At 41.1% G+C, this 144,179-nt stretch overlaps 1 protein-coding gene across 1 annotated transcript; it reads left to right on the top strand.

Annotated features, from left to right (window-relative positions):
* Nucleotides 1-27,083: 27,083 nt before the first annotated feature.
* Nucleotides 27,084-122,714, top strand: ANKRD55 (ankyrin repeat domain 55). The gene is made up of 11 exons (XM_012775663.3): nucleotides 27,084-27,141; nucleotides 52,351-52,473; nucleotides 56,000-56,130; nucleotides 59,823-59,932; nucleotides 69,512-69,572; nucleotides 81,116-81,244; nucleotides 98,327-98,511; nucleotides 105,520-105,687; nucleotides 109,726-110,387; nucleotides 119,828-119,920; nucleotides 122,115-122,714. Exons 1-11 carry the CDS (start codon nucleotides 27,084-27,086, stop codon nucleotides 122,234-122,236), a joined length of 1,842 nt encoding a protein of 613 aa, XP_012631117.2. The 3' UTR covers nucleotides 122,237-122,714.
* The last annotated feature ends 21,465 nt before the right edge of the window (nucleotides 122,715-144,179 follow it).

Below are 144,179 nucleotides of genomic sequence, written 5' to 3'. Positions count from 1 at the left end.
CTTATAATACTAAAGTTAAGATGTCTCATGTCTTTATATTATACATAAACCTTGTGTGTTTTCAGATTCCCTCAATTGCTTCCTTCTCTTAGTTCATGCCTTATTCTACTGTTGCAGATTAAATGCTATGTATGCAGTGGGCATGGTACCTGACACCCTCAGTAGCTGAGAAGGGGCTAGATGTTGCCACCCAAAAGTGTGAAGAGACTGAGCTCTCCATTGAGTAAATCATGACTAGTGGGAAACAGGAAATTAGAGACAATCAGGCAGACACAGTTCCCTCCTTTCATCCCTCCATGGTGTGTTTTCTCCTTGAAAATCCTCCAGAAAAGTCCCATGTGCCAAATGAAGTCACTTGCTCTGTATTTCTTTTCAGCTCATTGGAAAGTTAAAGCCAGTGAATGCATTGCACAACAAGCTTCACATCTTTCCTTAATTCACTTCTATTTGTTTTCATCATTCTCACTACCCTGGGCTTGCACCTCTTAAACCAAGTGTCAAATCTTTCCCTTAGGTTTTGCTTTCTAGAGCATCAAGGCTAAGATAGTCCCTGTTAAGATCTTTAAGAATATCCCAACAAAAAGCATCCATCTTTCTGTCTAGATTCTAAACAAGTTGAGAAAAAGAAAAAGAAACTATCTATACAGTCCGAATAGCAACTTTTTTTTTTACCAATAGAAGCAAAGTTCTAAGAGATAGTCTAGGTTGAGAATCAAATGACCTGGTGAATGAACCCAAGGCTTGCACACCCTATCCCAGTGTTAGACTGAGGGAAGCCTGGCCATGTGTAAGGGATCTACCCAAATGAAACATGATCTACCCAAATGAAACTGACAACAAGTAATTTACCCTTTATGTTCCAGGGATCTATTGTTTAAATGCCACTGAGGCGAAACACTCAAACCAAGAACATATCCCAAACCATCCTTCCACTGGCTAAGTTAACAGATTTGAGGAATGCTGAAACAATGGCCTGTCCCCAAAGTGTTGCCATTGCTGGCTTCCCATGAGGCTGGAAGCTCTCACGATTAGCATGTTTTCAGTGTGCAACATGAGGACAGAGTTGAGCTAAACATTATACCATTATTCTTCCCAAATTTCTTCATCAGATAAGTCATTCCACATCCCCAGAGACAAAGTGAGTAAAGGAATAGAGAGAGGCCCAGTGTTATGAAGCATAGTCTTCCTCTAGAAGAAGAAAAAATATTAACAGGAAAGAAAAATTCCCACTGAATAGTTCTCATTCTATATGCACTGGCAATGCACCAACTACCAGTACATTTCTCCCAGGCAGTGCTTGCTGTGATTGCTGGCTTTAGCTGCATTTTTAACTCCTCATATCTCATCTTCTATGACTGGTCTCTTCTGCTCATCCTGTGCCAGCCCAAATATGAAACAGTCATTTTCCTTGTAATCCTCCAAAGAAACCATGAAAATTGGCCATTGAGTTTAGAAGAGTTACTGAAGATTTGAAGGTAACAGTCAGCTCAACAAAGAAAATACTTTCAAACTGGATAGTAAGAAGACTTAGGATTCCAGCCATGATGAAATAACTTGCATTGAACTAACTTTTTCTTCAAAAACATCCATAAATGTTGCACAAAATACATAAAGCAATTGTCTGCAGGCATTAGAGACAACAAGTACAAGCAAAACTTAAAGGGAAACCTATGACATGAGTTCCACATTCATTCCAGATGTTTTCCTGAGGACAATTACAAACTGCAGAATAGGAATATATAAATACAACCGTCTTACTGGGCTTAGATGGTAGAAGTTAGAATGTGGAGCTGCTGAAGCAGCCAGGACTTGGGGAGAAAAGTCCTGGAGAAGGGGGAAACAACAAACAAGGAGCCTAAAACTCTGCAAACATACTTCCCTAAAGTTGCAAATTCCTAAGCTGGCACATACAAGGTGAAACTTAAAAAAAAAAAGAAAAAGGAAAGGAATAAAGGAAGAAGAAATAGGAAGGAAGGAAGAAAAGAAGGAAGAAAGAAAGGAAAAGGGAAGAGAAGGGAAGTGGATGGGAGAGGAAGGAAGGGGAGGGGAAAACAGCAGCTGAGTGGCTAGAGAGCTGAGCAGAGATTTCAGTAGGGAAGTAGAGGTCATAATTACAGCCTTTCCAAGGTGCAGGAACCTTGCTTGGTAAATATTTCAGGCTTTGAACTGAAACCTCAAAAGAACCATGCCCTGTAGTAAGAGTCATGCCCTAGGAATAAGAATCAATCCATAGGAATGGAAAACTGAAATAGATTAGCTCCACAAAGCATAAATCCAAGTTTTCACAAGATCTTGACCATCTGGCTGCCAGAAGAAAACTTAACTGTTGGAAGAAAATAACATTATCTAATGCTTCTGTAATTTTTCAGTGATGATATCTGGCATTTAATAAAAAACGACAATGCATGCAAAAAATAATTTTAAAAGAAGACCAGATTACTGAAACCCAAGTGAAAAGTTCTGTTTAATAGAAACAGATTTTTAGGTGATTCAGAAATTGAGATTAAATGACAGGTATTTAAAATAACTATGATTAATATGTTCAAGAGAATGGAGAAAATGGTAGTCAGAATAGAAGAAAAATTAGAGAATTTTAACAGGGAAATAAATCTGTTTTTTAAAAAGCAAATAATTAGTTAAATTTTAAAAGCACCAAAGACATTAATTATGTAGAATAAACCTAATGGAGGATGTACAAGCTCTATGCACTGAAAACTACAGATAATTGCTAAGTAAAAAAAGAGAGACACCTAAGTAAATGATGGGCTATACTATGCACAAGGAATTCAAAGGTACAACATTCTTAAGACATAAATTCTTTCAAAATTTAACTATAAATGTAATGCAAATCAAAAACCCATCAGCTTTTTGCGTGTGTGGAATTGATGAGCTATCTGTAAAATTTATATGGAATTTCAAAGGATTTAGAATAACTAAGGCAGTCTTGAAGAAGAAAGACAAAACCTGATATCAAAGCTATAGTGATTGAAACTGTGGTATTGGTATGAGAATAGACAACAGACCATAGACCAGAATTTAGAAATAGACCCACATCTGATTAATCACTTAATTTATGACAAAGACTCCACAGCAATTCAGTGGGGAAAGAATGATCTTTTCAGTAAATGGTGGTGGCTCAAATGGATATTCAAATGGAAAAAAAAAAAAGAATCTTGGCCCTTACTTCACACCACACTCAAAAACTAATTCAAAACCTAAGGTATGAAACTATTAGAACTCTAGAGGAAAAAGTTGGAAACACTCTCCTAGACATCGGCCTGGGCAAAGAGTTTATGAAGAAGTCCCCAAAGGCAATCACAGCAGCAACAAAAATAAATAAATGGGACATGATCAAACTACAAAGCTTCTGCACAGCCAAAGAAATAGTCATGAAAGTAAACAGACAACCTACAGAATGGGAGAAAATTTTTGCATCCTATGCATCCGATAAGGGACTGATAACTAGAATATACTTAGAACTCACGAAAATCAGGAAGAAAAAATCAAATAACCCCATTAAAAAGTGAGCAAAGGACTTGAACAGAAACTTTTCTAAAGAAGACAGAAGAATGGCCAACAAACATATGAAAAAATGCTCAACATCTCTAATCATCAGGGAAATGCAAATCAAAACCACAATGAGATATCACTTAACCCCAGTGAGAATGGCCTTTATCAAAAAATCTCCAAACAATAAATGCTGGCATGGTTGCGGAGAGAGAGGAACACTCCTACACTGCTGGTGGGACTGCAAACTAGTTCAACCTCTGTGGAAAGCAATATGGAGATACCTTAAAGTGATACAAGTGAATCTACCATTTGATCCAGCAATCCCATTGCTGGGCATCTACCCAAATGATCCAATGACACTCTACAAAAAAGACACCTGCACTCGAATGTTTATAGCAGCACAATTCATAATTGCAAGGCTGTGGAAACAGCCCAAGTGCCCATCAATCCAAGAATGGATTAATAAAATGTGGTATATGTATACCATGGAGTACTATTCAGCTCTAAGAAACAATGGTGATATAGCACATCTTATATTTTCCAGGTTAGAGCTGGAACCCATACTACTAAGTGAAGTATCCCAAGAATGGAAAAACAAGCACCACATATACTCACCAGCAAACTGGTATTAACTGAGTAGCACCTAAGTGGACACATAGGTACTACAGTAATAGGGTATTGGGCAGGTGGGAGGGGGGAGGGGGGCGGGTATATACATACATAATGAGTGAGATGTGCACCATCTGGGAGATGGTCATGATGGAGACTCAGACTTTTGGGGGGAAGGGGGGAAATGTGCATTTATTCAAACCGTAAAATCTGTACCTCCATAATATGCCGAAATAAAAAAAAAAAACTAATTCAAGATGGATCATATATCTAAAGGTGAAAAGGAAAACAATCAAACGTCTAGAAGAGAACACAGAAAATATCTTCAGGGCCTCGGGGTAGGCCACAGTTTCTTAAACAAGACATAAGAAAATATTAATGAACTATATTTAATTAAAATTAAGAGATTCTGTTTCAATGAATGACAATATTAAGAGAATAAAAAAAGTAAACCTCAGACTGGTATAAAATATTTATTATGCAGACATCTGTGCACACATACATACACATCTGGCAAAGGATTTATATCTAGAATATATATCTTTTTAAAAACACTTATAAATCAATAAAAAAATAGACAACACAATTTTAAAATTGGGTAAGAATCCCGAACAAGCACTTCACAAAAGAAAGTATAAAAATGATCAATATGCAAATGAAAAATGTGTTTAGCATCATTGCTCATGAAAGAAATGCAAATTAAAACCACATCTTGATACCATGTGCTGCTGTGTAGTTTAGAAATGCCAATGTCACTCCTGGAGAAAGTAATTACAAAACCACAGCTCTGAATACCAGAAAGTGAATTAGAATAGGTGTCAATAATTATAAACAGCCTTGTTTAATTCAGACAGTGAGGTTCCTATTAAGGTTTTTCATCTTGCAGTGAAATGAATTTTACTTCCCCATTGCAATTATGTAAGTCACTCTTGCCAGCCTAGCACAAAAAGTGAAAAGTTGTAACAGAAACCTCACTCTTGGAATTTAAACAGGGCTGCTCACAATTATTGAAATCTATCTGAATTTTCTTCTTTATACGCAAGTTGTGGTTTTGTAATTGCTTTTTTATAAAGAAACATGGGGTGGGGGGAAGCTATGGGGATTGAGAATTATGGTCATTTTTTTGCAATCTAGCATAGTGTCTAAAAGCACAGTTTCTGGAGCCAGACTACCTGGGTTTTAATCCCGGTTCTGTCACACTAGCTGTGCCTTAGTTTCCTCACCAGATAAAGAAGACAATAGTGACAATTACCTTATAAAGTTGTAGTAGGCTTACATTCTGCCTAACTTTGGGTTTGTTCTCATTTTCTCATTATCTTTTGGCACATTTTGTTTTAAATTGATATTTATAAATATTGTATATTTGGATTTTGCTTTTTGAAAATCACTCTGAGAGTTTTATACTTAATCGGGGATCATCACTAGTTGTTGATGACATTACTCCACCTGCACTCTCAAAGTGTCTCCTGTCTGCCCAGTGACTGTTGTCAGCATCAGCCTTGACAAACCCGCAAATTTCTCTGCTATCCATTGGGTTGAACTAAACTCTCTCCATTGAGGTCTGCACCTCTTCTAAGTATGTCCTTCTCTGGGTACTCCTTCAGGTCTAGGGTACCTCAGACATTTTCTTTATATCTTTTACTATTTTATCATAGTTAAAAATATTTATGTTAAACTTCCCTGCTTAACCTACTGTTGGTTTTATATCCTCGTTGGACCCAGATCGATATGCATATGCTAGTTTGATAGGCAAAATAGCATTATTGTTTTAACTTTAAATTTTTATTACTACTGATATTGAACCATTTTTCTTTACTAATAAATTCCTTCATTTATTCAATAAATATTGAGTAGCTACTATGTGTGAGACTAAAGAGAAGATGCATCTTTTAATTTCCTTGTTGGTAATTTATTTTTCTTTCTTTATAAACCTTTTATTTATTTTTACTTGTTTTTCTGATAGGATATTACTTTTCCTATTGAAATATATCTCTATAAATACCAAAGATGTTAACCTTTCAGCGTATTTGTAATAAATATTTTTTGAGAGTATAGTTTACTTTTCGATTTTATCTTATTGTTAATATAGAGATCTTTAAAAGTTACTTAGTCACATCTATTGAAAATTAGATTTTGAAAAATGAGAAGTATACTATACTCAGCTATTTCCGTCAGAGAAAAAGGGGGAATTCTAGATATTTGGTCATATGTGCCAACCAAAAATGTTTTGGCATATGTTTGGAAAATTGAAGGTGCACCAGATCTGAGCTAGGTGACTCAATTATGAAGCATGTTGGGATTATAAATAATGGCACTCAGCAATTGACCAGGTATTCAATGAGTGTCCAATACATAGTTCTTGATCGATATTCAATGAATGATCTTTAATACACTATTCTAACTCAGCTATTGGGTTTTTTACCCTAAGAAAAATAAGAATTCTGATTTAGATTCCTTTTTGTGCATGGTAACCATAGAATTTAATACACAGGAATCTGTTCCATGCAAACAAAATTATGTGAACATTTGTTCAAGTACTTAAACAGGCCGATTTCTTTGTGTAGAGTTTATCATTATGAAAAAGGAATTCAGATCACCATAACAACCTTTATTCCCATCAAATATTATTAGTAGCCTAATATTGAAAATCACTTCTCTTATATCTTATTAATAGTTTATCAAGCAAATAGCCAAAACCTTTCCCAGTCTGTTCTTTATATATTGAATTACAACAAAGAGAATATTATGATAAAATAACAATTATTTTTGTATGCTTATAGAATTTCAGTTTGTTTTTTTTAACTGGATGAAGGAAAGCATAAGCCTGTTATTTGAGTAAAGCTTTGTAGATTAATTCAGATTTAACTCTTGAAAATTATTTTTTGTCTCCCTTAAGTCTAGTCATGCCAAAAATTTCATGCCGCAAATTGAGATCTCATTTTTTTTCATTTCTCAATTTGGATTTCAATAGGATTTCCTTCCCTGAGGGAAAGAGGGGGAAATGTCAGAATATAAGCTCCTAGAAGCCGAAATCCTACAGATAGCTGAAATATTCCATCAGCTAAACTTGCCTAAAGGCTGCTATGTTGCTGCATGCATAACTCATACATCAACTCTCTCACAGACAAATAAGTTATATTAGGCCAAAGAAAAATTAAATCACAACTTCACCAAGAAACATATAGGCTGGGTCTATCTGATACCAAAAGGACAGTCACTTTAGAGACCCCAAATCAATCAAACAAATTGTTTGGCCTCATGTAGACCATATTTGACTAAAATTTTAATTTTCTGCTCTGTAAGCTTAATATAAATCTTCTCATTTCCAGGGCAAAGAAAACAGATTTTTTTTTTTTAAGTGTGTCTTACAAAAACATTTTGAATTCAAATAGCAAAGGGATTGCTGCATATTGCTCAGCATTTCAAAAGTGTTACCTGACACAACCACATGTGAAAACATCCTTTTGGAAAGTGAGTAAAATAAACCATCAATCCCTTGAAGCCATTAAATTGTTGACACTACATTCATTCATAGGAGTGTCATCTTAAGCAGCCAAACTTCCTTATTTTTCTTCCTACAAATAAAAGAAAATTATTTTCTCTGATGGTTATTGGCTTAATTAGCAATTATCTGGGTCTGTTCGTAAAATGATGAGGATAGTTAAGATAACTCTTTTTCCTAATATAGTTTATAATTCTCTGAACATTGGAAATTTTTTTCAAGACATACAACAAAAGAAATTCAGAGATTAAAATTCTCCTGAAAGAAAAAAGAGCCTGGAGGCAGAGCTAGAGAGAAAAGAGATAGATGATACCAGAGAAATACCAGGAATTTCTGCAGAAATACCAGCAGAAATTCCTGCTACTCTTAAGCAGGAAAGGATTTTGTCTGAGTCCCATTACTCTATCTAAGGGGTCAGATCTGGATCCAGCAGCCCACTTCATCAATCCTGCATCTCCCTGCCTCACTCTTCCTTCAGAGAAAAAATCCTTTCCAAGCCCCTGGGCTTATTAACTCCTGCCTGTGGGTACCCAGACAGGCCCAGACACCCTCCTTTTAGGCTCTGTCAGTGTTGAAACCAACCTAGATAGTTGGTTCATTCGCATAAAAATAAGGAGGTAAGAATCCTGAGTGATTTGCTGAGCAAACAACTCATTTCAGGTAAACAAGTATTGATTGAATATCTACCATGTGCAAAGCAGAATGAGAACTTGAGCCCAGGTCTCCCAGTGCCAAGTTCACTATTCTTTCCACCATACCACACTGCCTAGGCCAAACTACCAACACCTCACCTCTACCTTCAAAATAACACTGGATGCTTATGGGGTAGAAGCCCTGAGATTTGTAGAAAATATTATATGAGTTCATATGTTTTATAGCAGGTGCTACCAATCAACTCCAGCCATTAAAAACATTAAGTGTGGCCCTAGGTGAACTGGATCCTAACAGTTCCGTCAGTACAGTTGTCCATCAGAGCATCTGCACAGTAATACTGCTGTCAGCAGCTATGGAGCTAAAGCCAGACTGCCAAGGATGAAGTGGAAATTAGGTGGTCTGGAAGGGAAAGAACAAATGTAGACTTTTTTCCCAAAAGCATGTCGGGGAAGGAAGAATAGATCTGTTTGAAGATCTCAGTTTTGTTTTGTTTTTAAGATCTGAAGGATATGAGTATACATGTAGTCTAAGGGAAAGTTTCTTGAGAACGGAAAAGGATGAAGTTGCAAAAGAGATGGAATAATTGATAGAAATCATAATAGTAAATGTATATAAGTATTACTATGTAAGGCATTATTCTAAGAACTTAACATATTTAAATCAGTTTAATTCATTCACAAATCTTATGAGGGAGACACTAATACTATTCTGATCTTATAGATGAGGAAAATAAGATATAGCTCAGACAGCATCAGGTTATAAAACTGGGATTGGAACCTAGGCAGTCAAACTCCAGAGTCTATGCTCTTCATGGAGATGCAAATTTGCCTCTCTGGGGACAGTTTTTGAGTTGAATGAGGTACACTGATTCTGGCCTAGCATTCTCAAGAAGAAACAATACTTCTTTTTTCCAGCAGAAGGAACTGAGGACAGGACAGGGGGAGGAACAGAGAAATTTAGAGCAATAGGGAAGAACAGTTGAAAGCGTTCAAATTGGATGGCTAGACTGGCTGTTAAGGTCCAGTATGTTCAGGATGGTAAGCCCATGTTGTCAGTACAAATACGCAGACAAAAATTACCTCCATACTTGCTATGGCAGGTGCCATCTTCCAATTAATCTACCAACTACAATTATTTAAACAAAAGTGTGAAAGCTGTGACTAGGCCAAAGATCTATTTTATAGCACGTATGTTCATACATTCGGTTCCTCCCCATGCTGATTCTGGCATACTTATCATGGTACAAACTTTACAGCAACATTAATATCCTGGGATCCATCCTGAGGTTGTACAGTGTGGACTCTGATGATTCCTGTGGAGAATATCAAAACTGATAGAGCAATGAACTCCAAAAATTCTGAGATTGTGCCCAGTGGTTTCCTGGGTGAGGTGAGCCAAGCACTGACCAATCATGGGACAATGGCAGAATATGGCCATACCTCTGGCAGCATCCAGTTTCAGAGACCCAAATTTACCATTTCTTTTATTTCCTTTTTTTCTTTCAGACAGGGTCTTGCTCTGTCACTCGGGGCTGGAGTGCAAGGGCATCATCATAACTCACTGCAACTTCCAACTCCTGGGCTCAAGGGATCCTCTTGCCTCAGCCTCCTGAGTAGGCTCACCACACCTGGCTAATTTTTCTATTTTTTGTGGAAACAGGGTCTCACTCTTGCTCAAGCTGGTTTTGAACTCCTGGCCTCAAGCAATCCTCCTACCTCAGCCTCACAAAGCGCTAGGATTACAGGTATGAGTCGCCATGCCCAGCCCCAAATTTACCATTTCTTGAGAAGAACCCAATTCCAGAATTTTTTGAGAATAAAGTTGTTATAGAATGCCCAGTGCTAAATCACATGTTTCAAATTACAAGTACTAGAAGAATTACAAGTACTGAAAAGGTAGTTAAGGCAGTAGCAATTAACATCTGTTCAGCTCTTTAGGTACCAGATACTTTACACATGTGCTGATAAATCAGCTCTGACTTGTAGCAATTTCCATGCTGTAAACACACTCACCATAGCCAATTTCAAACTACCAAACCAATTCAAGAGTTCCTGAATATTTAAGTCAGCTCTAGCCAGCAGGTAGCAGCCAGCTCTAGCACACCACTACTTTGTTATCCCATCTCTTCCCCACAACGACCTTTTAGGATAGGAACCATTGTTATCTCCAGTGTACATATTAGGAGAAATATTTAGAGAGGTGTAATAATTTGCCCAAGTGCACAGAGCTAGAAAGGGGGCAGAACTTTGAGGAAGCTGTAATATATATGACCCTAATAACATCTAGACATAAACTGACTCTATTTTTACCCTAAAGACACAGATTCACACAGATTCCAGGTGGTAACAGTTGCCACTCATTAACCAGTCTCCATATCTGAGTAGCTTCTGTTACAGATTAATTTTCTGAGGCCCTTTGGGAGCTTATTTTATATTTTTGAGTTTTCACTGTTCAGTAATGAACGTCTATGTAAAATCCCATAATTGTATTTATTTTACTTAGTATTTGGAAAATATTCTAGCCCCTTGCTGTGCAAAGAATGGTCCAACTAGCAACGTAATCTGAGAACTTGCTAGAAATCCGGAATCTGTCCCCCTGCCTAGATCTACTAAACCATATTGTACATCTTAGGTTGATCCCCAGACAACATGTATGCACATGAAAATTTAAGGAGCATTGCTTTAGCGTGTAATGATCAAATTGGGGCTCTCATATACCAAGACTGTCTCACATTGTAAGTTGTTCTTGCTATTGGGAGGGGTTGGCACTGATGCAACAACGCACTCGATCTTGTCCTGTCCCTTTTGTGGCTGATAGGGGTACAGTTCATGGCCATAAAGCAGAATGACTCTACAGAGTGAGATTTCGCTTTATTAGCAAATATTTGAAGCAAACAGCCATAGCCTTTTCTTCCATTAACCTTCTTGCTAACCTAACATTTTATTTTCCTAACTCTATAAGAAACTTTGAAGAGCTAAGTTCAATTAGAGTCCTCTCAAGGACTTCCTGTCAGAAAAATAATTAATGCAAAGAAAAATATTCTTCTAAACACTCCAGAGTCTTCCAGGAAGAGACAGAGAGGAGGAGGGAGATTGCTGGAGCCAGACCTCTATGATGTGCTAACTTAATTCAAACCACAAGACTGTATTTAAACTTGGCCAGTCATTCATGAATTAAAAATAGAAGACATGTGGTAAAAGTTAGAACATTTTAAAAACACTTTTGAGATGTTCAGCAAATTCACCATCCACACAAACATTTAAAAGCATTGTGGGTTGGGTTTTCATTATGTTTTGTTTTTGTATTTTCCCAAATCCATTGGATTGCTGAGGAAGTGGTCACAATCCAGATGCAATTGAATGCCAGTCCCCAAGGTTTCAAGTTGAGATAGATATCTAGTAATGAAACAAGTGCAATTCAGAGAAAGAAAACATTTCAAAAATATCTGTTTGAGGTTTTTAAAAGAAATTCCAAAATTATTCAGATCTGTGGATATCCATGGTATTAATAATAGGAATGCCCACCAACAAGTACAAGCTTGAATATATCCAAGTGGGATGAGAAACGCCTTTACATCTTTCACCTGAGCAAGGTAGTTTAGCAAACACCCCTATTACATAGCAGCAAGAACAGCATTTGTCCGTGAGGTTATGGGGAGGGTCACTGTGTTCTCACAAAGGTGGTCATTCAGAGATGTTCCCTCAGCATCCACCTCACCTTCAGGCTGAGGTGCCTGAAGACCATAGCAGATGCCCCCCCAAGTCACCTCTAATCTGAAAGTTTCTTGTGAATAGGGTCCACATGCCTGTTCCACATCCCCAGAACCTAGACTATTCCTAGCATAGATAGTACTCATTAAATATTTACCATATGATTGAATGAATGAAGTCATGGCTCCAGATTAACCTGAGCATGCTAGAAATGCCTCATAAATACTCACCCAACTTCTCATCATTATATGCATGAAGATAAAAGTTCATAGGAGCTTAGAAACTAAAAACTAAAGAAAACATATGGTCAAGTCAGAACAGGGAGGGTCTGCACTAACTATTGAGTGGGATCACATACACTAGGAAGGGGAAGGGACGAGCAACACTTCCTGTGCAGCCAGCAGGCTTCTGTCATCTACTTCACCATCTTTGCCAAAAGTCTGATTTGTCCATTTGGGCATTTAACATTTAGCATTTAACAAACCAGTATCTATTACTGGCTACTGACTATGTGTATAGCGCTCTTTTGGCACTATGAGAGACAGAAAGCCTATCGTTCAGCTCCTGCCCTCTGGGAACTTAGAAGTTAGCTGTGGATGTAAGACTAACAAGATTATAAAACAATGCAAAATATCAGGAGGAGAAGCATGCAAATGTAATTTGTGATTAAGCACCAAATAGGATAGGATAATGAATGCTGAAATAATCAAAGAAGTCATTATAAAGGAAATATATTTTGACCTATAAGAGTCCCTAACACATACTAAGTGCTAAATATGTGTTTGTTTGTATGAGTGAATAAGTGAATGAATGTTAAAAGGTAGGAGTTGTAAGACCAAAGCAATATGAAAATTGTCTTATGGATAACATATATGTGTATATGGTAAGTATATGGCATATTTTATAGGGAAAGTGTTCATATTGTTGCTTCATGAAATGAAGTGTTGATGTAGTATAAATAAATATTTGGAAATTCAAAGTGACAGATGGCATCGATATTTAGTAGTGTTGTTCCAGGATTTTATACAAGAATATAGCTCTTAGTAAAACAGTGGAACTCCTAAATATATGGGCTATCCTTAGAAAATGTCCAATGTTCATGAATTATACTCATGGATTTTAAAGGAATGGCCTTAGAAGTAGTTTGTAAACCCCTTGATTCCAAGGATGACGGCAAGGACTCCTTTGTCATACTGTCTGCAGTTCTGTTCCACAGTTGATAATATTCTTGAGTAGCCACGGCTTTTTCATCTCCAGTTGTGATGATCTCATGGAAACATCCAATCAGGGATCAGGTAGGATCAAGGTAAGAAGTGGTGTTGGATGGGTGGGGACAAGGGATGGGCAGGAGGGGTGGGACATGGTGAGAAGAAACACACATGACCAAGAAGCAATCCCAATTCCACAGGGACACAGGCTAAAGCAACCTGTATTGGTACAAAAGGAAGGTGATGCTTGAAGGATGGGTGATAGACTCTTAGGTTATACAACAATGATGGCAGTCATGAAAATCGTGATAATAATAATGATGACTTTCTCACTTCTCTGGGCCCTTCAATGTTTCTTTCTCCATAAACCAATGCTGAGTCACTTCATGGCTCATCCTTGACTGATTGTTTCTTCTTTCTCATAGGTACCTGGGGATGGGTGAATATGGAACAAGCCAGGATCCTCTTTAAACTTTGTTCCTTTGTTCTGCACGCTATAACCATCATCCAAGGCTGTATGTAAGTACGGCACATTTGATTTACTAAAGGCTAAAGGGAACTAGATAGGAAGATAGATAGATAGATAGATAGATAGATAGACAGACAGACAGACAGACAGACAGACAGACAGACAGACAGATAGATAGATAGATAGATAGATAGATAGATAGATAGAATGAGATTTATTATAAGGAATTGACTCATGCAATTATGGAGGCTGAGAATTCCCATGATCTGCTGTCTGCAAGCTGGAGACCCAGGAAAGCCAGTGGTGTAAATTTTGGTCCAAGCTCAAAGGCCAGAGAACAAACAGAGCTGGTGGTGTAGGTCCAAATCCAAGGATGGAAGAAGACTGATGTTCCAGCTCAAGCAGTCACACAGAGAAACTTCAACTTTCTTATGCCTTTTTGTATATTCAAGCCCTCAGGGTATTGGATGATGTCAGCTCACATTGGGGAGGGACAATTTGCTTTCCTCAGTCTATCAATCCAAATGCTAATCTTATCTAAAACACCCCCACAGACATATCCAGAATAATGTTTAGCCAAATGTCTGGGCATCTCATGCCCAGTCAAGCTAACAGATAAAATGAATCATCACAAGTTCACCCCTCATCAATTTGGCACCTATACACATCTCCATAAACCATACCTAATCTCCAAATAAAGGTAATCACCACATCATAATTCCACCTAACATGATACAACTATCCTGCACTCAACTGAAAACATGCTAATCCCTTCGCCAGAGAATGTAAAGTCCTTAAGTGATGTTTGCTCTTCTTGATATCATGTAACTTAAGTACTATGTGTAAAATTAACAATGTATAAATGCTATGATATAAAGTCAATATATTGGCCAGGCGGTGGCTGGTGACTCACGCCTGTAATCCTGGGAGCACACTGGGAGGCCGAGGCAGGGAGATCATTTGAGCTCAGGAGTTGGAGACCAGCCTGAGCAAGAGTGAGACCCTGTCTTTACTAATAATAGAAAGCAATTAATTGGCCAACTAAAAATATATAGAAAAATTTAGCTGGGCATGGTGGCACATCCCTATAGTCCTAGCTACTTGGGAGGCTGAGGCAGGAGGATCGCTTGAGCCCAGGAGTTCGAGGTTACTGTGAGCTAGGATGATGCCACAGCACTCTAGCCCGGGCAACAAGAGTGAGACTCTGTCTCAAAACTAAATAAATAAATAAAGTCAATATATCTTATGTTAAATAATAAAGAAATAAGAAAGGAAACACAGCAAATATCTTTGTTTTATTTTCTTTTTATTTATATATTTTTCTCTTATTTATAATGTATATTACTATATATTATATCTCTAGTATATATTATATATATAGTATATATATATAAACAGTATATATTATAGATATTATATATATATACACACACAAACATATTTGTAACAAAATAAGGAGGAAATTCTCATGGCAATTACAGTCTTTGTTTCTGTAACTGGTCCCATGGTTGTAGCTGGTATTTATAACTACTTCTTCCACTATCCATTCTATATTCCATTTGCCTTCAGAAAGCACCTCAGCTAGTCATGGTTCCTTACCTAGTGGGGTGACCCATACCTTTATTCTTAAAGGGGCTAGGCCATTAATAGTCCCATCTATATTGAATTGTAGTTTTTCATCACCCTTACAGGTCATGGTGATACTAAGGCAGCTCAAGGAATCACCTTTATTCCAGACATACTCTCTCTTACCTCCATTATGAAGTAGCAGTCCAATTTCCCCTTGGTAGTCAGGATCAATCACCTCACCCAGCATAGTAACTCCCTTTTTTTGACTGTTGATTCAGAGGCATGAGGAGGCCCACGTGGCTGGGTGGCAGTCTTAACTTCCACTTCAATGGAACCATTGTTATGTCTCCTGGTGGAAGCCTTTGTCCCTCTGGAACTGAGACCTCTAGGCCAGCAGAGCACAAGTGGAAACAAGAAGCAAAAATTTTGCAAGTGGGTCACTAAGGGTAATAGTGAGTGGTGCCACTCCCATTTCCACTCCTTAATTACTGGACCCATGAATCCTGGCTATGGGAGAAACAGCACCATACATTAACATCAGCCATACATTGATGCTAATTCAGAGCATGTATAGCTTTCTGGAGACTCTTGCCCTAGTGCTGCAAGGTATTGCCACTTAGCTGGTGCTATAACCGGGTCTTCGAAAAGCTATATTCCATGTTCTATCAAGCCAACTGCTTCAAGATGGTGGGGGACATGGTAAGACCAGTGAATTCCATGAGCACGAGTCCATTGTGGCACGCCTTTAGTGAAGTGAGTTCGTTGGTCAGAAGTAATACTATATGGAATATCATGACGGTAGATATGGCATCCTTTAAGTCCACAGCTGTTAGGTTTGGCAGAAGCACTGGTAGAGGGAAGACACATCTGTATGTAGAGTAAGTATACCAGTAAGAACCAGTACTGGTATACCAGTAAGTATACCAGTATACCAGGATACTAGTAAGTATACCAGTAAGAACCAGTACTGGTATACCAGTAAGTATACCAGTAAGAACCAGTAAGAACAAAACTCTGCCCTTTCCATGATGGAATCAACCTGCCACCAGGTAGCTGGCTGATCACCCCAGATCAGGGACCCAGTGTTGGTCTCTGCTGCTGGCAGATTGGGCAGTCAGTGGTGGCCATAGCCAAGTCAGCCTTAGTGAGTGGAAGTCCACATTTCTGAGCACATGCATAACTGTAATCCCTGCCACCACAGCCACTTCCTTTTTGAGCCCACTTGGAGATGACAGGGGTGACTGGGTACAGAGGCTGGGTGATAGACACAGAACAGGTCATCCTATCTGCTTGATTATTAAAATTATTTTCTGTTGAGGTCACCTTTTGGTGAGCATTGCAATGGGACACAAATATCTTCACATTTTTTGCCCATTCAGTAAGATCTATCCATGTACCTCTTTCCCAAATTTCCTCATGATCAGTTTTCTGATCATGTTTTTTCTAAGTCCCTGACCATCCAGGGCCACATCCCATGAGTCATCATGTAAGCACACATCTGTCCATTTCTCCTTCCAAGAAAAGTGCACAACTAGGTGCACTATCCAAAGTTCTGTCCACAGGGAGGATTTCCTTTCACCACTGTCCTTCAGGGATGTCCCAGAAGGGGGTGCAGCTGTCCACTGTTGGGCCCTTTCAGGTGGTGCCTGCATATCGTGCAAAACCATCCTGTAAACCAGGTCTTCTCTTCCTCTGACAACTGACCATAGAGAACTCCCATGAGGCTGTAGGTGCAGGCTGCAAGAGAGAAGGCAGTGTAGCCAGAGTGGGGACCATGGGCACTTGGGTGACCTCTTCATGTAACTTACTTATGCCTTCAGGATCTGCTTGGACCCAATAATGTATATACCACTTCCATTTGATAGTGGAATATTACTGTACACACGCAGCTTCATGGCTTGGTGGGTCAGATAACACCCAGTTCATGAGCTCAGGTTGCATGGTAACTTGGTGGCCTATGGTAAAGCGTTCAGTCTCTACTAAGGCCCAGTAGCAGGCCCAAAGCTGTTTACCAAAAGGAAAGTAGTTATCTACAGAGGATGGCAAGGCTTTGCTCCAAAATCCTAAGGACTGGAACTATGATTCACTATAGGGGCCTGCCAAAGGCTCCAAACAGCATCTGTATCTGACACTGACACTTCAAGCACACTTTGGTCTGCTGGGTCAAGCAGCACAGCAGCTTGCACAGAGGCCTGGACCTTTTGCAGAGCCTTGTATTATTAGGGGCTTCACTCAAAACCAGCAGCTTTTTGGGTCAATTGGTAAAAGGGCCAGAATAACACACCCAAATGGGGGATATGTTGCCTTCAAAATCCAAAGAAGCCTGCTAAGCATTGTGTCTTTGGTTTTAGGAGGAGTCAGATACAGCAACTTATCGTCCACCTTAGAAGGGATACCCCAACATGCCCCACATCATGGGACTCCTAGAAATTTCACTGGGGTAGAAGGCCCCTTAATTTTAGTCAGATTTATTTCCTACCCTCTATCTCTCAGTGTATCACCAGTATGTCTAGAGTAGCTGCTACTTCTTGCTCACCACGTCCCAATCAGCATAGTGCCATCAATGTAATGAATCAGTGTGATATCTTGTGCAATCAAGAGCCTTGCAAACTGAATTATGACATAGGGCTGGACAGTTGATATGCTCCTGAGGTAGGCCAGTAAAGGTGTATTACTGGCCTTGCCCGATGAAAGCAAACTGCTTCTCATGGTCTTTACTAACAGGTATTGAGAGGAAAAGCATTTGCAAGATCAATAGCTGCATACTGTAATAGGTACCAGAGTGTAGGTTACTTTGTTAATTTGCTCAAGCGATGAAACCACATCTGGCATAACAGCTGCAATTGGAGTTGCCACTGGTTAAGCTTACAATAATAAGCTCTGAGATCCATCTGTTTCTGCACAGGCCAAAGAGTTGAACAGAGATGTGCTGGGAATCACCACCCCTGCATCCTTCAAGTCATTGATGATGGCACTAACCTCTGCCATGGCTCCAGGAATGTGGTAGTACTTTTGATTTATTATCTTCCCAGGTGGAGGCAGTTCTAGTAGCTTCCACTTGACCTCTCCCACCATGAGAGCCTTCATTTAACAGTTCAAAGAACCACTGTAGAGATTCTGCCAGCTGCCAAGTATGTCTATTCCAATTATGCATTCTGAAACTGGGGAAATAACCGCAGGATGGGTTCAGAGACCCACTAGACCCACTGTGAGATGGACCTGAGCTAAATCTCCATTGACCACTTGACCTCCATAAGTCCCTCTGACTGGTAGACCATAGTGATGTTTAAGTCTCCCAGAATTAGTGGCTGTTCAGAGTCAGTGTCCAATAGTCCCTGATTATTTCTCTTTTCCCACTCCCTGATTATTTATCTTTTCCATGGAAGAAGGCCATACATCCCTTTGGGAAAGACTGGGAGAAAGATTAACAGTATACATTTTTAATAGTGTACTGAGATCCTTCTTCAAGAGACTTAGCTTCTCCTTCATTAAGGGGTTCTGGGTCTGTAAACAGGCTCAAGCCTGAGAACTGACTGAGGGGCTATGACTCAGGGGCTATGACTTGTCTTTATGATTCAGTTCCATTAGACTCTTATTCACTTGACCTAGAGATTTTCTGCTTATACAGCTCAAGTAAGAATCTAGTAGGCTTCCTATCTATTTTGCTTCTAGAAACACCATGATCAACTAGGCAATGCCATAGGTCTATGTGAGTCAGACTATTATGATTGCTGCTTGGACTCTGGTGTCCATGACAGTAGCTACTCCTGCCTTGCCATTGGCAGTAAGTGCCACCACTTGGTCCTTCTATCCTGGGATCCAATGACTCTCACTGCACTTAGTTCCCCAAATCAGTAACTACAGTTCTCACTATAAGTTCTGGCCTACAGATAAAAGTAATCACAGAACTCTTCACAGATGCCATGGCACCCCTCACAAATGTATTTCTCACAGTATTGGTAGAAGTATGTCTTCTGGACCTTCCCAGTGTGGGTAAGTAGGTCTTAAATGACAAATCCACTTTACCACATCAATCTTCCTAAAGCCTTTGAATCCTTTATTGTACATCAAACCGAGGCAGGACCAGCATTTCCAATTTGCTCACTGTGGGCCACATTTTGGTCTATGTTTCAGTCAACCAACCAGACTGTTGGGCCCTTTCAAACTCCCCAAGATGCAATAGTAAATGTGGAAATTTTGCTTAATGAGCCCATATCAATACATTTGACCTGATCTAACTTTATTCTTCTTTCACCACTCTCCCACACCCTCTATATCTATTCCCAAACATGTCCCCCAGATTTCTGCTTGTATAAATTGGAAAATTCAAGTAGTTCTTTTGGAGTATAGAGCACTTCTTCATGGGTCATACTTTATACCTCACCTTTAGAGGCCTGCTGGGACTTGACTGTCATTATGGATCTAGAAGCAAAGAAGGGTGATGAGAGTGGCTCCTGAGGAGAATTGGAATTGTCTTTCATGGCAATTAATCAGCACTGTCTTGCATGGCAACTGCCTCAAAGGAAGCCATTATGGTTTCCTCAGGCATTACAGGGTTAATCTCCTAAGACTGATGTGGAGAGGCCACTGCCACCAGGGTGGGAGGGAGCTTCTCCTGGGGATGGGGAGGTCACTTCCACTGGCAAAGAAGACTCATCAGAATTTAGGGGCTCAATGTCTCCAGCTTCATCAGGATCTTCTCACCCATCCCCATGCAATCTACAGGACCCTGTTCTTTCCCAATCAATGCCCTTCCTTTAACAGTAGGCACTTTGTGAGACTGGAAGTTTAACCTGCATTGTAATTCAGCCAGCTGCAGGTGAGATTCTGCATTTTATTTTCAGAAACCTCAGCCCTTCACTGAAGGACTTTCCTTGCCCATGCTGATGACTTGCTCATTGGCAGTGTAACATTACAACCCAATTAACCATCATTCACTGGGGTAATTCCATAGTAAGAACTTTCTGCTAAGAACTTCTGTTGTCCTTAAAATTTTCCAATCTAAATAAGAAACCATACATTTGAGAATTGATTCTTAGATTTCTGGAATTGGCTATCAAATCTGATTAGATTTAAAGATGCTAATGGCTCTATTTCAAGTAGTAAAGAGAGTACTGATAGTCCACGGTGTGAAGTAGGAATAGAGATATGCAAAACATCTGTATCGGATATTCCTAATCAATCACTAATCTCTTATAATAGGCAAGGAGGTAAGTGTGTATATATGATTCACTATATAGGAGGCTATAGGAGTTAAGGCTCTCCTTCAGGGCACACCTGGACACCTCCAGGTCATTTATAAGGCACTTGAACTGGGAATTAGTATCCCTGAGCAGATCCTTTCATTTCCCCACTTTGTCCAATGACATTGGGAGCAACCAGAAAACCACATTATATTAATTAGGTTTCCAAAAATGTTTGAGATAATCATATATACTCCAGAAATCTCAGAATCAATTCTCAAATGTATGCTTTCTTATTTAGATTGGAAAATTTCAAGGACAACAGAAGTTCTTAGCAGAAAGTTCTTACTATGGAATTACCCCAGTGAATGATGGTTGATTGGGTTGTAATGTTACATTGCCAATGAGCAAGTCATCAGCATGGGCAAGGAAAGTCCTTCAGTGATGTTCATTCATTCACTGTCTATTGAGCACCTCCTTTTTGCTCTTCTCTGTGCTAGACTGTAGAGACATGGAGTGAACAAAGTAGACAAGGGCCCCACCCTTACAAATTTTACCTTCCCTTGGATAAATGTCTTAATTTGGGTTTTCCTAGAAGCAGACCCTGAGGCAATGATTCCAATGTGAGTAAGAGTAATTTATTGAGACGGGCAGGAAATACCAGTAGGAAAGTAGGGAAGTAATACAGGATAGCATGGCAGTCCATAAAAGTATGTTGTTAAACCTGTTATTATAGGTGGCAATGGAGTTTAACCTGGAAAGGGAAATGGGAAATAGAGTAAAACAGCATGCCTCAGAATCCTTCCATCCAAGGGCAAGGGAAGGAAGGTGTTTATAGACCAGCTCCCAAGAGTCACTGGCTCACACTTGCTCTGGGCTAGGGAGATGGCTGCTTAATTCTCTGGCACTCCTGGCCCACCCTCAGAATTGGCAAAGTGACTTCTGCATTTTGAAAAAGTACCTTCAGAACAAAATATAGATACTGGCATTTGAAAGTCAGCTGAAACCAGCATCTACTACAAGAAGACAGACATGAAGACATAATGAATTACAAGTTAATTACAGATATGATAATTAAAAGAAGAGAAAAATGAGGACATTTTATTAACTGTAACTGGAATTGGGCTGAGAGACAGCTTCTCCTTTAGATGGAATAGGGAGGTCAAGGAAGGCCTCTCTGAGCAGAGACCTGGATCGTAAGAATCCCACCATGAGAAGAGAGATTTAGATCAACACTACTCAAAATGTGTGCTATGGCTGGTGCCATCCAAGGAACTGTTTGTCACCAGTTTGTGACAAGGTAAGTACAAAACTTGAGAGTACCTTTAAATGCAACCACTTAGATATGGTTACAACAATTTGCCGTTGCCACACCTCCAAGCCTGTGATAGCCAACTTGTCACACTGAACCTGGTGTAGACCAGTTTGGGTGTTGTCACACTTGCATGGAAAGTCATGCACAGTAGGATAATGCTCAATATGTGATATTTTGAGGTTAGGTTGTCTTCTATACTCTAAAAGTATAAAAATACCTGAGAAAAGTAGCATCTATTTATTCTTAAAAACTGCTAGTTTCAATCATTTTAATTTTTAACAAACGTATTTTAAAATTTAAGTTAACATTATTAACATATAGAATTAAGATTTGTATTGTTGCTTCTTTCAGGTTTATTGAGGTATGATTTATATTTAGTAACATGCACCCTTTTAAGGTATATAGTTCTATGAGTTTGACAAATGAATATAGGGCATGTAACCATCACCATGATCAAGATACAGAATATTTCTATCACTCCTGCCCCTTTATAGTGTATTACCTCCCCCTGGAAAGCACTCACCTGTCTCTATAGTTTTTGCCAGAATACCTGATAGATGGAATCATGCCATCTGTAACCTTTTGTGTCTAGCTTCTTTAACTCAGCATAATATAGTAAAGATTCATCCATTAATTGCATATATCAGTAGTTCATTCCTTTTTATTGCTGACTGGTATAGCATCATATATGTATCACAGTTTGTTTATCCATTCACCAGCTGATGAACATTTGGTTTGTTTTCAGTTTTTTGTGGTAGTAAAGCTGTCATAAATGTTCACATACATATGTCTTCAATTCTCTTAAGTAAATACCTGTGAGTTGGCTTGCTGGGCCATATTTATCTTTAACTTTGTAAGAAACTGCAAAACCATTTCCAAATGGCTGCCCCATTTCCCCTTCTTCCATCAGCAATGTATGAGGGTTCTAGCATTTTCACCAGCACATGGTAAGTGCTCTTAGTTTAATTTAAATTTTCCTAATGACTAATGATGTGGAGCACCATGTTTTTCATGTTTAACTTCTGTGCTTCTCCTTTGATGATATGTTGGTTCAAATCTTTGCTCTTTTTAAAATTGGGTTGTTTTATCATGAAATTTTGACAACCTTTATATATTCTTTATATATTATGGATGTAAATCCTTATCAGCCTTGTGTTTTATAAATATTTACTCCCTGTCTGTGACTTGTGTTTTCATTTCTTACAAGCATCTCTCAAAGAGCAAAAATTTTTAATTATGACAAGGTAAAATCACAGTGGCTACTGTGATTGAGGAACTGAATTTTTAGTTTTATTTAACTTTAATTAATTTAAATGTAAATGGACACATGTGGCTAGTGGCTATTGTATTGGACAGCACAGATCACTAATACCTAAACAGATTTTCAATGAACAATGTGTACAGCTTTTGTAGTTCTTTTTATCCTATGTTTGTTCTGATTATATCTATTGACATGTAATATTATGCCTGTTGAATCCAATAATAAAAATCAAAGCTTACATTTTCCGTCCTATTTTTTTTTATGCTTCCACTATTAATTTGTATCATGCTTTAAGAATGCATGGACCCATGATGATTTGGAAATTTAAAAACCTAGTCCTTCACTGCAGATAGTCTGAGAACACTGATCTAGACAGTTGTCACAACATAGGCAAAGGCCCTGTCTCCCTGGCAGGGCTATTTCTCATTGTAAATTCACAGAGTAGCACTCTGGAGAAGGAAGTGACTAATGGGGTATGAGAGTGGATAATCTGGTCAGAGAGAGCCTCTCTAATATGGTGGCATTGGAGCTGAGACAAGAACATTCCAAGTAGAGAGACAGAATAGCAAAGTCTTTGGAGGGGGATAGGAAAGGGTATGGCACATTCAAGGAACAGAAGAGATCAGCATGGCCAAACGTTGAAAAGGGAGGGAGATGGGGAGGAATAGACTGGAGGGGAGAGAAAGAGCCAGATTTTGCATGGTCATGCAGACCATGTCCTCTCTTCCCCTCCTACATTCTAGGTAAAAAGCACCTGGCCAGTGTGAATAAGTGCTTAATTAAAATGCACTTGAAGGGCCGGGCTTGGTGGCTCAATGCCTGTAATCCTAGCACTCTGGGAGGCCGAGGCAGGCAGATCGTCTGAGCTCAGGAGTTCAAGACCAGCCTGAGCAAGAGCGAGACCCCATCTCTACTAAAAAAAAAAAAGAAAAAAATTAGCTGGACAACTATATATATTTGTGTGTGTGTGTGTGTGTGTGTGTGTGTATAATTAGCCAGGCACAGTGGCGCCTGCCTGTAGTCCCAGCTACTCGGGAAACTGAGGCAGAAGGATTGCTTAAGCCCAGGAATTTGAGGTTGCTGTGAGCTAGGCTGATGCTACAGCACTCTAGGCCCAGGCAACAGCTTTGGTTGCATAGAAAGAACTATCTCTATGCTTGCAGCCCAAGAAGTGAACTGAATGATAACAATAGTCAACTCTCACAAGAAGATAGAGGGTGGAGCTCCATGCCACATATTATTAAGATGCTGAGGCTCAAAAATTTATATAATTGGTCCTAATCACACACCTAACAGAAACAAACTGCAGCTCATGCCCTTTTTACTCTATTTGACTGCTTTCCTTCAAAAGGAGCCCAAAGCAGCCCTTTTACAAACATGAAAATGTCTTTATATTTTAATTTGGTTAATGATATAAATGCTCACAGAAATGTAACAGTGTTGGAAGCAGGGCATTTATTTTGAGAGTTTCCTGGAGCTGCTGTAACAAATTACCACAAATTTTGGTGGCTTTAAACAATAGAAATTTGTTGGTTCTCATGGTTCTGGAGACTAGATTTGAAATCAAGGTGTTGACAGGTCCTCACTCCCTCAAAGACTCGAGGGGACTATTTATTGTCTCTTCCAGCTTCTGGTGGCTGCAAGTGCTCCTTGACTTGTGGCTGCATCGTTCCCATCTCTGCCTCTGTGCCCACACGGCCCCTCCCCTTCTCTCTGTGTGTCCCGTCTGTATGTCTCTTATAAAGACACTTGTCATTGGATTTAGGGCACATCCAGATAACCTGGGATGAGTTCAACTTGAGATCCTTAATTATGTCTGCGAAGACCCCTTTTCCAAATAAGGTCATATGCATGGGTTATAAAGATTACAACATCCATGTCTTTTGTGGACCCTTCCACAAACCATTCGGCCCACTATCCCCTCTGTGCCCTGTGGCCTGGAAACGCTCCCCAGGCAGTGAGCTGGGCACTCCTTACTCTGACCCCATTTGTTTCTCTTCTCCCAGCGACCACTGTCCTGTGCTGCCTGCTGCCTAGAAAGCATTGTTTCAGCTATTTTGCCCAGTTTTCTAGTTGTTTAAGGCAGGAGGGTGAATCCAGTCCCTATTTCTCCAGCATGGCCAGAAGCAGAAGTTTCACCCAAGAGTGCAAGCTCACTGAGCCTGGGCACCTGTCCTGTCTTGCTCACAGCTGCATCTCCAGTGCCTGTAGAAATGATGGGAGCACAGTGCTCCTTCCATAGCAATGGATGATTCATGAACAAGTGAATGAAAGAGAAGTCCGCCTTTGTTTTTCTCCTGTTTGGGATTTAGTGGCAAAAAATACTCCTTTGACCTCTGTCATTTGGACAAGCACTGAGGATCATTTAGTGTCTCAGCTTCCTCCTCAAACCACTCTCAGTGCCCCCACTTGGTGCTCATGGTTAACACAAGAAATGGGGTTGGGAAATTTAAGAAATTTACCTATGGAGCACATTTTGAGTAATGATTTGTAAGATATATGTTCTGCTTCTGTTTTTAAATAAAAAGAACACAGGGTATTTTGAGGAGAAGGGCTGATGTGGGAAGGGACGGTAGGTAGTGGCATTTTGAGTGAGCAGCAGTATTGTCACAGAGGAGGGAGGCCCACCAATTTGTTGATGGAAAATAAATGATGGGCACTGAGGAAATATGAGGCAAGAGATAAGGAAGGAGTCTATCAAAACCACAAATTATACATTAGATCAGTGCATATCAAAACAAATGTGGTCATATACAGAGAAAAATGGTTTTTGCTTTTATTTCCACATCGCACGCTATTAAGTTAAAAAAGAAAACAGTTATTATTATCAACAGCATTTATGAGAACATCTACTACATGGCTGCCTGGTTTATCCAAACATTTGATCATATCTAGAATGTAGAGCTTTGTTTGAATTTATTATATCATATTTTTATCACAAATATAAAATAATAGACAACTATTATAAGCCAAAACATAGAAATTGATAAAGAACAGTTAGAAATTTCTCACTTTAATTGCAATTCCCTGAGGTAACCAATATTAACAGTTTAGTATGTATCTTTCTACATCTTTTTCAAGGTTCCTTTGAACATGTATAAACATATTATATTTACATATATAGTGGGTAGATGCTGGTTTTATAAAAATGTGAACCAATAAAATATATAACTTGTTTGTTTCATTTAACAATAGATTAGTGGCATTCCACCAGAATAATACTCATAGATTTATATATCTCTGATTTTTTAACCTAGAGGATGAATTTACTACTATTCAACTGCTCCTCAAATGTTGTATATTTTGGTGATTTTTTAGGTTTCACCACATATAACACTCCAATAAACACCCTGTGACTGTTTTAATTTTATCATCGCAAATACTTGAGCCTTGAAATGTAACCTTTCAAATGAGAGATGTTTTCCCCCAACCTCCCTGTCAGTCGGAGAAGGGAGCTGAAGGGGTCTGAAGAAGAGGAGACTGCGGAAGTGGATAATTACTCCGCACAGCACGTGGCCAGCAGCCTCCTGCTACAATATTTACGTCCTGTTCCATTGAGATGGCACTGTCTGCTCACATGACCCAAATGCGGCTCTCACTCCACCAAGAGCACAGCTGAATGCAAACTGCATTGGCAGCTCTGCACATGCTCTGTCTGGCCCGTGAATCCTCACTCACCCATTGAGGTTTCTGTTGGTTTAAAGCGACATTCCAGCTGCAGAAGCTCGGTGACCTGCTGTGTGTTCCCAGCCCAGATCCAAGGCAGGTGGCCCCCATGAATACTGTTTTTTAGGGCTTGAGGCATTTTGTTTATTTGTTTGGGGGTGGAGGGCATATAATACTTACACACAAGCATAGCTGATGAATGAAGCCATAGAGTAACCCTTTTCCTGGCATGTATTTACAGGAATAGCATTTACCTACTTTCATCATTTTTGCCTTGACAACAACCTGCAGCTCTACTGCACGTTTAATTCTCAAACAGAGGTCTTGGCAAACGATGCTGTATCTGACTGTTGTGTTGACTGTAACGTGTGAGATGGTGTTTTCTCCTCTCCAGAGACCTGGATGCTTTTTGCCAGTCTGATGATAAATGATGAGACAGACAACAATGGATTTCAGCACCCCATCTGTGTTTGATCAGCAAAGAGGTAAAATGCTGCTTTAACACATTCTTCGGTTCTTAGCCTCCTTAATCCAACGGCAAGGATTTACAGTTGTAAGGAGAGAGAGGGAGAGAGAGGAGTGTGTGTGTGTGTGTGTGTGTGTGTGTGTGTGTGTGTGTTTGCTATGTAGGACGTGGAAAGAGAATTTCACCTAGAAAACAAACCTGTTCTAACTGTTCACTTCTAATTTGATAAGCATGTGGAAGAGAGAAATAAGCTTATGGTCTGTCTGCTTCTTGAAACATTCCTACTTAACATTTTAAAAATTGGGCCTCAGGCACACCAACTATTTCAGATAGTGTCATCTTTAGTCTCAGTTTTTCTTCAACTCGTTAAAAAATATTAGAGTAAGTAATAGAAGAACACATCACGTGTGTCTTTGCAGTCTATTAACCCAGTATCTCATTACGATAGCTTCCTAAGCATCTCGTGATTCCCTGCAGGAATAGATGTTGCCCATATTTATGTTGTGTTGATACACTCTGTCATCCCAGGCTGTGTAATGACTTATCACTCTGTTACAATTCTCAGTGAAGGGTGTATCTTCTTTACTCATAATTTCCAGAGTAGAGGTAATTTTCCATATGAAAAGGTTGCTGTGAAATTGACTCATCCTTGTAATATATATATTTGGCCATATAGTCTACTGTGTACGTTTTGCCTATGCGGTTTGTGTATATATATGTGTATATAATCTTTTATATAATTATATTTTCTACGTATATACAGGAAATTTCCATTTTGTGAATGTAATAAGTATTTTTTAGAATCTTTAAAAAAAATATCTGATATCTATACCACTTTCTACAGTCTTTGAATATTCTTTAAGATCCTAAGTTCCTTTGGTGATTTCACTTGTTTTGGCAACAACATGAAATGGTAGTTTGTGAAAGGCTCATTAAGAAAATTTATTGCTTTTTTTTCTTTTTCCCTTTTCCTGCTCTAGGCCATAGTGTGTTTAATACCCCCCAAGCTATATCTTGCTTCATAGGTGAATTATTTTAGCCCAGTGGATTTCTCAAATAATAAATTTAGATTTCTGAGTTAACTAACATATATATAGGAATATAATGTGTTCTCCAGACCCTAACTCATTTTGAATAGTGTGTGTCTATGTGTGTGTGTGTGTCTATGTGTGTGTGTGTGTCTATGTGTGTGTGTGTGCCTTCAGAGAGTGCTGGTTCTTACTGTTTAGATCTGAACACACAGAGAAAGAGACTGTTGCAGCTGTGCCTACCACCATCCTTTCCTGTTTGTGCATTTTGTGTCACTGACAGCAGTCAGCAAAAGTGAAAATCTGCTTAGAACCAAAGAGCTCGTGCTGGCTAAAAGATGATGTTGTTGAGCCATGCAATTCACAGAGGAATACAATGGGTTTATTTTTGAAGACTAATTTGAGGGAGCTGGGACTCACTGCAGAAGAATTAGCCCTTCATAATGAATTTATCTGTTTCAGTGTTGTATCTTCTAACAGGATTTAGTCCACAACACAGTTAAAATATAGATTTATAAGATTTATTTTCTTATAACACTTTTAATGTGAACAATTCATAGCAATTCCTCCACCCTGGGCCTGATTCTCCCCCAGGAAAGTTAACCCTCTCCCTGCCATCTCTATCTCTATTTCTTCTCTATCCTTTCCTTCTAGAGGTGCTGTGATATGGAGGAAATATCATAGTCTTCTAAATCTTACAGACATAGGTCAGAATAGCAGATCAGCTACTTCTTAGTTGTGCAACCTTGGCAAGTTACCTAACCTCTCTGGTCCTTAGTTTCCTCAGCAATAAAATGAAGGAAATGATGCTTACCTAGCAGGGATGTTGTGATGATCTAAAATAATTTATAAAAAGCACTTGTCACATTGCCTGCCATGCAACAAGTATTTTCCAATCATGGCTGCTGCTTTTGTTGTTATTATTGCTATTGTTATTATCATCTTGGACTGGGAGTTCCTCCAGTGCAAAAGGCTATTCACTTCTCTATCTCCAGCTGGAATGTAACGGTCCTCAGACCAAATGAGGGCTTAGTGCTGGGTGACTAGATTACATTATTTTTTTGAGAACCCCAAGATATCATTTAGAGCAGGGATGGGTAACCTTTTCATGTTAGAAGGCCACATTAATTTAGCAGTAATCAAATAAGGCCACATTCAAGAAACTTCAATTAGATATACTTAAAATGTGCATTATTTTGTAAAAATCGAACTACTATGTATTTAATAATTTCAAAAAATGAAAACTATTTGTTAATTTTAAAATTAATTAATCTTTTAAACACGTTGTTGTATCTGCTTTTTGTTGGAAGCACTTGAATATTTGGTTGTAGCATGCAAGTCCCCAGTTTCAGTTGATCTTCTAGATGGTATCAGTCATTTGTGACCTTAAGGGCGTCTTGATTTGGGTTAGGTAGGAAAACGTAGATTCGCAACGATAGGTGGTTGAAAATCAAGAAAGCATTTTTTGGGCTTATTGACGAAGGTGTGGGTATTCTACTGCCTTTTTCGATATTTCAATTGGATCTTTCTTAGCATTAAACGATGACTTCAAAATGTCATCTACTGGAGCTCAATCAATCCCATCTGCAGTTCTTTAGATGCCTTGGTGATGTCAACTAGGTGAGGCTGAGATGCTGGTGTGAGGTCATGATTCTCAAAGTCAGTGAACCTTTCATTGTATTCTCCACTTAATAGGTCTCTAACAGCTTCGCATGCTTCAAATAATTCATGTATATAATTCTGCTCATCAATGACCTTTGCTAACTGGGGAAAATGTTCATCCGAAATTTCCCTTTAAAGAAGTGTCTTGAAAAAAGATAGCTTTTTAAAAAAATGCTTGGATTTTTTTGCCACCTATATCATATATAGACTTAGTTTTACCTTGCAAAGAAATATTCAAGTCATTTTGATTTGATATGATACCACACAGAAATCCTGCATTCCTATAGAAATCTTCTTTCAATTATTCACATTGTTGATTCTGTTCTTCATAAAATTTAACTATCTGTTCTTGCAGAGAAATAATTTTGGCTAACATTTGTCCCTGTGATAGCCAATACACTTTAGAATGATATGGCAAATCCAAACTGAATACCTCATCCTTCAACTTTAGCATGTTACAAAACTGATGATGCCTGTGTTGCATTTGCACAAATACAACTAACAATACATATTACTTGTTGCAAAGTATCACCTAAACTAGTAGCTTTAGCATAGAGATTTTGCTAATGCAAGATACAATGAAAATAAATGAGAGCATCTGGATCTGTTAACACTTTTTAAAATCTGTGCAATAAACCCTTCATATTTTCCTGTCATGGAAGGTATATCATCTGTACATACACTAAATTTACCAAATTCAGTCCAACTTCACAACATTTATCTTTAAAGTTGTTGAAGATGTCTATTCCCCGTGTTCTGCTTGCAAGAGTGCCCAAAGTGAGTAATTCTTCATAGCAAAGAAAATCTTCTGTACCAAGTCAACCTGCACCAAGTCAGTAGTATCAATTGATTGATCCAAAGTGATTGAATAATATATATTTTCCTTTTGAAGTATTGCATGAAGTTCTTCTGTTAAATTGAAGGCTAATTTATGCTGCCAATCCATATTGTTCTCCTTGAAAGAGGCAGCTGTTTGTACTTGAAACATCATCAGAGTCAAAGCATCCTACAACTTCAACAGTGCATTCTTTCACAATTTCTCCATCACTGAATGGCTTCCCGTTTCCCCCACATATATAAGCTACTTTATAAGTTGCTTCAGTGGCATTATTTCCAGGTCTTATTGCTGCTTAAAAGAATAGTCTTTGCTTTTGCTTTTCATAATTTCTGCAATACAAACTTTTGCACCTCTCCTCTAATTTAAATTATTTGTGGTCTTTGTGAGGTTATAATGCTGATGAGCATTGAATTTCTTTAATGTTGATAATGCAGTACCACAAAGCAAGCAAATCATCTTATCTTTAGCAGAAATAAAATAATATTGCAATTCCCAATCCTCATTTAAAAAAATCTGTTTTCTTCCTTCAGCGTTCTCTTGGTCTTCTTTGACATGATGGGCCATGAAGCAGATAGAATTAAAAAATACTGTTGAGCTATGCAACTACTCACACATTCCACTTCAGACAGAAACACAGTGCACCATTGTCAAAAGCTGATAAAAGACTGGCGTATTTGACCCCCATAAACTGTCACCAACCAGCCTGATGAGGTAGCGGTGCCAGTCAGGTGAGGAAAGTTAGAACTAAATCATGAGCATAGCAACTGTCAATTTAGCCCTTACAGCTTACTAATGTTCTAATTGTGCCAGTCAATCTGGGAGGATTATTTTGTTGAAACTTATTTTATTCTTTGGTATTTTAAATGTTAATCTTAAAAATAAAATAAAAATATAAAAGACAAACAAAATATATTAATAAAAATACAAGTATTTGTTCTGTAAAATTTGGATTCAATCAAAAGACCACACTTAAGGATCTAGAAGGTCACATGTGGCCTTAAGGCCTCAGGTTCCCCACCCCTGATTTAGAAGAAGACCTAGAATAATAATTAAATGATACTCAAACACTTTTTTATTTCATTAGTCCTTCCTCTTTCTTTAAAGCATGAAAGACCATGACAAGTTTCAACCATTATATAGATTTTAAATATTACATTGTTAGGTAAACCAAAGTGAAGTGACTTTCTAGAAAAGTTGAATGTGGGGCTTTTATAAAAGGTTAATATCTGGAGAAGCAAAACTCCAGCAGCACTGGCTTCACATGCAGTTGTTGACCTAGGACAGGGCATCTGGAAGAACCTTAGAAGTCATGTAACTCATGGTTCTCAAACTTGACTGCACATAAGAATAATCTGGGAGATTTTGCAAATGCTGATGTTTGAATCCCACCCTGGGAGATTTCAATTTAATTACTGTAGGGTAAGGCCTGACAAATGCTCCCCAGGAAGATCTAATGTACAGCAAAGATTGAGAACCAGTCAGCCAATCCACCTGCCTAACATTTCAGATGGGAGAACTGAGATACAGAGAGGTTCAAGGTTGGGCTCTTTTTCATAATAATAACAACACACCACTGATTATTAACAGAGGGGACTGAGACCCAGGTCTTCTCTATCCAGACAACAGAGCAATAGGAAGCTTCCTCTTCCTGGGCAATCTCTGACTCCAGCAACTACTCTGGGGTGGGCATAAGCCAGAACTGTGGTTCATGGTTGCCCAGTATGATGCAGAATGAACTTTAGGACTTCAACAAGGTGGATTTGGCAAGCCTGAATCCCTCCAACTGTATTTTTCTGTATATCTCTTTAGCTAGAGGCAGCAAGACATCCCTGTCCCAGGGTCTTGGTGGCAGATAGACATTTGCTCAAGTCCTGTCTCAGCTGTCTTCCCAATTGCGAGAACTTGGACAAACCGGTTGATCTCCTCTGCATTCTGTCTCCTTGACTGTAAAATGTGGATACTATTGCATTATCTATTCACAGGGCTCCTGGGAGGCCTACGGATCAGGCTGCCTGACTGGCCAAGGTGAACAGGGCCCTGTCTCTGGCTTGCTTTGTAGAACCGTGAGGGAGGAAGCCTGGGTCTTAAAACTCTCTGCTCCCTTTGTGCCTTTTACTTTCACCATAGCAACGTCTCTTTCTGGCTGTCTTCCCTCTCAAAGCCCACATGCAGGAAAGGACCTGTAGTAAAGTCATTTACTACAGAACACAGAGGTTCCTGCTGAAGTCTAGATATTATGTAACTGAAGGTATTTGCGTTTTACGCTTTGTCACAACTTGTGAAAAGAAAGCTTTGCTGTGCCTGAATGAATCACAAGCCTAGCAAGAAAACAGGAGGAAAAAGAGGTGGCCCCAGGGCCTCACCCACCCCTCTGTGCCGTAGAGGGTGAGGAGGGCCCAGCCCTGCCAGGTTCTGTGTGCAGGTACCTGGTGGGCTGTGGACACCCTCACACACAGGTTGTTTCTCTTGCCGAGTAGCTGGGAGAATGAGAGGAAGGGCTTGGTCTTGCAGCCTGGATTAATACAGGATAGGAGTGTCCTGCGGCTGCTGCAACAGATGACCACAAGCTGGGTGGCTTGAAACAACAGAAATGTATTCTCTCACAGCTCTGGAGGCCAGAAGTCAGAAATCAGGTTGTCAGCAGGGGGCCTACTCCTTCTAGAGCCTTTAAGGAAGAATCTTTCTTACCTCTTACAGCTCTGGCTGCTGTGGCCTCCTCGCTCTAGTCTCTGCCTCTCTCCTCACATGGCTTCTCTGCTCTCTGTGTGCGTGTCACTCCCCTGTGTGTCTGTCTCGAAGTCCCTCTGCCCCTCTCTGATAAGGATGTGTGTAATCGCATTTATAGACCACCCAGATAATTCAGGATAAACCACTTCTCTCAAGATCCCTGACTTAATCACATCTTTTAACCTATAAGGTCATATTTACTCTCTTGTCATATAGGTAATAGTCACAGGATCCCATGATTAGGATGTGAACATATCTTTAGGACCACAATCTTTAGGGCCAACCCACTACATGGAATGAAAAGGGGTCACATCCCAGAAAGCATGCAACCTCGTGACTTGGTTTGGTAAAACTTCATGCTCATTTAAGCTAGAAGAAAAATTGGCATATAAGAGGTGGGGGTGCAGGCACTTGATATCCATTCCTTAACACATTGACTGCCACACTAGAAAAAAAAAAATGTTTTCCCTGGGGCCACGGTGTTTTATTATGAAAATAGAATAAAAACTTTGAAAACAAAACAATCCTTTCTAGTTTAATAAAAAATTTGTTATTTTTTATTGTTTTCTGTGCGTGAATTATATGCAACTTGAAAAATAGTTCACATGGCTCTTAAGGTGAAGAGACACGTGAGTTACATATTCTTCACGAGGCCCTGGGCTCTAAACTAGCATGAGTTAAATACAACTCACACGGCAGTTAATGTGTTAATGATAAGAGGTAATGTTTACTGAGCACTTAGCAGAGCCAAGCTCTGTGCTTAGGACTGTGCACAGACTAGCTCATACAATGCTCTCATCAGCCCCATTGTTACAACCCCACTTACAGATGAGGAAAGTCAAAAGTTTGTAACCTACCCAATATTACCACAAAGTACAGCAGCAAAGCTGAGATTCCAGCCTAAACCTGTTTGACTTCAAAACCCATGTTCTTACTACTGCAGGATGTCTCTTTTTGGCCAACTACGAAGGTTAATGAAAAATAAGACATCAATGAAAAATCAAAATAATAAAGTATCTATTTCATAATCAAGCCATTATTGCATTCTGTTGTGGATTTTTAAAGCACCCACACACAGATGTACTGGTTTTAAATCCCAACTTCTCATCTAACATGGGGATGCTGAACAAAAAGATCTGCACTTTGCTGTAAAAGCAAAAGTTAAAATTCTGGTGTGACAAGTGGATGCTTCTAGAAGGAAGAATAAGAAAATTTTGAAAATGAGTTTTGGGCAAAGAGCCGGGGGCAGGCAGGCCTAGGAGACAGGAGAGGGAAGGGAATGATTTGAGCTCCATTGCTGAGTTCAGGCTCAGAGCCTGCAAACTGGAGCCTGCAGTAAAACCCACGGGCATTGGGAGAAATCCGTGATTTCAGATTGACAGTCCAGATAAAGGAAGGCCAGCTGGCAAATCACCAACGCTCTGGTTTAGAAGCAGATTATTGCCTCTGAGAAAGTGCTCGGCCTTCTCCCTCTCTTGGTCAAGAAAAAGGAGCAAAGTGAAAAAGAGAGATGGAAGAAGACTCTTTTTTCCAGTGTTCTTGACCACTCCAGACTAAGCCTAGGCAAGCATGTCTGCTGGAAGCCTGCCTAACACCTTTCTCTGCCCCCTTTTTATGCTTCCCCCTTCTCCCTCCCATCAACCAACTCCTGGGAAAGATTGTGACAAATCAGTGCATCCTGGAGCTGCTGTGGCCTCCATCTGATACCACCTCAGGCAGGCTCTGCCTCCAAAAACCTGAGTATTACTCTCCTTCCACTCTTCGTGGCTTCTCTTACAGACTCTGTGGAAGGAAGCCCCTGAACTCATCATATCCAAACAATTACCATTCACAGCATAGACAGCCATCAGTCTTCTCCACCACAGGACAGTCTTACTGTCCCAGGGAAGGTGCCTCTTGCCAGAGTGTGCATCCCAAGAGGGAGGACCTTAGAATGGCATCCAAGGGGAATAAAGGCTTACGTGGGCAGCCACATCTCCTGAGTCAACCTTGATGTTGTGTCCCATGACTTAGCCAGATCAACTCCAGAAAGCTAACCCCCATCAGCCCCTCATAGAAAAGTTAGCTGGGCTACCACATTGAGGTTTTCCTACCACCTCTTCTCATTAATTCCACATGTCTCAGAACTAAGCAACATTATTGGGTAGCTGATATCCATAGATTTTCCCTTTGTTACCATGATTCTGATGCAAGGATACTGCTATAGGTTGGATTTTTGTCCCCTAAACCTCATGTCAAAATTTGATCCCCAATTGGAGGTGGGGCCTAATGGGAGGTGTTTGGGTCATGGGGGCAGATCCCTCATGAATGGCTTGGCACCATTTTGCAGTAATGAGTGAGTTCTTGCTCTGTTTTCCCACGAGAGCTGGTTGTTACAAAGAGCCTGGTACACATGCTCCTCTTGCTTTCTGTTTTGCCATGTGATCTCTGTACACAATGGCTCCCCTTTGCCTTCCATGCCTTCCTCCATGAGCAGAAGCTAGCAGAATCATGAGCCAAATAAGCTTTTTTTTTTTTTTTTTACAAATTACCCAGCCTCAGGTATCCCTTCATAGCAACACAAATGGACTAAGACAGTTATTTCAATGGCGCCTAAAAGAAAAACCACCAAATTTGTCTTGGCATCTTGCATTCTAGTGGTTGTTCCATCAACCTTATCCTTGAGACCACTTCTTTGATCTTTGACTCACCATAGTAAATCAGAACACAGTCTATTTTTAAAAATCTCATTTTTAAAAACCCTGAGAGGGGCACCTGAAATTCACCTGAGTTGACACTTTTATCCTTCTGATTACTTAATATTATTTAAAAATGGTGTCCTAGGCTTCTGTCCACAGCTAGGCTGACTCAGCATGAATCACTAAGTATAGAGAGGAATTGAAATGAGCTTGGAGATACCTGGTTTCAGATGGCCACAAACCAATTTAAGGATGAATTCTGGAAGTGTTCTGTCTTAGAATAGTAGGAATTATAGAATAGAAAGGAACTTCAGTGAAAATATAACCCAGCTCCCTCACTCTTTATATATGGAGACCTAAACAGAGAGGGGTTAGTGGTGCTACAGTGGAGTGGACTCTGTGGGCACTGGAGCCCAGTGCTGCTACCTTCTGTGTGACTTGGTTGTCTACATCTCTGTTCCTTGCTTTCCTCACCTTGTAAGTGACGATGATACTATTATAAAAAGGATCACAATAAATGAATTACTTAATACCTACAAAGCACCTGGAACCACACCTGACCCATTGTAATCACTAGTACGTGCTAATGATTATTATAAATGATTTGCCCAGAGTCATATGGACAACCAGTCTCCCCAGGACAAGAGAACATCCCACCCACCCTCCAAGCTGTCTCTCCCTCTGTATTGAATTCATGGTAGAGCACCCCTTTTCATTTGGAAGTGCATTCCCAAACAGAACTGTCTGGCTTTGGAGTAATTCTACTTTCCCTTTCCTCTGTTCCTGGTGTTCTGTCCTCTGAATCTAAGATGGCTTTCTAGATAAAACTCTTCTCTTGCTCAAATGCCAGACTACCTGTTCACTTCTACCTTCCATACTGGTGCCAGGCAAGTTTCTGGGCTCTGTGCTGCTCTATTAATCTATCTAGTTTTGAAGTAGAATTTCATTACTTTAACTATTATTGTTTTATAATGTTGTACTACTTGACAGAGGCAAATCTCCCTCAATACTATTTTTTCTTTCAATTTTATTGGATATTCTTACCCTTTTTTTGGTTCTCTATTTGTTTGTTTTTGCTTTTGTAATGGTAATACATTCACACACTTGCAAGGTATAAAAAATGTACAATAAATAATCCACCCCAGGCCGGGTGCAGTGCCTCACGCCTGTAATCCTAGCACTCTGGGAGGCTGAGGCAGGCGGATTGCTTGAGGTCAGGAGTTCGAAACCAGCCTGAGCAAGAGCGAGACCCCATCTCTACTATAAATAGAAAGAAATTAATTGGCCAACTAACATATATATAGAAAAAATCAGCCGGGCATGGTGGCGCATGCCTGTAGTCCCAGCTACTCAGGAGGCTGAGGCAGGAGGATTGCATAAGCCCAGGAGTTTGAGGTTGCTGTGAGGTAGGCTGACATCACAGTACTCACTCTAGCCTGGAAAACAAAGCAAGACTCTGTCTCAAATAAATAAATACATAAATAATCCACCCCTCTCTGACCTCCAACCATCCAGTTCCCTTCCCTGGAAGCAAAACAGTATAACGAGTTTCTTATGCATCCTTCCAGAGAGATTCTATGTGTTGATAAGAAAATACTTAAATATATCATTTTTTTCTTTAAAAAATAAAGTTATCTATTTCCTTTTAAAAATGAATGTTAAGGCCAGGCACGGTGGTTCACGCCTGTAATCCTAGCATTCTGGGAGGCAGAGGCGGAAGGATTACTTGAGCTCAGGAGTTCGAGACCAGCCTAAGCAAGAGCAAGACCCTATTTCTACTATAAATAGAAAGAAATTAGCTAAACAACTAAAAATAGAACAAATTAGCCAGGCTCAGTGGTGCGTGCCTGTAGTTCCAGCTACCTGGGAGACTGAGGCAGGAGGATTGTGTGAGCTCAGGAGTTTGAGGTTGCCATGAGCTACGCTGACGCCACAGCACTGTAGCATAGGCAACAGAGTGAGACTCTTGTCTCAAAAAAAAAAAAAAAAAGAAAGAAGGTTTATATTTTCCTAACCCCTCCTCCTCAAAATTGTTGGAATGTTGATTAAAATGAGAATAAATATAAATTAATCTGGTAATAATTAAAATTGCTTATACTCTTTAGTCTTCCTAACTAGGAACATTGTATTTCTATAAATTCAACTTCTATTATATCCCACAATACATTTCTATAGTTTTCCTCATTTAGATTATGAATATTTTGGTGAAGTTTATTCCTAGGTATTTTATATTTTCATTGTAATGGGTTATTTTGCTCCTTATGTTATTTAATATAGAACTCTCTCATTTTATAATTATTTTAAAATCTAACTCAATCAAATCTTATTAATTCTACTTGTTCTGTGGGTCCCTTATGCTGCCTCATGAATAATTAAATCACTCATACCCTGAGGGACATTGCCACATGGTAGTTGAGAATCCCAGCTCCAAGGCAGACAGATTGGTTCCAAATCCTGCCACTTAATAGCTGCGCAACTGTGGGAAAGTTATTGAAACTTTCTGTGTTTCAATTTCCTCATCTTTAAATGTGGATTGGGGGAAACGAAGATATTACCTACTTCATAAGGTTGTTGAAACAAATAAATAGCCTAATTCAAATGAAACTGTTCGGACAGTGCCTGGAACATGTCATCTGTAAAAGTTAGCAATTATTCAATTTTGATTATTTTGATCTTCCTTTATGATTATCACATCTCATTTATTTTTTGTTCCTATCTTACTGCATTAGAGTTTGTCTTAATTCTTCCCTTCTCTATTGTTTCACTATTAGGTACAATGTTTGCATTGGTTTGAAATAAATATACTTAGTCATATTAAGAATATATAATCTTCTATTTCTAGATGTTAAGCATTTTTTAGGAACAGATATCAAATTTTAACAAAATCCCTTCTGGTCTTTGCTCATGTAATCATTCATTTCCCCTTTGTTCTATTAGTGTGATATATTTTATTAGTGAATATCCTCAAATCAAAGTATCTTTATATTATGGAATAAACTCTATTTGGCCATGATGTATTATTCTTTTATTACCCAATGGAATTTGATCCAGTAGAGTTTAATTTAAGATTTAGAATTTTGTGTTCATGAATTGGTCTATAGGTGTGTGTGTGGGGGTGGTGTGGGTGTGTGTTTGTGTGCGCATTTGTATCTCATTACCAGTTTATGCTAACCTTGAAAAATAAATTAGAAAAATGTTACTATTTTTCTGTGCTTCAGTATGAAAGTTATTTGTCCCTTGACCATTTGACATTTATCTTAACATTTTAAAAGAATTCACTCAACCTTGCTTTAGAATCTTTATGCCATTGCCACTAGCTTTAATTCCCTCGCTGGTACACAGCCAGCTCATCACAGATGTGCTTCCAATTTTTGGTTAATCTGTAAAATTTATTTTTGCTACAGTCAGTATAAACTCTAGCACAATGATGTGTCAGGCAAAACACTGAGCCACACAGCTTGTGCAACAGGGAGGAGCGTGGTGTACAAGCTGCTGTGAGTAAGAAAGAATGGAATGTGGAAGTGTGGAATGTCCACCCAGCACCAAAGAAAGGTCGTAAGTTCACTGGAACATACAAGGACTTTGCCTCTGAGTGACAGGGGACCTCCAGACCACAGTGTGCATGGACCCAAGGGTTAGAATGTAGGCCTGACTGCCTGCAGCCTTACCTGCGTTTCACCACTTACTACCTGTGTAACTTTGGGTAAGTCACTTTCCTCATCCATAAAATGGGAATAATTGTAGTACCTACTTCATATGGTGAGAATTAAATGAGTTGATTTCCACAAAGTGCTTGGCACAGTACCTGGCATATAGTGTTAAGTGCTGGCCATCTTTATGACTGTTTCTCAGACATGGACGTGGTCCTGCAAAGACCCTGTGAGCAAATACAATAACAGTGGGTCCTTTTATAGACACTGGGAGATGTTGTTCTATAGGAGTGATTATGTGGCAGTGTTCACTAACTTTAGGGTTGTTCTTAGTCTTTTAATTCCTTCAAATGTGCTATCAAAAATTCTAAAATTCAAAACCATATAAGAAACATTAAAAAACTAAGAACCTTGACTGTGGACTGACCACAAGACTCTGTGGAATGTGCCTGAGGTGGACTTTGGCTGTATCTCCAAGTTCATGTATGCACCCCTGCAAAGAGGGTAGTTCTGGGGTCCCTGCTCCCCAAGCCACAGTTCCAGTAAACAGGCTGTAAGGAGGAGCCTCCTCTAAAGTGTAAATAATGATTGAGTATATATAGGGTTGCCATTACAAATTAGTAAGGAAAGGGAGAATTATCCAATAATTGACTATTTGTTAAAAAAATCAATTGTAGTATATAAAATAAAGTTTAAACGTTTCATATTTTATATGTTTTCACAAAGATGACCTCTCTAATCATAAAAGCATTGAAATAAAATTTAAAATGCAGTATCTATATATTTTGACTCTATAAATACTGAACATATATTTTTTAAAAATTAACAAAACTGAGAACTTAAGTGGCAACCAGGGAAAGGTAACTGAAGCTTTATAACAGATGAAACGTTAGTGTCTCTACTATATGTAAAGCTCTTTCAAATCAATTAGATAAAGACAACTCCTCAAAATAATAAGATATAAAGGATACCAATACATAATTCCTAAAATGGGCACAAACGTATTAAAAAACTTCTCTCTCAGGAACAATAAAAGAAATCACCACTGAAAATAATACACTATTCTCCTTCTTTCATATCAGCATTAATTTTTTTTAAAAAAAGATAAAGCTCAATACCATGTTTCCCCGAAAATAAAACCTACCCATAAAATAAGCCCTAGTGGGATTTCTAAGCATTTGCGCAATATAAGCTCTACCCCGAAAATAAAACAATAAAACTTAGTGATGGGAGTGGCTACGCAGCGCATCTGCACAACCCCTGCATTTCGTGGCAGAGCAGTAAAGAAGATGAGCAGCCCTTCTCATCTGCCCCATGAGAGCTCTATTGCTCACCATGAGCGATTGGGGCCAATGGTTCTAAAGGAAATAGAGTGGCAAGAAATTCAGGATGAAATTTAGGGTTTGGAGAGAGATGATGATGTTCTAGAAGAAGATGACTTAACTATATTTGAATAAATGTAGATTGTTGTACCGTGCTTTAAAAAAATAACACATCCCCTGAAAATAAGCTCTAGGGTGTCTTCTTGAGGAAAAATAAATATAAGACCCTGTCTTATTTTCAGAAAAACACGATATCACTGAGAATGGGGTGAAATGTGTGATGTCAAGCGCTGCTTGGAGAGGATGTATTCATCCAACCTTTCTGGAAGATAATTTGATGAAAAGATAAATTTGTTGACTCCCAAGTTTACCTCTAGAAATGAGTCCAAAGGAGTTAATCAAAGATGCACAAAACATATATATGTAAAAGTGTTATATAGCATGATTTGGAATAGCAGTAGAACTTACAATCATAATAAAGAAACTGGCTGGGCGCGGTGGCTCAAGCCTGTAATCCTAGAACTCTGGGAGGCCGAGGCGGGCGGATTGCTCGAGGTCAGGAGTTCGAAACCAGCCTGAGCAAGAGCAAGACCCCATCTCTACTATAAATAGAAAGAAATTAATTGGCCAACTAATATATATATATATAAAAATTAGCCGGGCGTGGTGGCACATGCCTGTAGTCCCAGCTACTCGGGAGGCTGAGGCAGTAGGATTGCTTGAGCCCAGGAGTTTGAGGTTGCTGTGAGCTAGGCTGACGCCACGGCACTCACTCTAGCCTGTGCAACAAAGCGAGACTCTGTCTCAAAAAAAAAAAAAAAAAAAAAAATCCCACAAAAAAAAAAGAAAAAAAAAAAAAGAAACTAATTATTGAGAAAGTCTCAGCTAAACTCTAAACAAAATTTTAGGCCAGGCGCGGTGGCTCACGCCTGTAATCCTAGCTCTCTGGCCGGCTGAGGAGGCCGGATTGCTTGAGGTCAGGAGTTCGAAACCAGCCTGAGCAAGAGCGAGACCCCATCTCTACTTAAAACAGAAAGAAATTAATTGGCCAACTAATATATACAGAAAAAATTAGCCGGGCATGGTGGCGCATGCCTGTAGTCCCAGCTACTTGGGAGGATGAGGCAGCAGGATTGCTTGAGCCCAGGAGTTTGAGGTTGCTGTGAGTTAGGCTGATGCCATGGCACTCACTCTAGCCTGGGCAATAAAGCGAGACTCTGTCTCAAAAAAAAATGTTAAATGCCCAATAATACAAGAATGATTAAATTAGTTGTGTTAAGTCTAGTCTTAACATTAAGTATAGCACATATAATTATGCAAAGTACATAACGCTTGATAATAAACAACTATGTTGTTGGCTTATATATTTACTATACTATACTTTTTATTGCTATTTTAGCATGTACTTCTTCTACTTAGGAGGAAAAAAAAAGCTAACTGTAAAAGGGTCCCAGGCAGCTCCATCAGGAGGTGTTCCAGAAGGAGGCATTGTTATCATAAGAAATGACAGCTCCATGGCTGCTTTTGCCCCTGAAGACCTTCTAGTGGGACAAGATGCAGAGGTGGGAGACAGTGATATTGATGATCCTAACCCTGTATAGTATGCCTAGGCTAACGTAAAAAATTTTTTTTAAATTTAAAAATAGAAAAAAGCTTATAGAATAAGGATATAAAGAAAGAAAATATTTTGTATAACTGTACAATGTATTTGTGTTTTAAGCTAAATGTTATTACAACAGAGTCAAAAAGTTTAAAAAAATTTAAAGTTAATAAAGTAAAAATGTTATAGTGAGCTAAGGTTAACTTATTATTGAATAAGGAAGACGTTTTTTATGAATTTAGTGCAGCCTAAGTATACAGTGTTGATGTAGTCTACAGTAGCGTGCAGTAATGCCCTAGGCTTTCACATTCCCTCGCCACTCACTCACCAACCTACCCAGAGCAACTTCTGCAAACTCTATTCATGGTAAATGCATAAATACCTGGTAAATACAGGTGTACCATTTTCTTTTTAACCTTTCTACCATATTTTTACCATGTTTTTTCTATGTTTAGAGATACAAATACTTACCATTGTGTTATAATTGCCTATAGTATTCATTACAGTCGCATGCTGTACAGGTTTGTGGCCTAGGAGCAAAAGGTTGTACCATTTAGCCTGGGTGTGTAGCAGACTATACCACCTAGCTTTGCGTAAGCACACTCTATCATGCTTCCACAGAGACAAAGTTGCCTAACGACCTATTTCTCAGAAGGTATTCTCATTGTTAAGTGATACATGACTGTATATGGCATGACTGTGTTTTGTAAAGAAAAAATATATGTGTGGGACTCCAGCACTATGATCAGAACTGTTAGTTATTGGTTGTTACAATGTTAAAATATTTCTGTACCTTCAGATCAGTAGGGATTGCCCCACCCTGGCTGCACTGACTGTTCCCCAGGAACACACACACCACCCATAATGCACAAGTCAAGGGTTATCTCCATTCTGATTGGAGCCCCTGCCAAGCCATATATCACCTGCTCTTAACATCACCCTTGACCTTGTCCCTTTTTGGGGAAGATGAATTCCTGAGAGTGGGGAGGAGAGGAAGGGAAGAGAGAGGAGAGAGATTCACTTAATAAAATGGCCTTAGTATTAGCCAAACTCACACAGATCTCAGAGAAGTTCAGTCATTTCTTCAGATTCTGTCACTGTATTCCAATCCACAGAAAGGTCTGCAGCATGGGAGACTTGAGGTTTGCATCACTGCCTGGTCAACTAGCCCTTTCAGCCACAAGCCTGAGGCCACTGTTCTAATCCCTGAGGGCTCTACCTGTCTCAGGCAGTAGCACCTTCCAAAACTTTCTCCTTCGAGTTCCTGCCTCCTGGCCTTGTAGCTATTAGGATCTTTTAACCCATTTGCTTGCTCCTCAGGAACCTGCCTTGTCTTTTTTGTGGCCTTTGGGTTGGACTACTGCTCATTTTCAGCCATATCTGTTTTGGGTGCAGGATGGGGGCAGGAGACGGTCTGACTCTGAGAGGAAATGGAAAGAGCAGAGGCAGCAGCTACGCACTCTGAAACAGCCAGATCCTCAGCTCCTGCTCACCTCCCCACTCCCGTGTTGCATTCTACAGGGGGTGGAGGACAGAGGCTCCATGAAAGGAGGTGGGTGGGATGACGTGAAGGTTTCCTGCCACGCACAAATATACACAACACACCAACATTTTAACAGTGATCATCTTCAAGTTTATATTTTCTTCTTCTTATCTGTGTCTTCATAATTTGTGTAATCCAGTCATCCAGGAACAATTGTCAGTCTGTGACTGTGGACAGACGTTACCTTCCAGCACTTTAAAGGGTCAGTGAAATTTTAACCATTTGGGTATGAGCATCGACTATAGTCGATAGCCACAGATGAACGCACACAGTGACTTTAGCCAACAGCCGTGATGTGACTTTTCTAATTTTTCATTTATCAAAATAAAATTGTGAACATTTAAAAATAACATAATGAAAACATATATGTATATGTTACTTATTCTGAGTGACATTACAAGTAAAGCTGCCTGTAAAGTAAAACAAGCTTTCAGTGCTTTAAAGCTTTCCTCATCACACAAGAGCAAAACGCACTCGTGGGTCAATGCACAGCACACACTATCATGCGGATACGAGTGCCAGCCGTGGGCAAGATTTCACGGCCGGTGAGCGCCGTACCGAAGTTGTTAAAGATGATTTAGAAGAGGAAGAGATCCCATCTGATGTGGGAATGTATCATAGATAAAAAGGGAGAAAACAGAGTCCATAAAAGGAGGACTGGAAGGCCGGTTGACAGAATGTAGCCACAGCAGGACTTTGGAGACAACAGGACCAGACTTGTTCGATGTCTGGGACTTGAGCCAGCCACCCAAATTACCTTTGTCTTTTAAATCTATTTTCAGGAGATTGAGGCACTGGAGGCAGTTTTACAAGTGGGCATAGTAGAGGGCCACCAGGAGGATGATTTAAAAAGATTTAAGGAAGACTCCCCTCCTCCCCCACCTGCCAAGCCCAATAGTGGTTGTTCATGAATAACGGGCAGTTCAGCATTTGGTTCTCTACAGATGCTAAGTAGACACACAGACTATCAGCCATGAACGTAAATGCAGAGGTCAGTGTTCCACTGAATGCAGTATCTCCTCAAGAACATCCCCAAGACACTTCCGAACCTGCTTAAACATGGGCAGTTTTGAGGAGCACACTGGCTTGCAACATTATTGCTTGTGTTTCTGAACAGCTCTAGTCACTCAAAAGTGTTACTAATTGCAATGTCTACCCATCAGAACTAGTTCTGCCCTCTGGGTCTACAGAAAACAAGCCTAAACACTCTTCCACCTTTTCCAACATTGAAAGCAGCTATCATGTTCAACTGAGGCTGCTCTGCTCCAGACTAAACAAATTCTGCCCCTCACTCTTTCCTCGCCTTCCAGAGTCCGCTGGTTAAAAGGGCAAAAACCTGACTCCAACACCTGCCACTCCCAGAAAGTGAGAAGTGGGTGGGCTCACGTATTTGACTCAGAAGAAAGTGAGGGAGCCTGGAGGAAGCACGGTTGCAATAACAACACGATTTACTTTCCAGTTTCCACAAACCAGCTAGGCAAGCACAGTCCTTCAGAAAATTAATTTAAGATTTATATCTGTCTAATTAACAAAGAACTTCTTAACATAATAATTTAATATCAAATAAGATTTCCACAAAACTCCAGTGGGCGAGAAAACCCATTTGAGTAGAACATGCTTACTAAATTGGCCAATAAATACATATATTGCCCCCATTGTAAAGGCCATATGCATTAAAGACTGAGATCTTTCTAAGAATTAACATATTATTATAAAATGAGGCATCTTTACTGAAGTGCAACACAGACAGGAACAGAAAATCCCATTTCCCAGGCCCCTAGGTCCAGGAGATGTAAATGTGATGTGGCATTCACAGCTGGAAGCAGCACCCCCACGGACAGAGACGCCGAGATTCAAAGAAACACAACATGTGTTGCCTCACAAATCTGGTTATGAAGAAAGATCTGGGTGTGGCCAAATATTTATCCTTGAGATAATATTGTTGCAAGACTTCCTCCCCACAGAACAAATTCCCTCCTTTTCTACTGCCATGGCAGGAAGATTGCTTTGAGCAGGGGTCCTCAAACTTTTTAAACAAGGGGCCAGTTCACTGTCCCTCAGACTGTTGGAGAGTGCGCACTGTGGGCCCGGGACGAGTTGGCTGCTAAGCAGGACAGGCAGCGGTGGCAAAAACACCCAGAGGGCCAGATAAATGTGCTAGGCGGCCTGCATGTGGCCCTCGGGCCATAGTTTGAGGACGCCTGGCTTTGAGGATTTGTTCTCTTAGCTAGTACATGCAGAAAACCAGGAGCTATTTTTCTCTTTAAAATGTTGGAAAGAAACTCTTTCTCTTCTTCCATATGACTGACACTTTCTAAAGCATTCTTAAAGTCTCAGACAATACAGCCTGAGGGAATGAAGGGGAAAACATGAGAAACAGTAAAATGTTTCAACTCACAAAATCACTACAGCCTGCTGCACAAGGCAAAGGGTCTCATTAAGGGAAAAGAAGACTGAGGTGCCGTATATGTCAAAGCAGTGATTTGGATAATAATAATTGACACACTTGGAGTACTTACTCTGTGCCGGGCACCGCTCTAGGCACTTCATATGGATTAACTCACTTAGCTCTCAGAATAGCCCTGCAAGGTGGGCATTATTCTTATCTCATTTGACAAGTGAAGAATGGGCACAGAAATGTTAAGCAACTCATCTAAGGTCATGTAGCTACCGGGTAAGTGGCAGGGCCAGAGTCAAACTCTGGAGATTAGGTCTCAGAGCCTGTGCTCTCACCATTTTCCTACATTGCCTCCAGGTGCGTATTCTGTGTGTCATGTAACATATGATAAGTGTCACATGATACTCATTTTGTTTCAATACCATCCAGCTGTATCATTGACTTTAAACTTGTTCCTTCGTGGCCAGAGAGGTCCAGCCTGGCTCTTAATTCTCCCCAGCAGATCTGGCAGCATCCTGGCCAGGGCCCAAGTCAAGGCCCACAGAGACTCTTTGTCACCAGTGGGTGGCAATGTTGTCACATGGAGCCATTGGGGTGTAGTGAAGGCCTAGCACCTTCCCTAAAGGTGGAAATGCCTCACTACTTTATGGATAGGTCGTTCTGGGTAGCCCCAAGAATGCAATTTCTCTGCTGTTCCCAAAGCATCCAAAATAATCCTGCAGAGGAGAAAGAGATCTGAATTAGGAGAATGCCCCGGAAACTAGTCACTGAAGTGATTCTTCCCCTGTGATATCTCTGGTATGTCTCAATCATAAATAGACATTTGTCTTCTCATTGGGACATGTCTTTCTTAAGGACAGAGACTCTACCACTTTTTTAACTACAATTTTACTAGCCTATGGTAGATGTTGGGTAAATGGATGAATGAATAAATTTCAGCTCTTCAGAGGCAATCAATTCCACTCCCAGGAATAATCTAAGAAAGATCTGCAGAGTCCTTTGTACTTGCCCAAAATGAATACAGACTTCACTGTTGACTCTAGGGTGGGTTCAGTCATCTAGGGATCCTCAGAATAGAATAAAACAAAGAAAGCCTCCCCAAACCAGCCTGGTCTGGACTCTTGAAACTGCAATACCCAGTCTGTCCACTGACTGGACCCTTCCACAAAGCGGTCACAGCTTAAGCAGAACAAGTGTCAAACTGACCTCTGGGTAATTTCAATAAAATGGGCCCAGTAATTGATGCAGTCAAGGGCTTTTCCATAGAACTCCGAAATAACCCAAAGGCAGAGCCACCATGCAAAGAAAGCTCTAGAAATGAAGCCCTTGTTTGTGTGAAATCTGAGAAGCTCTGAGGAAAGTCCTCTAATACAAAACATTTCTAATGGCCTGTCATACATTCGAAATCACAGTATTAATGCTAGGCCTTTAGGATTAGATAATCTGTGATACATCCAGAAACCAGTTAGGCTTTTTGACCATGAAAAATGATTGAAAGAGATGATTCAAGAATGTCAATCCTTCTAATTTTTAGGTAAAAATTAATAAAAATTTAACACATATACCTGTGTTGTTTTTTTTTTAAATCTACTAGAGGATTTATAAAGGTCAGAATTAGCACAACACATACTTTTTTTTTCTTTTTTGGAACTTTATCAAATATCAAGGAGTTGTTTTCTTGGTTATGGACACATTAGGTTCTATATCTATCCTTTCAGTAGTAGCATATTAAAGCTAGTAAGCCCCACTCCTCACTTACTATTTAAGAAGAAAGGAAACTCTTGATTTACTTTGATGAGTATAAAAGAATATAAATTCATTATACAGAATTCCAAATATGTAGAAAATTCTGAAGAATAGTCAAGAGGTTATCTCTGTTGACTTTGATGCATGTTTTTACAGTCTTTTACATATTTCACATACATATATGCATATATAATTTTTTATAAAATATAATCTACATCTCTTCACATGTTTCTTTCTTCCTATTTCTTCATGTCTTTTCCATTTTCTCTACTTTCAGAGCCTCCCATTCTGTGTGCATCCCAGAATCTCTCTTTATGCACCTATGCATAAGTCTATCTGTTTGAGCTTTCACATAGTTAGAGAGGTCAGAGCCATTCAAACCATGCTTCTCCCCTAAGCAGTAGGGAAAGAAAGATAGATGATAAATAGGATAGATAGATAGATAGATAGATAGATAGATAGATAGATAGATAAGGAAGGTGAGAGGGGAGGATCTATGTGTTGTTTGTTTATGTAGATCTTTTGGATATCTTAAGTGGCTTTGTGGTCTTTAGTAGAAAAAAGTTTCCTATCTCCTCCTTAGAGTCCATAGGAACCATCACTCATCCTTCTCTTTGTACCTGTTATTTCTACATCACACTTCCTTATTTCTTCAGAAAGTCTTTGAACAGTCTCCAAGTTTAGGCACAATTATTTGCATTGACCACAATTTAGATTGGCTGTTTCTACACACCCTCTAGGGGAGCTCCTTCATTTCCTATTTCCTAATCGCTCTGTGGTTAAGTATCCTATCGCAGGGCTAGAAGGAACTCTGAAGTACATTCTGTTCTGCTTCACAACTCTTCCCTTCCCTCTAACTTGTGCTTCATTCTGTGTCTGAATTCCTTGCCAACAGGCTTCGTTGGTGGCCATCCAGCCAAAATTGGCCATCTCCAATGACAGGAAGATCACTGCCTCTTGACGTGACCCAGACCATTTTCATAAATGGGGAGGTGGTCCCTAGAAAATAGTCAAGTTAAGGTTATCAGCAGGATAAAGGAATACTGGGCAATTCAACCACCCTTCAATTAGCTCAACTGGGTATTTTATGTTATCCTATGGCTATCCCTATTAGATATGATCTTATTAGAATCCTTTTAGCAAGATATTTTAGGGATCCTAATTCTATCAGGCAGTGCATTCATTATTTCTCTTATCTGCATGTATTCCACAGTGTGATAAATGTGCCTTACAAATTGCACTCAGTGAACACATTGTAAATATATTTATATATATTATATAACCACATGATATAACATATAAACAGACTATGAACACAGAGCTCCTCAACCCACCCCCAGGCTCTTCCTTCAGAAGTGATACCACCGGCATCTCTGGATGTGGTCATACAACCAGATACCAGGCCCATCTTTGTTAAGTCTGGGCCCTATTTCTTTCTTTCTTTCTTTTTTTTTTGAGACAGAGTCTCACTTTGTTGCCCAGACTAGAGTGAGTGCCGTGGCGTCAGCCTAGCTCACAGCAACCTCAAACTCCTGGGCTCAAGCAATCCTACTGCCTCAGCCTCCCAAGTAGCTGGGACTACAGGCATGTGCCACCATGCCCGGCTAATTTTTTCTATATATATTAGTTGGCCAATTAATTTCTTTCTATTTATAGTAGAGATGGGGTCTTGCTCTTGCTCAGGCTAGTTCCAAACTCCTGACCTCGAGCAATCCGCCCTCCTCAGCCTCCCAGAGTGCTAGGATTACAGGCGTGAGCCACTGCACCCAGCCTGGGCCCTATTTCTTGTGCCCAAAGATATTAGTGAGCCATCTTAACAAAGTGTCTAGACTGCTGGGTAGGTTTCTAATGGAGAGTTAATGTTCTCCTCAAAGTATGGACTCTTTATCTAGTCATCATCTAAGACAGACTTTTTTTCTCTACATGTCCCAGATTTCTAATGCTTTCTAAACACAATAAAATATTTTCAAAAGTAGCAGCAGTAGTAACAAAGTATATATACTGCTTATTATATGCCAGGCCCTGTTCTGAAAGCACATAGGATTAAATATTAACTCATGTTTCCCTCACAACAAACTTATAAGCTAGGTAGGAATTGTCATAATCATCATCATGGCCATTTTAAAGAAGGGGAAACTAAGGCTCAGAGAGGGAAACTGGCCCAAATTCACACAGCCGGTCAGTACAAACCTGCATTTATACCCACGTTGCCTGGCTCCATAGTCCTTGCACTTATCACAGAAGTGGCCTTTGATCCTGACACCCCTCATCGCCCACTTCCAGCCCCCAGGGAAACATGCAGGTGCATCTGCTTTAAAAAGAAATTACTATGGACAAATTAGGGAGCAACCACTCACTTTACAAAACAGTTTGTCATCACAAATGAATCATTTGTCAATAACAAGTTCCTCCCGGGATAGGTCAACCAGTTAAAGTTCATTAATGACATCCCAGAAATACTGGGATACAGAAACCAAGCCAAGGCCAGGCGCAGTGGCTCACGCCTGTAATCCCAGCACTCTGGGAGGCCGAGGCGGGCGGATTGCTCGAGTCAGGAGTTCAAAACCAGCCTGAGCAAGAGCGAGACCCCGTCTCTACTATAAATAGAAAGAAATTAATTGGGCAACTAATATATATAGAAAAAACTAGCCAGGCATGGTGGTGCATGCCTGTAGTTCCAGCTACTCGGGTGGCTGAGGCAGGAGGATTGCTTGAGCTCAGGAGTGTGAGGTTGCTGTGAGCTAGGCTGATGCCATGGTACTCACTCTAGCCTGGGCAAAAAAGCGAGATTCTGTCTCAAAAAAGAAAAGAAAAAAAGAAACCAAGCCAAAGTGTTAGGGCTATTTCCAACTAAAGATCAATGAGAACTGAAAGGATCTCTGGCATAATGTTCACATTAGTAGAAAAATACAACTGAAAAAACTTGTCTTACAAACATGTCTTTTCCCTGAACAATGGCTATGCTTAGGAGAAAAAAGAAACATGCGTGTGAGAAGTTGTGTAAGCAGAGGTGCTTAGCACAGCCTCTCACCAGGGTCTCCCTGTGAGCTCAGCCTCTCAGGCCTTCCTGTGCTCCCTTGGACTCACGGACCCACAGTGCTGTTGTTGCCTTTGACGGTGCTATTAGTCAGTTCAATCATGCACAAAGGTGTAATACAGGTGGCTATTCAATTCAAAGGAGCTGCATACAGCTCTGTTTCTTCCGGACATTCCATCTCATGACGCTCCAGGTGGTTGAAATGAAGGTGCTTTCATGCAGTGACAACATGCAGAGATGAAGCCAGGTTGAAAGAACACAGTAGGGACATTGAAGAACTCCAGACTAACACCGATGAGAAGCCATTACCACCTGTGCAGCTGAAGGAATGTGGGAGGGGACAGTGTTATCAGGAGCCCAACAAGAGCAGAGGAAGAGCATCCCGGTGGGAAGGAGGCAGCTACTGCTAAATGCTGCACTAGGAGAGGGCAGGAAGAAGTGCCCCGTCTCTCTCCTCCCCCCCAGCCTCCTGCCTCTCACAGGCAAGAGAGAGGGTGAGGGAGCCCAGGGGATGCAGCCAGGAGGCTTCAGCCCTCAGGGCACAGAGCAGGGCAGGAAAGGGTGGTGAGTACATCTAGAGGACTGAGGATGATTGCTCTTCATGCAGAATCAACATCAAAGGTGGGTAAACTGAGTCACTGAGAGGAAAAGTAATGTTTCAGATCAAAAAGGGCAACCCAGAACCAAGACGAGGGCCCACTTCCCTCTCCAGTCTCACTGATTTCTAGAAGCCTGAATGCCTAGAGAGAATCATAAAATCTCAAAGGGCATCTAATGCCTCAGGCTCCTTTGCAGTACAGTTGCTGTACCAAAGGCCCACAGTGGTCCACCTTTCTTCAGAAGTGGTGAGACTGTGCGTGATCAGGATGATTCAGTCTCCTGCCTGGATTCACTAGAGAAGTTTTAGTGAATCACTTGTGTGGGTGATGACTTGGGTGTTGTTATTTTTTCAGTGAACTCGCTCCACACGGTAACATTGTGTCTGTTTGGTGCACAAAGGTGACTCATCTGAGGAAGTCGACCTGACTATGGTTTATCAGGCAGCATCTAATGGAGATGTCAATGCTCTGACTGCAGTGATTCGGGAAGACCCTGCCATCCTAGAATGCTGTGACAGTGAAGGTGAGATATTTATGCATTTCGAATCCAGAATGTTCTGTTCTATCGTTTTAGAGATGGTGTTCAGAGATGAGCAATGTTCAGAGATGAGCAGTAATATATGACCAGCCACTTTGATACTGTAGCTAGGTACAGATACCTCAGTATTTCTTTAAATAAGAGTGTTGAACACAACACTTCAAAATCTTTCCCATCATCTCTTCTAATGAAGTCAGTTAGCTTGAGTTTATTTCCAGTATCTCTGAATGACCAAAGTAGGTAGGCCAACTAGTTAGAAAAGAGTATGGAAAGAACAGGCTGCTCTTGGTAGCAATGGATGTTGAGAAAATGCAACTGTTAAAGGCTTCCCAGAAGCAGAACATGGACTTCTGCTTCTGGGAAGATGAAGTGGATTTACTTTTCCCCTAGTCTTTCTGCTAAATATAACTAAAAACCCTGGACATTATATAAAAATGTAAAAGGACTCTGGAAGATGGAGAGAAAATGACAGGCTGGGACCTTGGGACCCAAGAAATGACACGGTGGTGATTTTTCTGAGTTTTCTTTTTGCCTCTTGTATCCCAAAGTAGGAGCTGAAGAAGCTGGCAACCCAGATATGCCAACAGGTACAGATCAGAGAAGCCTAACAAAAGCTGGCTCTCTGCAGCCAAAGGACCAGGAAAGGAACATCCTAGTAAGACAGAAAACTTTTTAGCCAATATCTCCACTCCAGCCAAATACCACACACACACACATATAAAAACATGGCCCCAGCCCCACCCATTCCTGCAAAGACCCAGGGGGGAGCCTTGACCTCCACTCCGACCTGGCAGGAATGCGGTACCCCTCCCCAACCTGCTGGATGGGGTCACAGAAGGCCTTGTTGAGAGTTAGGACTTTCCCGACCACCCAGCTGTAATGAAGAGTCCCTTCCTCAGATGTCAGTGGAAGCCACATAGGAAACCTGGACTTCTCATCCCACCTTGCAATAATGAGGTGGCACTTCCTTCCCTTCCCCTTTGGAGTAGTGTCAAAGGAAGCCAGCTAAAATAGACAGTTTAAGTAAGACCAGGAGCCTCATAACATGATAACCAGGAAGTCCAAGTTTCAATAGAAAATTACCTATACCAAGAAGCAGGAAGCTCTAAAACTGAATGGAAAAAGACAATCAATGGATGCCAACACTGAGATGATGGAAATGTTAGCATTATCTGACAAAGATTTTCAAGTAGCCATGACAAAAGTGCTTTAGTGAGCAATTGAAAACATGCTTGAAACAAATGAAAAAAATTAGAAAGTATCAACAAAGAAATAAAAGATATAAGGAAGAACCAAATGGGAATTTTTAGTAGTGAAAATACAGTAATCATGATTTTAAAACTCAATGAATAAGCTCAGAAGCAGAATGAGGCTGCTGAGGAAAGAATCAATGAACTTGAAAATAGGACAAAAAGAAATATCCAATGGGAAATAGATAATCTGAATAGCCCTATAACTAAGAAATTGAATTCATAATTTTAAAATTCCCCAAAATGGACATCTTCAGGCCTAGATGGTTTCACTGGAGGTTTCTACAGACTTTTAAGGAATAATTAGTATTGATTTTACATAATATCTTCTAAAAAAAGAAGAGGAGAAAATACTTTTCAGTTATGTTTATGAGCTAGTATTACTATGATATGAAAACCAGACAAAGATGATATAAAAAAATAAAACTACATACCAATAGTCCTCATGAGTATATATACAAAAATTCTTAATAAAATATTAGTAAATAGAATTCACTAATATATAAAAAGAATTCTATACCATGACCAAGTAGGGTTTGTTCTAGGGATATAAGTCTGGTTCAATATTTGAAGGTCAATGTAATTAACCAAATTAATCAGCTAAAGAAGAAAAATCACATGTTCATATTAATTGATACAAAAAAAAGCATTTGACAAAATTTAACACACATTAATAATAAAACATCTCAGAAAAATAGAAATAGATTGGGCATAGTGGCTCATGCCTGTAGTCCCAGCACTTTGGGAGGCTGAGGCAGGAGGATTGCTTGAGGTCAGGAGTTTCGGGATGCAGTGAGCTATGATGGTGCCACTGTATTCCATTCTGGGTGACAGAATAAGACCCTGTCTCTGAAAAAAAATAAAATAAAATAACCAGAAGAATTTGGACACAAAAACAGACACACAACACAGGAAGATGGCCATATGAAGACTGAGGCAGAGATTAGAGTTATTGGCATTATTGGAGCTGCCACAAGCCAAGGAATACCTTGGAGGTATGCAATACAATGGAGAGTCAGGGAGGTGTTCTCTGAAGAAATTTACCTGTAAGCTAGGATCTCAAGATAGATATAAATTAGCCAGAAAGAACATGTAATTTTATAAAAGTAATATATCTAGAAATTCTTTAGCTTTACTTAATGAACATTTCCGATTCACAGAGCTTCAGTAATTTTCTATTGCAGCATGTTTTTTTCTCCCAATAGTTATGAAGGAAGGAAGGAAAAAAGAACGGAGAAAGGGAGGAAGGAAGGAAGGGAGAGGGGGGAAGGGAGGTAGGAAGAGAAGATGGGAGAAAAAAAAGGAAGGAAGGGAGGAGGGAGGAAGGAAATTTTGCCACTATTTTAAGACATAGCACTTCATGGCTGCTTTTACCCAGTACAGATGCCTGAAAGAGTATTAGAAAGAGAGAGATTTGGAAGGAAATTGGGGTGCTGGTGGCAATCTTTCAGTGAGAACAGCAGTCCTGGGGTTTACCATTCTCAGGGATGTCTGAGGGTCCTAGCTTACAGTTCATCTGCAGAAGAACCGCAATCTCCACATGCATCTCAAATCAAAGGAGATCTAAACAAGTGTCAGCTGGACAAAGGGTTGTGTCTGAGGTTTGGTTTCTTTGCCAGAAAGAAAGTGAAGCACCTGGATTCTGGGTCAAAAGGCTGGCTTGTCCCAGCAGTTCTGCAAAGTTAATCAGTATGTGCAATTTCATCTCTATTTTTATTCAGGAAGAAAACACGTAAAAAACCAATGACTTGGCCTATACTGATTCAGAAAACAGGGAAGCATTTCAGTACAGGTGGCCCCTTTTAGCAAGAATTCATGCAACCCAAGGTTGGGCCACCATCGCTGCCCTTGAGCACCCACCACCTCCAATAAAAGTGTCCTCAACCCATCTGCCTGGCTGGGGCTGCTATCTGAAGGCACTCCAGATTCTGCCTTGTTCAAGCCAAGTCGGGATAAACCTGCCCCTTATGTCCCAAAGTATGCTGATCCCTGAGGCAGTCATAAGCAATTTGTTATCATCTGCCCAAAATGTTTTAATCAGCCAATTATTGCAAAATTATAAAAGATTGGGGGGAAAAGCTAGAAAAACATACAGTTTATATAAATGTAGCAACAATGGTCTTCATCTCCCTTCGGTCCCATACAGTTCAACAGCTGGATTTCTTTTGCAAAGAGCAAAATAAACAAACAGGCAAATAACGTCTGCTCGTCAATTTCATGAGTCAAACGTTTTTACAGGCTTTGGAAATGTCTCGTTCCAGGATGTACGCCCTTGATGCATGCGGTTTCTGGACGGCAAGTGGACACAGTGAAGCTGCTGCTGAAGATGGGAGCCAATATCAACATGCAGGATGCTTACGGCCGCACGAGTTTATGCCTGGCCACCTACTTGGTACGGACTCCTGTCTGTCACAGGGGCTGAGGAGCAGGGGGTGCTAACAGTGTCATTATGGGGTCCCACTTGCAGAAGAGTGTTCTTGGATTTATGCAGCTGGCCAATGAAAATAGAACTTGAAGCTTTACTCCAATCACCTTCAACATTTATACCACCACTTAGTGTTGGTTTCATGGATTTGAGTCATTTTGAGTCTTCCTAAGAATTCTCTAAGGTGGAGGTGATATCATCATGAGAGAGACATTCTTTTCTATCTTAAAAGCATCAGGATTTCCCTTGGGACATGTCTGGACACACTTGGAACTTCTAAGAATACCCTCCATAAGTGACCCTGAGAGGGTGGGAACACTTTAAAGATCCAGTTAACATTTGTGGAGTTAGATTGGTTGAACAGAGGCTAGGGACTAAGGAATGTGGGGACAGATGGGAGCTGGGAAAAGTGGGTTGGGGTTAGGGAGTGGGAGAAACATACCAGGATCCTAAGGGGCCACACCAAGCACAGGATTCAGCCCCCAATTGCTGCTCAGTTTTAAAACTTGTAGTAATGCCAGTCCTCACCACTGGAGATTTCAGTTTGGCATTTCCCAGCATTAGAGCAAGCTTGGTTAAACCTTACTGAAAATCCTCAAGCTTCTCTCTTCTCAAATCCTCCCTAAGATCCTTCTGGGAGGCCCTAGGGCTGCCTTGGGTCAGTGTCAAACAAGTTGTAACCACCACATGGAGGTCATCACTCTCCTTCCTCTCCAGTGAGGCACACAGAAATTTTCAGCATGAGATGCTGCCAACGCAGCTTCTCCCATTTGCTGCTGCTGCCTGTGGCCGAGGTAGATTCACCATGACCCAGACCCCCTGAGGGTGACCTGCTGGAGTAAAACACTTCCCTTCCCCAAATACCACCCCTTCCTGCCATGATCTAGCATACATTGCAGTGAACCATTGTCCAGTTCCCACAGAGATTTTCTTTAGAACCTACTTTTTCATTTCTGTTTGCAGTCCCTCTTTCTCTGGGACTCACACATCTGGGAAGAGTTTTTCAAAGTGTGATCCCCAGATCTCTCTTGTGTCCATATCCCCTGGGGTGCTTGCTTCAAATGCAGGTTCATGAGGTACCTCCTGAGTCAGATACTCTGGGGAGAGGACTGGGTAGTAAGTGTTGGCAGTTTTTATGCCCACTGAGTTTGAAAACCACTGGTCTGTGCGTACCAGCTGAAGTCCCATGTCTCAGACAGATATATATATGGGTGTCCTCCCAGCTGCTCCCCTGCCCTAATGACTGCTCTTGCTGCAGACATGTTTTGTATCTGGGCTGAGGAAAAGAGAAAATTAGGATCAAGGGGTGGAGGAAGGGGATAGAAGAGGTTTCTAAAGTTGTCTGCCACAATCATACAGATAGTGAAAACAAACTGTGCCTCTTTCAGAATGCTAAAATTCAAAATTTCAAATTTCTTTAGCTAGACAGCTACGCAAGGGACTAGGAAGTACTCCTCTAGAATGCAGTGAATAATAACAGGCACCCTTGCAGCCCAGAGAGGTGACACCTTTACAGACACCTCTTTCCAGGAATGCATTCTAAGGACTGCAGGAGGGGAGTGTGTCTGTAGGATGCCATGTGGCGCCACCTTCTCAACTATGCCCCTACCTATATGGATCCCCATGGTGGGACCCCCTCCCTGGCTCTGCTGAGGCTGATGGGAAGGGGGCGTGTCCTGGGATTGCACTGTGAAGGCCCCCATTCTCTCCTGGCAATGTTTGAATTTAAGTATTAATAAGAAACTTGGCAAAAGGGCACTTAGAAATGAAATTTTGCCACAGCTCCAAACTCAGTATACAAATAAATTTATCACAGATGCATGACCTCAGGCAAATCGCTTCACCTCTTTGTGCCTCTTTCCTCATTTGTAATATGTAGTAAAAATAATATCCTAAATTCATCACAGCTATAGGAGAAACACATGTGAAATTAGCCAACATACACATAGTACGTACAAAATTCATTTGTTGGTTCTAAATAGTGACTAAGGGTTTCAGATAGTATAGTCAATGGCTTTCTGATTTTTTTTCCGAAGAAAAAAAACCACATACACAACAGAATTCCAGAAAAGGTTGCAAAACGATTTCTAAAAAATGTTTCAAAGCTTCCCCTCCCCCACAAAGCACCAAAAGATCTGCTTTTCAAAAACCATAAATCTTTGACAACTCCAAAACTTGCCCAGCATGCCTTTCTTTGGGTCTCCTGGTCATATTTTCTCCTTTTTAGTCTGAAAACTTGATGACTTAAACATTAACAACTAAAAACAGATTTAATACATTGGTAAACTATGAGTCAAGACTTGAATGCCATAAAAATGTTTGCTTAAGACTTAGATATTATTGGTCAGTTCTACAAAACCAGATTCAATATTATAACCTATTAATTTTGGTGTGCTTTTGTTGAGAGAATTTCTTTCTACTTTTCAAAACCAAAAAGTTCTTTTCTTATCATTATCTTCCTTCTTATCCATGCATTTATTAACATTTTGGTTTTTATTGCTTTCAATATTACGATCTTAGGAGGGAAAATCTCATCTTTCTCTCTTACTGGGTAATCTTGAGGCTGACCTAGACATGAATGGAGGAAGGCAGGAAGCCTGCTTCTGAACAAAATAGAGAGTTATCATAGTATTCTTCCTAATAGCGGTTTCATCTACTTAAAATTGCGTGAGTAACCCAAGTGTTTCTGGATGAATGTAGGAGACATTCTCCTCAGCATGCAAACTAAACTTGGTTATCAGTAGGGTTGCATCAGTTTAAATAGTATATGGGAGGTCTAGCCCAAGATTGTACCTGACCTTTGAAATGGGAGAGACAGTGGGAAAATAACCCAGCTGTAAGTATTGACCAAGGAGGGGACAACCATGGGATGTGGCAACATCAGGTCTCAATCTGGACAATTAGTAGACAGCAGGGAATTCATACAAGGTTTATTGGGGAATTAATAAGTGGGTAAAACACAGTGATGAAGAACCTTGGAGGGTACTGGTGATATGCCATATTTAGGGATTCAGGCTGTTAGCATCAGAAAAATCAATCAACAAAGTGGCAAGGTCCTAGCCATTGGAGTGGGGCTCAGGTTAGGCCTCTAGGCACTGGGAGGGAGACGGACTAGAATAAGCAAGATGCTGATCTTGTAGTTTCTAGAAAAGGAACTTGGAATAGAAGACCAAGACCCATTTATCACACATAGGTAGAGAGAGGCATAGAGTGGAAGCTGAGATTCACATATCATATAGGAGCCCAAGTTTTAGAACTGGACCAAGTCAGACCATTGACAAACATGATTTGGAGCTAAGCCCACAGGAGAGGCCAGAGCTGGTTAATTTTGGCCCTAGGACCAGGTATAGTCTGAGCATAAAAGTAGAATACCAGTGAGTGGCCCTAGAAATGGGAAGGGGGAGGCAGGAGAGAGAGTCAGGGTCAGTCTGCATCTGACAGGGTGAAGGCCCTCCAGTAAACTTGGGAATTCGTTTACCATGAGACCTTCAGCCCTCTGCTGAGGTGTCTAAGTTGGAGTTGTGGCCCTTAACCACTTCAAGTCAAATAAAATATGTTTTCAGCCAAACCAAAGAAGGGGGATAAAACTAGAGAAAGTTTATTGGACTATGTTATGCGAGCTTGTGTTATATAATGATGTGGTTACTCTTGTATTTCAGGGTTGGCTCGAAGGATGTGTGAGTCTACTCAGAAATGGTGCCAAGCACAATATCCCAGATAAAAATGGCCGTCTGCCACTGCATGCTGCCACTGCCGAGCCCGACGTGAGGTAGGTGCCCAGGTTTACATGATGCTCAGGTTGGAAGGGACCCAACTTGCATTAGAAGGTCATCTACCCCATTCCTGTGTGGCTGATAAAAACAAAACCTATTCATTTTTTTAAAGTTGCAGCAAACAGGACTGTAATGAAATACCCTACAATAATCTCAAACCCTAATATCATTCCCCTTTTACTTTGATAAGACCTTTGTCTTCTAATCTTTAATTTAAGAAGAAATGCTATTTGTCATCATTGGAATTCACATATTCATTTATTCCATTAATCATCCAGTCAATTATTAATTCAATAACTATTTATTGAGCATATATTATGGACCAAAGACTGTTCTAGTCCCTTGAAGTTCCACAGTAAGCAAGACAGAATCTCTGATGTCACAGAGCCTACATTCTATTGAAGGATTTAAGGGGCATACTGGTAAACAAGTAAATAAGATCATTTCCAATAGTGACAAGTGGTATGTAGAAAATCAAGCAGGGTAAAAGAGCAGTGACCAGGCAGGAAGGTTCATATCTAACCCAAAGTCACACCAATCTTTAGGAGTTGGGAGGAGGCAAAGGAGCCTGAGGCGGGGAGACTAGTGGGTTGGAAGGAAAATGACAAATGTGTGCTCCTGGAAGCTGTGTGAAGAAATAGACTCAAGTAAATTGGATGATCAAGGAGGTCACATTGGCCAGGCCTGTAATCCTAGCACTCTGGGAGGCTGAGATGGGAGGATTGCTTCAGCTCAGAGGTTTGAGACCAGCCTGAGTGAGAATGAGACTCCGTTTCTACTAAAAGTAGAATAATTAGCCAGGCATGGTAGCACATGCCTGTAGTTCCAGCTACTCAGAAGACTAAGGCAGGAGGATCACTGGAGCCCAGGAGTTTGAGGTTGCTGTGAGCTAGGCTGATGCCACTGTACTCTACCCAGGGTGACAGAGTGAGACTCTGTCTCAAAAAAAAAAAAAAAAAAAATGATACTCCTTCCTCACTCCCCCCTTCATAAAAATTTATAAAAAGGAAAAAAAAAATAAAAGTAAAGAATTGTCTTACATTTTTGTAAGACAATTGAGCAACCAAGGAAAAAGTTTTGCCCACACCAAGGGTGGCTTCCCCATTCCTCTGTGTCTACATGGTCTCCATTCCTGTTCTTTTGAAAGCCCCTCCAAGCTGATAAGAGCATTTCCTACTATGGAATCAGTAACATTGTGGCCTCTTCTCAACTTCTGCTGTACAGAACATGCCTCTGACAGGAATTGAGCATTGCCAAGCCTAGGCCACAGGCCAGCACCATGGGAAGTGTATTCTGTGTGCCCCACTCTCTACACCTGTGTCCAGAAATGAAATCTAAAGCTCTGTCTGGGTTGAGAAGCCCAAGGCCCTAATCTTCCAAGTTGCCAGATAACCAGATCTCTTCATTTCAATCTCTTTTACAGTAAAGTAAAAGGGCTTGGGAAATTCCAGGACTATTCCCAAGGATTACCCCTTATTATCTTGGACTCTATCCAAAAATAACAGAAAAATAGGATTTATCCAAAGCCCAACAAAACAAGGATGTTTAGAGAAGAAACAGCAAGCCCAGACAGCTCATAATCAATAGACATCATGAGGGATGACTCCCTCTTTATGAATTAGGGGGAGAAAAGAAAGAATGACTTTTCTAGACAATCCACACAAATATTTAGTCACAAAAGCATAGATTTCCCAAGAGTGGTCTTTAGGAAATAAGTTTAAAATGTACCTTATGGATTGTTCTGCCTTGATTTACTTTACTTAATTGCTTTTACTTGCTTCACAACAGTCATTTCAAAATCTACTAACTGTTCTGTTGAGGGGCTGTAAGTGAAAAAAGAAAGAAAAAAATCTACTAATTGATTCTGGAAGATAAAAGCCTACTTAACTGTGGTAATAATAGCTGTTATAACAAATAAAACCCAAAGCATCAGTGTCTTAACACAATAAAAATTTGTTTCTCACACATGTAACAGCCCAGTGTAGGTGGAGGATAGATAATGGATGGTGGGTAGTGGGTGGCTCCCCGCCATGTGGACCCAAGCTTCTCCCATTTTGTGGCTCCACAAAATCCCCCTAGGGGATTCTATGATCCCCTAGGATCATAGAATACCCTTTTTTCAGGCTGCAAATGGAAAAAGAGGAGCACAGTGGCTCCCCCTTCTCCTGGAGGATATGTTCTAAGATCCCAGTGGATGCCTAAAACCATAGATAGTACCAAACTCTATCTACACTATGTTTTTCCCATTCATACGTACCTATAAAGTCTAATTTATCAATTGGGTTCAACAAGAGATGAACAACAATAACTAATAAAAAAAAAATAGAGCAATTATAACAATATGCCAGTGTCACTACTCTTGTGCTTTGGGGCCATTATGAAGTAAGGTAAGAGTAACTTGAACACAAGTACTGTGATACGAAACAGTCAATCTGATAACCAAGATGTCTCCTAAGAGACTAATGGGCAGGTGGTGTAGACAGCATGGATACACTGGACAAAGGGACGATTCATCACCCAGATGGGACAGAGTGGGGCAACACCAGATTTCATCACGCTACTCAAAACAATGTACAATTTAAAACCTATGAACTGTTTATTTCTGGAATTTTTCAGGGAATATTTTTGAACCTTGGTGACTGAAACCATGGAAAGCAAGACCACAGATTAAGGGGGGACTACTATATAAAGAAGCCTCACTCAGTTTCTTAAACTCTCAGCCTGCAAATAACACAATTTACTTCTGCTCACATTCCATTAATAAGGACTAGTCATTTGACCCTATCTGGGTATAAGGAGCTCTCAGGAATATATTTCCTGCCAGGAATCTACCTCCCAACAGTTACTCTAATCCATGAAAGGGGAACATGGATTTTGATGAAAAGCTAGCGCTCTCTGCCCTTAACCCATTATACCTGAGAGGTAAACTAAGCCTTGTAAGTCAAAATGACATTCAAGGTCAATTTGGTCAGCTGATTAGGTTCATCCTCTGAAATCATTGCAATAATAAATTGAAAACCAATCCAAGAGTACTTCCTCTCTTGTGGACTTGTATGTAGACTTGTTATCATGCCTAGAGTGCCCCAGACGCTCTAGGATCTACATTGCATTGCTAGAACTAGGAGAGCAGAGAGCTGTGGCTTCCCCTTCTCTTAAAATTGTACCAAATGACCCAGCCATCACCCTTGGATGAGTTGAAACCAGAAAAATAAACATCCTCTGTGTGCTGATGACATAGTATTATCGTCCTAAAAGGATCTTTAACTGATTCTGAAGATAAAATTCTGCTTTAGTTATGGTAATGCTAGATGCTTTAACTAATAAAACCCAAAGGTTAATTATTCCAAAATCAAAATCATTATTGCTGGTAAATGTTCCCCCACAATTAATTGGGTTAAAACCCATATAGCAAATCAACTATAGTCATGCACCATATAACAACATTTTTGTCAACAACAGACTGCATATGTGATGATGGTCCCATAAGATTATAATGCCATATTTTTATCATATCTTTTCTATGTTTAGAGACACAAATACTTATCGTTGTGTTATAGTTGCCTACAGTATTCAGTACAGTAACTTGCTGTAGTAGGCTATACCATCTGTTTGTGTAAATATACTGTATAATGTTTGCACAATGGCAAAATTGCCTAATTTCTCAGAAAATATCCCTGTCGTTAAGTGACACATAACTATAGGTTGGTTACCTACAGAACCTTGGGAAACTAGCTTGTCTTAAGAGTTCCCTATGAAATTACACTGTTAAAATGAGATATTTTATAGTTGTTTTATTAAGAAATGTTATGACCATGGCAGGGTTTGATACATATGAATTAAATGTTTAAGGTAGAAACTAACCAAGCCAGGCTCTGTTGCAGAGAAATTGGGCTTCAGTCACCATTTGTGTGTCAGCATGAACTCAGAATTGTTTTCTGAGAAAAAATAAAACCTGGTCTGGCTTGTAGGTTCTTCCTAATCCTACAAGTGTAAGGCAAGCCTGTTTGAGCATTCACTTTGCCTAAGTGGACACAACTTCAGGCCAGCCTGGGTGACCTATAAAACATATGGGTTTGCATTTATTAATAATTTACAATGATGACAATGATAATAACATTGGCTGTTTACCATGCTCATGCTCTGAGCAAAGTTCTAAGTGCCTTTTGTGTACTACCTCATCTAATCCTTACCACACTTCTCCTAAGTAGAGGAAGTAGAATTCTAAGTAGAATTCTGTCCCCATTTTACAGATGAGGAAACTGGAGCACATGGAAAATAATTAATTAATATAATAATAATAATTATGTGAAGATAACCTGCCCATAGGTCTGCTGTGCTCCTGAGACCCACTCTTGTGGACCTTGTAGAATTTATTTTAATGGTCATATTTTATCATTAAGACCTTGACCTCCATTGAGAGGACTTATAAGAAACAGCTTACAAAATTTATTGGCTCATTGTCAGGGTATATTTTGTTCATTATAGCACCCAAAACATCCTACATGAAAAACCACAAGAAAAATTTCTACCAAAGAAGAAATTTCTGTGCTTCTCCTGACAAATTTTTTATTTTTACTGTATGGACAGTGTGACTTAAGATCATGTTTCTCTCTTTGGGTGTTTTGAAAATTCAAACCTCAATTTGTGTTCCACCTCTAGCATACATGCATGATGCCAGGTCACATCTTCTTTATCTTGCCCTCGTTTTCTCTTTGTCTCGTTCCTTCACTAGTTTTCTTGCTTCGCTCTATGTATACAGGTCTGTGTACATGCAGTCCGGCATCCCACCAGCGTGCACACACATTTGCTGCAGAGGTTGTCGGGGTGTGAACAGCACTCACTCCTGTTTGTGTTGACCCTGGAACAGAGACTGCTGCTAGACTTCAGCACCCAATGAACATTAAACTCAACCATTCAACTCCCTCAAAACTCCCTTTGCTATCTTTGTTAGTGTGTGTATGTCTGTACTTTCCCCTAATCATAAGTAGTATGTACAGGCCACAGGGTGGCCTTGTGCTCAGGTGATCATACTGGTTTCTAAAATCTTGCTGACCCTTAGATGTCCAAACAGCAAGCTCCTTCCACCTGGTGCTCGCTGGAGGTTATACAGGGGGAAGCCTCAAACACAAGCTGCTTATAAACAGCCCTTTGCCTCCAGAAGGATTCTTGGTTCTCTGATAGAAACAACTCCCCAGCAAACCAGTCGGTTCCAATCTGCATCCCTAGCTAACCCCCCACTCAGCAGGGATGGAAGCTGGCGCAGGGCTAAGTGATTTATAATTATGAACACGGAGGCACGTTGGGTTGACAGAAGCAAAGCAGCACAGGTTTCATCTTCGATTCTCCTTCCTGCTTTGAACACTCTGCTTCTCAGCAGGTCTGAGTTTTTCTTCCTTTCAGCTCCCCACGGAGCTTTCTTGCTCCCTTGGCTGGGGCATTCAGAGGGCACCCGTGTGAAAGAGGGAGCATGATCATTAAGACAAAACTCCAAAGAGAACAGAGTTGTGTTTGTACAAGCTGAGCATGCTAGTGTTGGAAGGCAAGCAGCAATTCCCTCTGAAAGCAGCCACGGGACTCTCTGAAGGTCTTTTTTACGGTCTCCATGGCTACTGGCAGATTTTTTTTTTTTCTCTCTCTCTCCTTGCCAGAGCACCAGCAGCTCTGCCTCTTTTTATCACTCTTGACTACAGCCCAAGGGAGGAAGGAATCATCTCCCTTGGGTCCTGGTCTCTAGTTACCAGGTGTTTTAACTTCAGTGGATGTGTCCCTATAGCATGCTCTTGCATCCAGGCAGCTTCAGGGACAGGAAGGGCAGATGGCTGGCTGGGGGACCATTTCTCCCACCAGTCACTGGGACAGCCAGCTCCAGGGCTGGTAGCAGCCTGAGGGACCAGCAAAACAGAAAAGCTCACAGAAATAAGTTGTCCCTAGGATGCTTGTAGCTGATCTCTCTCTCTCTCTCTTTCTCTGTGACCCACCAATCACTTAATGGTAATCAAGGGAGATTGTTGATAAATAAAGTGTAGGGGCCTTAAAAAAATTACTCATTATATAAAACTTATTATGACATTAAAGGCTATCCTAAGTGCTTTGTACTCATCAACTCACTTAAAGTCCCAGCAAATCTTTGGGAAGTGAGTATTACACTCTATTTTACAGATAAGAAAATGTAGGCACCAGAGTCTCCTAAGTTGCCCAAGCTCACTACCTGGTTGGGTAAGAGCAGGGATCCTAACAGAGGCAGGTGGGCTCCAGCCTCAGGGCTGGGTGCTCCTGCTGGGGTGCAGGCCTGCTGTCCTGGGACCGAGGACAAGGCGGGCTTCATGCTGCTGCCTCAGAGATCTGAGGATGGGAGGGAGTCTGGACCGGTGTTAATGGGGGTTGTGAAAGACTCCTGGGCCACCATTGCACAAAACAGGGGCTCGGGGAAAGCAGACCAGAGGGCTGCAAGTAGTCTGGTGACTGAGGCAAATACAGGACCGTATCTTGTGGATTACCTCTGTACCGCAGAACAGCAAGGAAGCAGCAGACTGGAAACAGGATACCTGATTTCTAGTTCGAGCCAGGTCACCGAGGCCTTATGTGATGGCCTTGCCAAGCCCTGCAGGGCTTCAGGTTCTTTGCTCTCATAAAATGAGGAAAAAAGGGTGAAGGTGAGGGTGAGGGACTTTATCTGACCATTTGTGTTCAGCTTTGAAGATCAGAGACTTAGAAATTGATGGAGTCAGGCAGCACAGACCAGCGTGCATCTGGCAAGGCCATGACAGGGAAGACATGGAATGTTAAAGGAGGCACCTGAAGAAAGTCCAGGGAAATACTATTTAAAACTAACTGGCAAGAGATTAGTTAACAAGAGCATAGTCCCCAAAAGAGCAGGAAAAGGTTACCACCCCTTAGCCCAAAAGTGGCAAGGAAGGGAGCTGGTACTGGAACCTTCTGAGAGCTGTGGTGGTGGCTCCAGCTGTAGGAGCCCGGGCCTTCGGTGGAGAAATGCAATCACTACCAGAAAGGGAGATGGATTTTTCCCACCTCCCGCCAGTTCTCCCTGTCCAGACCCAGTAGGAGGTCAGAGGTCAAGGGTACCTGGTTGATGCCATCCTCAGAAGTCAGCCTCAGAGCAGGACACTGCAGAGAAAAGATGCATTTGGGAGGCAAATAGAGAAATATGTCAGTACCAGGTTCATCCCACAGCCTTGGGTGGCCCACCCAGGATGTGACAAGAGGTCTTGCTTGCCCCAGCCCCACTCTAATCTGCTCAGAGCCCCTCTTCCCTCAAAGTGATCACGTCTGCCCCAGAAGATCCTGTCTGCTCGGGGTTAACTGAGGAGGACCACATTGGACCACAGCTGACCTGCCTTCCCTCCCACTCTCCCCAGCGCTTCAGACCAGTCGGGCCGTAGAGAGGAAACAATGGCCAATAATGAGAGAGAGAAGAGAGGGAAAGGAAAAAAGAAAGAGAGCAAGAAGGACAGTCACCAGTTAAGCCTTGCCCCCATCCATAAAGCATCCATAAGGAAAGATATATCCAGAGGTGAAATAATAACAAAGACAAGAATAGTGTCACCCAAAATGCAATTATTTTTATAGTGTCTTCCCATCAGACAGAGAATGCGTCTAGAATTTAGAAAGCATAAAAGAGATGTGCTACCTGCAGTGATAGCCATTGTTCCTTTAAGTTCTGTGTGCCAGGGGCTTTGTGCCTGTTGGGCCATTGGATGATCCTCAACACTTCTGCTGCTGATGTCACCCTAGGACAGGGGTCCTCGAACTTTTTAAACGGGGCCAGTTCACTGTCTCTCAGACCGTTGGAGAGTGCGCACTGTGGGCCCCGGACAGTCGGCTGCTAAGCAGGACAGGCAGCTGCTAAGCAGGACAGGCAGCTTCGGCAAAAACACCCGGAGGGCCGGATAAATGTGCTAGGCAGCCCGCATGTGACCCCCAGGCCGTAGTTTGAGGAGCCCTGCCCTAGGATATACAGGAGCATACAGAAACTCAGAGGGATCATGCAGCAGTGAGGCCAGAATCAAATCTTAGCATGATCCTGGCTCCCCAAAAGACAGTGACAAACTAGATTTAAAGCACAGGCTTCCTGGTTATTTCCTCTCCACAGCGAATAACCAGAAGTCCATCCCTATTTAAGTTCTCTCTGTATTACATTTCCTAAGGCAGTATGATTGGTGTACCTCTCTTTTCTTCTATTGTAAGGAACAACTTAATACCTAGGGCTTTAGATGTCATCTAAGCTGAAAGACAATGAAAATTTGGGGAAAAGCCTAATTTCATTTTTCAAAATATTCTTCTAAAAATAATTTCTGAATTTCTTTGTCTGCCCATACACTATTCTTTAACATCTTGCTGAGTCTGCATTGATTAATTCATTCTACACATTTCTCAATAGTTTCCAAACCTGGCTGTTTACCAGAATTCCCTGAACATCTTTTTTAATTTGTAGAATCCGGGCTTCTCCCCATACCTACTGAGATAGAAACTCTTGAGTGTGGAGTTCAGGTATTTGTGATTTTAAAAAATCTCCCCAGGCAATTCTGAGATGGAGCCAGGGTTCAAACTTCTAGGGTTAAGTGTTCTAGAGCTTATACTTAGTGTGTTCCAGGCATGCTCTAAATGCCTTATGTATATTAACTCATTTAATCCTCTGAGCCATGGGTCCTCAAACTTTTTAAACAGGGGGCCAGTTCACTGTCCCTCAGACCCTTGGAGGGCCAGGCTATAGTTTAAGAAAAACTATGAACAAATTCCTGTGCACACTGCACACATCTTATTTTGAAGTAAATAAACAAACAGGCAACAACACCCGCATGTGGCCCCCGGGCCGTAGTTTGAGGATGCTTGCTCTGAGCTATAAGACTGGTAGTTTTTAACTACGCCATCTCACAGATGAGGAATCTTAGGCACAGAGGGGGTAACTAACTGGCCAGAGGTTACAGAGCTAATCTGTGCCAGGTGAGCCTAGGCGGTGTCAGCCTAGACCCTGAGTCACTAGCCACTGTGCTCAGCTGCTTCTTTCTCACAGATGGAACATTGACCTCAGTCAACCGAGCGCGGGTAAGAGTTTGAGAATCGTTGACAGTTCCTTCCCACTGAGTACTGCCATCTCGTGCTTACATATTTGCATATTTCACCAAGAATGAGCAAAGTTGGGCATGCTGACTACCTCCTGGTATAATCTATGCATTTAAAAGGCATATGCACCTAGGAGTGAAGCAGTTTGAAAGCACTCTAGAAGTTTTTGCAAAACGAATGAAGAGTAAGCACTAGATGATTTTGGTTCTTCAAGGGCATGGCCTGGTGAATACCATAAGCCTTCAGGTCCCCTGGCCCCTCCAGGAACACTAAGGTGGAGAGCAGGAGCGAGAGGCAGACAAAGGTGCGTCAAAGACGCCTTCTTACCTTTCACGCTTGCTTCTTTTCCACAGATCTTTGCCCCAGAGAATTGGAAAGAGCCCTCACCTTTATTTGCAAGCCTTTAATTTACTGTATTTCTAATGTGTCCTTATACTGGTTCCAAGAGCACCATGACTGTTCTTTTGAGCTGCTTCTCCTGTTTTTCCTTACAGGCTTCTGACAGTCCTGTTGCAACAGTCGAGCCTCAGTGAGGTTAATCACCAGGACAGTGAGGTGAGTCTGCCCCCTCAAGCAACAGGTGCCATTTTGCATGCGGGCATGGAAGGAAGGCTTTTCCAGAACCACTGTGCTCCCCTTCATAAAGCCACAAACCAGAACCACTATGTTCCCACTCATAAAGCCACAAAGACGGGGTGGAGTATATTTTTGTGTTCCTATGCTGAAAGGGAAACCTTTGTCTCCACTATTAATCCTCAGAAATTTATCCCCACCATCGGTGTGGGTAGCTTTTAATAGGGAAGGACTTTATTGCATTAAGTACTTAAGCATTTACCATATGACTGAAATTTTGTAATTTCCCTCTGGACATTGAGAAATAAATATTGCTCTCTCCTGTCTTGTCAAGTTCCAGAAACTTAGATGGCAAGCTCCAGACGTGCTTGCTCTGAGTGAGAAATGACAGAGAGCTGGGAGCAGAGGTGTGCACCTGTAGTCACTTGGGAGGCTAAGGCGGGAGGATTGCTTGAGCCCAGGAGTTCAAGTCCAGCCTGGGCAACATAGTGAGACCTCGTCTCTAAAATAAAAGAAAAAGGGAAAGATGACAGAGAGAATAATTTCAGGCTACCTGCTCTAGATGCGACATTATTAATCCCAATGACCACAACTGCTGTTTTCTTCATGTTACAAAGACAATATTGTAGAAGGCTTCCAAAGATACTATTCCACACTCTTGAACGAAGTTCTTGAGGGAGGGTGAATCAGACACTAAGCTGACCTGCCCCAGAGTAGCTTAGGGCCTTGTTATATCTGCTTAGCTCTTTTAAAATTAAAAATAATTTTTATTGGCCAGCCTGATTTCTTTAATAAGCTTCTTAAAACCAATTTAAATGCCTGATTTTTAATGGAATTTTAAAATAAATAATATGTCCTTGATTTGGGGCATCTCACTGAAAAAGTCTGATAACATTAAAAATGCAGATTTACAAAGATGCCAACCACATTATTTTCAAGGAAGCCAGCTTGCCATAGGCAAGGGGGGGGGGAGGAGTAAGCCTGCTAAGAGTTTTCTTCTGGGACAGAGCCCCATCTGTCCTGAGCTGCATTAAGGTCTTGCTTCTGCTTTAATGACCACACCAAAAAGCCCCTGCTCTACAGCCTGGGCCTGAGCTTGGACACCTCCCCAGCTTGGGGGTCACAGGCTGCTTGCACTCCCCACATCTTTAGTGGTTTAAAGCAAAACCTCAGAGGAAAGAGGATTGCTCTGTTTTAAACTTCTGCTTTAAAAATGAGAACCAGAGACGAGACAGCACACTCTGGTCACTCTCTGCCCATGGCATGAAGGCAGAGAGCTTAAGTGGCCACAGTTCGTGTCAGCAGATTGTGAACTTCTGGATTTTAGGCAAGTTGCCAACTACTTCCTCCACATCCCACCCCTGCCCTCACCCCCCAAACTGGGTCTTACTTAGAAAGCTGGCAGACTTGATCATTCATAACCTAAAGCTATTTCCACTCATAGACATCTAACTGAACTGACATCCCCCAGCAAAGGCCTCGTTCCCTATTTTTCCCCACCCTGGGAGGCACCTAGCTGGTGGAGATAATGAAAGTAGACACAGATCTTTCTATGAGTGGTAATTGTAACACCTTGCAGATAATATGTGGTAAATATTGGAAAAGTCCCCTGTTCCTCCTCATGCAAAGTGACCTGTATGAAAAGATTTCTCCTGCTATTATACCAGCATTTGGATCCATCAGATTTTAAGCTCAGAGAGCAGATTCAGCAGAGCAGGAGGTTCAACAGGGTCACTTTCCACCCAGTGTCACAGCCCTCCCGGGTCCCTGTTACAACATGTCTGAAATCCACCTGAAACCACTGCTAGTGCTACCCTGTATTTTTCATACTATATATATATTTTTTAGCATATTATGGGGGTACAAGTGTTAAGGTTACATATATTGCCATTGCCCCCCCTTCCCTCCTCGAGTCAGAGCCTCAAGTGTGACCATCCCCTAAACGTTGCACATCTCACTCATTGTGTTTGTATATACCCATCCCTTCCTCCTCCCTCCCACCTGCCTGACACCTGATAAATGTTATTCCTATATGTCCACTGAGGTGTTGATCCGTTAATACCAATTTGCTGTGAAAAACAAGCTGTGGTGCTTGTTTTTCCATTCTTGAGATACTTCATAGAATAGGTTCCAGGTCTATCCAGAAAAATACAAGGGGTGCTATATATTTTTAATATATAAATACACATATTTATAAATATGTGCATTATATGTAGTATTGTTAGATAAAAATTTAAGAGGCCATTGTTTTGGCCTGAGCCAAACAGACCTCCAACAGACCAGACTAAAAATCAAAATGGCATCACTCATCCTTAAGTTTCAAGTTCCCAAACTGAAACTAAGTTGTTATCTGAACTTCTGAGAAATCAGGGGAAAGATAATAGTCAAATTTCCCAAGCAAGCCAGTTTCAATCAGCATGATAATGAAATTCCCCCTGCCTTTAATCTTTACAACAAAAAGTAACCTAAAATAAACCTGACTTTGACCAGTTTACTTCTCTATTGTTCTGTTTTCCTGTTTCTACCTTTCAAGGAAAGTAACTTTGAAATGACCAGTCTGATTTTTGTTCTTTGCTTCTGCTTTATTCAGCCCTTCTCTGTCTTCAAAATAACCTCCTCTGCCTGGTTCATTGGTACACTTATTCTATCTTTTTTTTCTTTTTTAAAATTTTATTTGTATAATTTTAAGATATACAAATGCAGTTTTGGGTAGCCATCACCCAAACACGTATTCTATTTTATGGAATGAAATGTTGCCCAATTTTAGAATTTTAAAAAAGCCAATTAAGACCTTTAAAACTAAATCTGTTGTAATTCTGTCTTTTGACAATATATTAATATATATTAAATATAAATATAAAATACAAATTTCATATATATATATATATATGTCATTGCTAGTGTAAACCGATCAGAATAAATTCCCAAGGGCAAAGCTCTTGCCATTGAGAAATAAGGATACTTCTGAAATGGAACGACACGGCCCAGGCTTTCTTTTTCATTCATTGCTTTGGTGGAGTTCCTGTGTTTGGCTGCTCAGTGTTTTGAACAAGCAATCTCCTCTCTCTCCTCTCAATCATTTTTCACTGTGCTCTAAGCACCATGCAGCCACCATTATATGTGTAAAACAAACACACACACTATACCTGCTAAATTCCAGGAAGCAAAAAGAGTGAAGCAAAAAGCAATAAGGGAAAGGGTAAGTTAGTGCCTAAGAAGCATTATGGTTTCCTACTGCCAAGAGGAAAGAGCAAGGAATAGCCCTACCTAGTTTAATGAAATTATTTTCCAGGAATAACTGAAGGAGTCCCAAAATGATCACAATAATGGTTAAAGATTAAAGAATCAATTAGTAGAAATCTAACTTCATTAACAGATATATTCAATTAAAAACTGAAACTAAGGAATGGAGAGATAGAAGGAAGGAAGGAAACAAATTCAGTTTCTGAAGCCATTCTCTAACTGCTCAAGCAAAACAAACATAATCTTATTTTACGTCAGGGAGATGAATGTCACCTGGAGGATATCCTGATCTGAGGTTAGTGACTGAAGACAGCTCTTTTGTATTATTAGTTTTACTTATATAGGTAATACATGAACATATTTGCTTTTTAAAAGTTTAAATATTACAAGTACTGTTAGAAAGTCCTTAATTACTTCTACCCCACCACCTTTGCCCCAGGTAATCACTGTTTGTTGTGTCTCTTTCCCAATCTTTTATATATATTCATAGGAAATATGGAGTATTAAATAAAACATATCACTCAATATGTTTTCTGTAACTTTGTTTTTTCAATTCTAGCATACGTCTTAGAACTCTTGATACAGATAGATCTGGCTCATTCCTTCTGATGGCATCATAGTGTTCAATACTATGAAAATACCTCATTTACTTAGCCATTCTCCCACGAATAGAGATTTAGGTCATCTCCAATTTCTCACCACCATACACAATAATCTAAAAAGTGTTTTTTGTATAAGCCTACTTGAGTACTTTATACAAGTGTTTCTCTAGAAGAAGAATTGTTGAATAGTGTACATTTTTATTTTTAATACACACTGCCTAATCATTCTCCCAAAATAGCTATATCCATTTATAGCGCCATCAGTTGTGTAAGTAGTGGTTTTCTTTTTTCAGTTGTTGCTGGATTTTCTTGTTGTTATTTGAATTTTCCTGATTAATGAAATCGAGCATCATTTCATAGAGATAGTGGTCTTTTTTATATCTTCTTTTGTGACTGGCCTGTTTACATTCTTTGTCCATTGATCTATTGGATTACTTGTCATTTTCTTATCTATTCATAGGTGTTTATTATATATTTTGAACATTAATCCTTTGTTGGGTTGTAAATATTTTTTCATAGGCTATTGCCTATTTTAGAACTGTTTGTAGTGTCTTGTACAGAACTTTAAAAATATAATGTAATGAAAATGATTATTCTTGTCTGTTCCTGCTTTTGCTTTTGATGTCTTTTTACAGGCGGCCTTCCTTAACCCAAAGAACTGAATTACATTATGCTAAGTATATTTTAGCTTGTTACAGGATTTTTTAAATATGTGGTTGCATTTCTGAACTCTCTGTTCTGTTCCAATGATCTGTTTGTTTTTCCTGTTTCATTAACCACACAGCCTGATTATAAAAGGACTTATTTAGAAGCTATCCACACTGCAGAGTTTGACACTGTGGGAAAGCAAGATGGGGTCAGATTGTCCTTGGTGCTTTTGTTCTTCAAATCAGGACCTCAGGGGAAGCACTGACATAGAGGCTTGTCTATTGCAGCTACTGGGAGTTAAGAAGTTGCTGCCCAGCTGGAATCTAACCTCTCCTGCTCTCATTTTAGCTTTGACAGGAAGCACACCCCACCACGAGGGGCTGTGAGCCATCGGCATCTGGGTTAGAACTCTGAATGCTTTTATCCAGAGAAGCACTGACATGCGTGGTATTTAGAATGTATTGTTGGCTCTATATTAAATACACATTCTTATATAAGTAGATTTTTGTGAGCAGCCTGACAAGCCAAACTTCAATTTTAACAGTACTCTGAGAAATAAGTTGCAAAAACAGATGTGAACTTTTGGACATAATTCTTAGCACCAATTCTACTTACTACATTCCTAAGATATAACCATAAGCAGATATTGTGCACTATAAGGGCAAAATCGGAAGAAATAGTCTCTGACTCTAGAAATCTTTTAACTTAACAGCAAAAGGTAAAATAATAAAGCAAATTATTTTTAGTGTACCAGAATGTTTATCCTAAAACTGAACACCTTTAAAAAATGGAATAGGGTTGCCACTATTTAGGAGCCCTCACATCCTTCTCCCCCCATCCTCTTAACCCCATACATTTTTAGAGGCAAGCCTTGTCTTTTTCATCTTTGTATCTGTAGAATCTATTAATAGCTTAGTAATTTGAGGCTCAAAAAATTAGAGCGAGAGAGAGAATTAAATTCAAGAAAAAGTTGTGTTATTTTATGGCCCTTTCTCCCTTTCTTTTGTTGATGCAATTTAACTACCCAATTTATTTACCAGACTTGACTCCAGGTGACTTTATTATTTTCAAACTCTACTCCCCCAAATATAAGATTTTTATGGTATTAGAGGTATCCATATGAAAAAATAAACACATTTTATATAATCTAGAACCTTTAAAAAATATCCTGTAGACTCTAGAGCAGCAATGTTTACCCAATTTTGTGATATAGATACCTTTCATGTGTTGGTGAAGCCTGTGGACACTTTCTTAGAAAAATATCTGAAATTACATAAAAAAGGGGATTATGAAAGAAATCAATTACATTGCAATATAGTTATCAAATACAGTTATCAAAATAGTTTAAAGAATAAATTTGTAATAGTAATATACAAGCTTTTTTATTAATGCATTATGGGATAACTACTACAATTTTGAAGTGGTGATACATGTAAATAATACATATAAATTTTGAGATATCCGCAATAACTAATGTGACAGGAAAGTTTTCTGTAATTTACATTGGTGGCAAAGTCACAGGTACTGTTAAATATACTTTGGGTTGTTGCCTATATTCATAATTAAAGAAGATGACAAATTTCAATTAGTAGTTAGTGAAAATAAAGGTGTAATTATTTCTCTGATGCAGTCTCACTCAAATCCTTATTTTTTCCATGGATAGAACCCTTACTCTAGCAGTAATTTAAAAAAAATCTTCCAAAAACATTTTGAGCAATGAGTGGAATAATTATATAGCCTCCCACAGTGATCTACTTGAAACAGGAAAATAGTTATTTTACTCATGTAACAAATATTTGTTAAGTGCCTACTATGTCTCATGTAGGCTTCATCCCTGTTCTGATAATAGTGTTCATAATTTAGTGCAAGAGCATGCAGATGCTCTACTTTGTTGAAAAAAATTACATTTTATTAATTTTCCTAGATTTCCATGAGCTAAGTTTATTTTAGTGGGGATTTCTCCTTGCATTTTATTGTTTTTCTTGTCTCATTTAAATTATGAAAATCTCCATTGTAAGGTCTTTTATTTTTTTTTATGTCAAACACATTATTCTGGTAATTATTATAGGGAGAAAGTGAGAGTTTAAAGAATGGCATTAATTAGCAGGCGTTCCCAGTGTTCTAAAATCCAACTGCAGATTAATCTTGGTCTTCAGTTATAATCTTTGGCCATTATGATGTTCGGTGTTTATCTCTCTGGATTAGGAAACTTCAAAACAAAGACAATGAATTAATTTACTAAGCTTTCTGATCTATAAGATTTTTTCCAAATAAAAATGGAAGAAAATGGCTTTCATTATTTCACTTGTAACACCATCTAGTTTTTTTTTTAAAAAAACTAGATGTATTTTTAAAGTTTATCATTTATTCCAATTTTTTGTCTAAGGAAGGCCCTCTCTATAACTTTCATGGGGAGTAGTCATATGTGATTGGGTTATTAATAGTATGTGAATTTCAAAATGTCAACGAGAGCCAAATTGAACTTCTGTGAAACTCAAGATCCTTCTGAGGATCTAGAATTGTTTTGCTAACCCCTTAGCCACCTGCTCCAACCCTGTCTCCCGCCCCATGCACCAAGCACAAGGGGTGTACGACGCACCCAGCCATATCAACATTTGTCTCTCTGTACCTTCAGTGCCAGCTAGAGCCAGTCTTAAAGTACAGTTCTGAAACATGAAACCTGCTAAGCACTAAATCAGATTTCTGGTTCAGAAAACGCAAGAGTTACAGTGGTTTGGGCGGGAAAAAAAAGAATAAAGTTCTGAGAAGCTGGTAGGATTTATAAGCCCATAACTGAAATTGTGGTGGCACAGGTTCAAGGTGCAGAATTACTCATCTGCACAAAAGCACCGTTCCCAAGCAACCCTACTATGCACCTGAGAGTTAGAACATACACTTAGTCCTATCAGCAATCTAAAAATAGATCCTAAGTCAATTAAAACTTAACATTTCCCTTCAAAACATTCAGGAGAGTTTATATTCTTAACTGAATGTGAATTACTCTTCACTTTTTGAGCCAATACTTTTTGTTTTTCAAAGGAGTAAAATTCTGTTACCAGGGCCATCTGGGTGTTTGTTGCAACTTGTCTGCTAGTAAGTCCTAGATTTTTAGCTCCTAGTTGCCTCGAAGGCTCAACTGATTCCTGAATGCAACTGCAGGGAATACCTGATAGGAAAGGTCTTTGCAGCTTGGAGACAGATGGCTGTCTTGTATCCAACAGACTATGATTTTATACTCCCCATGAGTCCAAGAGATCTTGGATAACCTGCAATTTACTAATTAATTCTCCCAGTAAGCATTTCTTGAACACCCTCTGTGTGCTCAATGCAGCGGGCATACCATGTGAATATGCTGCAGCATCTGCCTTTCTGTGCAGCACAGCCTAAACGTGATTTCTGACACTGCTCAGCGTAGACGCCAAATGCCAAGCCTGAAGTCTGCCCCTTAAATGGTTACCAGAATCTTAACATAACACAACTACAACTACAATGTCTCCAGGCTCAACAGAAGCTGAAGAAAGGAGAAGGAAGCAGTTGTAGGAAAATGTTCTTAAAAAAAGAAGTGTTTTGCAATACCAACCACTGCCCTTGAGCTGATTTTGAAAGTTTTGGTTTTCATATTATTAACTCTAAGAAGATTTATTTTTATTTCTCATTAGCCCAACTGAAAATAAAAAAAAAGCAACAGGAAATTTCTTTTAACTTGACTGAATGTTTGCAACCCATTTGTATTATAAAATTAGTAAGAGAAGTAATAAAGTAATTCAAGTCTTAATTTGGGGCCATTCAGAGGATTGCCAGTTATTTCTAAGGGGATTCCCAAATTTCAGGGTGGGAGTGGACTGCGAGGGAGAATGAATATAATATATATTTTATATCTTACAAAAATAATATTTTCCAGCTGCACTTTTAGGAGGAGCCTAGAGGCAATGCCAAATGAAACAAATAATATAGAGTGGCAGCCCTTACCCTAGTGAGAACCACTGTTTTAAAAAGTGAGATGACCTTGAATCCAGCTAAAATCACAAAAGAATTTTTCAGCAGCTGAGCTCATTTCCAGAATGAATGTCTACCAGCGTAACGTTGTGTAAAGAGCATTTTTTCTCCAGAGTCAGAGAAACCTGGATTTGAATCCCAGCTCTACTATGCACTCAGTCAATGACCACAGGCATGTTACTTAACCTGTTTGTGTTTCAGTTTCCTCACCTATAAAATGAACCTAAAAATACCTAACCCTAGAGATCATCTTACAGATTCGATGAGATAACATATAGAAAACTCTTGGCACCAAGTAGGTATGTGAAAAATGATAATGTTCCTCCCACCCCACTCGTTTACCAAAATAGGCAAGAGTTGAATTTTGCAAGGGCTTTGTTGTTGTTTTAAGAGAATAACTCTTAAAGCCTATCAACTGTGTTTAGGAGACACAGATTAACAGTGCACAACCACAGTTTAATTCACAAGCACATTTTCACACTGAATTCTCATATTACTAAAGTGCATCTCTGCTTAGCTGTTGCCATCTATCTACCTCACCTTTGACAGTACAGTCATACAAAGCACAGGATCATTTGGAGCACTTATCAAAAATTCTGACAAGTTTCAGCTGATGAGTTGGTCACAATGATCATATCAAACAAATTCAGTTTTTATAAAGGAGAAGTCATGTTCTGCCTTTCCTTCTTAGGTGTAGGATTTTTAAAAGCAAAGCCAAATTTTTAAAAAGCAAAACAATCAAGAACAGTGAGAAATCACTCATTGATTTAATAAGTGTTTACTCAGCATCTACAAGTTGCCTGGCACTGTGCTAGACTCTAGGGATCCAGACAGGCAGACAAGGGCTCTGCCTCCATGAGTCTTACACTCCAGTCACTTGAAAATTGACTCACTGTCTTTACCCCTCACCATCTTTGCCCCATGATGCCAACATGACTCTACAGCAAATGGGACTAAGAACTAGGAAAAGAATGATCTATGTATAATAAAAAGAATCTTATTTTTTCTGTTCAGATTTTTTTTTTTCTTTTAGAGACGAGGTCTCACTCTGTCACCCAGGCTGGAGTGCAGTGGCATGATCATAGCTTACTTTAACCTCAAACTCCTGAGCTCAAGCAATCCTCCCACCTGAGCCTTCCGTGTAGCTAGGACTACAAGCATGAGCCACCACACCTGGCTTCTTGTGTTCAGATTTCTAATCCCAGTGGGCCCAATAAAAAATGAAGATGATTCATTAAATTTCACTGAGCTATTCTGAATTCCAAGTTAATATTCAGCTATTAGAATACGATTAAAAAGTTCCACTGCCTTTGGATGAGCATATTTTTTCCATGTGGAACCTATTTCTTGAAATATCCTCAAGAGTATCTCTGGAGGCTCACTGTTAAATGACACTTGAAACTTGAAAGCAGACCATAATTTAAGGATTTAAAATATGGAACTAGTTGAGGGGATTTAACATTCTAATCCCAGTGGCCCACAAACCTCAAACCCTAGATTCAGTTCTGTACTCAAAAACTCGAGAAGTCCTCTAGAGCTCAGCTTCCTCTTCTGTGACATGAGAAAGACAATTGTACCTGCCAGAGTTGGCTACACACTACAGCAAACAACTCAAAATCTCAGTGGCCTGACACAGTAAAAGCTTATTTCTTGCATCCAGTGCTGGCTGGCCCGGTGGCCCTGTTCTTTCACATCAATTAAGGACCCAGGCTTTTCAATCATATGGTTCCAGCATCTTCTAGAGCCTCGTCCTCCTCTGCATTCAGTTGTCATATGAGTAAAGAGAGACAACATGGAGGACTACATGCCTTTGTTTTCTAGGCCAGGCCTGGATGGGGTTTCTGTCCTTTCTGTCTGCATTCCAGTGGTCAGGACTCAGTCTTGTGGCTGCACTGGTATGCAGGGAGGCTGGGGGATAAGTCTGTGTGTCCTGGAGGAGACAGAGTTTGAGGAACACACAATAGACTTCACCACAACACTTACTCTAGAAGGTTGTTTGGAGGATTAAGTGAGATAATAGATATAAGAACTCATTAGGGTCTCAGAATCAATAAATATTAGCTCTTGGCTATTATTACTGTGCTCCTGACTTGGCTGAGCCCCATCTCCTCCACTGAGCTCATCCTGGAAGGAGCAGAGAAGGCCAAGGTGGGTCTCTTGTCTTTATGTTATCTGCAGAGATGACTTAAGAGAAGCTTCAAAGCTGCCCACATCCATTGCCCCCACTACCAGGCATCTTAACTCAGTTCATTTTAGGTACAGCTCATGTAATTGAGATGAGTGGGCAAGGAGAAGAGAGACAATCTTTTCACAGTGTATCCTCCCAAATAATACTGGTTCCTTTTGGCTACCATTTCTCAGCATAAACTCATTTACTATTAGATTATACCTAAACCATATGACCTTAAACTCTGAAAGAAGCTGGGATTCACCAGACTGAATCCTCCAGCTCTGTTCTCCAAGCTGCTCCAGAATGATTTCTTCTCAACAGTGTACATCTGATCATGCCATCACCTGCTTAAAATCCTTCACTCTCTTCCCATTGAATTTAGAATAAAATGCAAATGCCTCATGCAGGCTCAGTGTCACTCATCCCACCCTCCCAGGATCAACCCCTGCCTGCCTCTCCAACCACGTCTCACATCGCTCTTCTCTCCTCCCTCTTTCATTCATTCACTCGACAGCTGTTTCTCCGGCCTCTGTTCCAGGCACTGGAGAGAGCAGCAGTAAGATAGACACCACCCTTGCCCTGGCGGTAGGGATTGCATTCTAGTGTGACGCCTGTTTCTTGAACATGCTCTCTGCCTCTGTGGCTTGGTGCTGGCTGTCCTTTTGTATCCTCAACACCTGTTTGGCTGGCACAAAGCAGAAGCTCAATAAATATCTGTTGAATGGATGGATTAACAAATGAATGAACTAACAGGCAGCAACCAAGGCATCTGGGGATGGCCCCCAGGCCAGGGGAGAAAGGGTGAGCTCAAGTTTTCTTCCTGATGGCCTGAGCTCATGTCTGCCCCTCTGATTGTTCTTTTGCAGGGAATGACACCGCTCCACTGGGCAGCTTTCCACAACCAGCCTCAACACGCCCAAGTGCTGTTGAAGAAGGGAGCAGACCCCACCCTTGTGGATAAAGACTTTAAAACGGCTCTCCACTGGGCAGTCCAGGTGAGAAATTGGCCAGTGGACTGGTTTCAAGTGTAAATGGTGGAAAGCAGTGTTAACAATTTTCAGAGTGTGTCAAACATGAAATATGGAGGTTTTGGCTGTTTCACTTGTTGAGAAGATGCAGAGCAAAGTAGATATAGAATATCAAGCAGAGCCTGCCTTGGCTGTCACACACACACACTCACACACTCACAGACACACACACACACACACACACACACACACACACACACCTACACCTCTCTTGCTCCATCTTGATGTTTGCTACTGGCTTACTGTGTCCCAGGGCAAACTTTCAGAGAATAAACAGGATAATCCCTTCAAAGTCTTTGAACCATGACTCTCTCTTCTTCCTTCCAAACCCTCCCAGCCCCGTTCATTCCAGGTAACCCTGAATTCCACGTTGAACAGTGAAAATAGTGGCTCATAGTCCTGCGTCACCATCACATAGAGAGTCCGTGTCAGTGCTCACAACCACAGGAATCAGAACAGGCCCGTGAAAACGATTGCCCAAAGAGGGAGAGAGGGAGAATAAGGGGAAAGAATGATAATAGCTGGCATGTCCAGAAGTGCTTTCTATTTTCAAGGGAAACGATTAACTGGAAGTTATCTATTCTGTCCTTCAAGGATAGCAGAGCTGTGCATCCCTTCCACAAACTCGCTAGCCCACTCTGTCTTTGATGCCTAAGCACAGACTCCCCCACGGTGGATTTCTGTCGGCCCATAAGGGCACCTTTCGTAGTTTCTGTCAGGACCCTATGAGAATAGTTTCTGCTGCCCCGACTATGGTTTCACTCAGCGTTTCCATGTGCCAAGCACAGCAGAGGTGGGCACCTGGGACTTTCAGGGTTGACACATGTGCCTTATGTAAGGGGAAAACAGAAGTGATCTGGAAACTGCGCTGTTTTTTCCCTCCAACCTCGGCTTCCGCTACTCTGCATGAGGGCCAGCCCTGGACAAACTGTGAAGTGAGCAAAGCTTGTTTTTGTCACTTCCACCTGCCCTTAGCACTCTCCCGCATACTTTCAGTACCTAATTACCTGCCCTGCCCCCTCACTGCCAGCCTCTGCCCAGGGCCCTGTCCCCCAGGGCTGGCCTCTAGCTGGCCAGGGGTCACCCCCACAGCAGTGGCCCCAGAGGAATCTGGCTGGGCTGCTAAGACACATCCACGTGTTGGTTCTCAGCTGAGGTGAACGTGGCATCAGAATCAAGCACTTTGTGTATATTCACTCTCAACACCCCTGCGTGGTGATTCCCTAGATCTGCGATGTATGTACACTTTGAAGAGCCTCCCTAGGCAATTCTGACTGGTATGCCTCCTCTGCTCCCCTGTCCTCTACCCCAGCCCCAGCTTAGAGCTGCTGCCCTAGCCCTGGCCTCGCAGTGGCATCACCAGCACTGCTTGTGAAATGACAGATTCCCAGACCTGGCTCCAGACCTCCTGAGTTGGTCACTGTCAGGAGGAGGAACCCCTGCTCTACCTCAGGATAACCTCTAAGAGGCAGTTTGGCAAAATCACGAGAACAACATACTCAGCTCAGAGGATCTGAGTTTGCATTGCTAGACCTGGGTTTGATCTGAAGCAAGTCACTAACACCTGTTTGGCTTAATTAGTAAGTGTGTCTGTGGGGTATGGATGAGCCCACACATCTGACAGTGCCATGTAATGTACTCTGCGATTGGAAGAAACAATCATTTTTATTACGGTACCTGAGTTCCTACCTGTAAACCTAGTTATCATACCCAGGCTTTCATATTCTTTCTCTCTACTAAATGATAATAGCTTTTAACCCACTAGATTGACTTCAGGCCTGCCGGCACGATAGAATGATCTAAGAGCTTTTAAACACTACTATTGCTCAGGCCCCAGCTGTTAATTCTCATTAGGTTGTTCTGGGTGGAGACAGGCATTAATGTTTTTAAAAGCTACCTCCTTTCCCCAGGAGATTATAATGTACAGCTAGGGTTGAGAATCACTAGGATAAATGAATTCATATTATTGGGTGCTAATACCTTACCTACTCCTACTAAAGATGTTTGCATTTTGACTGTGATTGTATAATCATAACACCTCCTTCATTTATGTACTCAATCACTTAATAGATATTTCTTGAGCATCTACTATGTGTCTTGCATGATAGGTAAAGGATTAACAAGACAGGTCGCTTCTAAAACCCCTACAATTGTGTGCAACATCGTATGTGTGCTGTGTGAGCATGTTTGCATTCATTTTCCTGAGAAAAGAAATTTTTTCTTCAATTCCTCAATGAGGACCAGTGACTACCTGCAAAAGGTTAAGAATCCCAGCTTTGGGGGAACTGCACCCTCTTCCTTCTCTGTGGTTAGCAGTAAAATTCAGATGTGGTATATTCTGCCATTTATACTGCAAAGACTAAGGGTAATTCCAAATGTCAGTTGAAATCATTACACTTGCCCTCTTTAGCCTTCTTGTTCATTTATAACACAGCACCAGCATTGTGCTCCTTTTAGAGTTTTTCCATAGAGATGAGTCTATTTCCCATTGTCATTTATTCCTTGTGCTGAACTTCCTGCTTTTCTCTTGGACTGTACAATGAAATCACATTTAAAGCTATAGTACTTTGAAATAATAAGGCCTTGGGCCTTTGTTTTTGACCAAAGTAACCAAAGCAGTAAAGACCCAAAACATCAGGTCTATGAAATAAGCTAAGTTGGACTTCCACTTCCATTTCTCAGGTCCCTTGGTAGCTGGTGGTCTCCTCAACTGGGCCCATTGCCCTCTTTCACCCTCCCCTATCTGCTCAGGAGGCCCCGCTGCTTGGCTACATCTGGGGTAACACTAGCAGAGGCCCTGTCTCCATTACAATCTGCCTAGATGGCACCCAGGCCCTAGGGGCATGTTCTTGCCTATCTGTGATGACACCAGTTTATCTGGAATCTGTACAGGTATCTCTCTGCCTCAGCTCTCTTTCACTTCTCAACACTGCAGAAGTTTAGTCTTCAATCCTTTTTTCACTCTCTCTTCCTCAGAGAGTTCATTGGTTTCTGTGGCCTCAGCTACCATATATGATTCAGAAGATTCTCATATCAATAACTCCAGTTCTGACCCCCATCTCTTGAACTCTTGATTCACATGTGGGCGTGACCCTACAGTTGCCCACAGACACATCCAACTCAACATGCTCAAACTGAATCCATGGTCTCCCTCCCATCGCATCTCCATCCTCCTGTAGCCTAAGCCAGAAAGACCTCTGTGTGGTCCATGAGCACTCCTTTCTTGTCCCCCACCACAGCCAGTTGCTTATCAAGACCTCTCAATTCTACCTTCTCAGGTCTCTCATCTCTGTCCCCTCCTTTCTGTCCCCACTGTCCAGGTCAAGGGCCCAGGAGGAGAGAAATGGCACGCTCAGGTCGGGGTAATGGAGGAGAGATTCATAAAGAAGCTATTTGTCACACGACCCCAGGTCTAGCAACAGCAGGTTGCCATTAGGACCTGTGGGCCTAAAAAGGCACAACAGGGAGTGGTTACAAAGATGCAGCAAAAGTTGTAGCTATAGGAGATGTCCCAAGAGAACCGTAGCCTTTGGTGGAATAACCAAACTGTGACCTGGCAGGAAGAGAACTGAGGTATAAAAACCCTAATCTCTTTCCTCCTACATCCACCTCCTGTCAGTGCCACCCACTTGCCAAACCCAACAAGAAGCCAAAGGGCTAGGGAGCCCATTTGATGCCGTCCACACAATGCTGAAAAATGGGGGCAGGATGGAAAAAGATGGGAAGTAACCAGGAAGAGCAAATGAAGACAATTTAGCACGCCTCCCACTACTTCCTTAGATCAAGCTTGCACCGTCTCTCACCTGAACAGTTGTAGTAGCTGATTTTCATATTCTTAATCCTTCCCTTTTCCAATCTACTCATATATTTCTCTTCCTACGAATCACAAAGGCATGTACCAACATACCTATTATTATGCCAAAACAATTATGGTCACTGTTTGTCCCTGGCTCAGAAACTTCCACTGAGTTCTGTTTAGTTGTAAAGCGCAAACTCCTCAGGCTAGTACTGCCTGTTGTGAACAGCCACTTTCCACCCCCGGACCTTTCCTCTCCAGCCCATGTAGCCTTTGTTCCAACCACACTGGAATATTATTAATGCCCGCAATGCATCATAGAGATACATTCTGTTCTCCCCCTTGGTCATGCTCTTGTAGTCGTGTGAAATACTGCTTTCTTCTTGCACGCCCTGCATCATCCTGTCTGCCTGCAGAATTTCTGCTTATTCTTTTCTTATTCCTCAAAGTCCAGCTAAATATCACCTTCTCTGTTGAGCTCCCTTTCAGAACTGTTCCCTGTTACAATTAGTGGCATGCCCACGTCTTCCCTTCTAGACTGTGTGAGGACAGTGCGCCTTATTCATCTAAATGTCTCTCAGAAGCCAGAACAGGACTTTGTGAATTTTAGGTCCCCACAGAGGTGTTCACTGAATTCAGTCCAATAAACTTACTCATCTCAAGCCAATGGGATTAATGGCTTATTGGGTTCTCTCTGTGGAAAAATGTTTTATTTAAATACTTCATTTTTTACAGCAGTTTTAGGTTCCCAATAAACCTGAGATGAAAGTACAGAGGCATCACATATATCCCTTGCCCCCACATGGGTAGCCTCCCCCATTATCTACATCCCCCGCCAGAGTGGTACATTTGCTATAAGGGGTAAACTTACGTTGACACATCATTATCACCCAAAGTCCATAGTTGGCATTGAGGTTCCTTCTTAGTGTTGTACATTCTGTGGGTTTGGACAAAGTATTAAATATAATGGTACTTATCCAACATTATAGTATCACACAGAATAGTTTCACTGCCCTGAAAACCCTCGGTACTCCTCTTATTCTTCCCATCTTCCCCTCACCCCTGGCAACCACTGATCTTACTATTGCCATAGTTTTGCCTTTTCCAGACTGTCACATGGTTGGAAACATACAGTAAGTAGCTTTTTCAGATTGGCTTCTTTCACTTAGTAACATGCACTTATGTTTCCTCCATGTCTTTTTATGGCTTATAGCTCATTTCTTTTCAGTGCTGAATAATATTCCAATGTCTGGATGTATCAGTTTATTTACCCATTCACCTATGAAAGGACATCTTGGTTGCTTTCAAGTTTTGGCAATTAGGAATAAAGCTACTATAAACATCTGTGTGAGGCCGGGCGTGGTGGCTCACGCCTGTAATCCTAGCACTTTGGGAGGCCGAGGCGGGCGGATTGCTCAAGGTCAGGAGTTCGAAACCAGCCTGAGCGAGACCCCGTCTCTACCAAAAATGGAAATAAATTAATTGACCAACTAAAAATATATATACAAAAAATTAGCCGGGCATGGTGGCGCATGCCTGTAGTCCCAGCTACTCGGGAGGCTGAGGCAGTAGGATCGCTGAGCCCCGGAGATTGAGGTTGCTGTGAGCCAGGCTGATGCCACGGCACTCACTCTAGCCTGGGCAACAAAGTGAGACTCTGTCTCAAAAAAAAAACATCTGTGTGTAGGCTTTTCTGTCAACATAAGTTTTCAACTCCTTTGGGTAAATACCAAGGAGCGTGATTGCTGGATCATAATGGTAAGACTATGTTTAGTTTTGTAAGAAACCACCAAACTGTCTTCCAAAGTGGCTGTACCATTTTATATTGCCACCAGCAATGGATGAGAGTTCTGTTGTTGCACAGCCTTGCCAGCATGTGGTGTTGTCAGTGTTCTGGATGTGGGACATTCTAATAGGTATGTAATGGTATCTCGTTGTTCTAATTTGCATTTTTTCTGATGACATACGATGTGGAGAATCTTTTCATAGGCTTATTTAGCCATCTGTATGTCTTCTTGGGTGAGGTATATGTTAAGGTCTTTGGCCCATTTTTTAATCAGATTGTTTTTTTTATTGTTGAATTTTAAGAGTTTGTTGAATGTTTGGGATGACAGTCCTTTATCAGATATATCTTTTGCAAATATTTTCTTCTAGTTCGTAGCTTGTCTTTTCATCCTTTTGACAATGTCTTTCACAGAATACAAGTTTTTAATTTTAATGAGTCCAGTTTATCAATTCTTTCTTTCATAGATCATGCCTCTGGCGTCTAAAAATCACGTAAAAAGTCATTGCCAAACCCAAAGTCATCTAGATTTTTCTCCTGTTATCTTCTGGGAAGTTTTATAATTTTGTTTTATGTTTAGGTCTGTGATCCATTTGGACTCATGAGATCCATTTGGGGTCAATTTTTGTGAAGGGTGCAAGGTCTGTGTCTAGATTCATATTTTTGCATGTAGCTGTCCAGTTGTTACAGCACCATTTGTTATTATGATTGTCTTTTCCCCACTGTATTGCCTTTACTTTTTGTCAAAGATAAGTTGAATATATTTATGTGGATTTATATCTGGGCTGTCTGTTCTGTTATATTGATCTCTTTGTCTATTATTTGTCTGTTTAATTACTATAGCTTTATATTGAGTCTTGATGTGAAGTAGATCAGTTCTCTGACTTTGCTCTTCTCCATTATTGTGTTGGCTATTCTGGGTCTTTTGCCTCTCCACCTAAACTTTAGAATCAGTTTGTTGACATCCACAAAATAGCTTTCTGATATTTCAATTGGGGATTACACTGAATCTATATATGAAGTTGGAAGAATTGACAATATTAAATTTTCCTATCCATGTTCATGTCACTTTTGTATATTTCCATATATATGTACAATATCTTATACATATTTTGTTAGATTTGTACCTAAGTATTTCATTTTGGGAGTACTAATATAAATGGTATTGTGTTTTTAATTTCAAATTCTACTTGTTCATTGCTGGTATATAGGAAAATGATCAACTTTTATATGTTAACCTTGTATCCTGAAACCTTGCTACAATTGCTTCTTAGTTTCAGGGATTTTTTTTGGTCTATTCTTTCAGATTTTCTGTATAGACAACCATGTCCTTAAAACCAAAAACAGTTTTATTTCTTCCTTCCTAATCAGTATACTTTTTATTTCCTTTTCTTGTATTATTGCACTAGTTAGGACTTTGATTACAATGTTGAAAAGAAGTGGTTAGAGGGAATATCTTTATCTCATTCCTAATCTTAGTTGAAAAGCTTCTAATTGGTCCCCATTAAGTATGAGGTTAGCTATAGGTTTTCTACAGATGTTCTTTATCAAGTTTAAGTGGGTCCTCTCTAGTCCCAGTATACTGAGAATTTTTATTGTGAATAGGTGGTGGATTTTATCAAATGCCTTTTTTGCATCTACCATCATTTTTTCTTAGCCTGTTGATGTGAGGGATTACATTAATTGATTTTTTTAAATATTGAACCAGGCTTGCATATATGGGATAAATCATACTTAATCATGATATATAATTCTTTTTATATGTTGTTAGATTTGATTTACTAATATTTTATTGAGAATTTTTGCATCTATGTTTATGAGAGCTATTGGCCTATAGTTTTCTTTTCTTGCAGTGTCTTTGTTTGGTTTTGGTATTAGGGTGATGCTGGCTCATAGAATGAATTAGGAAGTATTCCCTATGTGTCTGTCTTCTGAAAGAGATTATTGAGAATTATTGACAATAATTTATTTCTTGAATCTTTGGTAGAATGTATTAGTGAATCCATCTGGGCCTAATGCTTTCTGTTTTAGAAGGTTATTAATTATTAATTCAATTTCTTCAATAAATATACGGCTATTCAGATTGTCTATTTTTGTGTGTGTTTTGGCAGATTGTGTCTTTTAAGGAATTGGCCCATTTCTAACAGGTTATCAAATTGTAAGCATAGAGTTGTTCATAGTATTTCTTTATTATTCTTTTACTGTCCATGGGATCTGTAGTGATGTACCTCTTTCACTTCTGATATTAGCAATTTATGTCCCTTTCTTTTTTTCTTAGTTAGCCTGGCTAGAGGTTATTAATTTTATTGATGTTTTCAAGAAACAGCTTTTGGTTTCATTGATTTTCTGTATTGATTTTTTGTTTTCAATTCGATTGATCTCTAATTTTTCTTTTTCTTTTCTTCTTCTTACTTTAGATTTAATTTGCTCTTTTTTTTTCTAGTTTCCTAAAATGCACATTTATACGATTGATTTTAGATCTTTCTTTTTTTTTTGAAACAGAGTCTCATTCTGTTGCCCTGGCTAGAGTGCCGAGGTGTCAGCCTAGCTCACAGCAACCTCCAACTCCTGGGATCAAGCAATCCCCCTGCCTCAGCCTCCCAAGTTGCTAGGGCTACAGGCATGTACCATACAGGCATGCACCACCATGCCCGGCTAATTTTTTCTATATTTTTTTAGTTGTCCAACTAATTTGTTTCTATTTTTAATAGAGATAGGGTCTCACTCTTGCTCAGGATGGTTTCGAACTCCTAACCTTGAGTGATCCACCTACCTTCGCCTCCCAGAGTGCTAGGATTATAGGCATGAGCCACCGGACCTGGCCTTAGAACTTTCTTTTTTTTTTGAGACAGAGTCTGGCTTTGTTGCCCTGGCTAGAGTGAGTACCGTGGTATAAGCCTAGCTCACAGCAACCTCAGACTCCTGGGCTCAAGCAATCCTGCTGCCTCAGCCTCCCAAGTAACTGGGACTACAGGCATATGCCACCATACCTGGCTAATTTTTTCTATATATATTAGTTGGCCAATTAATTTCTTTCTATTTATAGTAGAGACAGGGTCTCACTCTTGCTCAGGCTGGTTTTGAACTCCTGACCTCAAGCAATCCACCCGCCTCGGCCTCCCATAGTGCTTACAGGCGTGAGCCACCGCGCCCGGCCTCTTTGTTTTTAATATGTGCTTCAATGCTATAAATTTTCTTCTAAGCATTGTTTTTGCTACATCCCAATAATTTTGATATAATTTTCATTTTAATTTAGTTCAAAAAATTCATTTAATTTCTCTTGACATTTCTTTTCTTTGACCATGTGCTATTTAAAATTTGGGAATTTTCCATTTATCATTCTGTTACTGATTTGTAGTTTCATTCCATTGTGGTCTGAAGGCATATGTTATATGATTTCTATTCTTTTAAATTTGCTAAAGTGTGTTTTATGGCCTAGAATGTGGTCTGTTTTGAAAGCCCCATTGAGCTTATTAAGAATGTGTATTTTGCTGTTGTTGGATGAAGTAGTCAATAGATGTTAATTGATGGTCTGGTTGAGTTCAACTTGCCCCTACTAATTTTCTGCTTGCTCAACATGTCCATTTCTGATACAGGGGTGTTGAATTCTTCAGCTCTAATAGTATATGTCTCTGTTTCTCCTTGCAATATTTGCTTCATATTTTGAAGCTCTGTCATGGGATGCATAGGATTATGTCTTCTTTGCTTTGAGGTATGCTCTAAAATTTATACATAACTACTCCTGCTTTCTTTTGGTTACTTTTTAGTTGGCCAATCTTTCTCCATCCATTTACTTTTTAATTCATTAAATAACTAATTTTTTTAGTGATAGAGTCTATGAGCCCAGGCTGGACTCAAACTCCTGGACACAAGTGATCTTCCCACTCAGCCTTCTGAGAAACTGAGACTACAGACATGAGCCACAACACCTGGCCCTCGCTACTATTCATTTACTTTTAGTTTATGTGTCTTTATATTTAAAGTGGGTTTCTTGTAGACAACATATAGTTGGTTCTCATTTTTCAATACCCTCTGACAATCTCTGTCTTTTAATTGGTACATTTAGACCATTGATGTTCAAAGTGACTATTAATATATTAGATTTTTTTATTTTTTGAGTCAGAGTCTCACTCTGTTGCCTGGGCTAGAGTGCCATGGCATTAGCCTAGCTCATGGCAACCTCAAACTCCTGGGCTCAAGTGATCCTCCAGAGTAGCTGGGACTACAGGTATGTGCCACCATGCCCAGCTAATATTTTTTTCTATATATTTTTAGTTGGCCAATTAATTTCTTTCTATTTTTAGTAGAGATGTGGTCTTGCTCTTGTTCAGGCTGGTTTCAAACTCCTGACCATGAGCAATCCGCCCACCTCAGCCTCCCAGAGTGCTAGGATTACAGGCATGAGCCACTGTGCCCGGCCTGATATATTAGATTAATGTCTACCATATTTGTTACTGTTTTTTATTTGTTGCCTTTTTTCTTTATTCCTATTTTTATCTTCCACTCTTTTCCCACCTTTTGTGGTTTTAATTAGCATTTTATATCATTCCATTTTGTTTCCTTTCTTAGCATCTTAGTTATACCTAAGTACAAAATACATTTATAGCTAATCCAAGTCCACTTTGAAATAACACTATACTACTCTATGGGTAAAAGAAATACTTTATAATAACAAAAGAATCCTAAATCCTTCCACTATCCTTTTTATGGATTGCTGTTACTCATTTTACTTATATATAAGCATATATAATTAAATACATATAAATAATTATATATAATTAAATACATTGTAGCTATTATTATTTTGAACAAACTGTTATCTGTTAGGTCAATTAACAATAATAAAAATAAAATATTTTACCTTCACTTATTCCTTCTTTAATGCTCTTATTTTCATTATATAGGTCAGAGTTTCTGGCCTATATTATTATTCTTCTTTCTAAGGAATTTCTTTTAGCATTTATTGCAAGGCAGTTCTACCAGCAATGAATTTCCTCAATTTTTGTTTGAAAGAGTATTTATTTCTCTTTCACTTTTAATGGATCATTTCACAGGGTACAAACTTCTAGATTGGTGGGGTTTTTTTTCTCAATACTCTAAATATTTCACTCCACTCTTTTTTTTTTTTTTGCATAGTTTCTGAGGAAAAGTCAGATGTAATTCTTATCTTTTCTCCTCTATAGATAATATGTTTCTTCACTATGGCTTCTTTCAGGATTTTTTCTTTATCATTGATTATCTATAGTTTGAAAATAATTGCCTAGGTGTAGGGTTTTTCTGTGTGTGTGTTTTTGTTTGGTTGGTTGGGGATTTTTTGTTTTGTTTTTGTTTTTGTTTTGTATTTATCCTGCTTGGTGCTCTCTGAGCTTTGGTGTCTAACATTAATTTTGGGGAAATTTTCAGTTGTTATTTTTGTTTCAAATATTTCTTCTGTTCCACTCTCTCTTCCTTCTTCTTTTTCTATTCCCATTTTCTATATGGAATGGGAATACAAGGAGTTCTTCCACAGCTCTTGGATATTCTCTCTTGGTATTTTTTTAAGTCTCTATTCTCTTTGTTTTTCAGTTTTGGAGGTTTCTATTGATATATTCTCAAACTCAGAGATTCTTTCCTTAGCTGTGTCCAGTCTATGAATAAGTCCATCAAAGGCATTTTTTATTTCTGTTATAGTGCTTTTTAATCTCTATCATTTCTTTTTGTTTCTGTCTTAGAATTTTCATCTTCCTATTTATATTGCCCATCTATTCTTACATGTTGTTTACTTTATCCATTAGATCCTTTAGCAAATTAATCATAGTTGCTTTAAATTCCCTATCTGATAATTCCAACATCCCTGCCATGTCTGGAACTGATACTTGCTCTGTCTCTTCAAATTGTGGTTTTTGCCATCTGGCATGCCTTGTAATTTTTTCTTGATAGCCAGACATGATGTTGTGGGTAAGAGGAACTCCTATAAATAAGCTTTTAGTAATGTGGTGGTGAGATGTGGAGAGAGGAGGATGGTCCTATAGCTCTCTGCCTTTTAGTGAATCTGTGCCTCTGGAATGTGAACTTTACAAGTATTTCTCAGATTTTTTTTCTCTGTTCTTAGGTAGGACAGTATGGCTAGAGGGAGCTGGAGTTGATTATTTACCTTCTCCCATAAGGAAGGATAGAGCTACCTGGAATTGAGTATTTTCCTTCCCCAAGGTCAGTTAGGCTCTGATAAAACCCCACCAGATTAGGCTCTGGTGAACAAGTTTTTCCTGAGGGCAGACATTGTTAAGAACAGAGTGTTCTAGTGTATTTCAAAATGGTTCCTTTTCCCCTGCTTTGCCACAATCCCATGGAATTGTTCTGATATTTACTGTGAGTTAAGCTCCCAGAGATAAAATTCACAAAAGCATGGCAACCTTCTATCCCCACTGTGACTGAGTTCCCTGGAGTTTGTAACTCTCAGACTTGTCCACACTGAACCTTCAGCAATTCATCAACTACAGTTCAGGTTTTTCTACGCTGCAGAGGGTAGCACTGATTCCCTCAGAGTTTTCTGCTCTGGTCTTTTGTAATTCTCTGTATCTGCCTGTCTATCTGTCTAATTTAGGGGACAGCAGTTTGTCTGGTAACCTTATTTAAGAACCTAGGAAGATTTCTGGAATAACATTTTAAGCTTAACCAAGCCTTCCAAGAACACAATGCATTCATACCAAGGAGTTTTTCTGACAAGAATTCCAGGCATCATGGCAAGTCAGTCAGAGAGGCAAGTGTCTACTGCCCCTCAAATTTCCCCACAACTCCCTCCCCCACTTACTAGAAAATGTGTTTACTGGGGAATCTTCCGCAGCAGCACTTTTATTTCAGCACACTTTTCAAGGCAGGATAGAAAACAAAGAACTGTACCGATATAAAAGGACTGCTTCATGTTCATCTGTTCAATATGTGGTTATGTGGTTAAGAAAATTAGACACACACACACACACACACACACACGCATGCACACACACACACACAGTTGATCTGTGGTCAACTGTTAAACTGGGTCAAAGTCCTATAAATACACTTGAACTCTAACTTAGTCAGAGCGGCAAAGGATAATTATAAATGCCATACACCAGTGGATCCAGTTCATAGAAGGAAAGAACCTCAGAGCCCAGGTTTAGAAAGATTCCCCAGCCTAGGTTTAGAAAGGACAACACAGGGAAATCCTGGAGATGTCATCTTGCCAGAAATGTAGAAGCAGAAGCCAGCCCCTTTCTCCACACTAACACAGCATAAAAGGAGATTTTTTTTCCACTTTAAGCATTAGTACATCCATGAAATGAAGTAGTTCAGCAGCTGAAGGTCACCATGCTTCACCCTCTGCCACCATTTCTATCTTCTACTTTCTATCCAGGAGAGTCAGCCCCAGGCTTTTGAGTTTGGCAGCCTCTAGAGTCCAGGCCAAGCAAAAAGTGTAGGTCCAAAGGGGCTACCCATGAAGATGGTTCAGACCCTAAGCCAGCGATGTTGGTCACCTTTCTCCCTTTGGTTAGCTCCAAACCCTCAACTCTCGAACAATCACACTGCATAGACAGTCCTGCTGTTTCTATTACAGTCTGACATGTCTGCCTCCAACCAAAATGATGAGGCAAGAGGGTCTTCCCACATCACAAAACCACCCAGCCTTCTAAGAGGGTTGTGTGACTAAAACACAGAGGCTAAAACATTGGCTTCTGCTTTGTGTAGTCAGCATCACAAGACAAGCAATGAAACATATCCCAACTTCCGAGAGAAGGAAGGAGATTGGTGTTCCGTCCAAGGAGAAGCCACCATAGAAAAAACTAATTCCCTGGATGTATGTTAACAAATAACCAGCTAGTTAGCTAGTTGGTAATCTCCCACAAGACTCCTTCAATGGTTACCTAGAATAAAGAAGGTCTACAATCTGGAGTCTTATTATTTTTTTTATTAATTTCCATGTAGAAAAATTATTACATATTAATTCAACTTTCTTTTTTGGCAAAGCTTCTTATGAGTCAGGCTTCCCCACCTCTTCTCTCTCATGAAGGGCAAAGAGAAAATGACTAGAACTCAGAGAGTTCCCAGTAGTTTTCAGAGTACATGAAGGTAATATTGTAGATTACCTAGAAGAATGGAGAAACAAAACAAACAAATATAACAAAAGCAAATAAATTCACAATCCTCATCTGGCAGCCCAAGGTAGGATTCTAGAGCTCCATAAGAATAAGATGTGTCCAATATTGTTACTTGCCCTGTTTAATAACATTCCCACCAAATGTAAACTCACTCTCCATTCTTCCTAAGGACCCATCTGGGCAACATTCCCATTTCTTCTGTCCTGGTGCCTCCTAGTCTCTGTGACCCTCCCTGGACTTTGAGGTCTGAGCCTATTTTTGTCTGACGCCCAGTCCAGATTGCTAAGAAGGGAATGCTGTTACCAGGAGACCACTGCTCCAGGGCCTTGGCTTACCAATCGTGCTCTCTAGGGCTCCCTCAAATTCTGTGAAGGTGCACCATGGCAACCTTCCTAGGAGAAACTTTTAAAGTACCCAAGTTTAACTCTGAAGAAGGTCTTGGTTGGCAAGGCACACATCACTGCTACTGATGTTATAGGTCAAAATGGAAGCTTTCACTTAAGCTCCTCCAGTATGAACATGCAGGATGAAATCAGCAGACTACCCTTTTATCAGAGACAGAGGGATACAGTAGTGAAGCACAAGGCCTCCAAGGACAGTCAATCCTGGCTCTGCTCATTCTTAGCTGTCAAGTTACTTAATCATCCTATGCCTCTATTTTCTCCTCTATGATATGGAGATAATAATAGTACTTATCTTGTGGGATTATTGGCAGGATTACATGAGTTAGTACATGGATTGATTTAGAAAGGTGCCAGGCACAGAATGTTCACTCAGTAAATGCAGCTATCACCATTTTTCTTTGGAGGATCTTCTTATAAAGAAAAGGAAATACGAATGATGATATTATAAGTGAGATTCAGGAATAGAGGCAAAGGAATTGTCTGGAAAATTCAGGATGAACGGCATTTTGAAGGAAGAGGATAAAAGAGGGAGAGTCTGTCTTCACTGATCCAGAGGAGCTGCCTGTAGTATCCCTGCTAAAGATCTGCCCGGGCTGGCTGGTCAGGACCCCAGAAGAGGCCGACTGGGGCTTCTGGGCAGCAGCCTCTCTTTCGGTTCACCACTTCCAAAATGACTCCTCCCAGGGGGTGGGCAAGGTGAGGGGAAGAGACAGTATGAGCATGGGGTTTTGTTTTCTTCATCTGCATTTAATACTCCTTCTTCTACTAAGAGGAGAAACTGTGAATTGGGCATTTTGCCCTTTGAATCACGTTGGAAACTTAAATTTCTTTACTCTTCCAGGAAATAGCAAACAAAAAAAAAATTCATCGAGCTGACACTCTTTTTGCTTCTGTTTTCCTTTTTGCATGGCCAGTACTTTTAAAGAAAAGTGTCTCTTGACCAATTAAAAACTATTTCAGGAGCCGAGGAAAACCTTCCCTGGGCCCTGCTGCTCTTTCTTCCCTCTCAACCCTCTGTGTGTCACTCTGCCCCCAGCTCCCACCTGTGGACATCATCTTACTCTCCTCGTCTGCCCTTGGGGATGCGGCCCCACCTCCTCTCCCTGGGCCCCCCTGAAGCTTTTGCTCTGGGGTCAGACAGGCAGGGAGAGAGGGGTGCTCCTAGGGTGTGTTAGAACTGAGATGATCACTGCAGGGGCATTTCCCCATGTGAACATCTCGTCCTTGGGGGTAGGCGATGAGGGGGATAAAATGTTTATACTAAAAAATATAAAAATAAATAAAATAAAAGATATTTCAGAACCCTTCAGAATATGTCTAACTAGCAGCAAGTGAAAGAATCTTAGAAAAGTTGATAAAGTGGGCATGAAAGCTTGGGTGTGTTCGGCGTAGTCGACTTCTGATGACAGGCATGGCATAGCTGCACTTCAACAATTGGTCAAAGTTACTTAAAAGTTGTTATGTTGCGGTAGTGTGCAGCTCTTGTTACAGCTCTTATTTATTTGACCGGGGAAAGAACCGAGCGGCACATGAAGAGTCGGAGAACAGCCTTTATTCTTCTACAACGGACTCAGCACACCTAGTATTACAGCTCTCGTCTTGTCTTCTGATGTTCTTCCCTTCCTGCCCTTCTGTCCCTGCTTTTATACTCTTGGTAGGGCTCAAGAAGCATCCAATCAACTACAAGCTTTAACATCCAATCAGCAACAGGCTTTAACATCCAATTAACAACAAGCTTTAACATCCAATCAAAAACAGTGGGATTCAAAAATTACCCAATCAGGAGCATGCAAACAGCATGGCCGGAAACAGGCAGCAGGCACGTGGGCCTGGGAGCATTCCAGCACGTGGGTACCCGGGGCAGCTGTGTGCCTCAGGCCGCCCAGCAGCATGCCTCTAAGTGGCCATGCGCAGCACTGGCCCCTGGAGATGCGGAACTATGGGGAGGCGGCAATAGGCCACGACCTGGCGCCCAACATTTTCCGCATCAGTTAGACCAAGGATGGAGGGAGGAAGAGGATGTAAGAGGGAAGATGAGAGGAACACAACAAAAGAGTTTTTAGGCAGGGGCCACTTTATGAGTATGTGACCAGAGTGGCCATCGAGGGCCTGGTGCTCAGAGGGAAACTAACCCTGTGCTTAAGGCATAATGCTCTGTGGTCTCCATCTGGAAATTCTCACTTCATCTTTTAATTCGTTTTCCAAAGGAAATAGGATAGGATAGTGGAGCCTTCCTGGGACACATCCCCCTGCTCCTCGGCCCCACCCAGCAGCTGCTGCTGCCCTCTGCCTCTGGCAGGGGCCTTGAGCACAGACCCCAGGAGGGTCAGGGTCAAGCGTGTGCCAAGTTGCAAGGCTGCCCTGGCACTTGTGAGTGTCCGCGTTCATGGTGAGACTCCCTAGTGCAAGGAAGAGTGACATTCAATAGCAAATAAAAATCACCATGACATGTCAAGAGAGACACCATGGAAGAAAGGAATGTGCTTTTTCCTGCATTATTGTACCACCAGTCATCGATCACCATAGGCATTTCATTAACATTAAAATCAACTCTGCCAGTTTTTCAGTGGTCAACATCTATGGCAAATGGGGAAACAAAATGAACAGACCTAATGAGCAAGTTATTGTCTAGGTGGCCCATGCATCATGCTAGCTCTGATGTCATTTAATTATACCTGTATTTCATTTCCGTCCATCTTTAGTTCACTAATTGTGGAAGACAATTTAGCTCTTACAGAAGGCGAAAGTCTCTGCAGGGCCTTGAGACCAGTGGAAATTTGTTAGAGGGTTTATATAGAATGTATTTGCTTTCTCTTTTTTTTCTTTTCCTTTGCTTTTTCCCTCTTTTTTTTTTTTTTTCCAGTTTTTTACTTTTCCTTTTTATCATCACATGCGCAGACAGGGAAGTGCCTGGATTGTATGTAACGGGCCTTCTTTGACTCTGCCTTCCAGAGTGGAAATAGAATTCTGTGTTCCGTCATTCTGAGCCATCACCAGGGGTCGTCCATAATCAACTATGACGATGAGAGTGGGAAGACGTGCGTGCACATCGCGGCAGCAGCGGGTTTCAGCGACATTATTAACGAACTGGCAAGAGTTCCCGAGTGTAACCTCCAGGCTCTGGATGTGGATGACAGGTATCCAGGGCAGCCCAGAAAGTGCTGGGAACTCCAGTCATTTTCCCCGACTGTTAATCTTAAAGACATTTAAGGCGATATCCCACACAATTATATCTTTATTGCCAGTAACACAACTATATCCTTATTGCCAGTAATATACACGTGGTATGACAATAAAAATTGCTCTATTTTAGTGAGGGGAGGAAAAATCATTGTTATGGAGAGGAACACTGTGACTGTACAGTAGTGTCAGATTTTCCACTTTTTGCTAACTGTTCTCAGTGTTCTCAGAAGGCTTTCTGTATCTCAGCTTCCTGCTATATATGCCTTTTTTGTTCTTAAAGGTAGGTTTTATTTTTTTCTTCATTCCTGGATTTTTGTCGTACAGTTGACAAGTTCTTGTTACCCAGAGATGAGCATAATGGAGGCTGTATATTCAGAACTTTGGGGCTCTTAAAAGTAATAGGGACTTTATAAGGATTTTTTTTAAGTCATTGAAGATGTATTGGCTGGAAAAGGAAGTTGGGCCAATACAGGTAAAAAGACTTATCTCACAGGTAATTTGCTACTAAATGAAGACTTCTATGCCTGACTCCAAACTTAGACCTTTTTATCTGCAATGCCCTGCTTATCTAAACTTTGTTTTGGTTAGGCCCTAAGTCAATGGCAATGTAAGGAGAATATAACAAACAAGACTATTGAAAATGAGTATAAGGCTTGGGCACTATGTTTGGTTTTTTTACCCTCTTATATCGAAGCACAAAATTACCCTCCTACTTACCATGATTATAGATGCCCCCCAAAAACTCCCTAATACCTGAAATTCTTTTAACACAGGGAAAAAACTTGGGGATTCTACATAGGTTTCAGAAGTGGGAGGTGGTTAATATGACTTTAATTAAAATTAAATTCAAAAGTAGATATTAAAAGAGCAAGTGTTGATCCTGAGCAGGACTTAAGTGGAAGAACTTGATCTATAGGAGGAAAATGATTCATAAATAGAAAAATTTTAGAAATGAGGGCTGAAGGAAAGTTCAACTTCTTCAAAATACTCCTAGGACCAGCTTTAAATAGAACACTTCTGAGGCAGGAGACTCGCTTGAGCCCAGGAGTTTGAGGTTGCTGTGAGCTAGACTGACGCCACGACACTCTAGCCTGGGCAACAGAGCAAGACTCTGTCTTAAAAAAAAAAAAAAAAACAGAACACTTAGCAAAGAAAATCTAGTTCCCCAGGCCTCAGGGAACAAAGTAAAATCAAGGGGGGAAAGAAAGAGCAAAAGCTGGGGTCCCATGGGCGTTCAAAGGGAAGTAAAACCCCAACAGGCATCCAGTTCCTGCTCTCATGCTCAACTCCAGTGTTTCCTGAACTGGCCAAATCCCAGCCCCCATTTTCCTTCGTGTTTTCTGCAGTTGAATGTGCAATTGTGCCTTTGTGTTGAAACTAGAAGCTTCTGTTAGTAGTTGAATTTTTTGAAATTTCCCTAGGTTCATATGCTTTGAGCATTTATAGTAATTGTGACTTTCCTTTTCTTCCCTTCCCTTCACTATTGAAAGATTTTCCTAGAGAAAGTATTTTGTGGGAAGGGAAGAAAAATAAGGTAAAAATCGACGATATTTAAAAGATTGTGATATCTAAGATTAATGTGACATAGAACATATAACCCAAAGCCACATATGTAGCTTAAATGTCCCAAATTTCATCAGTCTGTGAGATCACAATTCACTTTAATATGCATCTCATTTATCTTACGGGAGGATGGTCTTTTATCAAGTTATCCTCCCTATGCGTTTCTGGGAAGTCTCGGGGGAATGTTTACATGGCTCATAAATCATTTCTCGGCTATTGATAGCTCCACCAGTGCTGTGTCCTTGTCCCATCATCTCCTGCCATCTAGAGACCACTGCATCAGCCCATCACTCGTCCCTGCTGAATTCCTTCTGCATCCTGAGCCCTGTCAGCGCCCCATTGTGATAGCCCAGGCAGGTCTGCTGTGTTTGCCGGACTAGCCTGAAGCTTAGAGATAAGAAAGGAACGGTAGTATAGATGACATGAAATGGGGTACTACAGATGGGCCCCAAGGCCCTGGGGATAATAGTTAGAGGTAATCCATGTGCTCCTCTCATTTCTCAGCAAAACATTTAAGCTTCCCCTGCCCCGTACTTCTGGACCCCTTCCACACTGATGGTCAGAGGACGTAAAACAGTCAGTCTTAGTAATCGCTGTAAAGGAGTATTTCACAAAGCTGCAAAGTAAATCTCTGCATGTTGGTAAGCCTGACTAAATCCATGTCCACCTTCCATCTGCTGAATTCATTGGCAATACACTCTCTAAATGGGAGGGCATCATCTGCTGGAGATTCATCTTATTTCAGAATAAATGTTGTCTAGAGACTTCTCTTGCATAGAATAGAACAAATCGTATCTGCCATATTCAAATACTCAGTGTAATTGATTACTGTTGAAAAAATATACAGCCCTATTGTATGTTATAAAATTGCTCCCTATAGCATGACATGAGGAGGAAAATGTTTAATTGACAGAAGACACAGTCTACACCCGGGTACTGAGGGGCCACGCTGTATACAACATGGATGCCCTCTGAATACTCAGGTCCAAGACCTTTCTCAGTTAGTTCCAGCTGAGCCCTTCTCTGCCCAGCTCCCAGGCTGCCTCCATGCCCGAGGGACCACCTGGCTCTCCCAAGAGTGCTATTCTGCCCAGGCCCCAGGGCCCACATGAGGCCAAGGAGAGGTCACCCATGCCTTCCCTGCCTGCCCTAGGACTGACCCTTTTTCAGAGTGACTGACAGGAGGGATGGCCATTCTCTTCATGGGAGACACCATTCTTAGGAATGTCATCCTGCCCTCTGCCTCTCCCCAACCCCCAGAAAAAAAATCAGAACATGGTAGTGTGACTTCAGTACATCATCCAATATGGTTTTTTCAGTCTTGCAAAAAAGCCCATGGAGAACCAAGTTTCCAATCCCTTTTCACAATATTTTCCAGGATGACCCGATTCGTGGGGCTTTTCATCCTTGGGCCACCTCCAAGTTCTCCTCTGATCTCCTGGTGGCAACTGCCTAAGCAATTACAAGTCCACAGCTTCCAAAAATAATAATGCACAGGTGCAAGGCAGCATAAACTTAGTTAAGAAAGAAACATTTTTTAGAGTAAATATAATTTTCAGAGATGCAACTCTGTCTTCCAGCAAGTTGATTTTTTATATGCTTTCACTAAGCCTCAGCTTAGCCTCAGCTCAAACTTCTGTTTTAGAGCAAAGTATTTGCTGTACATTAGGAACACTTCAAAACCCACTGGGACAGATTACCAAAACACAGGCAGAGTCTCTCGTTACAGAGAAATCCAACCCTTGACCTCGTAGAAGGTAGAAAATACCAGGCCCTGTTTAAAAATGAATAGTCCAAATTCTCATTTCTACTCAAAAAGATTTTTAAAAATCAAGGTCTAATATTACTCAGAATTATTTTGTCTTGATATAGTAAAGAAGGTACTATCACAAAAGCATCCATTTATTTGACCTTTATTGTACCCCATGTGGGCTAGGCACTTTGCTAAGGTGTTGGAACAACACAGTGAGTGAAGGGTTTTCATTCCCTTCCCACATGGAACTTAAGTGGCTAGGATGGAACATTTACTATGTCAAGTATTATCATTTTGCAGCTGAGAATTTTAAAAATTATAATGCTTTTTTATTATGTATAATTTAACCTAATTTGTATTTTTGAGTCATCCCACTAAATTAGTGGGAAACTTAACCTCATCTTTTTCAGCCTCTCCCCCTTTCCCTTATTGTGTCATAGTTCTAGAATTTTTTTTCTTTTTTTTTTTTGAGACAGAGTCTCTCTTTGTTGCCCAGGCTAGAGTGAGTGCTGTGGCGTCAGCCTAGCTCACAGCAACCTCAAACTCCTGGGCTCAAGCGATCCTATTGCCTCAGCCTCCCGAGTAGCTGGGACTACAGGCATGGGCCACCATGCCTGGCTAATTTTTTATATATGTATCAGTTGGCCAATTAATTTCTTTCTATTTATAGTAGAGACGGGGTCTCGCTCGTGCTCAGGCTGGTTTTGAACTCCTGACCTTTGACTCCTGCCCGCCTCGGCCTCCCAGAGAGCTAGGATTACAGGCGTGAGCCACTCGCCCAGCCTAGAATTTTTAATAATGCCAAGATGTGTAGGAATAGAGGTGGAGGATGGCCCCATTGTCTTCTGTCCTTGTCCCCTCAGGTCACATGACATCCAACTGTGTCCATGCTATGCCTTTGGCAGCCTGTGGTCCCATTGCCTAGACACACACCAGGCATTCCCCACCCTCCCCTCCTAGCAGCTCTGCCCAGAAATCAAGTTTCTGCCCCCCTTTGCTCTTGAGTCCAGTGGTCCTTTATGTTCCTACACCCTCTTGTCACACCTGCCTTGACAGCTGAGGGGGATCCCCCCTTTCTAGTGTTGGGAAAGCCGTCTCCCTTCATATGTTCAGTTAAATATTTTGCCTTTGCTCCACATCTGCTCTCAGTCCTGGTCTTGGCTTTAGGAAGCAGAAAGACACTGATTATTTCTCTTACTTACTTTGCCACGGCCCTCTCCTGAGGCTGAGCACAAAGTCAACCGTCTCCTTAAAAGGGGGAAAAAGGAAAAGGTAGAAAAATATGTATATAGGTCAGGATCCCAAAATATAATCCCCCCACATGAGTAAATGCTGTTGAGAAAAGTTGGCTATGTAATTAGAAAAATAGCCAGAAGGGCTCCACATCTCCCTGCACATACCAAAATAGACTTACAACTTTTTATTTTTAATCCAAATAAATCTAGAAGAAAGTACGGGTTTTCTTCTTATTTACATTCAGTAAATTTACTTTTTTGGTGTATAGTTCTGAATTTTAACATGCAGATATTCGTGTAACCACCACAAATATAATTTAGAACAATTCCATCAACCCTAGCACCAACTCATATTGTCCTTCTGAAGTCACACCCTCTCCCAGCTCTAAGCTCTGGGAACGACTCATTAGTTCTCTGTCCCTATAGTTTTGCCTTTTCCAGAACATCACATAAGTGGAAATACACAGTATGTAACCTTTCGTGATCAACCTATTGCACTTAGCAGAATGAGTTTGAGATTCATCTGTGTTGTCTCATATATCTGCAGTCTGCTCCTTTTTATTACTGAGTAGTGTTCCCGTGTGTGGATGCACGACAGCTCATTTTTCCATTCACCCATGGAAGGACATTGGGTTGTTTCTAGTCTTTGGAAATTATAATAATGCTGCCATAAGCAGTTGCGCACACAAAATTGGCATTTGTGTGACATAATTTTCATTTCCCTAGCTAAATATCTAGAAGTGGGAATTCTGAGTTATGGGGTAAGTATATGTTTAACTTTAGAAGGAACAGCCAAGCTGTTTTCCAGAGTGGCTTTTACCACTTTGTATTCCCACCAGGAATGTGTGAAAGTTCCAGTTGCTCCATATCTTCACCAGCACCTGTTATTGTCAAACTTTGTTGTGTTTTGGGAGGGGGGGTTTCCCCTCTTATTTTAGCCATTTTAATAAGTGTGTAATATTGTCTAATTTTAATTTACATTCCCATAATGACAGAGTTATCAAGCACTTCATGTGTTTATTGACCATCTATACATCTTCTTTGACAAAGTGCCTATTCTGATATTTTGCTAATTTTTAAAATTGGTTTATTTTCTTATTCCATCCTGAAAGACTATATACTAATTATAAGCCCTTCATTGGACATGTGATTTGTAAATATTTTCTCCCAGTCTCTGGCTTTTCCTTTAATTTTCTTAAGAGTCTACTGCTTTTGTAATTTAATTAATTTTATTTATTTAATAATAAAATAATTAAATTTTAACAATTTAAGACGAATATTATCTACCTTTTGGCTAATAAAGGACTTTTTAAGCATAACATTATGAACGAAAAAATGAAGAGATAATTAAATGTGACTTAAACAATTTTTTTAGGAAAATGACTAAAAAAATTAAAAGTAACAAATTGAGAAAATGTTTTCATAAACATAACTTATTAAAGATCAATATCTTTATTTTATTTTATTTTATTTATTTTTTTTTTTTTTTGAGACACAGTCTCGCTTTGTTGCCCAGGCTAGAGTGAGTGCCATGGCATCAGCCTCACTCACAGCAACCTCAATCTCCTGGGCTCAATCCTACTGCCTCAGCCTCCTGAGTAGCTGGGATTACAGGCATGCGCCACCATGCCCGGCTAATTTTTTCTATATATATTAGTTGGCCAATTAATTTCTTTCTATTATATAGTAGAGATGGGGTCTCACTCTTGCTCAGGCTGGTTTCGAACTCCTGACCTTGAGCAATCCGCCCGCCTGGGCCTCCCAGAGTGCTAGGATTACAGGCGTGAACCACCGCACCCGGCCAAAGATCAATATCTTTAATATATAAAGAGCCCATACAAATTAATAAGAAAAGCACTAACATTCTAATAGAAAAATGAACAAAGGGCATTGCGTCATTCAATGAAGAAACTCAAATGGCAAATAAACATTCAAAAGTTCAACCTTACTATTAAATAAAGAAATCCAAAAGAAAACAACAGTGAATTATCATTTTGCTTGCCAAATTGGCAAAGATTTTTAAAGATGGTGATCATGCCCAACATTAGGCAAGGAGTAGGGACACAGCTGGTAGGAGGATAAATTAAGTCAGTCTTCCTGGAAAGCAGTTTGGCACTTTGCATAAAGAGCCTTAAAACTGTTCATACCCTTTGACCCAGTACTTCCTCTTCTAGGAAATTCTCAGAAAGGTCAGAGAGCAAGAAAGGGCTGGGTATACTTAGAGCTAGAGGAGAAGCCCAACACATATACACCATCATCTTTCAGCCCATATAGCACACACTATTTCCATACTGTAAGTAGCAACAAACCCTCCCCACCTCCATCTGACTTTGACCGGGAGCTGTTGCTGGCAGAGCACCCTGTACCATCCATGTGCTCAGACACTTGTACTCTGCCCATGTGGCCCCCAGGACCCCTCTGCACTGGGCTGCAGCCGCAGGGAAGGAAGAATGTGTCCAGTCACTGCTGGAGTTGGGCATGGACAGCAACCTGCGGGACATCAATGAGAGCACACCACTGGCCTACGCCCTGTATTGCGGCCACACGGCGTGTGTCAAACTCCTCTCCCAAGAGAGCAGGTGAGTACACCAAGAGACACTCGTCGTTTTCTTCTTCTCTAAGATTTATTGGATGAAATTTTTAAATCGCTGATGTGCAAAACCAGCAATAGCTTAATATTATTATTATATAATATAATTCATGTTAAATAATATTAAAGATATTAAATGATTATATAACTAATGATAGTAGTAAGTGTGAATCCATCAGCCTTATATTCACTGAACTTGAATCTCTCCTTTTTCTCCCTTTCCTCTTCCTTTTATACTATGTCCTCTTAACCCTCCTTTTGCCTAAATTAGCAATTCTCAAACTTCATGTTCCCCTGACCCTTCTACACTCTCAAAAATTATTGAGGACCCCCCCAAGAGTTTTTGCTTATGTGCATTACACCTATCAATATTTATGGCATTAGAAATTAAAACTTAGAAATATTAAAATAAATAAATTACATTTATGAAATATATAAAAATATTTTTAAAACAAAATATTTAGTTATTCAAACTATAATTAACTATAATTAACTTGTTATATTTGCATATTAACATAAATACCATATTTTAAATTAAAAATAAACATGTTTTATTTAATATTTCTATTTTCTAAAACAAAAGAAATTTTAACACATTGTTTTACAGTTTTGGCAAATCTCTTTGATATTTTAACATAAGCTTAATAGAATAAGGCTGGATCCCCACATCTGCTCCTGCATTCGATCTGTTGCAATATGATGTTTTGACTGAAGTACATGAAAACAATCTGGCCTTACATAGATATGCAGCTGGAAAAGGAAGGAGTATTTCAATAGTCTTTTCAGATAATTATGGGTATTTTCTTTTTTTAATACTACACCAAAACTTGACAAGTAGTATTTTCCTAAAGGTTAGTTCCAATGTAGTCTCTGTTACCATATCAATGAACTTTTTGTACTCTGTCACATTGGAAGCCAGCACTATATTTTCACTTTATTTATTTATTTTTTTTGAGACAGAGTCTTGCTTTGTTGCCCTGGCTAGAGTGAGTGCCGTGGCGTCAGCCTAGCTCACAGCAACCTCAAACTCCTGGGCTCAAGCGATCCTCCTGCCTCAGCCTCCTAAGTAGCTGGGACTACAGGCATGCACCACGATGCCCGGCTAATTTTTTCTATATGTATTAGTTGGCCAATTAATTTATTTCTATTTATAGTAGAGTTGGGGTCTCACTCTTGCTCAGGCTGGTTTCGAACTCCTGACCTCGAGCAATCCACCCGCCTGGCTATATTTTCACTTTAAATGGATTTTATACACATCCATGATTTTATAACATCTTGCATTGGTCATTTGGAAAAATATCCCAAAATATTTGGAATATTCCAAAAATACTCATTTAGTTATAAAAATCTTCCAAATGACATATTTCATCATACTATATCAAAAAGTCACATTTGTTAATATCACCACCAGTCTCACTGGAAAAGCCTTTATATATTGGATGCTGTCAGGCTTACAGTGTGAACACATGTTTTCCAAAACTTGAATTTTTGCTTAAAAGCTAGACTTTCGTCATTGGCAACAATAACTGTTAGTTGTTTACATTGAAATGAAATATTCACTTTGTTCATTGTCGATATATTTTTATTGTGTGTATGTGTGTATATATTTATATATATGTAAGTTATACAATATGAGTTTTGTTATAAATATACATAATGAAATGATTACTAGTCAAGCTAATTAACATATCCCTCATTTTACATAGTTATGTTTTTGTGCGTGTGGTAAGAACACCTAAAATCTCTCTTAGCAAATTTCTAGTACACAATACAATATTGTTAACGATAGTCCTCAGGCTCTACTTTAACTCTCTACACTTCCTTATCCTGTATAACTGCAACTTTGTACCCTTTGACCTACATCTCCCCATTCCCCCCACCTCACCCTTACTTCTGCTAACCACTGTTCTAATCTTTGTTTCTATGTATTTCACTTTATTTTTGAGAAAATTTCTGCAAATACCAAGCTCCACATAACCATAGTTGTAAGTCATAAAAATGGTGTTAATGGCTGGTGCAGTGGCTCACATCTATAATCCTAGCTGTTTGGGAGGCTGAGGCAGAAGGACTGCTTGAAGCCAGGAGCATGAGACCAATCTGACAACATAGACCCTGTGTTTGCAAAAAAAGTGATGTTCCACTTTTGTGGTGTCCCATGAAAAAAGGTGCCTAGTTCAGCTGGCAACTCAAACAATTGCTTCAGTGGTTTATCTCAAGACAACCATCATACCTCAGTAAATATAGTATTATAGAATTGCTTTGAATGCTTTTTATGTTGTCAAAAATATATATGCAAGGGTCAATGTTAAGTTAATAACTTTTACTGACTAAACAAGGACATTATTAAGTTTAATGACTTTTTTTTTTACTGTGAGTACATTGACAACTGAGCTATCCTGATTTGCACTAAGAAACCCACAATTTTACCCACCATCTCTGTTGCACCATCAGTGCAAAGGCAGCATAGTGAAAAAGACAAATCACATTTTGGTGTCATTATGAATATAGTTTTAACTTCCTGAAACCCCTGGAAGAGTCTTGGGGACCCCTTCCCCAGGGTTTAGTGGACTACACTTTGAGACCTACTGACCTAGAAGCACAACCTTTAACAGAAGGAAGAGATGGATTGTAGAAGATGCCGCAATAGCACTAGTTAGCACAAGGACACACTCTGTATAGAGAAAATGAAAGAATGTCAGACATCCCCTGGTATTCTCTCTAGTAGTATTAAGAGTCCACAAGCTGTGTTCAATATTTCAAAATGCCTCTCGAAGGTGAAAAAATGAAGATAAAAATGCATCATGAAAATGAAGATTCAATTATGTACTGTGTGACCTGTAGAGAAAACATTCATTATATGCATCCAAAATAAGTGGTGATGTTTTTGACATTACGGATTACAATATCTCACTCCAAAAAGTAATGTTGCAATCTGACTCTTAGGGGCATGCACACGGGCCAGGTTTCATCATTAATTCATACTGCAGAAAGCATTAAGTGAATTGGGGCCTCAAAAGAGAATCACGCAAAATTTTCCAAGGTACAAAACCAGAATAGTGCCTCAGGGAAGCTCTCGAGACATAAGTAGAGCCAGCTGGACAACTGCTGACCCTTTCCCTTAGAATTTGCCTGCACATCGGGCATTGCTCACCTTCCTGCTGCCACGCCTGGCTCCGGCGCGCATCCGTCCTCTTCTCCAGGGGCAGCCCAGACTAAAGCTTCTTTCCTTGTTTTTCTTTAGTACAGTTTTTTAAAAAGTATTTTCAAGGGCCAGGCCTGGTGGCTCAAGCCTGTAATCTTAGCACTCTGGGAGGCCGAGGCAGGAGGATCACTTGAGCCCAGGAGTTTGAAGCTGCAGTGAACTATAATGACACTACTGCGCTCTACCCAGGGCAACAGGATGAGACTCCGTCTCAAAAAAAGAAGTATTTTCAGCAGGAAATTTAGTTTAAAAAAACTGAAACAGAAACAAAGAACACACAAACAGCATAAAATGGTCAAGGTTCCTAAGTCAGCACTCTGTCCAGATTCCCTGCTGTCTCTTTCAGAGAAAGCCTAAAACCACTCTCTCTGCATCCTCCATCCTCCTCCTGCTAGTTGAAGCCTCAACTCAAACCCTTGGCCTTCATCTCTGACTTAAAGCTTGCACTCCTATTGATATCCTTGAATAGTGAGAACAGTAACACTTTAAGCTATTTTCAGCTTAGTTAACCCCTTGGTATAAACAGATGATCTAGGTGTAAATTTTGAAAGGATAGCCCCTGAGGGAACAAGAAGAATCTATGAAATGTTCTCACTGGGCAAACAGTTAACAATGGTAAGGTACCCCTTCAGGAAGGGGATCATGAAGGGTGTCGTGAGTTCTTGCTCATCACCTTGGACTTGAGAGCCCTTTGGGGTGTCTATGAAGGATCTCAGACAACCTGATTAAGCAGACCGAATTGGGGGGGGAGCAGGATTTTGGTGAGTGATGTTGTCTCCACTTCCTATCCTCATACACCACCTTTGTTCCTTCACATTCCCATAGAGTACAGCCTGCTCGACCCCTTCCCTCCCAGAACAGTCGACCCCAGAAGAAGGAGGGACGGTTCAGCGTGCTCAACCAAATCTTCTGCAAAAACAAGAAAGAAGAGCAAAGAGCCCATCAGAAGGATCACAGCTGGGACCCACACAGGGGGGACGACACCTCGGAAGTTGATGACATCATCACTACCTTTGACAGCATCGTGGGTACCAACTGCCAAGAACAGCCTGGTGAACAGGTGGCTATGGTTGAATTTAAGAAGAGGACCTCAGAGAATTCAAAATATCTCTTGCCAGAAAAGAAACCGCTGGCCCGTAAGGGGCTTCCACCAATCAGAACGCAGAGTCTCCCACCCATCACCCTGGGCAATAACTTCCTGACAGCCTCCCACGGGGCCACTTCCCACGCAGGCCTGAGCTCTGGTCCTCACCCTACCGCACAGCAATCTCAGAAAAGCCGAAGTGAGCAGGATTTATTAAATAACAGAACTGGCTGCCAAGTGTTGCTAGAGAACCACTGGAGGAGTGATCCTAATCAGGTGTTCTACAAATCTTGGACTGTGTCTTCTACTGATAAGCTGCTAGACAGGTTACTCGCTGGCCGGCCCGGTCACCAGGAAGTCTTGGTGCCACCACACCTTCCTCATCTACATAGTCCATCATCAGGTAATGTCCTTGATTTCTTCGTCTTCATTCCTGGCAGGCCCTATACAGGAAATGTCTCATACAGCTGCAGGCTAGAAACTGGAATGATGACAGCCTAGAGGACAGGGCGAGAATTAAATGTGTGATTAGGGTCACCTTTTCTTCCTGGGGTGCCACTTGATTTCAGATTTGCAGGCTGTGAAAGCATTCTGTGTTTCCACCCTGAGAGCAATCATCAAGTAGAGGTATGTGCCTTCTCCTCTTCCCAGCAAGTATGTGTGGAGTCTGCCAGGTTGCAGCAGGAATATTGCCATTTCCACTAGCAAGGATTCTTAATCAAGGGTATGTGGCAAAATCACCTACAAGGATATGATTTGTTTGTGTGATTGTGTGGGTTCTTTTATTTTGGGGGGGGTTGTTTGTTTTTGAGACAGTCTTGTTCTGTTACCTAGGCTTGAGTGAAGTGGCATCATCACAGCTCACAGCAACCTCAAACTCCTGGGCTCAAATAATCCTCCTGCCTCAGCCTCCTGAGTAACTGGGACTATAAGCATGCACCACCATGCCTGGCTAATATTTTTTTTGATAGAGACGGGGTCTTACTATGTTGCCCAGACTGGCCTCAAACTCCTGACCTCAGGAATCTTCCTGCCTCAGCCTCCCAAAGCACTGGGCCTATAGGATGAGCCCCTGCACCCAGGCTGATTATGTGTTTTTAAATCAGGCATTCAATCCCCATCCCAGATCCTCTGAGCCAAAATCTTGGCAAGGGATGAGGGAAAATGGCAATATGTACATATGTAGAAAGGTAACACATTTGCACATTTATGGTTTAAATCTCAACACATACCAAAAGGTTAAACAGCAATTCTCCCTCCCAACTCTTCCCCCTGCTACCCAGTGCCCCTCATCCAAAGCTACCACGTCATTAGATTTTTGTTTATCCTTGCAGATATATTTTATACACACATATATCTATATTTGTATACATGGAATATGTATATATCCCCCTTTTAAATAAATGTATCACACTAAAGAATTTATATTTTCATATACATACAAACAAATGTATATGCATCTAGTTCCCACACTTATAAACAAATGTATCAGACTAGAGAATTTAGCTTTATTTTTTAAAACCGATCCACAGGACTGGTCCAAGTGCAGTGGTGTTCACAACTAATTGATCACAGATATTTTTGTTCCTTGTCTGCTTCTACTGATTGACTTGATTCACTAGCCTTGGAAAAAAAAAAAAGAATCCATAAGTGATTCAGGTGACCAGAGGCTGGGATTGCTCTAGACCAGAGGCAGCAAAACAACTTCTAAAATCTGTTCAGTACCACAATGTCTTGGTTTATTTTTAAGAGAATATTTTAAAATCATGACATTTTACATAAAAGTCTAAAATTCTAGCTTCTCCTGAGAAATTGAAAACTCTGGCAACACTGAACCCCCATTCCCACATGGCAATAATTGGCTGGATCTGAGTACCCACTGTGCTCTTGGACGTCATCGTCCCCAGGTTAGGTCAGTCCGCACCTTTCTAGCGCCTCTCCACGGAGTGTCCGACATTGTTTATCAAAATGTTTCCGTTGTTTTCCTTATAATAGGGTTAAAAGAAAAAAATGGCTTATTTCTTGAACCCATCATTCTACAAGAGTAGAAAAATGAAAGACCAGGAGGGCAATGTGTTTTTTAAAAGGTGAAGGAGGGCCAGATTTCTTATAGAATGAGCATAGTTCCTTCACGTTTAAAGTTGTATGAAGTAGGCAGCTCCCAGATATTGGTGGCTCCACGATCACCAGAGACATGCTCTCTTCCCTCAACATGTGTGCATGCCTGAAGACTCTAGGGTAGAACGTGGCTCCGTCAGACATATTTATACATATGTAGGCACAGGAGAAATATTGTTGCGGCAATATGTACAGCTAGTGTTACAGCTCTTAACCGGGGAAAGTTCCGAGTGGCACACAAAGAGTCGGAGAACAGCCTTTATTCTTCCACAGCAGGCTCAACACACCTAGTGTTACAACTCTCTTCCCGTCCTGTCTTCGGACCCTTCTGCCCCCTTCCTTGTTCTCCTCCTGCTTTTATACCTTTGGTAGGGCTCAAAAAGCATCCAATCAACTACAAGCTTTAACATCCAATCAATATCAAGCTTTAACATCCAATCAACAACAAGCTTTAACATCCAATCAAAAACAGTGGAATTCAAAAATTACCCAATCAGGATCACGCAAGCAGCGTGGCCAGAAACAGGCAGCGGCAGGTGGGCCTGGGAGCATTCTGGCACGTGGGGCCCTGGGGGGGCTCTCTGCTGCGGCCCTGCCCCAGCAGCGTGCTCTCCAACTGGCCACGCACAGCGCTGGCCTGCAGAGATGCGGAGCGAGGGGACGCGGCAAGAGGCAGCAACCCGGTGCCCGACATTTTCTGTATCAATACGGATAAACTGGATAAACCCATTAAGACTATTTCCTGGGGTCTGAGAAAAACTCCATTCAGGATTTTGCTTCCTACACAAAACACTGAGGCATTTGGCTGCAGGCATGGGTGATGTTTGCATTTTCTCTGCAGAAGAGTAAGAAAGGAACATAGTGGTCTGCTACCATTTGACACTTGATTGGCCTCCAGGGTCTCAAGGCTTCCTGATTTCTGGAGTTAGCCTTGTCCTAGCCAAATTAAGACCCTCTCTCTTTTGAAAATCTTGTGAAAATTTGAAAGTCTAGTTCTTTTTCTGTTCCAAAAACAGCCTTGGGCTGCCTCTTTTATCAGTTAGGATTGGGTTCAGCTTCCTGTAAAAGAATGCCAAAGTCACAGTGGCCTAAACAACATGGAAGTTTATTGCTCTTGTATGAAGGACATCTGAAGTAGGCAGTTCCCAGATACTTGCTGGCTTCATGATCACCAGAGACATGGGCTCCTTCCGCCTGTGTGCTCCTCGGCCTAACACGTGGCTTCTATCCTCCAGGTCATTTCAGTGGCTGTTGGAGCAGGAGGAAGGAAGTGAGCAGGAGGGAAAAATAGATATCCCCAGCTGAATCCACTTCCATTAAAAAGTCATCCGTCATAAGCCCCACCCTTCTTCCTACCTCTCACCAGCCAGATCTTTTTCACATGGTCACACCTATCCACGAGGGAGACTGGGAATTGTCATCTTTTAGCTGAGCATATTGCTGTCCCCCCAGAATTGTATTTCTGTTTCTAGGGGGAAAAAGAGAATAGATATTAGATAGAGAACTAGTAGATTCTTCCATGGGTGCCTTCTAAAAATTTCTATGTTATTTGAAATAAAAGGAAATTGAATAAACATGTTTGGGGACTCACTCAGTACCTGATGAAGTAACTAGAAAAGTCCTGGGGCAGCAGAGTAGCAGAGGGGAAGTGAAATTTTCCAAGGAAATATTAAGAAATTAGCTGTGTCTGCATCAAAGCATTTATTTATTTATTTATTTTCGAATGCTGGTTATAACTAGGAGCCACTCCAGACAAATAAGCCAGATGAGATAAATCTCCCAAGAGTCTTCAGCCTGTAAACGGGCTTTAAGGAATATGGATTTGCTAAAATGATTGTGCAACTGACTTTAAATTGACTTTTGTCTCATGTTTAGATACAAAGTCACAGAGCTTTAAAATGGAAAGGACCTTAGTCATTCAAGCATATATTAAATGATTCTTGAGTGCTTATGATGCAAATTTATCAAGAGGCAGTATACTCCACGGATTAAGAGGGGGATTCTATATCCATCCTAAGAATACACTAAAAAAAAAATTTTTTTTAAGAGGAAAAAAAGAGGGCGATTCTAAAGCCATTTTGCCTGGGTTCAAATTCTGGCTCTGCCACTTCCTTGCTGTTATTTAAACTCTCTGAGCCTTTGCTTCCCTATCTGAAAAATGGGAGAAAATACCTAACTCGTAGGATTGTGGATAGTTGTTAAGATTAAATCAGATGGGCCTGGCATGGTGGATCACGCCTGTAATCCTAGCCCTCTGGGAGGCCGAGGCAGGAGGATCGCTTGAGGTCGGAGTTGGAGACCAGCCTGAGTAAGAGCGAGACCCCATCTCTACTAAAAATAGAAAGAAATTAATTGGTCAACTAAAAATATATAAAAAATTAGCCGGGCATGGTGGCACATGCCTGTAGTCCCAGCTACTGAGGAGGCTGAGGCAGCAGGATTGCTTGAGCCCAGGAGTTTGAGGTTGCTGTGAGCTAGGCTGATGCCACAGCACTCTAACCCCGGCAACAGAGCGAGACTGTCTCAAAAAAAAGATTAAATCAGATGATATGTACAAAGTACTTAGACTTGCACATAATACTACATATGTATACACCCACATTTGTTTTTGTTGTTTTAACTGTGTCAGGCCCTGTGCTAAGCACTACACCTTAGAAACCAGCTAGAGATGAACTTTGTTTTAAAGATGATGCAGTTTAAGTCAGTGTGCCAGGCAATTGCTTGTCTTCTCCCTCCAGCTCCATGCTACCTTGGGGAACTGTGTGCCCCAACTCCCTTGCCAGCTGGCTCCCAGGTGGTTCAACTAACAGGAGGCACTGAAGGATGGTTAAGAGCTGGAGAAAGAGGGAAGCCCAGTAGGAAACCAGTAGCCGGCACGGGCCCTGTTCCTGTGGGATCCCCAGTGGGCCTCATCCATCCTCCCAGTCCCTCCACACAGCCCCTCACTCTGTGTGGGCTCCCCCATCCTCCTTCCAGCCTAGGGGTGGCCACATCTAATCCCAGGATTGTCCCTTCACCTGCCCTTTGTTTGGCTTCTCCCAGTTCTCCCAGCACCAGGATAACCAATGCTCTGTATGAAATTCCCTGTTTGAAAGACCTGGCAAGGTCTCTGTCCTCCTGGATGAACCCTGATTGACAAAGCAAGAAAAATCCTTTTTCTGGCCTAGTTTCCTTACCCTCTGGGTATGGGGACTGCAACTAGTGTGTCTCATGGGGCCCTTTCCAGTTATAATTCACATGGCTTAGAAAAGCTAAATGATTTGCTCAGAATCATACAGCCAATCAGTGGTATATTCAGAACTGGAACCCAGATTTAAATAGGAAAGTATCATCCTGGCAGTGTGTTTCTCTCTTTAAATCTTAAAAGTCCAGATTGTTGGTATGCCTACCAATTCTCTACGGTATAATTGTCCTCCCCCATACCAAAAACTTTCCCTGCCTTCTGGATTTTATTTTTGTGAACATTTATGTAACCCAAGTTGATAGATTATTTTTAGAACAACTGAGGCACTCCAGTAATCCCAGCTACTTGGGAAGCTGAGCAGGTGGATCACATGAGCCCAGGAATTTGAGTCCAGCCTGGGCAACATAACAAGACCCCAGCTCTTAAAAAATAATTAAATAAATTTTTAAAAACAGAACTACCGAGGCTTCTGCACTACAGTTGAAAGGGCTCATTTACATGGTGTAAATCGTTAGTCTAGGGGGGTTGAAACTTAACAGCTTTCTACATTTAGCATCCGTATTTTATGTGAAAGCTTAATGTGATAAAGCAATTGGATACTGTAAATCACACCACTGTACCATTGACTTGAACTTGGATAGTCCCTTTTATCTCTGGATTTTCGGCTTTCCTGCCTTGGGTTCAGTAGAAATAATATGGGCTAGCAGTGCTATTTGAATTCCGGGCAGCCACTATCCTGCGCTTACATCAGCAACCCTGAACATTTAGCTGTAATGATTATTGCTTAACATTTATTGAGACCTGTCAGTGGGCTAGACGCAGAGAGATGGGGGATGAGGCACTTATCCTAATGAGTTGGAATGTGAAGCACATCAGCTTAATTCGTGGTGAACAGCTTTCAGAGAAAATGGAACAGAAAGCTCTGTGGTGTTTTCTACTAGCCTGGTTATTTACAAGCCATCATGAGAAAAGTAAGAAAGTGCTCACTTCCTTTCTCCCTCAAGAGAGAACTTTCTTCTCCAGAATTTTCTAGACTATCCCGGCAACAATGTACTCTTCTGTCTAGGTAGGCCTGATCCTGTGACCCCCTGATCCTGTGACCCATCAGAGGCTTTGCAGCTTTCCAGGACAAAGGACAAAGGCCTAAACTGGACAAACAAAGCCCTCACGGCATGGTCTGACCTCAGCTACCCGTTCTCAGCTTCCGTAACTCCCATCTCACATCCCCAGCCCCAGCCCCGTCAGTAGTTCCTTAAATATCTCTCGGTTCCTTGATAACCCCACACCTTTTCACTCTGTGACATCTTTGCCCTTGTTATTATTTTGGGTTCTCTCCATTGTCTGCTGACAGATTTCTATAATTCTATAAGAATCAGCTTAAAACTCACCCTGTATGCTAAGATCACCCTGATCTGTAGGGGGTGTGCTCTTTCTTACCACTCACAGTAAGAATAGCTCTACCTCACTGAGCCACCTCCCCTGGGGCAGACAATGGCCTACACACTTCCCTTTCCACAACATTGCAGGAGAGGGGGTTTTATCCCCACTTTATAGATGAAGAAATTGAGATAGGCTATTTCACCTGCCTAAGGCCACTGAGCTAGCTAGGAGGTGGCAGAGCCGACATTCAAGCAAGGTCGGTGGGATCCAAGAACACCTCAGTCTCCTGGACCCCTCCTTCATCTGCAACGCCCTCACAAACTCTAGCACAAACTGGAACACACTCATGGGGCTTCAAAACAACAAGGCTGCCTGCCTCTCCTCCCACATAGATTATAAGTTGCCCCAAGCACTTTGCCTTCTCCTCTTTGTACCCTAGGCTCTAGAATACAGTGGGTGCTCAATAGATGGTAAAATAAAATTTAAAAATAAATTATTTATTATTGTTGTTATTAATCCTGTACTCACCTGTGGCTCCTTCATAACGGTAAAAATCTTTCCTGCCCTTTTATTCTAGGACAGTGTCCCTTGACCATGTCCCCATAAACTGGACTCCCTGGAGGTACCTGTAGCACAAAGACAGTTTTCGGCTGTACACAGCTCCAGCCTGTCCCTGAAAACAGCAAAATGCCAGCGTGGAATAAAGTTTAACTCTCCTTCATCTCCCAAGTCACTGCTGCAACCCTTCTCTGCCCACATCTTCCATTCTAGCTACATTGCTTGGAGGAGACAGAATATAGTATAAGTTACAGGGTCAGACAGACCTGGGTTGGAGTCTAGGATCTGTCACTTCCCAGCATGTGACCTTGAGCACTTTCAGAACTCCTCCAAGTAACAGGGTCCTCATTTGTAAAATGGAAGTGATCATAGAATCTATCTCACAAGAAAAGGTGGTGGTCAGGGTTAAATAACATTATGCCTACAGCATTCGGTCCAGTGCCTGCCACTAGTAAGTGTTCAAGAAATCTAATCTATAATTACCATTATCCAATTTTTTGGTTTTGCAAATTTCTGCTCAAATGTTCATGGATGATGAAGGTATGAGCTAATACGGGTTTTAGGCCGAGCGCGGTGGCTCACGCCTGTAATCCTAGCTCTCTGGGAGGCCGAGGCGGGCGGATTGCTCAAGGTCAGGAGTTCAAAACCAGCCTGAGCAAGAGCGAGACCCCGTCTCTACTACAAATAGAAAGAAATTAATTGGCCAACTGATATATATTTAAAAAATTAGCCAGGCATGGTGGCGCATGCCTGTAGTCCCAGCTACTCGGGAGGCTGAGGCAGGAGGATCGCTCGAGCCCAGGAGTTTGAGGTTGCTGTGAGCTAGGCTGACGCCACAGCACTCACTCTAGCCTGGACAACAAAGTGAGACTCTGTCTCAAAAAAAAAAAAAAATCAATTAACAAAAAAATTTCAATTATAAAAAATACTAAAAATAAAAAAAATACGGGTTTTAATGTAATTCTACCGAGGAATGTTTTCTTTATAAATAATGGCTCCTGAAATTGTTTTAAATTCAAAGTTCAAAGCAATAAAATATAATGGCAAAATATCCACCAGGGAGATGAGAGACTTTGCTCAATCTCCATCAGCTGACACTGCATAGGTGGCTGCCCCTACACAGACAATCCCCCGTGAGATTCACTTAAGCAGACCAAAAATGGATCTTGATTGATGTTTTTCTTTTTCTTTTTTTCTCATGCTAAAGACTACTTTGCCCAAACAGAAGATTCATAAACTCCAGGAGCATTCCTGTAGCAATTCTGGTTCCATCTTACTAGATTGCTAGGCAAATGATCAAATTATCCTTTTTTGCTAATGTTTATCAAGTTCATTGCCCTGTAAGCAAAATGCTTAACTCTTGTTCTCCAATTTAATCTTCATGTCAACTGGAAAAAACAGATACAATTATTTTCACCATTTTACATATAAGGAGATTGAGGTGTAGAGAGGTTGTGTCACTTACCTAAGGGCATACAGCTAAAAAGTAGGGAAGCAGAGAATTGAGCCTAATCCTGTCTGATCCCAAAGCCCAAGCTCCTATTCATTACATCATTCTGTCAACTTTTATTTGTTTAAAAATAGAGAGGGGGGGTCTCACTATGTTGCTGAGGCTCTTCTTGAACTCTGGGCCTCAAGTGATCCTCCTGCCTCAGCCTCCCAAAATGCTAGGATTATAGGTGTGAGCCACTATACCCCGCCCATTCTGTCAACTTTTAAAATTGACTTAAATAACTTTGGTGCATTCCCTACTATTTTCAGAAAGCTGGAACATCTATCTTTTGTAATCAGTAGTATGTTAATGAGTGTTTAACCACTCGGTCTCAGGGAGAAAAATCAGAGCTTGCTTATTTCTGTGGTGTAAATACTCCCACCGTGTGGGAGTATTGTGTCTCAGGACACTTGTGTGACGTCAAACAGCTCACGAATTGCTGAAAACGGAACCATCAGCTCGTAAGAGCCAGTTCCCATGGCCCATCCAGCACCAGCACGGCACTGCTTACCATCCAAGTTAGAGAATAGATTTCCCAAGTGCTTCCACTCAGCTCTTCTTCTAGGTCAAGGATTCTCAATCCAGGCTACACATGTGAAGTCACCTGGGTACTGATAAACATCTGTCCCACCGCCAGAGATTGTGATTTGATTGATCTGGGGTGTGGCCAAAGCAGCAGTGTTTTTTCCTAACTCATCAGATAGTTCCTGTGTGTACCCAGGATTGAGAAACACTGCTCTAGAAGAATGTCCTACTCACCATCCACTCGTTCATCAGCAATCTGATGAATATGGAATAAGCTACACCATATCTTCACTGCTTTAATTTTTTTCAACTTTAACTTTTTGGGGGTAAGTAACCAATGGTGCTTGTTTGTAAACTTTTATTTAAACTAGTTCGTTCAAGAAATGATTTCTAGTACCTTTTCCTCTCATTTAAACAGTGACTGGCATTTCATGGAAATGCAATAGAGTGTCATCATTTTTTCATTGTTGTTACCACCTTAAATTTTTAGTGATCTCTAACAACTTATGATTCTCTTATCCATTGCATTGTATAATCTGTCCTTGATTGAGTCACAAGCGATTGATGCAAATATGTTTGTCCCCAGGACAAAATTTTCATCATCTTTCCCCAAACAGACCCAAAATCAGGGATCTTCCTTTCACTCGGAACAACCTAGCTCCCCTACCAGACCAAAAATGTAAGTATTACGAATCTTCCTCAGCTTTCTTTGCAAGTGTTAACATGTCTGGACACAACTAAATGTTATTTCAGTTTACTTTCATTTTCTAAGGGAACATCAGGTGCCAAAACTTATAAATCACAGGAAAATAGAGACAATCTTTAAAGCTTTATCCAACTTGGAAATGCTTATTTAAAAAAAAAAAAGAAAAAGAATACTCCCTTCAAGAATTTTTGTGTTTGAACTACAGAAACAATAACAAGTTTATTTTGCTCTGTATTATTTAAATGTCCTTAAGAAGAAGGTGCTTTAAAAGTTCTTAAGACTGGCCTCTTGACATTGGTTTCCTTACTGTGTTGGACAGATCGAAATGTACATTGTCTCTGTACTCACAGTCCCTGCATTCCTAAGCAAAAAGGAAATGCTGTTCATCAGGATTACCTGTGGCATTATTGATTGATTGATTTTTTTTTTTTTTTTGAGACAGAGTCTTGCTCTGTTGCCCAGGCTAGAGTGCTGTGGCATTAGCCTAGCTCACAGCAACCTCAAACTCCTGGGCTCAAGCAATCCTCCTGCCTCAGTCTCCAGAGTAGCTGGGGCTATAGGTGCACACTAGGACACCTGGCTAACTTTTTCTACTTTTAGTATGGATGGGATCTCACTCTTGCTCAGGCTAGTCTCGAACTTCTGAACTCAAGTAATCCTCCTGCCTCGGCCTCCCAGAGTGCTAGGATTACAGGTGTGAGTCACTGCACCCGGCCTTAGTGATTTATTTTTAAATATTTTATACAAAAAATCTCTCCTAATATAAAATGTTAATATATTCTATTAAGCTAGTGATATTCACCTGGGGTGCTTGTTATAAAGACTCCTGGGCCCCACTCCCAGAGATGCTGAGTTTAGATATACTTATAGTACTTTGAGGTGGGCTGTATCACTGTTTCCATTGCAGATCCAGAAGCAAAATTAAAGGACACCGAGTCTTCTGCCTCATGAAACAAGCAATGTTTACTGGATTCTAATTTCTTTCCTTTTTTCCTTCCTACTTCACCCACACCATTTCACACACACACACACACACACACACACACGCGCGCGCACGCACACACACACAGAGCTCCTCTATATCCTAATGGTAAGTTAGGTGATTTCAGAGCTACCATAACTATTTTAGACAAGTTTCTCAACCTTTCTGTACTTCAGTTTACTCATTCTATCTGTAACAATAGTCCAGTCTAATAAGATTGATGGGAGAATTAAATGAAATAACATATGCAAAGCACTTAGCACACTGTTTGCACAGAGTAAGTATCCAATATGTCTCTTCTCCCCCAGGCTAGGCTTTGAAGGGGATGAAGTAAGAGTTCTACAACTCTTCCAATAAAAAGCAATGAACCATGGGACCCTAGTACAACCCTGTCTTTTTGAAGATAAGAAAACTAAGAGGCAGAGGGAAATGGCCAAAGTCACACAGAGAGCTTAGTAGCAGAAGCCAAGACCTCTTCTTTGACAGATCAGTTCCTCTGCCCTTTACTGATTAGTATAACGTGAGAGCTTTGGATGGTGCCAATTCTATCACTGAATGAAATTCAAGCCCGAACCCATCTTTAAGCAGAACTGCAGCCACAAAGAAATCTGGTTAAGAAAAGAGTCACTTAGACTTGACTCCCGCTGGGGCTTGGAGAAGACCAGGGAAGGGAGGTTTTCTTTGGCAGAGCTCAGCAGCTTTGCCTTTCACAATTAAGTTTCAGGAGCGAAGGAAAGATAAACATCTTTGATCAACTTAGCTCTATGAAAAAGAAATGAAAGGGCACACAGTGCCTTTCTAAAAGAAACCTGAGAACCTTCTGAGGTTTGCATAAAAGCACAGCACAAATGGCCTGGGCTCGCGCGGAGCCTGGTGAGCAGTTGCTGAGTGTCGGCAGCTGCTCCACCCCAAGCAAGGGCCCTGCCAGGCACGCACAGCCCCATCATGTTTTCTTCAAACGTGGCGCAGCCTTGTACTCGCGCACGTTTGAAACCCCAGCCTCCATGCGGCAAGCCTGGGCAGAGAGGTCTACACAGCTTCCCTCTGCAGTCCAGCTCTCACCGTGACAAGCTTCTTAGAAATGCCTCTGCCCCTAAAGAAACAACACACTTCTCTTGCCACCTTCCTTGTAAGACTCTGAGAGAAGCAAACCCTGAAAGCCTCTCGTTCTGTTTTTCTCTCCAGTTCTCTCTGGAGAACCTCTACGGACAAACAGAGTGCTTCCTGCTATTCCAAGCCAGCGGGGACGCAGCACACCGGCTGAGGAGCGTGAGCACTCCGGCAGTCCCGCCAACGCTGAAAAGTGACTGTGGCTGCCAACCGCAAGAAATAGAGATTATATATATTTTCAGCTCTCAAAGGATGAGATGCCTCTAGTTTGTAAGAACAAAGACTTTAGTAAGCTGCATTCTATAAGCCATTCAGTTTTATAACTCAAAATTCTTTATTTCAAATAAAGATAACTTCCTAAATAAGCCCTTAGAATCTTTGAGCGTGCATATATTGTAAGTCTGTGACTTTCTGTGACCTCTACATGCCAAAATTAAAAGACAAAATATGTTAGCAGGGAAACTTAGCTGTGTTTGGTTTGCTTTGTGGCATGTTTGCTGCTTTTTGTTGTCATTGTTGTTTGGTTGTTTTTTTTGCTGAATGATTTTATGTTTTGAAAAATATATGTATGGTTTGCTGAATAAAAAACCAAAAAAGCACACTTCCCAGACATGTTCTTCACAGTTATTGTAATTCTACCTTGGACTAATCAAACTTAATTAACATTAAAGTAATAATGCCTATAATCAGTCACAGTTTATGGCTTTTAAATGTACAATCCTCTGCAAAACATTTTCTGACGTTGTCAGTTCCTGGCGACAGCTCAAGTCACTTGACCATGTTTATCTCGCCTGTGTTATTTGATTATTTCCACCTGCTGTCGTTCTCAGATATTATTGATTGTTCTAACAGTGAGAAGGTCATGTGAGTTGGAAAGGTCTACATCCTGGCCTGAGAGAATTGAATAGGCATTTCTCACACATTCCTCAAATACTCTACATATTTATTCTTTTTTCTGTTTCAAAATAATGGTCTCTGCCTACTCAAAGACCTTCCCAAACTGAAGATTTAGCAAAGTTTTTCAAGACTACTATTAACTGCAGACCTCCTTGCTAAGTTGTTTGTGTGTTGTGTGGATTGATTTTGGCTACAGGTCTGTATAAAGTTCAAGGCTTAACCACATAAGATAACAGTCACTCCATGTTTTTTCTGAGCCTGCATATTTTTTGTAAATATCTCAAGTACCTCTATAACATTTCCCACTTTATGTCAGTATTATTTGTTTAGAAAGGTCAGACTCTACCATTAACTAGATAGAAGCTCTTCTGGGGCCAAATCACAATTCTTTGGTTTTGTCCTTCTAGAAATTTGTACAGTGCCAGGTACAAAGTAGGCACCCAGTCTTTTTGAAGGAAGGAAGGAAAGGAAGTGGAGAGGCAGAGAGGGAGTTGGCAAGGAAGGAGGGAGATTTACTGTGTGATAGTGAAATAGGTCACTATTCCACAATCTCATTTGGACAATGATAATTGTCTGAATCAGAGATGGTAAAAGAGAAAGCCAAGCTAGGCAGTAGCTAAAAGGAGGGCAAATCCCATTACAAACAGAAGAGCTCTCAAAATATAGCTTCTGAAGGGTTTTCTTCTTTGTTTTGTTTGCAGGAAGTCTTTTAAAGAAAAATCGTTCTTTATAAGCATCAGACTGTGCGGCTGTTCAGTTGTGTCAAGGGGCTACTTCTAAATCCATGCCCATCCACAAGTAGATACCTGGCCTCCACTGCCTAGATTAGTCAGGATAGGCTAGCTTCCACTTTAGTAATAAATAAGCCCAAATCTCACTGGCTAACACCGTCTGTTTCTTATTCACAGTCCATGTCCCACACCAGCTGACAGAGTTGGCTGATGTAGATTCCATTTCAACATGTGCTTCCCTGGTGACAAAAGCAGAGGAAATGAGAGGTGAGTATTATCATGTCCTCTCACATTTCATTTGCTAAATCACGTGGACATGCCTAACTTCAAAGGAAGTAGAGAAATGTAATTTTTCTATGCGTCTGAAGAGGGGATAATTGGAATATTTATGAATTATCCAAAACATTGCCACACTAACCAAAGCTCAGGACCTGAGTGATTATTTAAGGACACTGGTACACCCCTCCTATAAGTAGCTAACTAAGAGGTCAAAGCAATTTGAGAATAAAAGCGTACAGCTATAGAAAAAGCCACCATCCCCTAACACCTGCACTTACTTATATATGCATACCCACACAGAATCTTCTAATGTTGGGCTTTCCCTTCAGTTTGATTTAGGATTTTTTTTTTTTTAGCGGTGAAGAAATATGCTACTCACTACCACCTGTGTAACTAGAGCAGCTGTCCTTTTGCCACCAGGTAAAGTTGCTTATTTAGGGTAGTTTCATCCTTGGCTAATGTTTTACTGGTCAAGTGAGGGACCATCTGCAGTGCCATCCAGAAATACAAACATAACCGTTAATGTTACTTTTACCTCTACTTTTTGAAATATACCACTGCATGTCTCTACACAAGTGCATCCTGGCATTTTAAAGGTAATATTTTGGACCTGTCACAGTGGCTCATGCCTGTAATCCTAGCATTCTGGGAGGCCGAGACAGGTGGATCATTTGAGCTCAGGGAGACCAGTCTGAGCAAGAGTGAGACCCCGTCTCTACTAAAAATAGAAAGAAAATTAGCTGGACAACTAAAAATACATATAAAAAAATTAGCCGGGCATGGTGGCGCATGCCTGTAGTCCCAGCTACTCAGGAGGCTAAGGCGAGAGGATTGCTTGAGCCCAGGAGTTTGAGGTTGCTGTGAGCTAGGCTGATGCCATGGCACTGTAGCCCAGGCAACAGAGTGAGACTCTGTCTCAAAATAAATAAAATAAAATAAAATAAAATAAAATAAAATAAAATAAAATAAATAAAGGTAATATTTTAAAAACAACCTTCTAGAATCTACCCTAGGTTGAAATGGGATAACTAAAAAGAAACATATTTGACCTTAGTATAAAATGTAATAAAATATAATACCCAAGCTAAAAGCTAAGTTAATAAAGGAACATGATAACAGCTCTCACATGTAGTAACTAGCTTCTGATGATCATCAGGGGAAAGATGATATTTTAAAATCAGGACATTCTATCAGAATCATATTGACATGGAAATGTAAATACTGGTAGATAAAGACTATCAACAAACTGTACTTTTCTATCAAAACTATAGTCTTTCAAAGCAAATGCCTTCCCATTCTGAACTTTGTTGTAGTCTAACCCTGGTTTTTGGACAGCTGAATGAGTTCCAAAACATCCCAGAGGTCAAATCTGGGAAGTCAGTGAATAGATTTTATCAAAAACTAAAGAGTTTCCAGTTAGTATGTTACACTAGCATAACTGTCACTAGTGGGACAAAGGTATTTTTCACACCGATATATGAAAAACAGGAAATAACTCGTTGATTATTAAACCCCTAGTAAAATTTTTATTAATAGTAAATGGTAAATCCCCTTGCAACTGTGAGTTGTTTACAAAGTACAGAAAATGAGAACAAACGAAAGACTCCGGTTCCCTTAGGAGGTTGAGGTAGAACCTAACTGGCTGATGGTAAGGATAGGAAGCTGAAGTTTTTGGAGATCGGGCCAGCTATATGATGGAAAGGTCAGGTGGAGGATGAAGGAGACTGAAATTGGCCCCACATGGGCCATGAACCCAGATACAAGCAGACGGCCACGAGCAACACCTCCAGTGCACGGAAAATGAACTTGCGCCAGAGCCGTAACAGTGGGTGACATAAAAGAATGAAGGAAGGAAATTATCTCCGCTACTTCTATTCATGTGATATAAAAGTACTCCAAAGGCTTTAAAGAGAAGCCAATTACACTTACTACTTAGACACAGATAATAAAAAGGCAGGTTACAAGGAAGTAAAGCCGCATCTTAGAGCCCAGAGAATTGTCTTCTGCAGTGAGCAAGCCAAAGGCTGGCCTCAGCTACAGAAGGGCGAGCTCCATGTCCCCCGATAACTCTTCATATATTGCTCACAGATCTCCAGGAGGTACAACAGCAACTTCATTTCACCAGGGCTCAAGAGTTAGATTTGATCGAATCCCACCTATGAGATATAGGGCTGCAAGCATTATGCTCCTCTGTCAGGTTAAAAAACGAGCTCAAGACCCCTAAAAATGGGCTCACATGCAATACCACTGAAGCAGACTGCCAAGCTAGACCAGAAGAGCAGAGTTTCTGAAAGTATGTAAGAGAACAGCAATAAGAGCAGTGAAGCCACCCTGCATCATGTTTTCATGTTTTATAGACAGAGGGACACTGCTAGAGAAATTTTCTCAGGTAAGTATGATAGAGCCAAGCAAGCCTTCGAATTCAAGAAAAACTAAAAACCAAGGCAATGCTCTCATGTGTCCAAATAACCCCCATGCTAAAATATCAATCCCAGTGTTCTCTGACCAAGTGATTTGGAAGAAAAAAACCCCATAAATACAGAAATAAAATAAATTGAAAAGACATAGGAATCACCACTCCCTTGAATCTCTAGCCCCTGAGAGCTACCCATTAAATCTTTATCATAGGAAGTTTAGTGAGATGTCTCCATAACACCACCTGCCCTTTGCATGGCCTGTCAGCACAGGATGAAGATTCAAACTTCCAGAAAGCCCTTTGTGTTATTCTAATAAAGTCTTATAAAGTGAATACAATTTGCTACCAGGGTGTGCTGGAGCCAGCTCTTATCAGCTTGCAAGGGTTGATTGTTAAATCCAGTATTTAGGAATTTCGTGAACTTGTTCAGCCATTGGTCTCTTGAAATTGGCTGTGATGGGAGTGTTTACACCAGGGAAACAGGCAAACACTAAAACTCTTTTTGTGATCTTTACACATTAAAAGCACTTTAAATAATTTAAAGAGACTCCTTTGATAATACTGATGTTGAAGAATAGGACTCATGCCTGTCTTGAGGGTAGTTATGACATATCTAGACTTTACTGTATTAAATTGTAATGTTTCCTGGCATATGATTTTATACGAGGGATAATAAAGCCCATATAATATATATGCATGATTCAGCACTGCACCCAGCGGGGGATTTCCCCTCAGAGCTCATCATGAGCCATGTGGCACCTTAATGAGTATTGTGGATGATCACCGTTTCCCTGTTACCTCGTGAGCCTACTCACAGCTCACAGCTCAGTTTCGTCAGTTTTTCTGTTCAAGGTGCATAGCCTGGTCTTCTCCTAGGCAGCACTGCCTGTGGCTTCATGTCTGATCTTTTACCCCCCCACACCCTGTTAACACTCAGGAAAAACATGTGTACCCTCTTCAACTCCCCTTGTAGCTAAGAAATAAGCACCAACTTCTGAGAAGGAGTCAACGTCAGGCAGGAAATGGATGTGACAGTGCCTTCCCTTTGCCAGCTCTTCCAGAATTAGGGGTAAACAAATGTTCTACAGGCAGGCAGAGTACAGATCTTTTGTGCAGAAATGGATAGACTGGGGTCTGAATTACTTGGCTATTTACATAACCAATCACTATTTGTTGGTAAGGAGGGAGGTTAGTTTAAATCACATGGCCCAAGAAAAGAACTCAAATGCCACTCAGATAGGCAGGAATGCCTCCTAGGGGTTCAGTCCTAATGTCAAGATCTGGAAATTATGTCTTTTTCTGGCACCTACTCTCTGGCCTTGGCTTAGTTTGTTCTATACCAGCAACAGGTGATTGTAACACATTTTTGCATTCATTATTTGTTTCCACAAAAATGTATCAACTGCTTGCACTGTGGGAGGTTCTGTAGAAAAAAATACATGGAGTGAAAAAGATAGAATGAATTTATATAACGTTAAGTGGTATGACTTTTCATAAAGTTATTAGAGAAAAAAGCCATTACTTAAGCTATGTATCCTCTGTTTTGGTTCTTTATTTTTTATGATTTGAAGCCAATAAATTAGCTTTTAATAAAATTAAATATTAGGTCTCAAAATTATTTCTCGGGATTTTCTTCCACTCAAAGTTATAGAGTCCCAGAGTCACAATTTCAGAGCCTTAAAAAAGCAAACAAAAAAAGGCTCTGGACATGAATAGATTTGAATAAAAATTGAAATGAAACCGAACACAGTGACTCACACCTATAATCCCAGAACTTTGGGAGGCCAAGTCAGGAAGATCACTTGAGGCCAGGAGTTTGAGACCAGCCTTGGCAACATAGGGAGATCTCATCTCTACCAAAAAAAAAGAAAAGAAAAATTAGCTGGGCATGGTGGCATGTGCCTATAGTCCAAGCTATTTGGGAGGATGAGGCAGGAAGATGCCTTGACCCCTAGAGTTCAAGGTTGCAGTGAGCTATGGGTTTTTTGAGACCCTGTCTCAAAAAAAAGAAAAAGAAAAGGAAGGAAGGAAGGAAGGAAGGAAGGAAGGAAGGAAGGAAGGAAGGAAGGAAGGAAGGAAGGGAGGGAGGGAGGGAGGGAGGGAGGGAGGGAGGGAGGGAGGGAGGGAGGAAGGAAGGAAGAGGAAGGGAGGGAGGAAGGAAGGAGGGAAGGAGGGAAGGAGGGAAGGAGGGAGGAAGGAAGGAAGGAAGGAAGGAAGGAAGGAAGGAAGGAAGGAAGGAAGGAAGGAAGGAAGGAAGGAAGGAAGGAAGGAAGGATCTAAACTGTTAACAATATGCCTCTTCAAGATCCTGAAGCTCAGAACCAAAGAGTCTTTTTGTAGTTGGTACCAGATCAGAGTATCAAAAAACCTGGACTGGTTTTTACAAGGTCTTAACCTTACTGGTTAGGTAAAAAGGAAACCTAGGTGTTGGCATCAGTGACTGTTTCTCTCTCATAACGATACTTCACGTTGATTTGACCTCGTTTCTCCATCAGCAGGTCTACCTGCGAAAGGGGAGCCGACTTGTGAGACTGTAGGAAGTGGGGAGGGGAATGGGGGACGCAGAAAGCCAGCCCTTTCCCCAGCCAGTCCCACATCTAGTTGGGGCACTCTCAGCCCGACCCAGGAGCCTGGATCAGACTTTCTCAGGGTGGAGAGGCAGGAGGACCAGGCAGGAGGACCAGGATGCAGCAATTTCCCTTTATGGTAATTACCCCAGCAGAAAGCAGAGAGGCGTTTATGGTATTCCCGAGGCACAGTGTTTTAATGGACCGTCCAGTACTTTCTCTCCCTTCACTCAAAGTTTTTAACACAACTGTTTACAAGAAGCAAAACATACTGATTTTTATGCCCCCATTTTTCTTAACTACTTACCCATTCTGTGGGTGTATTCATGAACTCTGGACTGGGGAGAAGGAAGGAAGAGGCCTGGAAGACCAAGCAACTTTCAAAGCAGTTCCCCAGTAATGGAGAATTGGCTGCCCGCAGCATAGATCCAGATATGTGTGCACACAAAGACATCGAGCCTGGAGTAAAGGTCATCACTCTCTCACTGTGTTTTCAGTGTAACGCTGGCTCTTAGGACAGAAGCGCAGAACAGTCAAAGAGGCTTCTCAAGTGTCTTTTATCTTCCACATTTGAATGTTAACTTGACAGACTATTTTAAAATGGGAATTAATTTCATAGAATGTAATGCTTAGCTCTGATTTTTCGTTACTTTAACATTTAACCAACATGAACGTATGAGTAATTGCTTTTCAGTTCAATTTAATCATGGAGAATGTGTCTTCTTGACAATTTTTTAAGAGAAAAAAATGAATATGTGGTGAAGAAGAATGACCATTTATATTCAGGAGGCATACATTTTTATAAAATACGCTAGTGCTTCCAACATTGCTAATGTCCTTTCCAATGGAAAGAAAAATATTTCTTAATGACTTCCATCCTTTAATTAAAAATACCATAAAAAGTCATGATGGAGAATATCAGAAGAAACTATTTAAGTAGTCTTTGATAAATCTGTTCTCTTGTTCTCATTCTGCTGCTAACTCTCCTTTCTGCAAGTGAAGATTGATTTCTTTTTTTTTTAAGCAAAAGTATACTGTTCCAGGTGAGGGAGCTGAAGTTATAAATAAAACAAAGTGCCTACTCTCGTGAGGCTCTCCAGGTTGCATTATTACACATAAAACAATTGCAAAAACTGTTATTATCTCAGGTTCTATTTTCTGACTTTGTCCCATCGGTATCCCAGAGACTCCATCCAACCTGACTTCCAGTTGCTGAGATTGCTGCTGCTAATAGCCTTCATTTTCCTATGTCTTACCTCCTGTGAGAATTGATATGAAATAAAGGGAAAAATAGGAAATCAGAATGTAACACTCCACTTAATTTAGAGAGATTCTTTAAATGTTCAATAAAGACAAGGTTTCATTAAGAGGAAGTTTTCAGGAGTACTTAACAGTGGAGAGGGAACTGGCGGCCACAGGGTGGGGCGTGAATGAAAGGAGACTGTTACAGCCAGAGGGTGCGTGATGGGGGAGAGAGAAATAAAAATCAGGAACGGAAACAACATACAAACTTGCAGCAAAGAAGAAAACAGGAAAGAAAAGGAGAAGCAGATGGAGGACCTTGAACATTTAAAAATGTTTTCAGTTGAAGTCGTAAATAAGGAAAAGGAGTGACAACAATAGCAACTGAGGCTGTCTAAGCACTTCACGTTCATCACAAACAGCTGCTGTTTCTCAGGTGTTTGCTATGTGCAGCCACCGTTCGAAGTTCAGTACTTACGCAAGTCATGACAACCCTACCAGGTAACATCACTGTGCTCAGTTTACAAAGAAAAGGGTCACACAGACAGCAAGTGGCAGGGCCAGGATTCCAGCCCAATCATTTTGCTCGAGACCCTGTCTCCTAATCCCTGCACACACAGCTGATTCTGAATGTGAGCTGCTGTGATGTGTCTGACTTCCCTACAACCTCTGACAAGGCCATTCACCCATTCTCTATTCCAGAAATCAGATGCAGAGGACCCAGTGGAGGATCCAGAGGCCCTGGAATACCGCAGAACCACTAGACAGAAGCCATCTGAGCCCAGCTGCCAACCACTCAATTGGACTTAATGTTTTCAAGAAATCACCTGCCTAGTATTAAGCCACTGAGTTTTAGGAGTTATTACAGTAGTTATTACTTACCCTAATTAACAAATAGCAGACACCAATAGTGATTTTCATAAAAGGTGATTTTTATCAGTATGCCGTAAAGCAGGGGTCCTCAAACTTTCTAAAAATGGGGTCAGTTCACTGTCCCTCAGAACGTTGGAGAGTGCGCACTGTGGGCCTGGGACGAGTTGGCTGCTAAGCAGGACAGGCAGTGGTGGCAGAAACACCCTGAGGGCCGGATAAATGTACTAGGCAGCCCGGATGTGACCTGTGGACCATAGTTTGAGGACACCTGCCTTAAAGCAAAAAGTTAGGAATAGAGTTAAGATGGGAGATAATTAGAACATCATAGGAATACACAGATGGACCTCATTCAATTGATTCAGTCATTGCATCACCTGGTTCTAAGGGAAAGAAGCCTTTTGCGGTTAAGACCTCTTTTTTAGGCCAGGCGCGGTGGCTCATGCCTGTAATCCTAGCTCTCTGGGAGGCCGAGGCAGGTGGATTGCTCGAGGTCAGGAATTCGAAACCAGCCTGAGCCAAGAGTGAGACACCGTCTCTACTATAAAACTAGAAAGAAATTAATTGGCCAACTAATATATATAGAAAAAATTAGCCAGGCATGGTGGCGCATGCCTGTAGTCCCAGCTACTCAGGAGGCTGAGGCGGGAGGATTGCTTGAGCCCAGGAGTTTGAGGTTGCTGTGAGCTAGGCTGACGCCACAGCACTCACTCTAGCCTGGGCAACAAAGAGAGACTCTGTCTCAAAAAAAAAAAAAAAAAAAAAAAAAGATATATATAAAAAAAAAGACCTCTTTTTTAATCTTCAAAAGCTCCCTGTCCTCTGTAAGTGTAAAGGAGAATCTCAGCAGGATGACAGAGCGGCTCTTGGATTTGCTTGGAGAGCCACCACTTCTTCAAAATTCTTGGTGACAAGTAACCTGGGCTAATGTGGAACTTGTATGCTCTTGGAGGCCAAGGAGGCTTATTAGCCCAGAACTGGTCAGGTGTGTCTCTTAGTTGAGTCATCCTGAAACTGTGCTGGGGGAACCCGGAGCCTGAAGCAGAGATCTCTGTCTCCGGGCCTCCTTCTCCTTCAGTGTCCCAGTTGTGGGGAGGTGAGTGAGCAGCTGGACTCCTAGGTTCTATCCACGCACATCACCCCCCGGGACTTCCCCAGGCCAAGCTCTACACACTCCTCCCTGCTCTCAGTGTCTGAGCATGTGAGGCCCTTGCGCACTCCCAGCTCCAGGCAGTTGCCTCTGCACTTTGATATTTGAACCGATAAGTCACTGCTGCTTCTGGGGGCTGTGACCGCTGGGGGCGCAAGAGGAGAAAGGGTGTGGAATGGGGACTTAGATGGGCCTTTGGTGCTCTACCAGCCATGGAATGCCGGCCAGGCTGCACTGGTAGATGTTCCTCTCTTCCCACGTCCTGCTCATCACCAGAGCACGCATGGTTATTGCTCTGTGAGTGATGAGGGAGAAATAGTCTGGTGGTGATAAATGGAGAACTCAGAAGGAAAGGAGATGCATGGAGCGTGGCCATGCCTACTCCTCTCTCTCCTGCCTAAATGTCCTTGAAAGATCCTTCTGGATTCACCTCTGCTGTGGGGGTGGGAGAAAAACCCAGGGATGCGGAGCCAAGGCTGGATGGAAAGGCTGACATCTTAGAAGCCTGCCAGCCTAACTCCCCAGACAGGACAGAACCCAAATACTCTCTGAAGGTGGAATAGAGACGATCTTGTGTAAAACAAGGGCAATCTTTGAACTTTCTGTCTTTTTAGCCTCCTTTGCTTGGCTCTTGGTCAAGCACTGCAGTTATTTTGGCTGGCAGGTTCCCAGTCTAATTAAAAAAAAAAAAATCATCCTGTGTGCCCTGGAGAAGCAATGATCCAACTGGTACCCTGAATGCCTCCCAGAACCAGAGGGTTCTTGACTCTGCTGTAAGATAGTCTGATGTACACCCTTGTAGTCTAATGTGTGTCCTTGAGAGCAAAGCGTGATTTATTTCAATCTCTTCTGTGAGTAGCTGTCAATACCATAAAACCACAGAACTTTAGAAAAGAGATTCTCTGAAGCTTCCTTTACCTCATTTGTAAAATGAATATGTTGGACTAGAACATCTCTATCCTTCCAGCTGTAAAGTCTATGATTATGTACATGTGATGTATATATGACACATACATGTAAAAGCAGGCCATAAAGTATCAAGTCATACTTTCTTTAAAGAAACGTTCCAAAATGAATACATAAACCACTTTTTTGTAGTCTCAGTAGAGTGTGAACTTGAAAGCAATTTTAATCTTGCTCATCCCTCCATCGAAACTCACTGTGTAGACCATTTTTCCAGGCTACAGATAAAATCTTAGGCAGGCCCCATAGCTTTCTCCAGGCCCCAGAAAAGACTGTCATTTCAAAAGTTGAGAACAGTTACATACCAAAACTCCAACCTTATTCTCATCTAAACTAGCTCAGGTCTGCTCCAGGCCTGGAAGCCTGCAGTGGAGGACTGGGAGCAGGTGGCAGCTTCTCACCTTTACTCAACTCTTCTCCAGCTACCCAGCAAATGCTTTAGAGCCCTCAGGGTCCGACCCTGGGGGGAGAGGGAAGAGGGAGAAGGTGCAGCCTGGCAAGGCCAGGAGAGCTGCGCTCTGGCCTCAGTGTCCCCCCGGTGCCAGCTGCAGCAACGCTGCCTCTTCCTGCAGGGGGGCTTATTAAAGGTTCCCTCCCTTGCTGGGAACAATTTCTGTCCTCTGGCCCACAGCTGTGTCTCACACCGGCTGGTAGGGTCTGGCTGCTCATCCTTTACCGGGGCTCCTCCTCTGCTCCAGGAGGTTCTCCTGGGCACCATCCTAAGATGATATTGGTTCCTGTTTGGTGCTCAGGAAACATCACTCTTGCAGCTCACTCGTGAGACACCTTTACTCACAGGTGGGTCCCTCCTGATGATCTCTTTGAAACCCTTCTCTCGTGGCTTGAGGGCAGAGGGACGCACCCTCCCCCCTTCTCCATAGAGCATGAAGGGGAATGGCCCCAGCTGTGCAACTTTCCCAAGGCCATTCTCTCCATCTGCAAGTCTTTCCAACTTCCCAACCTCACAACCAGTTCCTATGAAGTCCAAAGGGGATAATGGGCTAATTCTGTCAAAATTGGTTCATACTTCTTAGTATGTCCTGCCCGGGTACTCTAGCATCTCAGTTTAGGATGTGGGGACTTGGGACACCTATTCTTTTGTTCTTGATCAAATTCACAAATAGGTGAATAGCTGAGGCTCAGAGAAATTAAAATATCCAAACGGTCATTTGCCTTTTGTTTTATAAATAGGATTTCACATAAAACAACTCTCTTGAAAAATTTGAATATTTCAGTTTTATTCCAATTCAAACATTTCTAGAGAACAAAATACATTTGATGATCCAATTTTGAGTCTACCTGAGTTCACTGAATGTGGTTTTTTTTAGTTTAAGTACATAAAGTAACCAAGATCTAGTAAAATAAAACAAAATAAAAATAATATTTTGATTTGGCTCAGGAAATTAATTTTGTTTATTCAGTTTTCAGTTCATACTTCAGTCAGATCCTGACTATATCACTGATCTTACTGAGACCGTTCTCCTCTGTCTGAATGGTGGTTTAAGTAAGAGGCACTAAATGGTACAATTTCCTCTCTATGAAGATGGGAATGGAATAACTTAATCCAGGGAGACTGGCTGTTCCTGTTAGGTCTCTGCAAACTGTTCTACGACAAGCGTGGGTAAGGGTGCACTAGATGGCAACTGCAACAATCAGATGTATATGTCAAGTTAGCTGTGGGTTTGAAATAAAAACTCACATATGTAAGGTACAATATTATGTACAGTCTCTGCCAGATATGCTCAAAATATCAGGCATGTAAACATATGTTTGCTCCAGGAAGCTGTTTAAAATTCTACTAACTCATAAATAATGACTTCACTGTGCCCCAAAATGATCTCCTTTTACCCAATACATATTAGCAATTGCGTTCCCATAAGCAAACAAACAAAAAAAATGGCTTGTTAGTTTATGATTCACTTACCTACTAGAGATGGAAAACAAGTGGTCCAGTTGAAAAAGTTTAAAACAATCCCTAACACATTAAGTGGTGTCCATTTTGCATTAACATTTCCAGGCATCTAATGAATGGCTAGATGCATATTGTCAACATATATCAAGGATAAGCAGGAAATCTATCGCCCTGAGGTCAGTTTCGCTTGATGCCAGTGATTAGTCTTTGGGGCCTTAGAAAAGCGATCTTAGTTTTAATTACCACTGAAATAAAAGGGAAAAAAATGAAAGTGACTTTATTTAAATATCATTTCAATGGAAGAAATAACAAGTGGTTTGGCTTCTTTCCCTACCCTTGAAAAACAGCATGATCCACAGTAAGTGCTCAATGAATATATTCTTTATGATGAAAGAAACAGGACAAAAATGTCAATGTTCTCAGGACAGGCCATGTCACTGAACCTCTTTTGCCACAAGCAGTGGTTGGATTCACAATCATTTATTCAGTAATTAATTGTGTCAGCACTGTGCAAGGTGTTGAAAGTGGTACAGTCAACCAGACATGGTCCTGCTCTTGAGAGACTTACAATTATTAGGGAAACGAGCACTACTTAGCGTTGTGGTAAGTAGTACCACACAATAGCGTATGGTAAGACTTCCCATGGGGGTGTTCTGTTGGCTCTGTGTGCACCTGAAAATCAGGAAAGTCTTTGAGATTCATATCTCTAAACTTGGATCTAAAAAATGAGTTTGATTAGCCAGGAAGAGAAGAGAAAAATTTCAAGAACTTTACATACAAAGGCTAGGAGATGAGAAGGGGTGTTCAGAGAACTGCAAAGCGTTCAGTAAGGCTGAAAGGGATGGGGGTGAGGGGAAAAGGCCAGAGGGCAAGCAAAGAACACAACTTGAAGATCCTTGAAGGTCACCTTGAAGGATGAGAAATTTAGACTTTGTCCTCAGGATTACCCTTCATCAAAGAGTTTGTGTAAATGAGGGGTGGCAGTGTGATGTGCCCACATGTGAATATTTAGAAAGAACACCAGCTGCAGAAGGTAGAATGGAAAGGAAGGGGACAAAAATGGAGTTAGGGCTGGTCGTGGTGGCTTATGCCTGTAATCCTAGCACTCTAGGAGGCTGAGGCAGGAGGATTGCTTGAGGTCAGGAGTTCAAGACCCACCTCAGCGAGACCTTGAACAGAGACCCTGTCTCTACTAAAAATAGAAAAAATTAGCCAGGCAACTAAAAATAGAAAAACTTAACTGAGTGTGGTGGTGTGTGCCTGTAGTCCCAGCTACTCAGGAGGCTGAGGCAGGAGGATCACTTGAGCCCAGGAGTTTGAGGTTGCAGTGAGGTTGCCACTGCACTCCAGCTGGGGTGACAAGAGCGAGGCTGTCTCAAAACAAAAGAAAAATGCAGTCAGTAAGACTAGTTAGGAGGCTGTTGCATTGACTAGATTAGAGAGATAGTGACTGGAACTAACACGGGGCAATGGGAGTAGAAAGTACATTCGTCCCTCAGTGTATGGGGGTTCCAGGACTCCCCCATACCAAAATCTGCACATAGTCAAGTCCCGAAACCAGCCCTCCCTATATGCAGGTTTCATATCCTGCAAATACTATATTTTCGTGGAAGGGCCCCACGCAATTCAAACTTGTGTTGGTCAATGGTCAACTGTAAATAGATTTGGAGATACTCAAGAGGTAAAGACCAGGCCTACTGGCTCACACCGGTAATCCTAGCACTCTGGGTAGGCTGAGGCAGGTGGATCACTTAAGGTCAGGAGTTCTAGACCAGCCTGAGCAGGAGTGAGATCCCCATCTCTAGTAAAAATAGAAAAATTAGCCAGGCATGGTGGCGCATGCCTGTAGTCCCAGCTACACGGGAGGCTGAGGCAGGAAGATTGCTTGAGCCCAGGAGTTTGAGGTTGCTGTGAGCTAGGTTCACACCACAGCACTCTAGCCCTGGGTGACAGAGTGAGACTCTGCTTCAAAAAATTAAAAAAATTAAACTTTAAAAAATGATGAAATGCAGGTAAGATTTCCATGTGAAGGTGACAAGTGGACTATTGAATTTTCTATAGATTCTACAATGAACATATTAACAGAAAAAGAACCCACAAAAGATTTTAAGAAGTTGTGTGAAAAGATTGATGTCACTGAAAGCAAGAAAGGCAATCTCAAGAAAACCACAGTCACCAGTATCAGTGGCTTAGAGCTCAAATCAGAAAGTGCTGGAAAAGCAGCCTTAAAATTTAGCAACATCATTATTAGTTATCTTGGCTGGAGCAGTGTCAGAGGAATGCTGGGGCAGAAGCCAGGACTTGAAGGAGGATTTCGGAGTGGAGGGTAAGACGTGGTTGTGGTGAGTATGGACACCTGTTTCCATAAACTTAACTGCAGCCAAAACAAGGCAGATCAGGCAGCCAGTGGCAAGGTGCGTGGAAGCGAGGGAGGTATTATTTGAAGGATAGAAGACACCGGGCTGGTTGAGCGCTGATGGGAAAGAGCAGCAGCACGTGAAGCAGCAGGCGAGAGAAGGAACCTGCAGCAGAGCAGAGTCTATCGGGCCACACAAGAGATTATTAGAGCTCGGAACTGGCCTTGTGAACGGGAAATGTCTGACTGTGAAGGAGGGAAAGGAGGAAATGATGAGCGCCTCTGAAGGTAAGTTTGTGGCAAGAATTTGAGGGAGTTCTTATCTGGTGGCTTTTATTTTCTCTTATAAAGTAGAAGAAAAAATTCCCCAACAGGAGACTCATTTTAAAAAAGGGTATGTGCCCACTTTATGATTACACATTCTGATTGTGGTTTCGCTTATGAGTAAACACAAAGTTTGTCACTAAATCGTTCTCTTTCCTTCCTTTAAGAGGCAAGTCTTAACTCTCAGCCACCCACTGTGGTCCCAGGTGGTGGTGTAGCCACGGTCCAGTGAGCAGCACGGAGGCCGCCACAGCCATTGATGAATTCTGGGCGCCACCCAGGCCACAGGTTTGATTGCTGTGTGCTCAGTGAGCCGAGGTCCCTGGAGCATTGGGCAAGGACAGTGAGAGGAGGGTTTTCTTTTTCTTTTCTTTTTTAGAGACAGGGTCTTGCTCTGTCTCCCAGACTGGAGTGCAGCGGTGCGGTCATAGCTCACTGTAACTTCAAATGCCAGGGCTCAAGCCATCCTCTGGCCTCAGCCTCCCAAGTAGCTGGGTCTACAGGCACATCCCACCATGCCTGGCTGATTTTTAAAAATAGGTGTGGAGATGGGGGATGGGGACTTGCTGTGTTGTCAGGCTGGTCTTGAATTCCTGGCCTCAAGCGATCAAGAGGAGACTTTTCTGAAGGCCAGAGTGATCTGGTGGCCCTAGGAAAGGATTAAATGAAGAAGTGGGTGCTGATTTCAGAGATGCAGAGGCAAAGGGAAAAAGAACCGAAAGGCAGAAGTTTGGAAGGGGCCAGTGCAGTCTACTTGTAGACTACCACCATCAACTTCCTGAAACCTGTGCTTGAAGATGCTAACTAGTCTCCTCTCTCTCTCAAGTCTATGTTTTATTTTATTCTATCTCAAGTCTATGTTTTATTTTATTCTATCTTTTTTTGAGACAGAGTCTCACTCTGTTGCCTGGGCTAGAGTGCCGTAGCGTCAGCCTAACTCACAGCAACCTCAAACTCCTAAGCTCAGGTGATCCTCCTGCCTCAGCCTCCCAAGTAGCTGGGACTACAGGCATGCACCACCATGCCTGGCTAATTTTTTCTATATATTTTTAGCTGGCCAATTAATTTATTTTTATTTTTAGAAGAGACAGGGCCTCGCTCTTGCTCAGGCTGGTCTCGAACTCCTGAGCTCAAAGGATCCACCAACCTTGGCCTCCCAGAGTGCTAGGATTATAGGCGTGAGCCACTGCACCCAGCCTCTATGTTTGTTTTATGATTCCCTTTACCAATTTCTATCCTCACTGACTTCAATAAAGTATTAATGATCTGTAAAGCGTAAGCAATGCTTTCCTGTTCCTAGGTTGGCTTCCTAATATACTCCCAGAAAGCTGAAGCTCTTTCTCTGATACCCTGGCCCCTCCTTCCACTGTGGCTTCACACAGGGAGGGGAATTTCGCCCTCACGGAAGGCCCCAAAGGCTGTAGGCATGTCTGTATGCACAGGTGACACAGACCCCATCCTGGAGTGTGCATTAGGAGGGCCACCACTTAAAAGCAGTTTTCAAGAGTGTAGGTTCCAAGCCGGGCATGGTGGCACATGCCTGTTGTCCCAGCTACTCGAGTGGCTGAGGCAGGAGGATCACTTGAGCCCAGGAGTTGGAGGCTGTAGTGTGCCAAGATCGCACATGCTAATAGTCACTGCACTCCAGCCTGGGCAACATAGCAAGATCCCATCTCTTTAAAAAAAAAAAAAAAGTGTAGGTTCTGGCTTTCCTTGCCATTTTCAGCAATCTGCTTTCCAAACCAACCACATAACAAAGTGGTGGCCAAGTTATTTGAGGAGGATCTTGAGGAGGAAACAGAGAAATTTCTCTCACTCCCTGCCCTCTGTCCCCACTCTGGGGATCAGGTTTTTGTGTACCACTAGGAGAGGGTACCTTGAGGGTCACCCGATCCCTCACCTCCTCCCACACTCACACACACCCTCCCTAAGCTGTTGCAAAAGGAAAGGCTCAGACTTGCTTTAGTAAACCCTCCAGGAGGAACAGATTTCGTAAGCTTCTGCAGTGACCATTTCAACACCAAATAACGCTCTGATTTTGCCAGCCACTGAAATAAAAGTAGGAAAAGAAAGTAGAGTGGAGGGGGGAGGCTTCACAGCAGAAAGGAAAGACCAGGAACAGAATTATTAAGAGGAAGAGACAGAAAATAAAAAGATTTACCTGACCCATAAATTGAGAATTTAGTTAAAAGTACAGAGTTCTCTCTTTTCTACCCTTCGTTGCCTAGCAAGTACTTTACCATGTTCAGGAAGAATAAAATGTGATCTACTCCACCCCTAGAATTGTAGCTGTTGGAGAGGTTTTCCTCATAAAAATAAATAAACACAAATAGAAAAACACAGTGAGCCAAAGTCAACAGTTGGATATTCATGTCAGGCTGAAGGAAAGTGTGCTTTTAGGGTTTCCAGCCCACACCCCTGCTGGCAGGACTCCACTCCTCTTTGTGCCTGGAACTTTCATGTTCTCTGACTGACCTTAGCCCCGGCCTCTGATCTGAGCACACAGCTGCCCCAACCTCCCCATGCTCCACTCCCTCCCTGCCCCAGCCTCCCACCCCGTCCCCTGCCTGGGAAATCAGAAGTAGATCCTGCTCTCCCTGCCTGATTTGCTGGGACCCCTCAGCTAAGACAATCCTCTGCTGACATTGCAGCAGAGACTACAGCCCCAATCCCTCACATTTCTCAGTCAAATCAATGGAAACTTCTTCTTCTTTTTTTTTTTTTTTGCTGGCAGGAGCAGCCACTAGTGTGACGTGTCTGCCTGGACGTCATCTGTCCAGGGCAAGAAGGCGGGGGCAGTGCTGCTGGCCCTTATGTCACTTGGAAAACAGGTTGTTTTTCTGGGATGATTTAAGAGATTTATTGGGTTCATGAAAGTTAGGAGGACAGAGTTTTCACTTCATTTTGGAAAATGGTGGCTGCTGGCTGCTGCTACTCATAAGGAAGCCCCAGAGCCCCACGTTCAGAGCTTTCTCCTCCCCAGCATGTGTTAAGGACACTAGGGCTTCATGTGGACATTGGCCACAGCTGCAGGGAGAACCGTGCAGGCCCTGCTTTACTGGAAGATTCATCAGCTGACTGCAAGACCAGAACAGGGACATCCACGTGGGTGACTGAGCACAGGGTAGATGCGGCTTTAGTCTTGAGTCTTGGTGCCTTGAGGATTTGTACTTGGAAGCTGGGGGCAAAGAGGAGGACAGAATTGGAGGATTCTGGAAGTGAAGGAGATGCCCGCGGTGGTGGCTATCATTCTTCCGTAGGTCAGCTCCACCTTGGTAGTCCGGTAAAGTTAAACAGCACCAAGAAAATAGGACTTTCAACAGAATTGGCCTGATTTCTTCAACACATCAATAACATGGGAAAAGAGGGAAGAAAAAGTAGAGTCATAACAACTAAATTCAATATGTGGTCCAAGAGGGGGTTTGATTTGAATAAATCAGTTGTAAAAAACCTTCTGAGGATAGTTGATGATATTTAGGAACCATTATTAAGTACAAAACTGCAATAATGCAAATGATAATGATCTAGGATATGATATTATGGTTCTGTAGGGAAACACCTTACTTTAGAGATGCATACATGAGTATTTAGGGGTAAAATGTCGTTATATCAGAAATTTACTTTGAAGTATTTGACCAAAAAGAACCAATGAAGTAAATCTGAATAAATGCATAGTCATCATGAGATTCTCGATACTTTCTGTTTATGCGAAAATGTGTGACTTAAAAAGTTAAAAACAAGTCCAGGATAGCATAAGAATGTGGGAAGAGAAAACTTCCCATGAAGGTCAGTTATTCCCTAACGCCCATTTGCAGGTCTACGGGCCAGGCTTGGAGCCAAGAATGCAAGGATAGTAAAATTCAGTCTTTATTCTTCAGAAGATACCAGTTTGGTGAGAAAGGCAGACAAGTTGACCAAGTCCCAAAAGAGAGCAGTGTCTCAGGCGCCCTGGGAGCCAGGGAGGGGCGTGGTCCCAAGTGGGTGGGAACCAGGCACTCAAGGGCTTCTGGAAAGGAAAGACACCTGGGCTGGGGCTTGATGGATGGGAAGTCTTACTGGGCCGGAAGTGGCCAGGGTGGCCTTCCCTCTCCAGCCAGAGGGCGCGCTTAGAGGGAGAGCCATCAGAGGAGGCAGCACCTTAGCTTAAAGTGCTCCTAATGTGGCACAAAAATCTGAAGGGGAGAGAAAATTTTCTGAGGGTCTCTGGGTAGAGGGTCACCGGCCAAGACAGCCATTTCTCGGAAAGCCAAAACAAGGTCACAACAAGGCAAAGATGGGGCTCATCAGAAACACAGACTGCCAGGCAGGGGCTGGCACCTTCCCCGGCAAATCTCAGTGCCCACCCTGGTGTCCGGCTTTCCTGACCCACTGTTCTGCTTCCAGGGACGGGCTCCAAATCCTGCTTGAGGTTCCAGCACCCAGATATTTCCAAATAACACCTAATTATCCTTAAATGTAAGGAATCCACTCCCTGTGGGGGTGCTGACCTAATGAGAGGCAGGCAAGAGCAGGAAGCAACTGGAACCACTTGGGATCAGGGGGTTAGATGTGTGTTCGCAGGTCCAGACAGCAATCCCCGCAGCCCAGCTAATGATCCAGGACCTTGCTGCTTCCAAAAGGAATAAAAGAGTCAGACGTCTGGAGATCAGCTAATGTGCTTGGTTAAAGGAAAAAAAGAGGCCATAAATTATTCAGAAGACCTTTTTACAATAGCCTTAAGACTATTGGAATGCTTCCACAGAGTGAGAGGTTTGGGAGGAAACTTGAAGAACTTCTAATCCATTCTTCTACCAGTGTGGAATGCCTTTTGCATCGTGGTTTATGCTAAAGTGACCCATAAGAGTGTGCTGCTGTTTCTCTTAGGGAGAGGCCACACCTGTGATTACATTGTCACTGGAGACTGATGAGTGAGAAAGAACAAACCAACACCAAACCAAAAGAACTTCATTTCACACGCAGATCTTTTTCCACTATGGAAAGTAGTTTTCAAGTTTATTTGCCCCATGTTGGAGGATAAACTAAAGGGATCCAACGTTTTTCCTAGCTGGCGACCATCCCTCAACCTTAGGTAGAAGGTAGTCACATTGGAGATTGTGGTCAACTTCCAAAGGTAGAAACTGTATGCTCAATTTAAAGATACCTTTAATTTCTCTAAAAGTTGGATATATTAACATAATCAGATTTCTTCCAACATTTGAACCTCATGCCATGTCTTTCTTGTATTTAGAGGCTATGTTGCATTTAAAAAAAAAAAAAAGAAAGAAAAGAAATGCACCTTGAAGCAGTGGACTCACACTGAGAGATAGGGTACATCGGCACTCTGAGAAGCCTAAGGAACGGAGACTCATCCAGAAAAGGCAGGTCCCAGCACGCACCACCAAGGCACCAGCCCTGGGAGCACAACAGCAGGCAGAATCGCTGTACGATGTAAATTGCCTTTTTCCTTCTCTCACTTGTTCTATTTCATTTTTCAAAAGTTAAATATGCTGATGTGGTTCCAGACGGAAATTTAAAGAGTTCAATTTTCATTAGTCCATTTTCTTGTTCTATAGTGTAAGGTCTCACTAGGATTTCTACGACTGCATTATGACTGAGCATGAAAAATAGGGTCTTAGCTTTCCAGGAGCAGATAACATGGTTGCAAGAGAAGAATCTAGAATGGTAAATTGTCAGAGACCAATACAGAACAATTTGCAATCAGACAGCACCTTGGTTTGTTTTCAGAAGTGCTAAGGCTATCCCCAGGAGTGGTGTCACTGCAAGCTGGGAATTGGGGATGGGTGGGCCAGCAAGCCGGGAGACGAAGGCCTCCGGTCGGGCCAGTGGGGCTGAATCTTACCTCCACCGCTCACTAGCTGTGTGACTTTCAAAGTCTCAGTTTCACTTCTGTTAAATGGAGATAATAATAGGACTTACCTCCCGAGGCCATTATGAGAATTAGATGAGAGACAATGTAAGTGCCTGGCACATAGTAAGCACTAAATAAATGCTGTCATTATTCTGAGCAGGACCTTAGAAGATGGGTAGGAGGTAGACAAGCAGGAGTCAGGGAGGGGAGTGGTGTCCATGCTTTGAGGCCATCTGCAGTGAAGACAACAGAGGGGAAGTAAAGCAGTGGCGAAACTGATGTGGCTTCTGATCCTGGTTCTCTTATTTCCTTGCAATTTGGGGCAAGTGTGCTTTGTGCTTCAGTTCCTTCACCTATTAAATAAAGATGAGAATATGTAGTAATTACCACATCAGATTGTAGAGTGGATTAAATGAGATAATATATTGTCAGTGCTCAGCACAATATCTTCGAAGGCAACATAGGAAACTGGTGAGCTGTGGCGGATTCTAGGGGAAAAGATTAGGAAGCAGGAGCGAAAGGGAGACTGACTTTATGTACATCTCACTCCATGCCCCTTGATTTCTTTTAAATGTTTTACTGGGT

The sequence above is a fragment of the Microcebus murinus genome, chromosome 11, assembly GCF_040939455.1.
Source record: "Microcebus murinus isolate Inina chromosome 11, M.murinus_Inina_mat1.0, whole genome shotgun sequence".
NCBI lineage: Eukaryota > Metazoa > Chordata > Mammalia > Primates > Cheirogaleidae > Microcebus > Microcebus murinus.
Note: the sequence above shows the minus strand (reverse complement) of the source record. Positions and strands in the feature narration are given on the sequence as shown.

Coding starts and splice junctions, on each gene's coding strand:
- ANKRD55 (XM_012775663.3), top strand. CDS start 27,084: ATGATGAGACAGACAACAATGGATTTCAGCACCCCATCTGTGTTTGAT. Junction 81,245..98,326: donor CTCTCCACTGGGCAGTCCAG/GTGAGAAATTGG, acceptor TCTGCCTTCCAG/AGTGGAAATAGAATTCTGTG. Junction 98,512..105,519: donor GCTCTGGATGTGGATGACAG/GTATCCAGGGCA, acceptor TGTGGCCCCCAG/GACCCCTCTGCACTGGGCTG.